This window comes from Pelmatolapia mariae, linkage group LG23, assembly GCF_036321145.2.
Source record: "Pelmatolapia mariae isolate MD_Pm_ZW linkage group LG23, Pm_UMD_F_2, whole genome shotgun sequence".
Lineage (NCBI taxonomy): Eukaryota > Metazoa > Chordata > Actinopteri > Cichliformes > Cichlidae > Pelmatolapia > Pelmatolapia mariae.
This window is the reverse complement of record NC_086246.1, coordinates 30,879,528-31,008,342: the sequence shown is the minus strand read 5'-3', so window position 1 is coordinate 31,008,342 and position 128,815 is coordinate 30,879,528. Positions and strand designations below refer to the sequence as shown.

Genomic DNA, 128,815 nt, shown 5'->3' with positions numbered 1-128,815 from the left:
ATCAGAATGTTGCTGCAGCTTTTTTGTCTTTCCTTGAGGAAAAACAGAAAATGAAACGGTTATTACTATTATTACGTTTCTTGCCTCCATACTTGAAGAAGAAAGACACGAGGCATTTTATTTATGAGACTTTTTATTAATGTTAAGCTGGTTTAGGCCTGAAACCGGGACACGTGTGGCTGTTGGGCAAAGGAATTCAGCAGCTGCATGGTGGTTAGTTTGGTGCCGCGGTCTCAGATATGGGGGAGAACACAGCAGAAGGAAATGACATGGAGTTAGTCATTAAGACACTCCAGACAGATTTACAGAGCTGTAATGGTTTCACATTGGTTTGTTCAGACGTCTCCAGAGTCTCTAAAACTGTGTGAACAAATCGTTTACCATGACCCCTGACTCTGTTTAATCTGTGTCATTATGAAGTCCATGATGTTTTGATTGTCTGATTGCTGGGCCAAAAATATTCAAGGTTTTGTTATTCTTTGCCTTCTTTCTCATTTTATCTCTCTCTACTAATTTGTTTAGCTATGGATCTTTTTTGTTTCAGGAAAAATTGCTCAATGTTTAAATTATGGAATGACTACACCTGTCATTTTTTTTGTTTTTCTTGTTATACATTGCTGGTCTATTATGTCCAATCAACATGTCTTATCTGTTGGTGAATTTTGCCTCTGTTTTATCCATTTGTCAAAAACATGTTGGTGGTGTAGAGCCTTTTCTACATTGGTGCCTTTTCTAAACAATCCCACATTTGGACAGCTTTTAGTCATACTATGCAGTATTACTATGCAGATTCTGTGTGCTACATCTACTAAATCAGAGTTTTTCAGTTGCATTTCCAAAGGCCACTGAGGTCAGTTGTTCCAGGTTTGGGCCCAGCAATTTTGCAGCTTTTCATTACTAGCATTAGTCTTTTTTGTTTTTAGCCACAAAAATGTCCCTGGTTCCATGTTGGAAATACATGGGCCTATCTCCCCCACCATGCTCCCTGCTGCTGGCTAATGCCCTCAACTGTAGGTGCATTGGTGGTTCTCAGTGTCCGGGGCTGCTTGGCGGGGCCTGGCGCCCGTGGCTTGGTCGGGGGCCCTCGGACCTGGGCCCGGGGGTTGGTCCACTCTGGCCGAGTGGACTGGCCTGGGGCTCTCCTCAGCTCTTTCCAGGATGGTGGTACAGCTGACCCTCCAGTGGTCCTCCTTGGGCTCTCGCGCTCTGAGGGGCCTCTAGATGTCTGGGGCCTGGATCTCCTCCATGCCTGCTTCATGTCCTGGGGAGTTAGTTACATGGAAAAACCTTTTGAATACAAGTGCGCTCGTGCACACAGGTGTGAACATGGGTGCTCACAGACACACACTATATCTTCCTTGGCTGCTGCCTCAAAGCATACCGTGCGTTGTCAGTCTTGTCCTTTTCCGCTCTTTTTTTCTTTCCCTCTCCTTTTCTTGTTTACGTCTTTCCCTTTCCTATCCCCCAGTCATGTCTGTTCCGTTTGTAATAACTTATAAATAAATAAATAAAATAAAATAAAATAAAATAAAATAAAATAAAGATCAATCAAGTGGACCAGTATGGCAAAGATATATTAATCCACTTGGAAAAATAAATCCGTTGGCCCCAAAAGGTCAATTCTGTTCAACTGGACGTACACTGAAAAAAATATGTTGTTGGATTTACTTAATTCAACAGTGGACATTTGTTGCACACAGATGTTTTGCTTTGGCAACAACTTAAACAATCGAGTTAAATTAACACGATTTATTCCTGTTCAATAAACCTGTGCAATTTGTGTTGATAAAATGTGACTTAAACATGTTTTGATGAAGTAATTTGAGCTCTTGGAATATTTTAATCCTTCAAAATTTTCTCACTTTATCCCAACACGATTCAGTAACTTTTACCCAATACTACTTGGTCACTTAGATACTACATGTTATCTTCAAATTACATTTTGCTATTATATTCTAGTATCAAATACACAATTTTCAAATGAAGGCCTTATAACAGATTGTATTGTTCTCTTCCAAGATGGTTGCTGGCATCCACCAGTAACCTTTCAAAACAAAATGCCTAATTTCACTGCATTGACAGTAGGTAAAGAATTAAACTGACATTACTCCTCTACTGAATCTATATAAATCAACAGTTAAATAATGTCAGTTTTTCCGTGTTCTCTGGAATCAATCACAGCAAAGAAATTAGACTGTTTCTTTTGAAAAATGTTACAGGTAACCATCTTGTGGAAGAACAATACAAAACATTTTATTTAAGGCCTCTGACGTCAAGATTCAGTTAAACAACAATTATAACTAAACAATTTCAGGTAGTGTTAGTTTCCATTAACATTAAATTAGGTTACGGAATTGGCAAACACCTTCCTATTAACATTACCCATTTTACCCCAATAACTAAAGAAATTAGCACTTGCAGGTCAAAACCTTTATTCAAGAGATGCAAAAATAACATTGATACAGTGACTGTCAGAAATTACAGCACTGATCATACTGTGACATCTTGGTTCAAAACAGCACAGCACACTTAGAAATATTCAACATTCTTTACTTCAACTGAATGAAACTGAAAATACCATTTCACACGACCCATATGGGATATTTAGACTGTATAACTGTTCACGCTACATCTCTTCACTAGTAAAAGAAAGAAAAAATACAAACAGAAATTGAAAAATGCTGCCAAACAGAGAACTTGTACAGAGCAAAAGGAAAAACAAACAACAACAACAAAAAAAAGGGCCTGTCCTCATGGCAGTTGCAGAGTATATAAAAACTAGAAAGCGAAAATTTCAGAAGAAATTTTAAGTGTGCCTATGCCGCTGGTAAACAGTGTAGTTTGCCATTCATACAGCTACAGAGAGCAAAACTCAGCAGAGCAGCCATTCTCCACCATGAACTATGGTAAAAACAAACACCGCTCGCACCTCACAGATGACAGCTTACAATTTTGGGTAAAGATGAAGTGACTTTGTACAGCCCCGATTTGCAGACGCTGTGCACATAGTTTCATGAGCAGAAGTCCCATTGTACCACGGCAGACCCGACAATGTTTGCATGAACACGCTTTGAAGCATTACGTTATGGACCACTTTTCACACATGGTTGGTGTACCCACACAGCCGGCTGTAGCTTTTCAACTCACAGCCCGACACACACCCAAAAAACAGCCGAGAGAGCACAGACTACGCCAGAGAGGCGTGATTGCAGATGCCGCTCAGGTGGGTCCACCTCCCCTGCAGCGGCACTGCAGACCACGCCCCGCCACACACATCAATCACGTAAAATAAATATTTATGCACTTTTGCATTCACTTTTTGTTTTTTGTTATTTTTACACAGTGTTCTGAATGATTAACAATGGTCTACAGCCAATCTTGTGTATTATTATACAAACTTTGGTTGTAAGATGCCCTACCTGGCCCCCTGGCAAAAGCTTTGCTAGATCCGCCCCTGCACAGTTACCAGCTGTCAGCTAAATAAAAAAGGAGCTTGGTGTTTATTTCTCTCAGAAACAGTTCATAACTTCCCTTCAACTCATTCATGTCACCTAAAAAAAAAGGTAAACCTGTTTCTCCATCACCAGTTCAGCTCTGATGATTCGGTAAGGTCATCTCCTGGTTTCCACCAAACTACACCTAAACTCGGTTTATATCTGACCCAAATAGAGTGCAGTTCATAACTTCTTACCTGAAATTCAGTTCACCTCACGCTCTGACCGGCAGCCGCCTGCTTCTCCTGCCTTCGGTTTCCCTGATCCACGATCTACCACCGGTTGATCGGCGGTCGCCTCGCCGCCTCGTTCCCTGCATGCTCTGTCTGACACACACCGGTGGATAGCTGCCCTCGGTTGTAGCTCCGCGTCAGCGACCACCAAACAACTCAGTTATTTTTTCCACATCGACCAGCATCTGGACAATCCACCGCCTTTCACTGTTTGTACCGTTACTAAAAAAAACCCCTCATCGGCTCATAAAAACGAAAAATAAGTCCAGCTATGACCCTGAGTCAAAAAGACAGCCAGTTAGCTAGCTAGCTGTCTAGCTCTTTGCAGGCACCGAAACCATCAGAGCTAATATGGGATGTCTTGGTAACACGAGCACATATTTGAAGTTTACATCTGGCCAATCCACCACCTTTCACTGTTTATACCGTTACTAAAATGAATAAATAAATAAATCATTTATTTATTTAAAATAAGTCCAGCTGTGACCACGAGACTTTACGAAGGACCGGGTGTGAAACCAGAGTAAGCCGCTCTCACTGTCATCCAGGCCGGCTGTAGCTTGTTAGCAAAGCCGCGCTAGCCACACTAGCCAGCTAGCCTCAAGCAGAAACGACATCGTCAGAACATTGTCGCTAATATGGGATGTTTTGACAAAATGAGCAGATATTTGAAGTTTACACACCTATATTCTCGCCTGAAAATATCTTAAAAGTTTATTTTGTGACCTAGAAACAGTATTAAGAGGAAAATAAAAACTAAGTGATGGCCGCCATTGTTTGACTCGGCAGAGGCGTGCTATGAATTGTGGGATATTGAGTTTTCCACCAAGCATTACCGTAACTTTTGAATGATTTGCGCAACCTTAAAAATTCCAATGGCTCCTGAAAGCAGCGACGCTGTGCGCACCGTTGATATTGTCATCATTACGGTAATCCAAATAAGGGTAGACAGGCCGTACTACTCCCGGCATACCACTAGAGAGAGCCAACACACCACAAATGAAGTTTGAAATTTGTATCAGTGGGACCAAAAGATGGAGCCAACACACCACAAATGAAGTCTGTTTCTATGGCGCCAAAAGAAGAATCTTTCTAAATTTGCACTAAAATATTAATATTTAAAAAACTATAAAAGTCATGAACACCAAAAGTGTATACCATACTAGTCCAGCTCCAGCCGCACAAAATGATCTAACATATGTAACCCTATTGTCAAAACTGTTTGGCAGAGAAGCGCGGGAAAATTTTCACTAAAATATTAATATTTAAAAAACTATAATAGTCATAAACACCAAAAGTCATAGCACACCATTCCTGATCCAGCCGCACAAAATGAGGTAACATATATGAAGCTTGTCTCAAAACTGCGAGGCGAGATTCGCTGCAAAATTTCAGGCGGAAACTGAAGAATAATAATAATAACTAGAAAGCGAAAATTTCAGAAGAAATTTTAAGTGTGCCTATGCCGCTGCTAATCAGTGTAGTTTGCCATTCATACAGCTACAGACAGCAAAACTCAGAAGAGCAGCCATTCTCCACCATGAATTATGGTAAAAACAAACACCGCTCGCGCCTCACAGATGACAGTTTACAGTTTTGGGTAAAGATGAAGTGACTTTGTACAGCCCCGATTTGCAGACGCTGTGCACACAGGTTCATGAGCAGAAGTTCCATTGTACCACGGCAGACACGACAATGTTTGCACGAACACGCTTTGAACCAGTACGTTATGGACCACTTTTCACACATGGTTGGTGTACCCACCCAGCCAGCTGTAGCTTTTCAACTCACAGCCCAACACACACCCAAAAAACAGCCGAGAGAGCACAGACTACGCCCGAGAGGCGTGATTGCAGGTGCCGCTCAGGTGGGTCCACCTCCCCTGCAGCGGCACTGCAGACCACGCCCCGCCACACACATCAAACACGTAAAATAAATATTTATGCACTTTTGCATTCACTTTTTGTTTTTTGTTATTTTTACACAGTGTTCTGAATGATGAACAATGGTCTACAGCCAATCTTGTGTATTATTATACAAACTTTGGTTGTAAGATTCAGATAACTATTTAATAAAAGCTAAATATTTTATATGAGAGTAAGAAAGAAAAGTATATCTTTGTGTCCACCTTTCTCTGTTAATGCCCTACCTGGCCCCCTGGCAAAAGCTTTGCTAGATCCGCCCCTGCACAGTTACCAGCTGTCAGCTACACAAAAAAAGGAGCTTGGTGTATATTCCTCTCTCAGAAACAGTTCGTAATTTCCCTTCAACTCATTCATGTCACCTAAGGGTAAACCTGTTTCTCCATCACCAGTTCAGCTCTGATGATTCAGTAAGGACATCTGGTTTGGAACAGCCGTTTTTACAGCTGTGGCTCCAGCAAACATCAGCTGATACTAGAAATTAAAAGCAAATGAATTCTAACAACAGCTGATCAAGCTTAAACGTGCTGCTGTTGTTTAGCGATAAACAAACAAGAGAGAAAAGCCGATCATTGATCAGTTTCATGACTGAAGTTTCAACAGGCGAGAGAATGACAGGGGAGGCTGTCATAAAGTTCAACATCGGTAACATCGGTAACTTAGCGTGCACACAGCTGTATACAAACTCCGTCCCCGTCGTGCTAGCTAGCACGCAGTACGAGTTATTGTAAGTGATTGAAAAAGTCAGCACAATGAAAATAAACTACACCTAAACTCGGTTTATATCTGACCCAAATAGAGTGCAGGTCATAACTTCTTACCTGAAATTCAGTTCACCTCACGCTCCTGCCTTCGCTTTCCCTGATCCACGATTGACCTCCGCGTTAGCAAACACCGGTCGATCGGCGGTACCCTCACCGCCTTGTATGTCTCGTTCGCGGCATGTCCTTTCTGTCACACACCGGTGGATAGCTGCCCTCTGTTGTAGCTCCACCACCAAACAACTCAGTTATTTTTTCCACATCGACCAGCATCATCGGCCCATATAAACGAAAAATAAGTCCAACTAAGACACAGACCCTTGCCGAGCGATCGGGCGATTAAACAAATTTTAGCCACCTCACTATCAGCCAAGCCTGGGTGGTTTTTCACGAAGGGTCGCTAGCCGCGCTAGCTAGCTAGCCAGCCGGCTATCAGCAACACGTAAGAGAACTGTTGCTAAATAAACTACACCTAAACTCGGTTTATATCTGACCCAAATAGAGTGCAGGTCATAACTTCTTACCTGAAATTCAGTTCACCTCACGCTCCTGCCTTCGCTTTCCCTGATCCACGATTGACCTCCGCGTTAGCAAACACCGGTCGATCGGCGGTAGCCTCACCGCCTTGTATGTCTCGTTCGTGGCATGTCCTTTCTGTCACACACCGGTGGATAGCTGCCCTCTGTTGTAGCTCCACCACCAAACAACTCAGTTATTTTTTCCACATCGACCAGCATCATCGGCCCATATAAATGAAAAATAAGTCCAGCTAAGACACAGACCCTTGCCGAGCGATCGGGCGATGAAACAAATTTTAGCCACCTCACTATCAGCCAAGCCTGGGTGGTTTTTCACGAAGGGTCGCTAGCAGCGCTAGCTGGCTAAGCTAGCGGCGCTAGCTAGCTAGCCGGCTATCAGCAACACGTAAGAGAAATGTTGCTAAATAAACTACACCTAAACTCGGTTTATATCTGACCCAAATAGAGTGCAGGTCATAACTTCTTACCTGAAATTCAGTGCACCTCACGCTCCTGCCTTCGCTTTCCCTGATCCACGATTGACCTCCGCGTTAGCAAACACCGGTCGATCGGCGGTCGCGGCATGTCCTTTCTGTCATACACCGGTGGATAGCTGCCCACTGTTGTAGCTCCGCATTATAGCACCACCAAACAACTCAGTTATTTTTTCCACATCCAGCTGTAACTCCGATTCTGTGCGAGCATTTGCGAGAGACCGGGGAGGTGAAAGGAGAGAGAGAGTCCCCTCGCTGTGCATTTGCAGCCAAGTGCGGCAGCTAGCTAGGTAGCCGGCTAGCTGTCAGGCAGGACCAAGGTCGTCAGAGCACTGTCGCTAATATGATAAAACAAGCAGATATTTGAAGTTTACCTACCTACATTCTCGCCTGAAAATATCTTAAAAGTTGATTTTGTGACCTAGAAACACTAATAAAAGACATATAAAACGAAGTGGTGGCCGCCATTGTGTAACTCGGCAGAGGTGTGCTATGAATTGTGGGATATGGAGTTTTCCACCAAGCATAGAAGCCATTGTGTTTACCGTAACTATTCAATGGTTCGCGCAACCTTAAAACCTCCAATGGTTCCTGAAAGCAGCGAGGCTGTGCGCGCCATTGATATTGTCATCATTACGGTATCCAAATAAGGGTAGACAGGCTGTACCACTCCCGGCATACCACTAGAGAGAGCCAACACACCACAAATGAAGTTTGAAATTTGTTTCAATGGGACCAAAAGATGGCGCCAACACACCACAAATGAAGTCTGTTTATTTGGCGCCAAAAGATGAATTGGCCTAAATTTGCACTAAAATCTAAATATTTCAAAAACTATAAAAGTCATAAACACCAAAAGTCATGACATAATAGTCCAGCTCCAGCCGCACAAAATGATCTAACATATGTAACCCTAATGTCAAAACTGTTAGGCAGAGAGGCGCGGGAAAATTTTCACTAAAATATTAATATTTAAAAAACTATAAAATTCATAAACACCAAAAGTCATAGCACACCATTCCAGATCCAGCCGCACAAAATGAGGTCACATATATGAAGCTTGTCTCAAAACTGCGGGGCGAGATTCGCTGCAAAATTTCAGGCGGAAACTGAAGAATAATAATAATAAGAATAATAAATCCGAGCAATAGTAATATGTGTGCCTCTTGGCATAGGCACACATAATAATAATAAATCCGACGAATAGTAATATGTGTGCCTCTTGGCATAGGCACACATAATAAACCCTGCGATCTGATCCTGGAATTGAGCTTCCAAAATGCAGCAGAACAAGTGTGAGATTTAAATGTCCTCTCACCTAGAGCTGATCCCCTCACATGCATAACAGTGAGCTTTCCTTGCAGGAGCAGTTTTGTCTTAGTTGTGAGCTTTTCTTGAGAGCTGAGTTGCATCCAACTCCATTACCATCCTTTGAATAACCTCAAAAGTGTAGCAGAGTTGTGATGGGTAACTCATATTGAAGGAATAAAAAAGGTCCAAACAGCATGGCTACTGCAAAGGTCACGTTATCCAGATCTTGAAGAACTACTATACCCTCGATGATGATGCCAACATCAGAAAAGTCATTGCCTGGCGCATCTCTGGAGATAGATGTTCACTGTGGTTTTCTCAATCTGTGCAGTGGCCTCAGTCAAGTCCTGGTTAAACACAAAACATTTCTTTAAGATTCCTTTTTAAACTCATCTCTTTTTTAATCTACCAGTTCTAATGTTAGAGTAATTTAAACCAATGCAAGCAACATAGTAAATAGCTATAGCCAAAGAGTGGCCGCCATGCTGCCATTCATGGGCTAACAGAGTTTCTAAGAGAGAGTGAAAAACATAATAATTTCAAATGCTTTACATTAGTTTTTGTTAGAAAGACACCGGCCCATCAGAAATCCAGGTTATGTCACTCAGAAAATGTTAGAATTTTGACTTTCAGCCCCACAATTTGGTTAGGTGTTGGTCAGTTGGTCTTTTTTTTTTTCCAAACAAAAGCTAATGTAAATATTGGTGGGATTTTCCTTTGTTCACTAGAATGACAAATTTACATTTTTTCACACTGATGTGTCCCCTAATACAGGGGTGGGGCCCTCAAGGGCCGGCGGCCGAGTTCACTACCAGGCCTCATGTGAACTTCAAATGATTAAAGACTACTGGTCCTAACCAGTCCAATGAGGATCAAGTGGATAACTAAATGCATTTTTAAATGTTGCAAAGCCACAATCTACTTATAAAACACTCACCATGAACTCCTGCACCAAGATGTTGCAATTGTCTTTCACTCAGATGCGGAGCACTTTGATGAGGGACTCCCTTCGAGCATTAATGTCATCCTTAACTATTATAACAAAGAAAACAGATTTGTGAACTCAAAGTTTTCAGTAGCACAGAAGAAAATGATGCCAGACAAAAACTCTTGACTTTTTAAACCAGTCAACATGCAACACCAGCATCTACAAAGCAATATCAAAAGTTCCTGTTTGACATCAACTTTATGGATGTATAGTTTCCAGAACATATATTTTTTAAAAAAGATAATTTTTTCTCAGTGGGGCAGTAAATGCATGATGAAAATTATGGCATCCTTTCAGTGGAATCAGTACTCACAGGTAATAGTTGACTGTTTCAATGGATGCAGTACAAAAATCTTTTACTGACCTAATGCAATACATATACACTTTGTAGTTAAAGAATTTTAAAGTTCTTACTGTCATCATGGCAGCTACATCCTTTAGCTTTGTGCCCTGTTGCCCCGATCACTTTGCAAACACTTTCAGCAGACTGTCAGAGAGAAACTCAGCTCAGAAACCTTGACTGTAAAGGCATGGTTGGGATGCACTGGAATGCTGCATTTTATCTGAAATGACATAAAATTATTTTTGAAATAACAGCAGGCACTGTGCTTGGTTAAACAGTAATGTTTTGTTGAATAAAACCTGTGTTTCTAGCTCTTATGCGATTAAAAAAATCCAAAGCTGTTTGTTTCTGATTTGCAACCCAACAACCCACAAGTTCCAAACTCATTTTAGTTCAAGTGTGCATTAATGTGAGTCCAGTAATCACCTTTCTTACAATACATAGAGGTATAAGTTAAACCTATGGCAGATTTTGGTTTTCTCAGTTGTATTTATAGGGTGGTCTGTTTGAGTATGCATGCACCCAATTATTAAAAAAAATCTATTATAATTAAATTACAGAAACCTTAAGCAAAAATAGAATATACTTTCTCACCATAACACCTTGAACCCACAGTCCATCAGCTGACTCCTGGTGAAATGCAGAATAGAGGTTGTCTCTCAATTTGCAGCAAAAAAAACACCAAAAACCCAAAAGGACAGCAGGTGAGGGCAGGAGGGGTAGGGATGTAAGCTAGCATAATGCCGCTGATGATGTTAGCTAAAGATCACTAACACCGCGGTGCAGTAAATACACAATGTAACTGAAGAATAAGTTGGCAAATCTATTCACAAAGAAAACCAAATTATGTTATGAGCGCCTCGTAATTAGGTTTAATGTGATATTACGGCTCTTGTGCCAAAGACAAATTCAAATGAAAAAGCGCCAATTCTTTGACAACAGATAAAACAGCAAACAAGCTAACGGCTCTTTTTTAGCATGTTACATGGCGACACTCTAGACGTTTAACTATATTTGGCTGAAATATGGTAAATATTAATTCAAAAAATCAAGACATACCAAAAAAGGTAGAGTTGACTGCTCGACTTGACAGAGCTGGATGCCTTTTTTAAACCACGATCCAAAGCCCGCGAGATGAAATCACGCGTGGTTTCACGAGATTTAACGTTGCTATATTATTGACTTACTTCAACTGAACATGATATGAACAATTGAATACACCCTCTCTGCATATCATGTAGTTTTTACACTATATAGTTACATTTAACCTTAAAACATGAGGCAATTGTGTTAAATTCATGCAAGATGCTTGCATAAATCCAAGAGATGGCCAGTCCCCTTTTTTCAGTGTAACGTTTTCTATTGGAGAAACGTTTCATGACTTCTTTAGTCATTTACTTACCTGGATGATTGAGCATCCGTTGGGCATTTTTCTTGGCCTTCAGAAAATAATTCTGATTGCTACAGTGCCAAATGGGACAGCCAAAAAAAAGAAAGAAAGAAATGCATGGAACCAGGAATAGATTGGGCAACAGAACCACACTGGTTATGGATTTTTTTTCTGTCTGTTTTGCATAAAATGCTTTGAAATTATCTTCAGTCTCTTCTGAGACATTTTGTCTTTTTCCAGTTGCTTCAAGCATTTCCTGCCTTTCGAGTAATTTTTTGTCTCATTGTGGTTGATTTCTGTCTCTAAGCAGAATTCTTTCTCTTTCTGGTCATTTTGATTCTCTTTTGCTCCCCTTTCCCGTCAACTCAATGCTGGTGCAGCACCATTTCGACCTTGGTTCCTTTTGAAAACCAGCTCACTTTTAAACACGTTGTAGTACTGGATCCATTGCCCAATCTGTAATGAAAATCATGCAGACAGATTTTGTGGGCTGCATGTGCCAAATGTTTTAATTTTTGTGATTGCCTTTCCAATGGTCACAGATTTTATGGTTCCAGGTTTCTGGTTTGGGCCCAAAAGTTTTTTGATGCTATTCTAGTGCCAGCACCAGCCTTTTTTGATGGAAATGCATGGCATATGCTATAGATTGAGAAACGCATTGGTGGTAAAAGAAATAAATAAAAAAGAAAAGAAAGAAACACTTGATGACTTTTGTTTCTATGCTTATTTTGCAGCATGTTCTTTAATCTCTTTTTGGAGGTACTGTTTTAAAGTCGTCCTCAGTCTTGTTGCTTTGAGCATTTCCTTTCTAGTAATCTTGTGTCTAAGCAGGCATTCTTTCTCTTTCTGGTAATTTTAACTATCTTTTGCCCATTTTTCCACCACCATGATGCTGGTGCAGTGCCAGTTGTGCTTTAATGTCTTTTAAGAACCAAAAGGCAAAATTCTCTAGGTTTGAATGGTCAGAAGCATATAAACCAAGTTCCAAAGACCATGTGGCATTTGGTTTAGGAAGGAATATGTTTTCTAGTTGCTGTCCACATGCTCAACTGTGTTTAGGTAAAACAATGAGGCCAAAGTTTCTCCTTGCTTGTTGGCTCTGCCATCATTTTTATGTTAGTGTAATAACTGAATAAGTTTCAAAATTTATGAAGTGCTTTTTAAACCACTAAGGTGAAAGGGCACCAAATAAATGCAAATCATGAATGTTTAATCATACACAATGAAAGAGAGTGAAGAATATTGCCACATTTTATACACTTGTTATACTTTGATTTCAGCTCAGTCCCATGTGGTTAACAATTTGAATACATGTCCTTTGTATGTGTGCCTGTGCTCTTCTGACAGCAAATATTTGTGTGTGTGTGTGTGTGTGTGTGTGTGTGTGTGTGTGTGTGTGTGTGTGTGTGTGTGTGTGTGTGTGTGTGTGTGTGGAATGATAACACGGAATGAATCTGGCGTAACGGAACGCTTTCAGTCACCTCACTCATCACAAAGAAACTGCAGCACTGTGAACATGACAGATGTTTTCATCTGTCTATTCTCTTAACAAGTTGGCTTTGATTTTCTCTTTCTGGGGCCTTTCTAAATTCTTTCTTTCTTCTTAGTATTTTTGAAGAAAAAAAAAGTCACATTGAAGAGGCAACAACTGACAAGCTTTGACAAACAAGCTGCCTATCTTTCTTAATCTTTAGGTATTTCATGTGTTTAAGTCTGCAACGTGTCCAAAATAGTCCAGAGTATCTGAAGGGGATCTTACAAACAAGTTTCATATCTTGCTGCTTTTGTCAAAAAGAAGATCAGTCATGACAGCTGTAGTCAAAAGAAAACTGATAATTCAATCTGGCTCTGTTCTGGGACAGAAAACAATATCAATATCCTCAGCACTGAACAGAGCATGCATCAGTGACAGCATATAGACCAAATATTAAATGGATGAGCTGGCATGGAGGTGGGTTGCAAAGCGGCTTGCATACTAAGCACTGTATGCTGGGTGTATGTAGACTAGTCTCTGCAGTTTGCAAGTAAAGGTTGCAATGACTATAAGTATAAGGACAACAAAGCTGTGATGTGATGAAGGTAGCAAGGCTAGGCATGCTGTGTACCGAAGTTAGCAGGCTTGCTAACCCCCTCTTTGTTGCACTGCTCTTATCTATTACTATAAAAAGCAAGTAAGTTAAAAAGCTAATTTGTCCTTGACTAATATCAACAACATAATATCCTGAATGTCGTGCTTATGTTGAACATAATGTTTCTTTGATGGTTACCTTCCTATTTGGGTGATTGGCTTCATTAGATCATTAGACTAAATCATACCAAATGTAACAGCTACCAGGGCTATTAGTCTGTGTCTTACTGATGTTCTTATTTGCAAATTTTTATCTAAAGCCACATCAGTTTTCAATGTTCCTTTCTTTATGCTGAGTTTGTGATGGAGCCTGTATTGCATTGCAGTATAACTCCAGAGTTCACTAGTATTGGTCACAGTTTGCACTGAACTTTAAAATCACCTGCTCTGAATTTTCCTGAAAAAGTCCTTCAAATAGAATCCTTAGAGTTCCTTTGAAGGCTCCTGAAGTTCTGGTGACTTAAAAAAAACTGTTTTAAAGAAGTTGGCCCAGAGAAATATTTTTTGGATAATGATCAATGTTGGTGGCTTTGGTTGGAAACACTTTCCAGACTACAATAAACTGTGGCATTTTGAAGTCCCATGAAGATGAGTATGTCAATAATTTTAGAAGAGCAAAGAGGTTTCATCACATGTTCCTTTGTGGCCACTGGGTGTACCATCTTCATGGCTCATCAAGAGCAGCCAGAGGAATTTGTGTCTGAGTTTTTATGTCACTAAAAACATTTTGTGGAAGTTGGCTGCAAAACTTTTAGCCATTTTTTAAAATGCTGGTTTTCTAGTCTTTCAAACAAGCCTGAAACGGCATGATGAAGCCATCACATCTCTCTACTTAAAGCTGAACTGGTCCAATAAACCTGGGAAATGATAATCTTCATTCTTATTAACCTTTGATGAACTTGGCTGGGATATATTCATTTAAGTCTACCTTCCAGTATTTAGATTTAGAATTAGACTTTTTTTGACCATGAAAATTATCTCTAAATCTAAATCTCTAAATAAACATACTTCAGAAACACATAAAATCTTCTTTATTACACCAAAGAGCAAATTTAATTTTTTACTTTTATGCCTTGATAAATACACCATAAATTTTAGAGTTTCAGACCCAGAGGTTATTCAAGATTCAAATGTGTTAATTTATCGCTGAATTATGAGGCTAAATGGTATTTAAGACATTTGAAGTGTTATTCAAGTTCTGCTTTTATTCAGTCTTTTATTGGGGTTCAGGAAGTCTCAAGGCAACCTTGTGTATCAAAATCAAGTACGTCTTTGATCTACAAATTTCTTAAAGAACATCCCAATGCAATGAATTTTGAGTATACACCCAGACTCTCGAACTTGAACAGACATTATGATGTACCTTAAAAAGGGTATCATGGAGGGTATCTTGAGGAGGTTCTGGAGGTATGCTTACTGAAAACAAAGTTCTTATGGGAGCCCAGAGGTCCCTCCGATATCAGGGCCAGTTGAGGTTAAAAGGTTTGAAGTGTCTTAAAGACATGTAATGGGCTCCTTGGGGAGGTTCCAGAGGTTCTTGGTAATGTTCCAAAGCAGGGAATGTAGTAAAAGCTGCAGTACTGTGGTACAGGTCTGGATATGTACTAAGTGGAATTAATGACCGTGAGAAAACTTTGTCTGTACTGCAATGACCTGCATGAATAAACAGCTTTCACTTGGAGATACAGGACATTATTCCTTTGCAGCCCTCCCACTAAACCCTGTATAAATACAGGTTTAAAAAAACATTACTACTCTCGCTCATACATATATACACAAACACACACATGCCACATTTACACATACATATGACCTTGCAATGTCCCCCACATACATTCCTGATAAATCCTGATTCCTAGTAAATCCCCATTCCTAAACAAGAGTGCATGAGCTAATGTGGAAATGTGTTTACATATACAGTCCAACACACATTTAGAGCAGCTGAGTGATTTGATATCTGATAGAGCAGATGAACAAATAAGGGTGGAACTTTGAGTACAGGCGGCCAGTCACAGCAGTAGATGTGTGTTTTTAAATTTGAACCATTGTTATTAGATTTCGGTTATTATTTCTGTACAGCGTTATCTAGTTGAGGTAAAATTTAATGCATCCATGCATCCTGGTTTTCATGCTGTGAAAATGCTATCTAGATACCAAAGCACTGGGTACCCCTTAGGATCCTTTTTAGATGTGCAGGATAACTGGATGTCAATAAGACTTCTTGTTGGAACTAGATGTCATTAGAGGGAGAAATTTGTTGTTTATAGGACAGATAAATTGGTCCCAAGATAACCTGTATTCAGGAGAAAAGCCAGACTTACGGATAGAAGTCAACTCAGAACAGGGGAGCTTCATCACTTCTGAGGTGGGAAACCAGGGCTTTATCCTGTAGCCAGACCTAGGATGGAAGCTCACTGGGGAGTGTTTGTTGGGTGGGCCTGAATCCATCTGGCTCAGCAGGACAGAGGTCAAAAAAATGACCATCACCTACAGGGGACAGACACTCAATACTATGAAGATAGAATGCCAGGCAAAGACAGAAGCCTGGACATCTTCACCTGAACATTTTAGACTCGTGATGCCTCATATAATTGTGCGACTGTGAACAGGGTTTTCTTGTTCTTCTGAAAAATTTGCTAATACGGAACTACTTGCATTTTAATGTGACTGTGTTAGTTTGTAATAAAAACAACTTGAAAAAAGTTCAGAATTTTTTAGTTTTAAAGACATATTTTAAAATAAAATTGTTTTGAACATGGATTAATCACAACTGCTAGAGGAGACTAAATAATAAAACAGGTCATGATAACCTCCTGCCTAAAAACTCCTTCGGTCTCATACTTGGGACTTTACAGACCAACAAAACATCCTAAGAAGTCCCAGAAAGTTTCAAAATCACATCTTTCAAGATGTGCCATATTTTAAATATCCTAAATATCTCTGAAATAATAAAAAATAAGCCCTTGAAACCAAATTCAAGTTCTCTAAAATTCCTCAGTGATTTCATGAAAATCTTTATACAGTGGAGATATAATTATTTCCCCGGCTGAATTTGTACGTTTGCTCACTTATAAAGATATTAACTTTTTCTAATTTTTATGATAGCTTCATTTTAATAGAGAGACACAAATATCAACCAAAACTCAATCAGACAAAATGCATTTCATTCAGTTATGGCTTGATTTGCATGTCATTGAGTAAAATATGTATCCCCGAGCAAAACATGACTTAGTACTTGGTGCGGAAAACCTTGTTGGCAAGAACAGTGGGAAGGCATTTCTTATAGTTGGTCAGCCGGTTTTGTCACATCTCAGGAAGGAATTTGGCCCACTCCACTTTACAGAAACTTGATAAATCCTTTGATAGTTTAAAACTTCAGCTTCCTCCACAGATTTTTTTACATGACTGAGATCAGGAGACTAGCTAGACCACTCAATGACCTTAATGTACTTTTTTCTTTAGCCACTCCTCTGTTCTCATGGTGGTATGTTTTGGGTCATTGTCATGCTAGCAGACCCATCCACAAATCTTCACTGTTCTGGGAAGGAAAGGAGGAGGTTCTTGTCCAAATTTTTATGGTACATGTTCTGACCCATTGGCCTCTCAATGTGATGAAGTTGTTCTGTACCCTAAATCAGCGGTCCCCAACCTTTTTTGCGCCACGGACTGGTTTATGTCCGACAATATTTTCATGGACCACCCTTTAAGGTGTTGCGGATAAATACAACAAAATAAAACCAGTACGGGTACCAAAAAAAAGAAGATTTATTCATAACACATGGGAAAAGACCCAGGGAAACTGAGTTAACAATAGAAAAGATAAAAAATAACGATAAAAAACAATAAAACCCCCAAAAACCATAAATTTCACACCCGAGCCTCAACTCTTGTGGCCCGGTACCAAAGACTCATGGACCAGTACCGGTCCATGGCCCGGGGGTCGGGGACCGCTGTCCTAAAGCACAGTGCACCACCCTGGGAGGGTGGTGTTCTTTGGGTCATACTGAAAACTGCGGGTGCCAGAGAGCTTGATTTTAGTTTAACTAAACCACAGAACTTTCTCCCAAACCATCAATGACTAATTCAGATGTTCAGTGTCAAACTTAAGATGGGCCGGTACATGTGCCTTTTGACCAGGGGAAAATGTAAAGTGACACTTGCGCATTACACTCGACAAGTTTTACCAATGTTTTTCTTGTGACTGTAGTCCCACCTGCTTTAGATCATTGACAAGATCCTCTCATATAGTCTTGGGCTGATCCACCATGATTAACCCCTGTAAGGCAAGATCTTCATGAAGCTCCAGACCAGATTGATGGTGATTTCTATTTGAGACTAATTGCACCAACAGTTGTTGACTTTTCACCAAACATCTTGTTGATGGTTTTGTAGATCATTCCAGCTTTGTGCAGGTCTACAGTCTTGTTCCTGATGTCATTTGATTGCTCTTTGGTCTCGCCAATGTTAGTGGAGAGGTTGGAATAGAAGAAACTGAATATGTGGACAGGTGGTCTTCATACACACAACATGTTAAGATTAGGAGTATCTGTAAGTGATTGATTGATTGATTGATTGATTGATTGTAATCTGTGTGCCATGCGTGCACACAACTAATCAGTGACTGACTGCACTCAATAACATGCAAATCAATTTTGAACTTCTATGTCATGTGAGTTTTCTTGTGTTAAAAAAAAAGAAAATACTTGCAAATGCTTCAAGACCTCTGTTAGTGTTCCCAGTCTCCACAGACGACATATTGTTGGCCTATTTATGTGCGGTTTGATATTTAAAAGGTTTAATATTCCAACAACACCTCCTTACAAATGTGTTTTTGCATTGATGCTGGCATAGTCTGAGGTGAAAAACAGACAGTTTATTTAGTATTAAGGATTATAAGATTTTCTAGGATACTGCTTGGCATTTTGGGGACAATTTAGTACTTTATGGTCATTACATTGCTTGTAGTACAGCATAATGTTCCTTGAGTCCCTGCAAGCAATTTAGGAAATCCCGAGCAGTTTCCAAAAGCTCCTCTGTGGTTTTAATGGGATATCATGCAAGGCAGAAGAGGGTTTAGGGTTATTTAGATGCCTTCTCAGGATTGTTCAGCTATCTGCAAATCCTCATGTGAGAGGTTGCAGGAGTCCTGAATAGAAAAAAAGCAAAAACAAATCAAAAACATGTTGTTACATAAAAGATTTTTTTATGTTGTTTGTGCAGCTGCTTCTTACAGCCCCTAGTTAGATAAAATGTCAAGTGCCCACTAGCAATCAAAGAACTTATGAGTGGTGCAAAAGGGGAGTCTGGTGGTGTTGCTTTACAGCTTTAAACTCAACACAGAGAGGACGCCAGGGTGAATGGATGGGTCAAGACAACACATGACTTTAACATGGGAAACTGCTTTTTATGCCTAAATCTAACAAATGTTTTACCCAAGCATTGTCAAGTCATAATTTAGAAGTGGAAGTAGAAGCCATAAAAACACAGTTTTTACCATGTGAACATGTTTTTGAGTACTTGATGTGATGTCTGTCTGGATATCTGCAGGCAGATTTCTTCAACACATTGTCTTGCACTGTTGCAATGCCACAGTTACACAATATATTAACGGTATGTAGCCAAGATCAAAATGAAGGTAAAGCTCAAAGACGGGTGTGGTCAGAAAACTTGTTGGTATAGCGGCTGGTGTGATCCCCTGACAAGATGGTCTCTGGTTTCAATCTGTTTTGAACCTCATATGTCCTCTAAACTTTTTTTTCCCCTATCAACATGCTGATATTTCAACCCATCAGTTCCACCTCACGTCAAACCCGGCCTTCATTTTGATCTCAAATACACACCTTTAAAATTCTGTGACTGTATCTTGCACAGATGTAATTCTATAATGTTAAAAAAAAAACACCCAACTGACAGACAGACATATAAACACCTGCCACAGTACTCACAACTGCCACAGGGTTCCGCCGGACCACATTTTGCCATGATGACAGACCGATTCACACACTCAGTGTGAACACACAAGCTATAAAAATATTTCAAGAACAGTCTTCCAGATACCAGACCTATGGTATCATACAAAAGAGTACTTGAAACAAAGGGTAAGCCACAATGTCTAGTCACAATTTCTGTTTGTTTTACAGATTTATTTATTTATTTATTTTTAAAAGCCTCAGTAACATTTGAAATATTGTCTGTTTTTGTGGGCTTAGCATGAATGACACTGGCAAATTGGGTGATGTCACCAATCCATTAGCATGTATCCTGTGTCCTTTGCTTTATTGGAGACTTTCACACAGTCTGAGAAATGATCTCACCCTCCGATTCAGATCCACAGCTGTTAAAATAACAGTTGTTCCAAATGTTGAATTATTAAGTTTAAAATTTGAGATACTTTAACTTATGAATGTCAAAAAAGAAGAAAAAAAGAGTAGCAAAAAACTGAATGAAATGTACTTTGAATTTAAATTTAAAATAGCAAAATACTGTCTATAGAATATAAAAATATATGTTTGTTTTTCTAAAAAACTTGCTGCAGGTCAAGATTTTAAAGTGACTTAAACCCTAACCCTGGGATATTTTCTCTTCTGCTTCTTTTGAAGGTGGGTCTGCTCTGGTGGTTAAATAGCTGTAGTTAGCTGTAGTTCTGGTTCAGTCAGTCACTTCAAACCAGGATCACTTATATTTTCCTCATTGAAAACCATTTGTGTAACACAAACGAACACACAGTGCCACTGTAACAGTTCGTCAACACAGCAAACGTGGAAGCCCAGAAACTGATCAACTCAGAGGAGAGGAGGTGAGGAGGAGACGCACAAAGCATTTTTCTTTCCATCCACTGAGAGGGAGTGGTGCACCGCTGATGTCTGCAGGCAGAAACTCATCTGTCATCTTCTGACTGTGCGCGGGTGTATGTGTGTGCGCATGCTAGCTGCCCAAACGCACGCACCTCCCTCCTCCTTCTCCTCCTCCCGTATTTCCGTAATCTGTCGGAGTTGCGCGTGTGGAGAGTAGAAGACACGGTGGATTATTTCCACAGAGGAAAGAGCGCGTGGCACTGAGCCGATCCCACTGGTCGACAGAGGAGCGGAGGTCAGCAAGTGTCCCGGGCTGCAGGTGCTTCGTGCCAAACGCGTCCAGAGTCTGTCCGAGTGTCAAGAATTCTTCTCTTCGGTCCGCAAAGCAGAGGAATGACCCCGTCCAGCTGTCTGCCAGCTGCTGCTGCTGCTGCGAACAGGACCAGATGAGGATGAGGAGGAAGGGGCTCCCTCAGCTCCACGCGCTCCGTCAAAGTTCAGCGCTTTTCTAAGATGCCACCGGCCTCTGGAGCTCGGCACGCGCTTCGGCTCGAAACTAACCCGGGATAATAAAACACGCACAAAGAGACAAGAAAACACACCAGAAAGCAGAAGTTTAGTAATTATCCGGCGGGAGGAGCCCGGGAGGGAGAGCCCGGGATCAGAGAGCGGTGCGCCGGGGAGCAGAGGCGCACCGAGACGCTCCAAGAGCCGCACAGGGAAGAGAGGTGAGCTTAAGTGTGTGAGCTGAGGGAGCAGCCGAACTGTGAAGAAGTTTGTTCGCAGACAGAAAACTTCTCCTAGGCGTAAAATGAGACATGTTAAACAGTTTTCTGTAATAACTGCAGGATGTGTGAGGGTGACGCTTCGTTTTAAAGTGCAGCGAGAGCATTAAACGTGTTTTTACTGGGACATATTTTGTTTGCGCATTTAGGAGCGAAACTACTGCTGGAAACTCATTTTTACTTCAGAATCATTCAAAGAGTTTACCGCATTTAATGAATCAAAAGCAAACGTAAAACGCGCCTCTTTTTAAACTTGAATCTTTAACTAAACCCTGGAAAAACGTTATTACTTGGATTTTTTTAAAAGCAGTAAACTCACGTTAGAATCACGCCTTTAAATAGACAGCAGTTTTTTGTTTTGTTTTTTTAGATAAATGTGTTTTATTTCAGGTAAGTTTGGTTTTATTAAAATAGGTTATGTTTCATTAGAAGTTCATTTTTGATCATATCACATGACCTTTATTTTTCATTACAAAAAAGTTTGACTCAAAGTCTCTCTTATGACCTAAAAACTGTTAAATTCACAGTTGGGTCCACATGAGTCCTGATGAAGATCATGTGATTCTGTCAGAAGATCCAGCACGTGGGAGGAAACGGCTTTGGCTCCTTGGAGGAACATTAATTATTACAAAAAATCTGAACTTTGCTCATCTGCACCTTCAGGTCCGCGGTGATGCTGCTCGCGCGGCTCACGCTCCTGTCCGCCCTCCTCCTCCTCCTCCTGCTGCTCACCGAGGCGGCCCTTCGCCGAGGCTCCGGCACGCAGACGGACAGCCGCAGCATGGTGGAGCTGATCGGCCGGTACCCGAGGACGAGGACGGAGACGCCCGGGGGAGTACAGCATGGGTCGCAGCACGGACTGGGTCAGTACTGATGGCGGAAACAGTGAGATAACATCGTAATCACGCCGCGGTCTGCGGTTTCTCTTTGAACTTTGGAAGTCATTCATCCATTCAGAGAGTCAAAAAATATGAATGAGTGCAGAAGCAAAAGGCTGCAGGGCGTCACGTCCTGTTGGGCCCCTGCTGCTGTAATTTCATTAAATGCTTTTTGATTTAGGAGGAGCATGAACCTGTTGTGTCCCCCAAGAGACCCTCTCACGGTCTAGATGGGGCTTTTTTAGCACAAAAAAGCTGATTCTAAACTGCTAAATTAAACTCCTGAGGTGGTTTCATTCATACTCCAGTGAATTAAAATGTGTGTCAAAGGACTGTTCTTTACCCATTTGTAAACCACGATGCTTATCGGGCACTCACATTTATCCCATGACCCTTTTTAGGGAGCTACCCCCTATACTTGACACTTACTTTCAGAGTTACACTCACCTCTATATGAAGTGCTCTGTAAGTACTCATAACTGTGAAAATTGCTCTTCTGCACATCCTGAGAGTCAACATTTGCACGAAACCGCGCCCTGACGCCAGTCCAAATGTAAGCTCAAAGCTTTCAAGTTTAGCCTACGATAATCTGCTAGTACAGATATATCACTAAGATCCATCCATCAATTTTCTGCTAGTGATAGGGGTTCGGGTCACGGGGGTAGCAGTTTGACTAAAGTAGTATGTAGTATCTAGTATGACTAAATATTTAAATGGCGCTGTCCCTGCTAGTGAGTACCAGAAATGCAAGGAATAAAATAATTATGAATCTCCAACCTGCCATTCATCCATCCATTCTCTTTGACCTGTCCTCACGAGGGTTGTGTGGAGGCTGAGACCGAGTCCAAACCAAAAAACCTGAGGGCACATGAGAAACAGAACAACGCCCCCCAAAAGGCGTGTGTATGTGTGTGTGCCTGAGCATCTGGCTCGGGCAGCAGATACCCGCAGACAATGGGACTGGAGGCCAGGAGTCGAAGTGGAGAATTGTTAGTCCTGGCGGCTCTGGCTCCGGAGTTTCGGGCACTGGTGGTGTGGGCAGTGCTGACTCCAGCTCGGACAGAGCAGGATCAGATGACATAGCGCAGACCTCTGATTTGGGTGGCACATGATCAGACGACAAGGAGACCTCTGGCGGACCTCTGGCTCAGACTGCTGCCCCCAGGTCCAGGCTGGGGCTGCGCAGGACACACAGCCTGTTTCTTTGACAACTGCAGCAAGTGTTCAGGCCTGGCCACTCTCTACCCTGGGAGAGAGGCGGGGAATTCTGAGCGTCGTTGAGGTGGAAAAGTTGGCTTGAGGTGACAGGTGACAGGTTGAATCCATGCACTCTAATTGCTGGAGGACCAAGTAAAGGCAAGGCAGCAGATGGAAAAACATGGTGCCTACGGGGACCCCCTACAGCCAGTCGAGCTCCACAGAAAAGGTGTTCATACTACCTGCTCCTTCCTCACAACCATGAGGAAGAACTCGTCAGAGAACAGAGGGCAATGCAGACAATACGTACACAAAGAGGATAACAAGGGAAACAGGCCACAGGTGGGAACATAGCTGACACTAATCTGACTGATAAGACAGGAGAAGCGAAACTGAACATAATACACGCGAAACAGGAGACTATCAAAATAAAACAGGAACTAACACACACAGCGACTGAGACGTGGGATAAACAGAACAAATAACCAAAGCCAGAAAGTAGACATAAACTCAGATGCAGTAGAGGACACTAAAGCAGTGACACTTAAGTCATCTCTGAACAGAAAGAATCGTGAGTCCACAACCAATTCAAAACGCTGGGTCAGACACCCAGGACCATGACAGGCGAGAGGCGGGGTACACGCTGGACAGATTGCCAATCTGATGAGGGGCTAGGACATAGAGACTGACAACCATTCGCACTCACATTCACACCTAAGGGCAATTTTAGAATTACCTAAATAACCCAACCCCAGTAGTTACAGATAATTGTTGATTCTTGAGTGTTAACGAGTTCCTCATTACAAAAAGGCAGCACCCTCTTCTCTGAAATGAAGGTGCAAACAAGCTAAGAGCTACTCAGAGCTCTACAGACCATCATGGTGCAGCTGCGTAGTGTCACCAGTGGGCGGAGTCAACAGTACCAATAATGGGTCTGTATTTGTTTGTGCTGCTATTCGACAAGATTAGACAGGAAAGAGCCTAAAAATAATAAAATAGTCTATGACAACCACCGTCTTGAGGTTTCTCAAACTGCATCAACAACTGAAGCAATTTACTTGTCACACATTGCTTTGAAGCTAACAAACAGTCGCTTGTTGAAGTTCCAGGTTTCTGTTGCCTAGGTGATCCTCTAATGTATTTGCTACCAGGGAATATGTCAATCAACAGTGTTCTTCACTCTGATTGGTGGTCGCTACAGTCGTTCCCCTAGAAGTTGAGAAAAGTTTCCCATTGCCAGCAGTTATTTTACCCATGGTTGCTTGAAGTCGTGGCATGTCATTCACTTATCTGGTGATCACATTGCTGTGAATTTCTTCCAGTGCATATGCAGCTTCAGGCAGCTTTATTGATCTGTCATAGAATCACTGCAGTCTGGCTGTACACTGCTGGCTTTTTGGAGGACTGCACGTAAATATATCTGTGATATTTGTATGCTGATAATCCTCGGCTCTGCATAGTGGAAGCTTAGAATATTGGACACCAACGCTGGACTATAAATCCAACATTAGAAAGATGATAGCTCCAGGGACTAATGTGGTTCTGTAGCGCTTTGGTCCAGATGACAAATGGTTGTATGTAAACTGTGTCAGAGCAAAGTTTAAAATACTAATTAAAGAACACTGAAAAAATATGATCGGCAGTTTAAAATGGATTTCAAATACAGTCTAAATATTTGTACAGACATAGTTTATTAGGGCTTCAATTTGACTTTCCTGGAATTTTCTGACTTTACAACCGGTCGATTAGTTTGTTTTTTCCTCCCATTTACTCAACTCTTAAAATAGCTACAAGGAACATACCCAAATATAATGTATATTATCTTTTCAGATTATAAATTTCTTCTACAGGTTTGCTTGCTGGGGTAGAGCCAGTCAAAAGCCAAACGTGAGGAGCATTATTGTTTTTCTGGATACAATTTGTATATGAAGTAAAGCAGGGAACCTTTTGTTAAACAAGAATTGGATTTTGGGGGGTTCTTTTAAGTAGTCTAGTCATTATTTGTGAAAGAAATGTTGAGTTTGTTATTTGATTTAATTTCAATCTATTATTTATTAATTATTTATTCAGTTGGGGCTTTGAGTACCACCAAGTGAATGCCATTTAATAACATTATTTTCAGGAAAAGACAAACATCTCAACAGTGGATATCTCCAAAACTAAGCAACTGACACTAAAACAATCCTGATGGATAAATAGTATCAAGGGACTGAGAAAAAATTTGTAAATTTGTTACGTTAACAATGTCTTTGCATGCAGGACTTCTTTTATTTTTAATGGAACACTTTGAGACTAGTCTGTTTTGTAAGAGTTCTCAAGCTAAACAGATTCAGTTTATGTGAAACAAATGAAAGAAAAAGTAAAACTAGACTGAAGCATTGTCTTGAACAACAGAAAATCCAAATATTTCTGTTTGCGTGAACAAACCAAAAGCAATGTCACAGAGAAATCTGAGTGAGGTCCATTCATCTCCAGCTGGTGCCGAAAAGGCAGAAATGCCTCAAGAGTGACGGCGCAATCAGTCAGACTTGCAGCCGTTTGAGATCTTTTTGTTGTTTGGATCAGCAAGACAAATCCCTCTTAAATCATCAGAGCATTTACAGCTGGCTCCATTAGAGCTGCGAGCTGAGGCCAGACCCTTAAAGGAACTTTTGTGAGGATGATTTTAACAGAGCAGACTGCTGTCATCATTTGGTCCTCTGCACATCTGAGGAACTATCAGCCAGGGTACCTCTTAAAGGATCATTTTGTCTTTTAGCATCATTTTAAGCCAATATTTCTTCATTGCAAAGCTTTGTATTTAGTAGACTCAAACCACCCCTATACAAATTTTGTAGAATAACTGTTACTGGGGGTTCACTCTCACCTTATGTGTGAAAAAAGTTCAGCAGAGAAAATGTATCCAATTTTAGAAAGGACTGCATCGTGTGAACAATACATTGGGATTTAAAAGTGTTTAAAAACAGCAGAAAGTAATTTAACCTCACAACAGGAACAGTTTAAGGCTTTAATGATGGTTACAAGCATCGTCCACTTTTTACTTTCAGATGATGTCAGAGTCATAAATGTAAATTATTTTAGCTTAAAGTATCTTCCCTACCCTGTCAGCAGACTTCCCAACATGCTTTGTTAGTGTTAAAAAAACGTTAGAAAATCAACATGGTGAAACAACATTGCATGCATAGATCAAACACCACAAAAACTGCCTGGAAGCAACTCAAGAAACATGTCAACAAGCGTAAAAAACTTCCCAGATTCATTCAATCACCTGCGGGTTGCACTAAAACAAGCCTGACCCAACACTACCAGCGCCCCCATGCCAGACTGGCAGCTTAGGAGGGGGGTGACCATGTTGTAGCTGATCCATCCAATGACTGATCCTTTTCCACAGTTCCACTCAGCTTTTGAGAGTTTAATTTGAAAATGAGTCATAATTCAGAGCTGGAAAACAACATAAAATGTTGTACTCTCTATAAAGCAGGCAAAGGGGTCCAGCAGTAAAACAGTGCAGATTAATAAAAAGAGCTTCTTGTTTGAATCAGCCTCAGAGCCGTGTTCACATTTAACTTTTAGCCTCTGGGATTTTATTCTCCAACAGACATTTGGACTATTGTTTACTCTATTTAATCCTTTTTCTCCCCATGTCGTCCGGGTACTGGAATGGGCCTTATGTTTTATTAGAATGTGACCCGCTGCCATTTATCTTGAAATTTGTCAAGTGTGACAACACAGGACTTTTACTTTTTTAGCCATTATGTTGTTACTTTTGCTTAAACTCTTAATCCTTTCTACCCTGTGAGACTGTGAACAAGCTGGATTAGATGTATGCACCGCTTGAGTTGCAGTGCAGTTGAGTTCTTTTAATAAAGGCTCAGTGTCACTGATTTATTGTTATTACACTGTTATCCAGTCTGATCTTGTGATGGAAGCAAAGAGATTTGCTTGTACTAATAAATCTCATGAATGTTGAACAAGATTGTTCAACTTCTAGTTCCAGCTTGTGAATTTGGGATTTTTTTGCTAACAGAAATTCCTCAAGCTCACTTAAGGCTTTAAAGGTGTTATTAGCAGACCCATGAGGTTTTAATAGCCATCTGTATAACAGTGAAACAGGTGCTGCTGCAAATGATTTCAGGACTCTATGCTATCTCATGGCTTTCTGTACAATGTTTTGGATAAAAGTGTTTAGAAATAAGTCCTTTAATGTCAAAGATTGAGTCCTTCTACCTATCATAGAGATCCTGGACCTCCAACTGTTATAGAAGACCAAATTTATGGGGGTTTTTGTTCATCTAAATTCCTAATAACGATAAATATATTTGCTCCTATTTTTATTTCATTTAAATCCCAGAGCGTTTAACTTCATAAATTGCCAAAGAACAGAAATATGACAGAATAGATGACTTCAGGCCTGTCAGTGGGGTTTCCACATCAGTGTGACCTCCATTTATTCAGCAAAGAAAACTAGTGAGACACGTTTGACCTTTCCAGTGTCTGTTGAGAAATGAGGGTAACTCTGCAGCTGAACTTGTAAGTTCCTTGTGTTTAAAACAACAGTCTTGCTGATGTATCAGCAAGGTCATGTCACAAGTTTGGCCTTCAGGAGTTTTTACATCTGTTTCATATTTCTGTGATTTTTTTTTATGGTTGAGTCAGATGAGAATGTGAAGCCTCCCAGTTTCTTCCACTGTGTTTTGAACAAAAAATGAGCCGGAGGCTAATAGGATCTAAAATTTAGCAATAAGAACTCTACAGGGAGACAGGAAAGTGAATTTTAAAATAAATTCTTTTCTTAGACTCTGTCAGCAACACTTTGAATTTAGTAATAAAACCAATAAACATTTGACTACAACTGACGATTCAATTACTTACCACATTCAGAAATGACTACTCCAGTCTAAAGTCCCCTGATCATAAAACGATACATACAAATGCCCATTTTTGATGAGAAATTTTTCCTTTTAATTCTCTCCTTCTAACTCACTCAAAAAGGTGGAAATCTTATTCATGATGATCCATATGTTTAAGCTGGCAAAGACCTTTCCTGCATCTCTCCCCATTTATTGAGGCTTTGGTAGGAACTGTCTTGTGGCCCCCTGTGGCTAGTTACTGATCTATATTTCTTTAAACTCTGTTGTCTCACAGCAAAAAGTTCCTGAGTTTGACTCCACAGTTTGTATGTTCTCCCCGTGTTTGCATTGGTTCTTTCTGGATACTCCAGCTTCTTCCCACAGTCCAAAGACATGCAGTTAGTAGGTTTAGGCTAATCGCTGATTCTAAATTGCATGTATGTGTGAATGTGAGTGTGAATGGTTGCATGTCTCTCTGTATCTCTGTGTTAAAATGCCTTCAGCATGTGTTATCACTATGACACAAATGTCTAGATTATGAACTGTAGCAATGGTATCTTATTATTACCAGTATTATTTACACATTTCATATAATTATTTGCCATTTCACACTATCATAAAAATTAGTCTATATGCCGATGACATTTTGGTATATGTAACCAACCGTCCTTCCATCTCCCTCCAGTCAGGTCACAGTCTGATTTTCAACTCTGGCAACGCTTCTGGATATTCCATTACCAAATTCTTTCTCTAAACTCTTTGGATTGGGATACTCAACCCATTAATACATCGGAATCCAGGCTTAAACAAAGTCCAATGAAACTGTATATTTAAACTCTGTTTGCATGACTCTTGTTAATCCATCATTAGGTTCCTTCTTCTCCCTTAGTTTAACCCTCAATATATATTTTACAATACAAAGTCAAAAGGTCCTCAGTTAAAATAACTATGGTCCAAAAGCCCAAACAAACAATACCTAAAAGTTTTCCTACTACTTCGGTGCCTGGGAGGCTCGGTATATTCAACACCGGACAAACAGCTCCCCTTCTGTCTGGCTTGATATTGAACAGATCATCTGTAAAGGTGTCAAGATAACTGTTCACACCCACAGCTGCTTCAGATTTAACATCATGAATACCACTGTCACTGCCTGGTGGAGTCTATCTCCTTCTACTTCCACTCCTCTCTGACATTAGTAATACATCAACTGTTCTGCATGGACACAGAGAGGAGTAAGCAGCCTAAGGCACCTTCTTTTTCAGTAGCAGCTTTCTCAACAAAAACCCAACATAGAACCCCACCTCTGTCACAACCACTGTATAATTGGAATAAGAAAGATAAACAGATTTACAAACTCTTTCTTTCACCTCAACCTCAATACTACTTCAATAACAATAGATGACTGGATTTGAAATTTGAATGTACATCAAACACAAACCAGTTGACATATAAAACTGCTCTTAAACCTGCCTAACCTAAATTGTCCTCTATGCCTCAGTCTTTTATTTTAATTGATCTTATTTCACTTAACAACTTTCATGTTAACAGAACTATGGGCAATAAACTGTATTATTTATCAGTAATATCAGTATTATTTTTACTTTCATAATCCTTCATAAATCTGATTTGAAGTCAAAGAGGAAAGATGATCCCTATTAGTGCAAAAATTGCCTGAGAATAGTTGTATATTTTAGTTTCTTTCAGGATCCAGCGATAACTGTCTGTGCATCCACTGCAAAGAGCTACTCATATATAATTTTGCTTGGTTTCACATATGTATACTCTCAAATATACTCTCAAATTCTGCATAATGAAAATGACACAACTATTTGTTGAAGATGCCATTTTGAATGAAAGTAGTACAGGTAAGATTTAACTAGTATTGCTACTGTGGGTAAAGGGGAAGGAAACAGTAGCAGTGTCGTATTGTTTGGGTATTTAATCTATATCCGTGTATTGCATTTTAAAATTGGATTTTAGTAGATGTATACACTATGGTCAACTGGAAGTCCTCTAAAGTTAATGTCTGATACAACACGACTTAAAGATAATGAACATAATGAACTTTGAGTGTCATGTGAATACACTGTAAAATCTAATTAGTTCCCAGAACTCAAAAAAATTATGGAAACTCGTTGCCTCAAAAAAATTGAGTAAAGCTTAGCTAAAAATGACTAAGTTAGGACAACGTATTTATTTTGAGTATTCTGTACAAGCTCATTTGTTCCCAGAACTCAAAAAAATTGGATCAAGTTTACGTAAGATGACCAAGTTAGGGCAACTTACTCATTTTGAGTACACCCTACTCAAAATGTACACAGCCGTGTTAGTTCCCAGAACTCAAAAAAATTATGGAAACTCGTTGCCTCAAAAAAACTAAGTAAAGCTTACTTAGGATGACTGTTAGGACAACTTATACATTGCAAGTCTGCAGTATTAAGAATAACTTGATATTTCTGACTTTCTGACAATACTAATTGTTTACCTACTGACAAACATTTCAAGTTCAACTAAATGAAAAAACAATTTGTGGTACCATGAATATCATTAAAAATAATTAACAACACTTTTGTAATGATGTTAAAATGAGCACAACTTTTATTTTCAAACACAACAAAGTACAACAGCCAACATACTGGACACTGTTCTGCTGAATAAAAATGATATTGCCATCACTGTTATAATCTTACAATGAAACAAAGTCTCAGATGTAATTATTCTGAAAATAAGTTTAGGCCTACCACAAGTTTGTTTTGTACTTACATTATTTATATAATCAACATAAAATATTTATTGTTCTGTCACAAGTGCAGTCTCTAATTTAAACAACACATTCGTTTTTCATTCCAACACAGGAGCTGGAATGTTGTAATATTTTAAGGATGGCTTGTTTCCAGTCCAGGCATTACTGCCTGAATGACTATCATGGATCGAGGTAATCCAAATGTAAGTGCAGAAGAAAGTCTTTAACTTCCCTTAAGTACAGTCGCAGTGGATGTGGGTTGGAGATGCAATGAGCTTGAACCTGCAGGCGACCATCTTCACTGACCACACCATCTGTGACGGGGGACTCATCTCTCCTGGTGTCCTGCAAGCAAACAATCATATTTTTTGGAACATGAACTTAATTGCTTTCTTAAAACATTTTTTCTGCATTTGATATAAAACAGACTCCAATTTAGACAATCTCAGGCTCCCTCCCCGCCGGAGAGGTGACATTCAATGTCCCAAATTGTCAGTCTGGATAGCCGTGACCACCACGCAACACACAATATTGTCATGAAAGAATAATTTTAAAAAGGGCTATGCAAACATGGCCAATAACTTTCATTCTAATGATGTGCAAAATGATTTTGGGCACAAAACAAATTTTGCTGTTAGAAAACTTGCAGACTTCACTATATACAGTGTAGACCCTCTAAACTAAGTTTGGGGGATGTGATCTTTCAAGAAATGCAGACCAAACTGTTGTTGTTTGTTTACTTACACAGCATGTCTTGTAGAATTAACTGGAGTCACAGCAACAGCACAGTGCAGTCATATCTCAAGTCTAATAACAGGAGACAGGAAAAGATCAGTAAAGAAACAACTTCCCCAAACCAAAGCACAAATAAAACAATAAGTAAGACAGGCTGATCTAAAGTATGATTAAAGTTCAGCCTGATTAATATAAATGTCACTGACAGTTGCTAATATATTGGAAAACCAAAAATACTTACCACTGAGTTGATGTCTTTCTGTCCAACAACAGGAGTGCTGGTCCCGAGCCTCAAAGACAGTAAGAAGCAAGCAGAGGGAGAAAAAAACAGAACATTGATTTGATCCTTAATGGCTGTGCAATCACTGTAACATAGAGTTCGCTTATGTTGTTAAATAAAGGCTAGATTTGACATTAATAGATGCCACAGATGTTCTAAAGCTGCCACAAAGCATGAAAAAATAGACGTCTCCGAAAACGTCGGAGCATTTTTGCAAATATGTGATGTCTTGATAAATCGAGCAGATATTTGAAATTTACACAGCTACATTCTTGCCTGAAAATATCTTAAAAGTTTATTTTGTGACCCAGAAAAAGTAATACGTTTTTCAGCAGTGCTCCTCCGCCATTGCCGCGCTTACAAGTGCGCACAGGCTCCGACAACCGTGGCCGACAAATGCGATCCTCTTTTTCACCAGACTACCCTTTCTGGGTCACAAAATAACCTTTTAAGATATTTTCAGGCGAGAATGTAGCTGAGTAATGCTCAAATATCTACTTAATTTATCAAAATATCACATATTTGCAAAAGTGCTTCCACGTTTTCGGAGAGCTCCGTTATCCACCCCCCACACCACACCCACCCCACCCCTAACGGCTGCACCTCCCAAAGAATTTTGTCTGGGCTCTTATCTCACTTATTTATTTCAAACAATCAACAAAAAAATTCACCGACGTAGTTTTATGTAAGGTTTTTAAGGCTGTGGTGTTAATTTTTAAGTAACATGAGCCCAGCGGCAGCAGCAACGCTAGGCTAACACTAACTAGCTAGCAAGATTATAAACCTGGTGCTAAACTAAGAGAAGCCACAAAATCAGTTTGAATAAGAGTAAACATTTACTCACCAAGTCAGTAAAGATCCACAGCAATGACAACAATAATATCTCCAGGTTTGCTCAATATATTCCATAACAAATGCTGGTGCCATGAACATGCGGACTGATCCGGGAGGGAGGAGGACGGCAGTCACGTGGCATTTTCAAAACACATCTTTCATCCTTCCGCCCTGAGAAGCAAAACTTCCAGCTTACTTAGTTTTTCTAAGTTAGGACAACTCAAATTAATCGAGTTTATCAGCATTTTTGCATAAAAAGTACTGGTAACTTATTTAAATTGAGTTCTAATAACAAATTGATAAAAATTGAGTTCAGCCTATTTAATATTTTTAATTAAACACAATATTACATTTTACAGTGTACTGTCTATAGAAAAGCTCACCAGTGCATGCACTTTTATCAAAATCTTTATGGGGGATTTTTGTGTTGATGGCTTTTATGAGAACAACTGTTCTTACATTCTCATTTTTTCTGATGATACAAGTTACTGAACATGAAAAACAAAAATAGACTGAAAAGTATAGTCAAAGTGTGCAGCAAAATTTCAGGTATTACCTTGAATGGTCTTCCTTATATGAGATGAGGACTTTGAAGAAGGCCCACTCACCCAATACTGATGCACACCTTATCTAAGGCTCAGTCGTACAACCTCCTTGAAACCACAGGTCTGTCTATTCCCCCTGTTGGCTGGAGAATGGTTGCTGAAAATTGTTGGCTGTCCACAAGTGAAACTGAAGAGTACTTTGAAGGTGTACAGGTTCAGTTTTTGTCTTTTGTCATTTTCACAGCTTCAGGACCTCTTCAGTATAAGTAGTTGGCAAGTGTGTGCAGACAAGTCTTTGTCTTCCATGCAAACTGTGAGCAACACCGGTAACCTGCCAGTGATCAAAGCAATTGCAAGACGTTTACTGTGCGATACATTGTACGTCTTTGTAACCAATTTCACCAAGTGACTGCCCAGCAACCACTCGACAGCCGGTTGGAGAAAAGATATTTTTTTTCCCCAAAAGTGATGGTTCCTAGGGGATCGCTGACTGATCTCCGGGCCTGTGGGTATGGTATATTTATTGGTTCTTCATAACCATTTCCTTCATAGTTGTCTGATTTCTGTACAACCAAATGCGCCTAGAGGATAAAAAAAGGCATCCTTGACCATTTTACACCCTTGTAGTAAGTACAGCACTGTGAACATTTGGGCCCATTCCCACTTGGTCTAAATATGTTATGTGTCTGGAAAAAACATATTAAATCAAATTGTGGAATAAGCAGACTCCAGTATTTGTCTATACCATTATATACTGCTGCTATTATAGTGACTGCAGTGTTGTTCTGTTATCATAGATTTTTATTTGTTTTTCAGAGGCTCATCCCAAAGACCCACACAGCAAGCAAAATTTCATCATACACCTGACAGGTATGAAAACCATAAGACCACAGGTGTTTGGAGAGTTATACAATGTCATTTGGCATCCTCTTGATGAATGAGGTGAGGCCTTCGCTGGAAAAGACACTATGTGGAGCAGGTTTAGACACATCGTCATTGCTCCTAAACCTGCTTATATCGCTTAGCATTAATGATGCCTTCACAGTGACTCCTGACATGTGCACTAATATTTGTTTTTAATTCAGTGCTGACATTCAGCCTCTCACTCAGCCTCTGTAGGATTCACTTTTTATATCCAGTAATGCTACAAATAACCTTTTTAGTTTAGCATTAAAACACTTTTCTCATATTCTAACTCTTTTAAAAATGATGCTGCATCAAATTTTAAAATTAAATGACATTAAAAAATATATATATATTTTTGTGTGTTTGTATAAGATTTCTCATTTATATATAGGCTTTCACTGATTTGCAGATCGCTGTATTCTCTTTATTTACAAATTATTGCATTCTGATTCCCAACTTTTTTTGTTTTTGAAACAGCATTGAACAGAAAAGTGTTTGTGGGCTACAGTACTTTATCATATAGAGTCCAAATTTTAGTAGCACAAAGCTTATTGGATGCTTGGCTGCTAAATCTTTCATTTGCAGCCAGAACTAGTTGTGGTTACAAGACCACCAACACTGCCCTTCTTAAAGGACTCATAGCTCTTTCTACAAACAAAGCTCATCATTGTGTTGACTTTTTATGCCTGGCTTACCACTTTTCTTTCTCTCCTCAGGTCCTCTATACTTCAGCCCAAAGTGCCGAAAACAGTTCCACCGACTGTACCACAAAACCAGGGACTGCACAGAGCCAGCCTGTGAGTCTTTTAATTATCTTATCCTGAAAAAAATGAAAGCTGAAGTAGTGGAATTACTTGCACTAGCTTCTTAAAAGTTAATATTTCTATATGTTTTTGTATGTAGGCTTAAAATCTGCTTAACCGACAAGAATTAACCAATAGTAACGGAAAATATTTGTTCATTTCACCCTCTCATTTCTCTGGCAAAATTTTACAGAAAGAAAAAACAAACAGGTTTCCGAAGTAGAATGAGGAATGTACGAGTGTCCAGGACTGAATATTTGGGGAAAAAGGAAAATATGTCAAATATGTAAATAAATTCAAGAAATATCTTAGAAGTTATGTCTGGATCCTGTCATATTTTGCTTCAAAGCATATTTCCTGTTGCAGAAAAGTAGGATTGGATTGAAAGAGCAAATACTCCACCAAGGTCAACATCCTTTTTCCCCACGTAAAAGGAAAATGATTCAGTAGCGAAATAAAATAGATTCTTCCTTTGGTCATGCTTTGCTTCTCTGCCAAGTTTCTTGAAATTTAGCGCCTGTTTTTAACACACACACAAAAAAATGTTGGTTTTTCCTCCTTATGAGGACTCATGCTTTTATGAGGCATTCTCAGCCCACAGAACTTTAAACATGAAGTCTAAAACAGTCTGAACGCTCAAAAAGACCTGTAGAGTAGTGATGTAGGCAAAAACAACGTCTCATCTTTAAACAGGAATTCATCCACACAAAGGCACCGAATGATTTGAGAGTCATACCAATGATTGCTGGTTAGATTCCTTCCTGTTAGTGTGTGTGTCACAGTGATGTGTTGCTGCAGGAGTTTGTTGAGATTGAAAAAACAGGATAAGACGTGTTTTAACACACAACCACACTGTGTTACACTGTTATCAGTGTAATCATGTCAGAACAGCATCAGCTCTTATGATATTAAATCATGCATGTAGCTTTTTGTTTTTCTTGGAGAGAGTGAGTGTATGTGTGGATAGAAATATGTGTGCCCAAGCAAGTTTGTGTACATCTGCCTTTGTGAGGACCACTGTGAGATTTAAGGCTCGCGATTGAGCCTGATTTATTAATTGTGAGGACACTCAGACATGTACCGTACATCCATAATAATTCTCATTTAATACCCACATTGATTAGAATATTCTCTTTTTCTTATTGCCCTGAACCATTAGATGTATCATTAGTCATACACTTTATTTGTACAGGTGCACTTTTCCCACTTTCATTTGATGCCTACCTGGAACTTTTTGTTGTTTTACAATAAAGTTTAAACCAGTGAGCTGTAGTAGCCGGAGTCTCCTTGGATTAAAGTATCTAAACAAAGGTTTTCACAGAGATACAGCTAAAAATGTGAATGTGTTTGTGTGTGTATGCATTTGTGTGGAGGCAGTGGCAGGCATGTTAAAGGTGAACGCTACAGGAGCTGTGGAGGTTCAAACTTGTTCAGAGGCTGTTTACACAGTAAATCCGTCGGTTTATTGGCTGGATGTTTGTCAGACGACAGAGAAGAAAAAATGTTTATCTAAGTTCAAGTTTCTTATCTCATTCACATCTGAAGTTGATGTCATTGTGAATTCATGGTGGTGACTTTGGAAATTAGCTTTATTGCAGCATCTATACAAACAGTGCAACCAAGAAGGTGCCCATACTTTAGTTATGGGCACCGTCTTGGTTACAGAGGTTACAGAAGAATTTTTTGTGTTCCCTAAAATATTGAGTTTTTGACCTGGTTTGTTCAAGAGGGAAAGTTTGTCTTCTCGTTGCAGACTTTCAAGGTTAACGAGCAGATACATTACTAGGACAATCAAAGGATGTATGGGGAGAGTTTTGTACTGAACTAAACACAATAAATACAAGTAAATACATCAGAGGTTAAACCTTGATAGCCCTACTTTTATGTATAATAATATATAATATAGTAGATTGCTTTCAAGACAGTAGTTTATTTACTACCCAAACTTTTTGTGTCACTGCTTTGTAATTATGTCTATAAATAAAATGTTTAAACAAGCACATACAAACTCACATTTAAGTTAAATCAATTAGGAAATTAGTCATGTGTGGAAAATCATTCATTTTTAAAAGGGCAGTATTCTCACAGAACAAGTTTTTCACTTTATTAATAGTTACATTTTGGTGATGTATGATCAATTACTGCTATCCCCAGCGTTAGTCAAATCGGATGGCTTGTCTTCTAGCTAACAGTTCCTCTTGTTACCAGTCTTCACGCTCAGCTAGGCTAAACATCTCGTGACACTGCAGCTGCAGGTCGTGTTTGGTTTTGGAAATTTAGTAAATTGATTTTTTCAAGCAGCAGTTAAACACAGCGTGTTGTTTTGCTTCTCTGCAGACTATAAAAGATGTGCTCGTCTCCTGATTCAACTGGCCAAGAGCCCTCGCTGTTCAGAGAGATAAACAGACAAATGGTAAGACCTACAACTGCGTAGATTTTTTAACTTTTATGGCTATTCATACTACACCAAAGTAATCAACTAACAGAAAAGCAATTAAATGACAGGAAAATTTGTTACTTCTGGGTTTTTTCTTTACCTCTGTCACGATTGTGCTCATGATGTGATCTCTGTAGGATGTCCATTTCTAGAAAGAGTCAACAACAGTCCCGAATTTGCTTGTCATATTGTCTTGCCTTTTTTCAGCTTCATTCATCTCTATTAAGTTTTTATGATCAAAGTATAATTTTAGCTATAGCAAAGCGGCAGCCTTCCACTTCTAGTCTTATTTTCCTTTGCTTGAACACCTGCCTTGAAGTAACTTTCTAATTAAAAAGGGCTTCACTTTCTTTTTGCATACTGGACTATTGTCATTAATGACATTTTGATCTATAGTTGACTTAGATGAAGGTCAGATCTCATTTGATCAGGAAGTAAAGTGTTCATAAACTTTTTTTTCTTGCAGCTATGCCTCATGATAAATGTTTAAATTGTCAATACTCCTTTTCTTACATTTCGATCTGAACCCCAAAGGCAGAAAATAGCAGTTAGAGGAAATATATACAGATCAAAGTTTAAAGCTGGTAGAAGCAGTAATAAATAGATGTTATTGATGAACCGTTAGGTTTTAAAGTCTGCTGACAGAAACCTACCAAGGAAGCTGATCGTTCCCAAGGCTAAAGAAAGAGAAAATGTTTGTTGTTTGTTGATGCACTCAAGAAGACCGACTAAAACGCAGTATTAACAGCATTATCTGAAATCACTAAGGGCGCAAAGCACAGGGCAAGCTTCCAGTGAGCAGCCATTTCAGTGCAGACCACAAGACCACAGAAGAAGAACATAAACTGCCCCAACACAATGTGACCATTGTTAGGCTTATATCTAGCACCCAAATAACTACAGAGATAAGTTCAGACAGAGTTTAACACAAAATGACCCTGAGACTAGCAGAAGTCTGTAGAATATGAGGAATCAAGAGAACCTAAAAAATCATTAAGAAGCCTTAAAATAAGAGAACTTCGATCAGATGGTAATATTTCAGAGACCTAAGAGCTATAGAATTGGTAAATATGGATTAGACAAAATGTAAAGTATTAAAAACAGAGACAATCAAGGAAAACATGACAAAAAGTTGTTTAAAAAAAGATTTCAATTAAACAACCACATGTTAATGGCATTGTGACTACAAGTTGGAAATCATTACTGTATAGACAGTAGAACTTATAGCACAGACTTGCATACTGGTTACACTTGCTGACGATCAGTTAGTGAGGTTTAGCTAATTTGATGAATTAGCAAGGGCTAGATTTTTTATTATGTCCTTTTATGTAAAACCTTAGAACTGACGGAGGCCATACTACTATGTTCCAATTAGAGTCAAAAAGGATAATAAGTTTTAAAGCATTCCTTTGAAACCATCATCTATGGTAACCATGTAAGTAGTCAGGCATAAAGACCTTAGGGAATCATCTAAACAAGAATTTAGTGACCAGTATTGAGATCCAGTGTATTTTTGTATTGATTGTAGAACATTAAAGTAAGACAGATATCATTGCAAGGCTTTATGGTGACGGGACCAGATGGAAACCATTTGTCTCCAATGCTGATACTTAAGGTAAATGAACAGGTACTCATTTAGCACTTTTCTACTCTACCTGAGCAATCAAATTTATTAAGTTATTCATTCAAAAAATCATACTTAATATCACACTATTCAAAATATTTCATTAGCCCCAATCTTTATGGCTCTCTCCTTTCAATGGCAGCAGTGCCTTAGGCAGTGAGACTTTTACATCAGCTGATGCCAAATAGCTCATGGTGATTTGTTAACACACCAACAGTGTTGGTTCTAACAAATGGAAAAGCTTAACAATCTGTACCACTCAGGAAAAAGTGAGCTGCTGGTAGTGTTGATTAATTTTCAGAATCAAATGTTCCTTTTGAAAAAAATATTAATTTGTCTTATCAAAATTAAAATATTCATTGACAGGCATATTTTTCACTAATGGATAATTTTTAATGCGGAAGTAGCGGATGCATTATTTCAGATGGCCAGCAGGGGGCAGCAACTCTGGTTGCAAAAGTACTATTATTGTTTAGAAGTCTATGACAAAATAAGCCAATGGCTCCATTGGCTTATTGATATCCTATATGGTAGAACCAGTCTCTAAAGCCTGTAGGTGCACCCTACAATAATACCTGTAAAGCCCAGTGTCAGAAAGGGCCTGTAGAACCTGTTAAATGTGACGTTTTCAGACTTTGCAGTATGTGGACTCACTAAAACAAAAAACCTTTCTCATAAAATTGTTATAGTTTTGAGTAAGTAGAATCTGCTAAGTTTAATATCTACATCTTAAAAAGTAAAATCAAGCAGAACCTGTAAAACTTGAATAAAAAATCTTTTGTAACGTGTGGAACCTGCATAACCAGTAAGATATTATTTGGAGCCTGTATGACCTGTACTTGTACTATAGACCACACAGAACCACAAGTTCTACAGAGCCTATGAAGCTGCAAACTGTCTAACTGACTCATACTAAAAACTAAAAGCCTGGATATTTTTTTTCCCTTTGTTTAATTTATAAAGTCAATATAGTACAGTTACTTGAACATGTAGCAACTGTGAGCCCCTGAAAAACAATTTGCAGTACTGTGATGGACCGAGCAGCGAAGGAAACTTAGGCACAGGTTAAAGTCCAAAAAAAAAGATTTTTATTTAATCCTAAAACATAATTGGTTAAATCATGCAAAAAGAATCAAAATCTTGGGCCCATAAAAGAGGTCAAAATAACAGAACTCTACTCAAAGTTAACAAACCATACTGATAACTCAAACAAACTGACCTCACTTAACGAGACAAAGGGGAAACTTAAATAGTGGCTGATCAGCCCACAAAACACAGAGGGGTAAAACACACAAAACCTAACTGGAACTAACATAATGAACTCCAATTCCCCCCATGGTCCCGAGTTATGGAATGAGCTAATTTGCAGTCTTCCATCAAAGCCCGCTCCGCCCCTTTTCCACCTCTTGGCTCCTCAATCAAGGGACTGGAGCAGCTGCAACTAAGGTAACTCAGAAAACAAAGATTAAATCATACATAACAGTGTAAACTAAAATGTGCGCACTTCTTATAGAATGCACTGTTATGTGGATATGTGAATTAATTCTAAACCAAAACCAGTTATTTATTGTCCTGTAAATTAAGTCCTATATTTAAAGACAAATGTGAATGCAATATATAAGCCTCTACACTAACATGGTGGATATTACCACTGTGTGGCTGTACATGCAGCCATCACAAGTACCTTTTATCTGTGCTTATTCTGAATCCTCTTCTTCAGTCTTCATCTTAGCAAAGGTTTTTCCTACTCGTTCGTGTCTTTCTTCCACAGGCTCTGGACATGAAGTTTTGGCATACCAGGGTGCAGCAAGAAGGTTCATCCTCTCTGTTGACCAGCAGCAGGAAAAGTTATAAACAAACCTCTGCTGGAGCCAGTGAGCTCAGCCGACTTGATCCACAATCGGAAATCAAAATGATTGTTTTCTATTTTATTCTATTCAGCTGTTTATCTCCAACAACCATTCACCTTGTATACACACTACAAACAGGTGTAAATTTTCTATGACAGGATTTTTGGACTTTTTCGAGCAAAAACTTGAGTTTTGTTCAACTTTGTGTAGACTCATCTCGGCATTAGTCGAATCATTTTTGCCTTTTTTACCTCTACTCTGTTCTTTGGTCTATTCCTGCTGTACTGGACAACCTCCGACACTCTACTGGTTTATAACAGAGCTATTTGGACATGGAACTGAGAGACAAAACTTACCTGGGACAAAATGTCTTCTTCAGTGTTTGGGGACTTTTTTTGGACAAAGGGCCAAGGTTTGACCTTCTATTTGAAGACGCAGGGGGAAACAAAATGGACTAAACCTCTGAGTGGATGCTGAATGTGTTTTATGTGACATCATACATAATAATTACTTATAATTAAAGTAATAATATTCCATATATTTATATTGTTAAAGCTGCAGCCCAGTGTGCAATATGTAAATACAGAAAAAGGATTAAAGATAATCATTTGATATATATTCATGCTCGTGTGAGATTTCATTTTTGCTTCTTTTTTTGTTTTTGAATCTGTAAAGTCCATCTTTTTATTCTTAGGCAAAAAAAGCTGAATGAAGAGTTTCATAAAATGCTGGAAGCCTATATTAAATAGAAAATAAAAACAATGCAATTAAAAAAAAAAATTTCACCTATAGACCCGACGGCCATGAATACTATTACACTACCAGTAAATTAAGTTTGGTTAGTGTCCAGTATTTTGTGAGGGTGACTTAGTTGACACACCCCTTAAACCCCCTGGATCCTGGACAGCAGCAATGGAGTGGTAGGTCATGAAAGTAGTTCCCATTTTTAAAAAAGGGGAACTAGAGAGTTGGAGCATTTGTGTCAATTATTGGAGTATCACCCTGCTCAGCTTCCCCAGGAAAGTTTATTTCATGTTGTTGGAAAGATGAATTCTTGAACTTTGTGTTCAGGCGGTACAATGTGGAATCCATCCTGGCCATGGGACAGTGGGCCAGATGTTCAGCCATGCACAACATCTGGAGGGAACATGGGAATTTGACCATACAATCTGCATGAACTTGTGGCATTGGAGAAGGCTTACAATTGGTTTGCAAGGGGACACCTATACACTGTAAAATGTAATATTGTGTTTAATTAAAAATATTAAATAGGCTGAACTCAATTTTTATCAATTTGTTATTAGAACTCAATTTAAATAACTTACCAGTACTTTTTATGCAAAAACGCTGATAAACTCGATTAATTTGAGTTGTCCTAACTTAGAAAAACTAAGTAAGCTGGAAGTTTTGCTTCTCTGGGCGGAAGGATGAAAGATGTGTTTTGAAAATGCCACGTGACTACCATCCTCCTCCCTCCCGGATCAGTCCGCATGTTCATGGCGCCAGCATTTGTTATGGAATATATTGAGCAAACCTGGAGATATTATTGTTGTCATTGCTGTGGATCTTTACTGACTTGGTGAGTAAATGTTTACTCTTATTCAAACTGATTTTGTGGCTTCTCTTAGTTTAGCACCAGGTTTAAAATCTTGCTAGCTAGTTAGTGTTAGCCTAGCGTTGCTGCTGCCGCTGGGCTCATGTTACTTAAAAATTAACACCACAGCCTTAAAAACCTTACATAAAACTATGTCGGTGAATTTTTTTGTTGATTGTTTGAAATAAATAAGTGAGATAAGAGCCCAGACAAAATTCTTTGGGAGGTGCAGCCGTTAGGGGTGGGGTGGGTGTGGGGGGTGGATAACGGAGCTCTCCGAAAACGTGGAAGCACTTTTGCAAATATGTGATATTTTGATAAATCAAGTAGATATTTGAGCATTACTCAGCTACATTCTCGCCTGAAAATATCTTAAAAGGTTATTTTGTGACCCAGAAAGGGTAGTCTGGGGAAAAGGAGGATCGCATTTGTCGGCCATGGTTGTCGGAGCATGTGTACTTGTAAGCGCGGCAATGGCGGAGGAGCGCGGCTAAAAAACTTACTACTTTTTCTGGGTCACAAAATAAACTTTTAAGATATTTTCAGGCGAGAATGTAGCTGTGTGAATTTCAAATATCTGCTCGATTTATCAAGACATCACATATTTGCAAAAATGCTCCGACGTTTTCGGAGACGTCTATTTTTTCATGCTTTGTGGTAGCTTTAGAACATCTGTGGCATCTATTAATGTCAAATCTAGCCTTTATTTAACAACATAAGCAAACTCTATGTTACAATGATTGCACAGCCATTAAGGATCAAATCAGTTTCTGAAAAATGTTCTGTTTTTTCTCCCTCTGCTTGCTTCTTACTGTCTTTGAGGCCGATCGGGACCAGCACTCCTGTTGTTGGACAGAAAGACATCAACTCAGTGGGAAGTATTTTGGTTTTCCAATATATTAGCAACTGTCAGTGACATTTATATTAATCAGGCTGAGCTTTAATCATACTTTAGATCAGCCTGTTTTACTTATTGTTTTGTTTGTGCTTTGGTTTGGGGAAGTTGTTTCTTTACTGATCTTTTCCTGTCTTCTGTTATTAGACTTGAGATATGACTGCACTATGCTGTTGCTGTGACTCCAGTTAATTCTACAAGACATGCTGTGTAAGTAAACAAACAACAACAGTTTGGTCTGCATTTCTTCAAACTTAGTTTAGAGGATCTACACTGTATATAGTGAAGTCTGCAAGTTTTCTAACAGCAAAATTTGTTTTGTGCCCAAATCATTTTGCACATCATTAGAATGAAAGTTATTGCCCATGTTTGCATAGCCCTTTTTAAAATGATGCTTTCATGACAATATTGTGTGTTGGGTGGTGGTCACGGCTATCTAGACTGAGAATTTGGGACATTGAATGTCACCTCTCCGGTGGGGAGGGAGCCTGAGATTGTCTAAATTGGAGTCTGTTTTATACCAAATGCAGAAAAAAATGTTTTAAGAAAGCAATTAAGTTCATGTTCCAAAAATATGATTGTTTGCTTGCAGGACATCAGGAGAGATGAGTCCTCCATCACAGATGGTGTGGTCAGTGAAGGTGGTCACCTGCAGGTTCAAGCTCATTGCATCTCCAACCCACATCCACTGCCACTGTACTTAAGGGAAGTTAAAGACTTTCTTCTGCACCTACATTTGGATCACCTCGATCCATGACAGTCATTCAGGCAGTAATGCCTGGACTGGAAACAAGCATCCTTAAAATATTACAACATTCCAGCTCCTGTGTTGGAATGAAAAACAAATGTGTTGTTTAAATTAGAGACTGCAGTTGTGACAGAACAATAAATATTTTATTTTGATTATATAAGTAATGTAAGTACAAAACAAACTTGTGGTAGGCCTAAACTTATTTTCAGAATAATTACATCTGAGACTTTGTTTCATTGTAAGATTATAACAGTGATGGCAATATAATTGTTTGTTGTTCAGCAGAACAGTGTCCAGTATGTTGGCTGTTGTACTTTGTTGTGTTTGAAAATAAAAGTTGTGCTCATTTTAACATCATTACAAAAAGTGTTGTTAATTATTTTTAATCATATTCAGGTTACCACAAATTGTTTTTTCATTTAGTTGAACTTGAAATGTTTGTCAGTAGGTAAACAATTAGTATTGCACAGTCAGAGATATCAAGTTATTCTTAATACTGCAGACTTGCAATGAATAAGTTGTCCTAACAGTCATCTTAAGTAAGCTTTACTTAGTTTTTTTGAGGCAACGAGTTTCCATAATTTTTTTGAGTTCTGGGAACTAACACGGCTGTGTACATTTTGAGTACAGTGTACTCAAAATGAGTAAGTTGCCCTAACTTGGTCATCTTACGTAAACTTGATCCAATTTTTTTGAGTTCTAGGAACAAATGAGCTTGTACAGAGTACTCAAAATAAATAAGTTGTCCTAACTTAGTCATTTTTAGCTAAGCTTTACTCAATTTTTTTGAGGCAACGAGTTTCCATAATTTTTTTGAGTTCTGGGAACTAATTAGATTTTACAGTGTAGAGTGTACTGCAGGAGTGTGGGGTCTTGCGTTCATTGTCATTATATAACCAAAGAGAGAGCTGTTTCCACATCCTTCACACAAAGTCAAGCATGTTTTCAGTGGATGCTGGACTCCTCCAAGCTTGTCGCTCATCTCCTGTTTGTGATTTAAATAAGGAGAGGTCAGTGTTAGAGTGTAAATAAGTGTTAGAACAGAAAAGCAGCCTAACATCCAAGAAAAGCAGGCAGATGAGTGATTACAGATCTTTATTGAAATTATGCATAAGCTTCATATTCATGGACAGGATTTGATAGTATAGCTGACATATGGAGAGAATCCATTTTGGAAACCTCAGGATAGCATCCCTGCTTCTTACAGATCATGTGATTCTATTGGTTTTTAATCAGAGCAAGACCTTCAGCATGCACTGGAGCCCTTTGCCTAGTACCAGCTCTGATCAGAGTCAGCATCTCCAAGTCTGAGACTATGGGAGTTCTGGAAAATGGTGGAATGCTTCCTCGGGTTGGAGGAGAGGGCTCCCCCAAGCGAGGGAGTTCCTCACAAGGGAGTTCGAGTATGTTTGGTTCTTATTCACATATGGTAGAAAGATTGAGTATGTGATGGATTGGAGTATTGGTGTGGCTTCAGCAGCAATGCAGTGGTGAAGAGAGACTCTTCAATTTACCAGTTCAACCATTTACTTATGGTTGTGAGATCTGGATATGTCCAAAAAACTAAGGTCCCAAATGCAAGCAGTCAAGATCATGAGTGTTTAAACCATTGCAGAATGGTGTTTGGTGTAGTCTTACTGAGACAAGCAAGACCTTCCCTGAAAAACACATAGCTTGGATGTAAGGATTGGACTGGACAAGAATTTAGCGATTGGGATTCCATTATCGATACCACTTATCAGTTCATCTCGATTCTCTTATTGGGGGTTGGTGTCTTTAAGAGTCACCACCATCGCTAACCAGTACATAAAAGAAATCACATTCATACAAATTAATTCAATGCTGTGTGGTCAACTGTTTATAATGTATTACAAAATTAGACTTTTCTTAAAAGTAAAGCAGTACGTTACTTAATTATTCCCAAAGAGAAAGTAATTCTTTGCACTACTCGTAACATTACTTCAGTGTTTCTCCTTAAAATTACCTGAAATGCATTGTCTCATAATTGCCAATAAACCATATAAATCTGCAGACTATTTTCTTATACACCAACACAAATTCCTATCCTAATGAGGACACACATAAGATTTTTCACTATGTATTTAGGTATAAACACAAAGCAGACAGCACAAAGCAAAGATGAAAAAACACCACAAAAAGACTTGTGATCAGTGACCACTGCAGTGATTCTCCTTTAGAAACATGAACAGGTCAAAACTGTTTGCAGTCAAACATCTGTTGCCTGTTAAAGTTCAGGCAACAAACAGATGACTCCTTGTCTGGGGTCATCATTCACTCAGCTTTAACATCACTTTGGGTTCTTGGGTGGCTTAGTGTTAGCATGCTGTCTGTGCAGATGCTTGATACAAAGTTGTAGCATCATAATGCAGATGTTTCTGTCTTGGATGCAGTATACACTTTACCATCACACTTTTATCCTTTTGTAGAATAAAAATAAAAGTATTGTCCATATCCACCCTGCAGACTGTGCAAATATTTTCCTCCTCCAGCGCACAGACTAAAATCAGCTGATTGTAGAGCAACTGCAAATAGAACTGATAAGCGGGAATGATAGGCAAGCAGGCTAACAATTCCAAGGAACTGAACTACTGGGAACTTGTTTCTTGTAGAGAACTGGTTCCAATCCCTACTTGACTGGCAGCATGTCTTGCCCCTAAACCCATAACTGTGGTTCACCATTAATAGTACTTTTACAATATTCAAGTTACCAGTGCTATGTATACTAATACCCTATACCACCAGCAATGCTGGGTTTAAACAGTGTGTTAACCAGAAACTAGATAGTTACTGTCTTCTTTAGCCCAGAAGATACAGTGACCATCATTTCCAAACAGAATCTCAGATTCTGATTGGTCAAACCATAAGACAGTTTCCCACTTGGCCTCAGTCAATCTAAAATGAGCATGGATTTAGAGAAGTTAGCTTGATTTATTTTTTTCTGTTCTTTGCATGAGAAAGTTTATGTATGATGAAGTAATGAGCTGTAGTCACCTCTAATGGTTTTCAGACGTGTTTCTGGGACTATGCAGTGATTTCCACCATACAGTCATGTTCGTTTTTAATACAGTGGTACGTGAACACCATCAATGTCCAGTATTGGTTTGAAGCATTTTCCTTTGTGTGCAAAGACTTCTCTAGATCCTTTGAATTTTTAATGATAATATGAACCATAGATGATAGAATCCACTAGGTATTTGTGTTTTTATGTTGAGAGTCCTTTACGAGTGGTGAGCCCGTCCACAGCTTAATATCTGAAAGACTCAGCTTCATTGGGATGCTCCCTTTAATGCTTGATGATTCACACATCTTATGCTGTCTTTAGCTACTCTTGTCTTTTTTGGGAATGTGTTGCTGGCATCAAACTCAAAATAACCTTTTTTTTTTTTCAAAAACCAAACATTCAACATATTGCTTTTGTATTATTTTCAATTAAAATGGGCTTTTAATGATTTGCACAGTATTCTGACATGCTTGTGCTGGACTGCGCACTGAAGTAGCGTCATTTCTTTGCAGGGTTTCATCAAAATGACATCAAAGGAATTCCTTTTGGTAGTGCTCTGGAATTAATGAGTGCTCTGATGGGAGAGGCATGTTGAGTGACACATTATATTAATATGTAATTATATTTGGAGCTGAAGATATTTTTGTCATCTTACTCTTCCTATAATTGTAGACAACAGTACTCCTTTTAGTTTTGTTGTTGTTTTGTGGGTGCTTGTGTGAAAATTGCAAGTGGTTCATGGTTTTTGTTAAATGAGTATCTGCCAAAATCAACCCTGCAAAGCCTTAGGGCAAGCTTAGTTTAGTATTTTGTTAGCCAAGACTCAACTAAATGTATTTCTTTCTATCCTTTTTCAAGATTGGTCTCTAGAAGGTACAAACAACAAATGTAAACAGCATATAGTAAGTACTGAGTCAAGTGTATAACAGCAGTTCTTTAGAAGTTACCGTCCCAGTCACAAAGCCATTGTACCTATGAAGGTACAATAAGTTTTATCATTATATGTTCATTATATATCAGTTTTATATATCAGTTTGTGGTTACTTATGGCAACTCTATTTAAATTTGAAAGTAACTTTTATCATTTGTTATCATTTTTTAATCTCTTTCAGGGTGTTTTATAGCCAGTGGCTTTAAGGATCCTTTGTCCTGTCGTCTTGTTCAGTAGATCAGAGGTAAATCATGCTGTTGGTGAGCCTGGATGTGAATGTGTGACTTGCTATTGGAGGAGCCGTTTGTCTCTGACAGGGTGAACAACATAGCAGAACTGTTGACTTTGGCTGCTGCACAGTTTCATGTTTGAAGGGAATATTTCCTCTCTTGTCTCTGAGCCAATCTGACTAATGTCTCTGACCTTTTCACACAACACGCACACGTCTTTATTTTCAACTTTAGTGCCAACAAACCACTCATAAACACGTGCGTGACTGAACTTTTGAATAACCATAGAACATTTAAAAACTGTTTAAACTTCAGGTATTTGAATCTTTTGTTTATCCTGTTCAAAAAAGAAAAAAACTCACACAAACCTGTCTGCAGCTGCAGGAATTTCTCCTGACTGTTCAATAACACACAGCTGGAGTAATAATAGGAATGGCGCAAGTCCTTTAACAAGGTAATGATCTGTCTGTCTGCCTGTTTGCTTTTAGCTTGATGTTCCCAAAATATTACTTCAAGAAATTTTATAATAATTAGGCAAACTGTCAAATGTGTGTGTGTGTGTGTGTGTGTGTGTGTGTGTGTGTGTGTGTGTGTGTGTGTGTGTGTGTGTGTGTGTGTGTGTGTGTGGTTGTAGTTCGACCAGCTCTACTGCAGTTTTGGCAACCATTTCCATTCGTCTTGTCCTGCTTACACACTCTCAGTGTTGGCAGTTCTCAGCTGAGAACTGAGCTGTTTTTCCATTTGCTTTGGTTAACTGAGGCTTGTATGAAGGTCAACAATCAAATCTGTTACGTACCAAGCATTCAGAGACCATATGGACTTCTGTCTCCAAGCTGACTCTGTTTCAATTTGTTTGCATGTGAGTTTTGATCAAATAAACAGTTACTAAGCTTGTGACAGTTATGTTTTTATGACTGTAAATACAATGCAAATGTTATCTAGTGAGAAATACTTCACTGATATGTCTGCTTATTAAATCTGATATTATTAACCATTTCTGGGCCCAAATTCAACTTTATTTCCTAAAACCAAAAAAGCACTAAGATAATACTAAGAAAAAAACCTCTCCAAATTCTTTCAGTGAACACGTGCGTTTAAAGTCAAGTATCTATAAATAAGAGATTTTGCGGGGGTTAGACAAATTGGAAGTTGAGGCTCCCACATGGGTAGAAACTACTTGCTAACTAGGTTAGCTTTATGGGTCACAGAAGCATGGTAGTAATTCAAAACCCAAGTCATCTAGTGAAACCCAGGAGTCGTTGGAAGCAAAACCTCAAGAATTATTTAAAGAGTAGTTGTAAAATAGCTAACTGACCGTCTGCAGAGAAGTATTTCATTTGTAGAATTTCAGTCAGGTTTCAGAACTCATCATAGAACAGAGCATTAGTGAAAGTTAAAAATGATTAGAGTATGCCATAGAAATTAAAAGCTTTGCACTGTAGTGGTTTGATTCATATATATCTAAGAAACTCCAGTTTCTTCATGTAAATGGAGATTCCTCTTCACATACAAAGTTTATTTATGGAGTTCTACAGGGTTCTGTCCTAGGACCAATTCTGCATTATATTATACATCATGGCTATTCAACTAAAAATTTAGTTGGGCCAGATTTTCAAACCGAGGAATTTATCTGGGTCAGATATTTTTTGCAGCCAGTAAGCAGCAGATCATGATCAATTTCAAACCCACACAACTATATTGAAAAACAAGTGTTTTTTTATTCTTTTTCCCCCTGTAAATCTGGTGACCTCTCACAAATGCACATCAAAAGGTCCATTTAAAAAAAGAGAGCTATAACCAAACTTTTTTTTTTTTGCACATTTCAAATAATAACAAAAAACATTTTGATAAGTCCCTTTCAAATTAAAATAAATATTTTGCTGACCACTCACTTTTCCTGCCATGGATGGAGTATACAAGTATACAGACACGCTTCATTTTCAGACCATTTTCCTCAAAAAAGCTGAAATCTTCTAAAACATTATTTCGCCAGCTGTGTGTCCCTCTAACGGTAGTAAGCCGAGCAATTTGCCATCCAAAAAACGGACATATACGCACAACTGTGCATTATCAGTTCTGTCTGTGAACCCATCTCCTGCTATAGACATTACATCAGTTTTCTTCAGGTCATCTAACAGCATTTCAAACTCGTCTAAAGCCAGAACTTCAACTCTACGAATATTTGAACTGTCTGACAGGGGTACGTTTTTAATAGCAGATGTCACTCTTACTTTAATTTTTTCGTCACTTATCACCGCATCCACCATGGCCAGCATGCAGTATTTCACTGTTTCAGAATCTGTGAAAGGCCTTTTCTTCTTCGCCAAGATCCAGCAAACAAGAAGGGAAGCTGCTGCAGCTCTCTCTTGGGCTGCACAGGACCCTCACCATGGTAGTACATCTCCGGTTGTAAGATTATTAAACTCGCAATTAAACTGTACTTTTGCAGCCCTCTCCTGAGATTTCTCTGGAAAGTTTGTGCAGGAAGTCTGGTGTTTGTCATTGTGGTGCCTTCGTAAGTACCGCAACACACTCACTGCAAATTAAACACATAGGTTTGGCATTTGGATTTGGCGGGAAAATGAATAAGTATTTGTCAGCCCAGGCAGGGTTAAACCGACGGTTTTCATTGTCAACTTTACGCTTTTGCACTGAGAAAGACATGCTGTTGTCGCATCATACATTACGATGATAGTGTAACGTGAGGGTTCACTAGATGGTTTGCAATCTCTCTGAATAATTAGGAACAGCAAGATGGAGACGGATAACTTTTTTAGCAGCCTCCTTACTCTTATACTTAGCTCAATGCAGGGAAAACAACTAGATATAACACATACTTATTACTGCTTTGAACATGCATGTGTAAACATTCAAATGTGTAAACATGTAAATATCAAAACACGTAACCACCAAATAGCTACATAACTAGCTCTATAACCCTTGTAAACACCTCTTTGTATATCAAATTAGATTTAAATTTACTTCTACACTTTACAATAGTTTAATATGTTTACATCACGGTGCATTGTGGGTTAAATATTGCTAGGCTAGTAGGAGTGTTGCATTCACAGTCTACACTACGCTGTAGGAATTTTTAATTTTTTAATTTTTTTTAATCAATTAATTTTTTGCGTTTTCTCTGTGTTTCTGCCAGGACCACAGGCAGGGCCACTCGCAGGTTGCTTCTGGGCCGCATGTGGCCCACAGGCCGTCATTTGAATAGGCTTGTTATACATGGTTCCCTTAGGCAGTGTCAAGCAAAGGCATGCAGATGATACCTCAATTTATCAGTCAATGAAGCCTTACTAGACACATCAATTAGTTAAACTTGAGGACTGTCTTAAAGACATAAAGACCTGGATGACCTCTAATTTCCTTCTTCTAAATTCAAATAAAACTGAGGTTATTTTATTCAGTCCTAAAAATCTTAGAAACATGGCTTCAAACCAGATGCTTCTTCTAGATAGCATTACCTTTGCCTCCAGCAACGCTGTGAGGAATCTTCAAGTCAATTTTGACCAGGATATGTCTTTCAATGTGGATATTAAAAAATATGTAGGACTGCTTTCTTGCACAATATCTGAAAAATTAGAAACATCCTTTCAAGACATGGAATGTGAAGATTATCTACCAAAATAGGTATTTTGTTTCAGTTTTTACTTTTTGTCTCTCTGACTGTCTTTTATTTAAGCATTTGGTTTTAACTCACTGGTTAGCATCAGAAAGAGATTGGGAAGTGGTTTTGGGTAAAATATGATGACTATCCAATGTGACACATTCTGATCCTTTCTAACCTTCCATATGTAACAAGCTGAGAGTGACAGATCCATCTCACTGTTGCCAGCTTATTGCCAGTGATGTGGAAAACATAAACAAGAAACTGCTTTGGGTTTAAATAGGCCCTTTCACAATGTTTAGCCTCTTTTATAAAACCTGCCTGGCACAATGCCCTAAAGCCAAACTTTTCCAATGTGTAATGAATTTCTCCTCATGTTGAAAATAGCCACCATTATTCAGTGAAACCCAAATCAACATATTTAATTATCTTGTTTTGCCGGACCAACCAGTCAAAAAAATCCCCTAAATGCGCTATTTAGCGTCAAAGAAAACAGGGTGATATTAACTGTTTAGAAGCTTGTTCTTCTTTAAAAAAAAAAAAAAAGACTTAAATGATGAAACAGAAAAGCCTAAAAAGTTGATTAACTGGTTGGTTTACCTCCAAGGTACTTGTGAAATTTTGGAGAGAGAATATGAAATTAAAAAGACATTAAAGCACATGGTCATTAATATTCATTAATATTTGATGTGAACATTTTTTGTTTACAGGTTTTTGTTTATACCCCAGGAGCTATGTTGTCATGGGCTCTTTCCTCTGGTAGAGTCTCCCAAGGCAAAAAACATTAACATCAAAATTTAATGGATCCCTCTCTGAAATGCCGCGTTTTTGCATTGGCAAGGTTTATGTTTCCCAAAAATGCCAGGAACTGTGTTGTCATGGGCTTTTTCGTCTTGTAGGGTGTCGCAAGGCAAATTGGTCTTGGGTGAGGGGCCAGACAAACAGCAATGAAGGGAAGCCAAAGGATAAGTGCCTGGGCCAGGGGTGCTACTCACTTCAACTGAGGATATAGTTGGGCAGTGGAAGGAATTCTTTGGGGACCTCCTCAATGACATGGCTTCCATAAATGAAGCAGAGTCTGGGGATGAGGGGGATGACTTGCCTATCACTAGGAGTGACATCATTAAGGCAGATAGCCACCCACAGTTCCTTTAGGCTCTGGATGTTGCAGCTCTGTTTTGGTTAATATTCCTTCGCAATATTGTGAGGAAGTTTAAAGCAGCACCAAGACAAAGATTAGTCTTGGCAGATTTGGATGGTGATTCCCGTTTTGAAGAAGGAGAGCTGGATGGTGAGCTGTAGTTACAGAGGGATTACTCCTTCCTAGGAATCACTCCTCAGCCTCCCTAGGAAGGTCTATTCCAAGGTTTGAGAGTGGAGAATCTGTCCATTAGTCAAACCTTGGATTCGGGAGGAACAATCTGATTTTTTTTTTTTTGTCCTTTCACAGAACTTTGGACCAACTCTTTATCCTCTTGAGGATATTTGAGTTTGTCCAACCAGTCTACATGGCTTTTGTGGACTTGGAGAGGGCCGCTTTGTTGCTCTGAGTTTGAGTAAACTCTCTTCATTTCTCTCTTTGATGCTTTAGAAAAATAAATATGTCCGCACCACATTTTACCAGCTCCCATCTGTTCAGATGGAGGCAGCTGATCTGCGGATGACTGTGTCTCTGTGTGGCAGAGTTCACAAGAGGTTTGGGAAGAAAACTGGTTTGCTTTCACATGATATCAGCATAATAAATTCTGACTTGCCACAGTCCACATGATTGCACACAGGCCTCTCCTTGCACCTAATTGCCATCCAGTGGATTTCCTATTTATATTATGTCATCGATCTTACACTTGTCCCAGTTGTCTATTTTTGACTAAAGGTTGACTGTAGATGAAATTTGAAAGAACAAATAATGTAAAAGGATTTTATTAGATTTGTTGCTGGAAGAGTTGGAAAGTTATCTAAAAATCTTCTAAACCAGCAATAGAAAACTTCATTATGAGTTAAAGACTGAAATATCCATACAAAATATGAAATATGAGTTTTAAAATAAATCGGCCGGGTTGGATGCCCCAACCCAGTATCACGGCAAAACCTGTAATAGATATGTTGGTCCACCGTGTCCACTTTGTGCTTTGCCTCTCCAAAAAGCGAAATGGACATGCAGAAATTGCTTTACTGCATGGAGAAATTGTCTTACCAGCAGGAGGAGATAATATATTTAAAGCAGTGAGCAAAAACATTCCAGGGTCCTTAATCGTCAGAAATGATTAGGCTAGGCGGCTAATGTGTATTTACATGTAAATGTGGTAATATTGGCTTAAAATAAAATATCTCTGCTGTTACTGCAGCTTACTCCAACCTACTGCAACTTCTGCATGTGTGCACATTTCACATTTTGAAGAGGCAAAGCATGGAATGGACACAGTGGACCGGTGTGTTTATTACACGCTTTGTCATGATATCGGGTTGGATGTCTATAGGTTGTCCATAAGTTCAAAAGCACCACTTTAGAGGTTGCCAAGATTAAATTCTTGGGGGACAGAGGAAAGTTTTGGAAAAATGTGTGTTACAGGCTTGAAACATACTTTACACTGACTTGCATTTATTTCAAAGTCAAGCCGAAAGTTAAGCCCATGTATACAAACAAACAGATCAGGATCCACTATGTCAGGAACTACAATGGGATCAGGAAAAAGCCTGGCACTGAGCATTGCCACACTAACGCCATCCCTATTGTGAAACATGGTGGTGACAGCATAATGCTGTTGGGGTGTTTTCCAACCACAGTAACTACAACAGAAGCCAGGGTAGAGACAAAAATTAATGCAGAAAGTTATTGGGGTTTATATTTAACCAACACAATGATCCAAATCATCCATGTAGCAAAGAAATTTAACTCTCTAATAGAAAACTCCTAAAGCCCAGGCCTGAACTGAACAGAGCAACACTGAGAGATTTAAACAACAATCAAGTTCCGAGAAGATGGGGAATCTTGAAGGATCAGTCTCAAGAATACCTGAGGCAGTTCCTGTCAAAAAAAGATTTATAAAGTTTTAATTGAGAAGTTTATGTTTCATTTAAATTTCAGTATTTTACTGTTATTACATGCACAGAACATACCAAAGCCTGTTTCTATTTTTACAATGTGTGTGGATCAGTGAAGAAGTTGTATAATTTAACTTTTAAAGATTAATCTAACCTGTAAAAAACTCTGAAAAAACTCCATTGTATGTGGTGAAAATCTAAACAGCACTTTAAAAACTTATTAGAATAAACAGTTAAACATAAAATGGTTGCTGTTTTGGGGTAGTTATTTGAAATAGTTGTAAAAACAACAGAGGCTATACAGCGGGAGCGGTGAAATGAGGTGACTAACAACTGAAGCAGGTAATGACTAATCTGTGATGGATTACTCCTGAACGTCTGCCAGAACTGCACTGCTACTGTCTGCATCCCAACACACAAACACGCACACACACACACACTCACATACTTTAAATAAACACATTCTTGTAGTTGTTGCGTTTGTAGACTTGAGTGTGCGCACACACACACACACACACTGTGCATCTTACATTCCTGGGAGGGGATGTTTGACTGACAGCCCGGGGGCGTGGTCAGCATGACTAGGTAACATTGTGGTTTCTGTGCGTGTGAGGAAGGTTCGTTAACAGTCTGTCACTAATTGTCACAGATGTAAAAGCAGTTGTGTCCTGATTTGCCCACTGAGGGTGTTTTTGGATGAAATGTTCAACACATTTCTGTCTATTTCTAGAACTTAAGATGGATTTTAGTAGCTTAGAAAATTGAATCGACTTCTGCATAGACTATGATATATCTAGAAGAGGTGGTATGAAACTGTAGTACTTGTGAGAGGACTTGGTAAGGACAAGACAAATGTCAAGGCTTAATACAAGATTCCTATTAGGGGAGTGCAGAACTGGGAGGATGACCATTAATGGACAATAGGACTTAGAAGGGACTAGAAGACTAGCAGATTTGGCAACTTAGAGGATATCTGTGGAAACTGAGGACTCTGAAGATATGCATTACGTTGGACTAGGGAAAAACAACTTTAAAGTAAATTCAACCTTTTATGGAGAGAAGAGGCCTGAAAGGAACATCTGAAGAACTCGAAGACTAGAAGATGACTTGAAAAGGCTAAAGGACCCAAGGAAGAACTCAAAAATTGATCTGTGACTTTAGAGGCGTACTCATAGTAAATTAACAAGATTAAGAGGACTGGAAGGGAGATATAAAAAAGGCATTATGTTACTTGGGTGTTGGAGTGCTTGACTAGAAACTTGGAAACTGTGGAAATGACACAGTGGGTAAAAGAGAACTTTGAAAGAGACTTTTGGGGGGACTAACGATAGAAAAGAGGCTGAATAGAGAACAAACAACTGAAGAGTGGGAAAATGGTCCAGAACTAGCACTCACTGAGAACTGGGAAACTTGGAGAAGGCTTTATCATTGAATTTGACTTTTAAGACCACTAATAAGGATTAAAGACTCATTTTACCATAGGATAACATCAGATAGATTCAAGAACTTACAAGGATTTTGGATTCCTTGAATTGAAGGCCTGGGAGAATGATTTGTGGATGATTTGGAAAGAGATCTGGACCTGGAGGTTGGGGGTGAGGGTGATCTGCAGATGTCTAAGAGAACTTAAAGACTGAATTATGTGGACGTGAAGAGTAACTGAAAGTCTTAAAGAAGACAGATCATGGACTGCAGGACTTGAAAAATGATTTTTGAGGATTTTGAGGAGGCCTGTAGAGGATTGAAGGAGTGGGAGCCTTGAACTGTTTTGTAGAGACTGGGTGGCCTCACGCATACACACTGAGTGGAAACACATTAGGAAGACAAATGGCTGCAGTCAGACAGATGTTTATCCAGCAGGCTATTTAAAGAGAAGCGATTGTGGAAAAAGATAAAGATGGTGGGATGAGAGTAAATGAGAGATCAAGGCTGAGAAAAAGGAAAACATGGATAAGGAAGGGCATTAATGATTTGTTTCGCTATTTAAATCTTTTTATGCATTTCATTGATCATTCTGTTTAATTTTATGGGGCAGTACAGTGGCCCAGTGCTTGTCACTGTTGGTTCACATCAAGAACGTCCTCCATGCAAATGTAATGTCCAGGTACTCTGGCTTCTGTCCACAGTCCAAATGTAGTTAGTGGGTTAGGTTAATTTGGTCGTGGCCCATAGGTGTGAATGGTTGTCTTTCCATTCACACTCACAGACTGGCATCCTGTCCAGGGTATACTCTGTCTCCTGCCTGTGGTAGCTGGGATAGGATCCAGTCTCTTTGCAACACTTAACCCTCTCAGGCTCAAATTAAGTTTTAGTTGCTAATGCACAACCAAGTCCTGCAGTGGTACTTCTGAGTAAAAAAAACTCATAAAATATGTATGTGGGGTAATCAGGTTGTTAGTGTTTTAACTGTTGCAAATCTGCAACGCCTGCCTTGAGAGGGTTAATTGGATAAAGAGAGGAAGATTGATGAATGTTTAATTTAATTTTTTTTTAAAGTAAAATGCTAGATTAAAGCCAACTTTAGAATATATGATTTTGTTCATGTTTACATTTATTTGAAAGGGACAATGTTCATTAATTAATGTAAACGTGCCAGTTTTACAGGTCAGCCTGATTGGAAATTATTGATGAAATTTAATGAATATTTAATTTAGTGAATTACTGGTAACTTTTTCAATCATCAAGCATCTTTAAACCATCATAAAATTATGCACAAATGAAAAAAAAACTCATTAATACTTTATCAAAACCTGTTTTGAGTTTGTTCAAAAATACCAGAAAATATTAGCAAAATATTAGTGTCCAAAATGATATTACATTTTTTTAACTAAAATGTCAGAATTAAACATCAGCAAATGTAAAATAAAAATAAATATAAAAAAATAAAAAGATCATTAAAAATGATTTTTTTGTAAAATATGAAAGAAAAAGATGTAAAACACGTAAAAATATTATTGAAATGCATGCAAAATCAATAAATCTCTAAGAAATATATTAATGGAATCATTGCAACATATCAAATGTCAGAATAAAGTATTAGGAAATACTAAAACAAAACGTGCAAATATTACAATAAAATAGTTTAAAAAGTCTAAATGATTCCTACAAAATATGCATTAAAATGTATGAAAATACAGGTATGGTAAGGTATACAGGTAAATACAGGTAAATAAGGTATGAAACTGTCCAAAAACAAGTTTTTGGTAAACTGGGTGGTTCAAGATCAGCTATGTCTAAATTCAATAAGCTCCCTTCTCTAAATATTTACGCGCTGCATTTTCTCAGCAGTAGATGGAGTCGTGAACTTACAGGTTACACAACATTACTACTGAGTGATATAACTGTGTGATTTGTTATATCAGCCACAGCGATGCTGGCAGCTAACATTAAGTCCAGCTAAAGATGCCAGAAAATCATATTTATCTCCAGTCAGGAAGTCACTGCCTCTGGAAACTTTTATCTTGTTTTCTACATTTGTAGAATTTAAACTTTTCCCATTCAAATGTCATTATTTGAAATTTAAAAAAACATAATAATATAATTTAAAAATTCAGCTAAGTGTAAAAATGCCTTACGAGTCAGAAGCAAATCACCCACTATAATCAGTTTGAGACTACAAGTAGTATCAGTGGTGGATACTATTCAATTCAATTCCGTTTTATTTATATAGCACCAAATCACAACAACAGTCACCTTAAGGCGACTACTTGGCAAAAGTCTTGAGCCACTGCTCCATTTCTTTATCTTTTGCTTCCAATGAACCAGGCACTCTTATAGTTTTTCAAAGTGATCTTCAGCAGTCGTTCTCCACACTTTCTGAAGATCTTTTAAAATATTTCTTTGGACATTAGCAGATTTTTCAGTCCAGTCCTTGTACCTGACCACTTTCAGAGGAATATTTGTTTCTGTGTGTTTGTTTGTTTGTTTGTTTGTTTGTTTGTTTGTTTGTTTGTTTGTTTGTTTGTTTGTTTGTTTGTTTGTTTGTTGAACCACTTAACAGTGACCAACAAGACATTCAGGCAAAACAGGCACTTAACTAAAGACATCAACCAGTGTTGATTTACAGATGCCTAAAGATGCCTACAATTTTAAATGTATCTTTAGGCACTTTGTTACTGCAGATTACCACAAATGCACATAATTTCTTCAATTAAAAAAAACACCAATGATAACACAGCTTGACAGACATAAAATTTTATTTTTCCCCAAAAAACTCTTAGCCAGAAACGTGCCATATCTCCATGGCATGGTGCGCAGTGTGTCCTTAAAATATGTAAAATATAAATGTAAAATGACTAAAGAAAAGGTTCAAAACACGGCAGAGGCTCCATCATGGTCTGCATTTGAGGCAGTGGTGCTGGAAATCTTAAAACTGATGGACTTATGAACAAAGAAAAGTACCTTCAGATTTTGTTCCACTGTACAGTACCATCTAGAAAGTGTCTGATTGGCGGCAGTTTCGTTTTTCCACATGACAAGGATCCCAGACACCCTACCAGTGCAGAAAAAGCATATCTGGATAGCACTACCAGTCATGGATTGGGGTAAGAAAACCCATGGAAGTGGCAATCCACCCATCAGCAAGGAAACACCGGCCACAACTCCACGTGAGAGTGAGAGAGAAAGAAAGAGAGAAACTACAGAAAGAAAAGGCAAAGAGGAGAGGCATGCCATGACTACTTCCATATATGTTTGAACACGTTTCAGTAGCCACTCCATAGTGTAGTGGTTTACACATTTGCCTAACAAGCAAAAAAATACACAAATTCCTTTGGGGTTGTGTCAGGTAGAGCATTTCCTGTAAACATTCCACAAAAAAACATGTGGAGCTACCTGCTGTAGTGAGCTCTTGTGAATATGATTAATGGAGTGGCTAAAAATGGCATTATTTTTTTCCTGCACATGTCTCAATAAAACCCTGCACCTATTTTCCATTTTGCTAACAAAATACAAAAAGAAATTGGAGTGGTTTGAGACGTTTACATAGTACTACTGATTTGTTGCTCTTCATTCAGTATATGAATATCTGATATTTTAATAATTCTATTTATAATTTTTCTGTTTTATATTGGTCTAATAGTAGCTCTGTTATTGTTGTCAAGATAGTTTACTTACAAAATACTAAATACTTTTTTTTTATTTAAATACTTAAAAAAAAGTTTTTCCTTTAAAAAGATTCAAATGGACTGTGGGAGGAAGCTGGAGTACCCGGGGAAAACCCACGCAAACACGGGAGAACATGCAAACTCCACACAGAAAGACCCTGGCCTGATGGACATGCACTTTGTGGGGATAGGTTAATTGAAAAATCTAAACTGTCCATAGGTGTGAATGCGGGAGTGAATGTGAGTGCGAATGGTTGTCTGTCCCTGTGTGTTAGCTCTGCGACAGACTGGCGACCTGTCCAGGGTGTACCCCGCCTCTCGCCCTATGACAGCTGGGATAGGCTTCAGCGCCCCCCGCGACCCTGAAAAGGATAAGCGGAAGCGAATGGATGGATGGATGGAAGATTCAAATGCTTTATATATCAGTGGACACTTTTATTACATTTTTATTGTTTATTATTCATAAAAATAATATATATTTTTTTAATATCTTCAGTATATTTTATATATAGACTTTTTTTTAGATATTGTAATAATATATACAATCAATCAATTCAATGAGCAACTACCAGAGGTAAAACTCATTATCTGGATGCAGTATTTTTACTGTCAGATATCAATATACCTGAGAAACAAAAAACATCTGAGTACCAAATTAAAAGCCTCCACATTAACCGCGCACCTGAGAGTCTGAAATCAGGGAAAAAGCCGCCCGGTCGAGCTACCTTGCAGACACGCGAGAGCGCGCCTAGTTGATAGAGAGCACCAGCCTTCACACAGCAAACCGACACAGTTCCAACTGCCCTCACCTAACCACGTGCCTCCACTTAGAGCTTCTCCTTTACGTAGTTTTTGCGCGCGCAGTTTCCGGCTGTGAGAAGCGTCAGGTGAAGCGGAAGTGAAGTGAAGAGGCTTGTACTGCTCACCTGTCGTCAGTCAAACTGACAGAGAAGAAACAAGAAAAAAAAGTAAGTTAAAGATAAAAGAGTAATTTAAGTACACAAGGAGTTATTTTATGTGTGTGTCTGCTGTTTCCGGTCTGTTCTACCTGTCTGCTTTACCTGTACACCTACAGGGTTAGGTTTAGTAAAAGAAGACCAGTTTTACCAGGAAACGTTCTTACAGTTTAACTTTACTCCCTTATAAACGGCAGTTTTAGTTTTTCTGGCTCCCAAACTGAAGAGTAGGACCCCCCCAGAGGGTCACGGGCAGAGGGAGATGTGGGTTAGGGGAGTAAATATTTGTTTATTAAAATATGTGTACACAAAAAACATACTTTACAAGACATCTGACAGTTTGTTTTTGGGGGGGGGGGGGGGGGGGGGTTAAGATATTTTTCAGACATTAATATAAATATATATATATATATTTTTTTTTTTAAACTTACATGCTGCCTATTTTGGCCTTGGCCATAGGGTTGGGTTGGGTAGGGTTGGGGGGCTGCTCATGTTGTGGAGAATCTGTGACATCTCATTAGTGTTAACGGGCTGTCGTTAGCTGTTAATCAGCTGTGAGTGACTGCTTCTCTGTGCTGCTGGGTTTGTTATGTTACGAGTGAAATTAATAAGATTAATTATACTAGTTTATTGCCATTGGACCTCGTCATATGTGACCAGAATCTTATGAAAAATAATCAGAACTTCCTTGTGGAGGTAACAGAAGCAAGAAACCTGCACTAATTCCCAGTAAAAGCTCCTCATTTACATCTAAAACCTCTTTAAAGACAACACAGCTCCTAAATAACTAAAACCTAAAGGACTTCTGCCAAAAATCTGACTGTTCTTATTAATGACTAACTAACCAAGACAAGTTAATCCTGTCTGATGACTATAGCATGGATCAAAACCATAAACCACTAGAAACTACTAAGAGGAACTCCATCATCAAGAACAGCCAGACAACTGGCCAAACCAAGAAACATTCCCAGCTTGACCATCACAACTGTGTTTTACTATCCTACATCAAAGCATCGTGTTCACATTAAGCTATTTACCTTGTTGTTGTGAGCAGTTGTGATGTTATACTCCTTGTATACCTACGCCCACTTGTGGTAACTCTAGCCTCTCTCGTTGTATTAATCAAGCTAATCCACAAACCTATCTCACTAGATAGATTTGTGGATAGATGTTGCAATGACCATTATAAATAACACCAAAACTAAACTAATTACAAAGCTGTTGTTTTGCTATTTTTTTTGTCAAGTATATCAAAAGTATATCAAAAGTAATGCAGAACTTATTAAAATATGATAAATTTATATATAACATGATCTAGTTCATGACACACATTGTGGAGTTTAAGCTTCCTGTAAGCCATATACTAATCCAAGGTCTCAGAATTTTATGTTGGACTTCAGCTACATTTTCAAAATGCCATATTCCTGAGGTCATAGTAGTAAATATTTGGATTAAAAATTTGAATGACATAGGTTAAATAGTTCTCTAGATATAGCTATTTAAAAATAGCTCAATTGAAAGGCTTGAAAAGACTTGAAATTACCCCTTCAACATTTTTATGAGCAAATCACAGGGAAATCACAGATCATCAGTTGACATGCAGCGACTTTGGAAACCTCCCTAGTGACCTATTTAGACATCTCTTTAACAAACAGTACCATCTTAAAGTCCAAAGGAACATTGTTGCAGGCATAAGGAACACCCATAGCCAACCAAAAAACCAATTAAAATCCTGTATAACCGCTCCAAAGATGAGTCAAACTTCTATGTAGATGATCACAGTCTAATTACCAGAACTTCTGACCAACAACTAGAACATAAAGGAATGTTTCAACCTCCTTAGACACTAATTAAACTTGCATGATTGACTAGAATTGTCTAAAAAGAGCAATAGAACTTCCATACACAGGTAGATTCTGTCTGAAAGATGGCTATAACTAACTCCACCTCAGTGCTAGCTGGGGTGGAGTCTAACTGAAGCCACTGGATTCATGTTCAGAATGGAGGATTGGGTGGTTTCTCGGAGTCAGTGTTTTCTCCATCAGTGCTGCAGGCTGTGATGGAGTCTAGGCGATGCTGCAGGAGCACTTGGCCATGTTGGCGTGTTGTTGGTCAGCGGCACGTTTGGATGTGCTGTTCAGGCTGTGTCATGTGTCAGGAATTTGCTGCTGCAGCAGGAGTGCATTTTGGCATGTCGGCAGACTGGTCACAGCTCTCTGACTCTCACTGCAGAGATTTCCTGGTAAGTCTTATGACGTGAGACCTGAAGAAGAGTCATCTAATCTTTAAAAATCAAATACAGAGAAAATGGGAAGAAAATTAATCTCTTACTGTTTTCAAAAGCAGAAATACAAATTAATTTTCTGGTATTAACTTTAAAAAAAATTTATTTTAAATGTGAACACTGAGCTGCTGTTTTCAAATAAAAGAGTTCAAAGAACTTGGTTAAAAGAATCCCCATGACTTGGTAGAGAATAAAACACGGTCATAATGATATATATGTGTGAATGATTAATTTAATTCTTTCTGGAAAAGAATTAAAAGGTCCTGCACCTGCAGACTTATGTGTCATATGTGTTATTATCTACAGGTTTAGGCATCCATCAATTAATATTATGATAAATCATTAGGTGTGTGTGCGTGTGCGTGTGTGTGTGTCTGTGTGTGTGTGTGTGTGTGTTTCAGATATTTTGTTATAGTTGTTGTTTTCTCTGAGATAATCAAAACATTTTTGACTTTTTATTAATGTATTTAATATTTTAATTATATTTTATTTCATACTTAATATATTTTAGACTTTAATGTTTTAAGAGTAATACGTTTTAAGAGTCTTAAGTTTTAAGACTTGTTTTAAATCTCTTTAAATACTAGAAAAAGTATTAAAAAAATTTTTATTTATATCTCTTTATATTTCAGATATGTTCTCTTTTTTTGTCTGTGAACAAATTTAGTAGTTTAAAATTTATATATTTAAATAATAGATTTAATTTTGATATTTTGAAAATCACATTTTATAAATGTTGCACACAAATGTAAAAATTAATGAGGGTTTAACTAGCACAAATATTTATGTTCTAAAAAACTTTTCAAATTTTGCTTTTACCACTGCAGTTACAGAAGTTTTGTCTATTTTCTATTTTAAGGTAAATAAATCCAAATATAGAAAGTAGGGGCAAGAAAATATTCAGTGCATTAATTGGGTAGTCCTCCTTAATGGAAGTTTATTTGGATATGCACATATTTTCTTTGAATAAAGTGTTGCTGACATTACACTAATGGATTAGTTATTGGCCAGGAAGCTGCGTAAAAAGGGAATTCCTTTTATGTCACAGAAAAGCTCATATCTGTCCTTATTTCTTCTTGTTCTGGACTGAATGTTCCTCTTCAGCTTGTTTCAGCCGTGAGCAAAATGATATTTTTTTTTCTAATAAGTAAACATGTCCCTTAAAATAACGTGCCAGTTATCAGCATAAATGAGCTTTTGAGCCTCACAGTAAAAGCGTAATGGGAAGTTTGTTTGCTACAGATGGAGATAAGATAAGATCAATTAAAGTGAACAGTGAGCTCATTGATGAGTGTTACTCTTCGGTTTGTTGCCAGGATGATAGCTTTTTAAGCTGTTGAGGAGGGTAGGGTGGAAGGGGGCAGCTTTGAATGAGCTGCTGATGCCTTTAACGAGCCATGTAATTTGGGTGTTTGCAGTGAGTAACCCAATCCCATCCAACCTGAAGTCTGAGGCCAAGAAAGCTGCCAAGATCCTGAGAGACTTCACCGAGATCTCCAGCAGAAATGGACCAGACAAACTCATCCCCGGTAACAACCTGTCATATTGTCAGCTTTATATACTGAGGACTAGTCCAGTGCTCTTTAAATACTTGGGTTTTCTAATATATTTTAAAATGTGAAGTATTTTACTGTAGTGTAGCTAAAAGTGTGTACTCTACCATATTTTTGTTGTAGCTCACGTAATAGCTAAGGCTGAGGGTCTGGCCATCATCTCCGTCATCAAGGCAGGCTTCATGATCACAGCCAGAGGAGGCAGCGGAGTAGTCATCGCCAGGCTTCCTGACAGACGTAAGATCACCACTCCTTCCATGCTCTGTAAAGGTTTGGAATTTTGCACTGGCATCTGTTGGTGTGTTTCAAAAAATATAAACTTTAATTAAGAAGGCTGCTCAGGTAAGTCACCAAATGCCAAAATATGTGGAGACTTATGTTGTCTTTCTTTTTTTCATCTGTCAGATAGAACAAAGCCGTGCTCGATCAATCCACTAATTGTTTTGCTCCTTCCAACCAGCACTTCAGCCTCATCGACAAATAAAATGATTCACTCACAAGCATCAAACTCCAGTCCTGAGAAATTACGCTATTCCATAAAAAAAAAAAATTAAATGCTATTGATGCATCAGCAGTACTAGCATGGTGTTCTGCAAAGCACGATTCTGACTCCTCTATTGTTTGTTTTTACTTGTGGATATAACAGTTTGTTTTTCTACACAAGAATAAATATGGTTTTGCAAGCTTGTATTTGTCTGAAGGATATAAGCACCAAAAGTCTGGAGAAATTGAAGACATTTTACAACAGAATTTAACATTTTTACAGCTTGCTTCAAAAAGTAGATTTGGTTTTTATAGCTAATTTCCCCCTTTATACAATTTTAGTGCTGTGACTTATAAAATCACCAGTTTAAATTGTATAAAGGCTTAAAGTTTGCATTATTATGCCACGGTGGGTTCTTTGAAAGATTGATAGTGGCACGGTGGCTGTAGCTACTAGCTGTCTGCTAGGCTTCATGTTAGCTAATTGGAGTCCAATTGAACCCTGGTCTATGTTTGTACTGTTGGCACCTTTTTGGAGCATTTCGAATCCAAATATCTGAGGAAAATTACTTGCTGTGCAGTTAATTGTACTATCAGGACAGTCCAAGAACTCTGTGCTAAAACTCTGTAGTGGAATTCTTGGAATTTATATGCTCTTATCTCTTAGCATGTGTCTGTGTGATGTAATGGTTGTACAAAGCAACTGAACTTCGAAAAAAAAGAAAGATTGTAATTGATTGTAGATGGCATTTTGACAATAGTATACTTTTGTTACCCTTCCAAGTAAAGTCTCTGTATGTTTGTGAGAAACATGTTGCTTCTAGAATTTATCTGCATGATTGATCTGAGTGACTGAATTATTATTCCTCTGTTATTTGATTGTCACAAAGTATAAGATGAGTACACATTTTTTTATGTGTTCTAGAAAGTCTTTACCCTTTATTAGTAAGGTAAAGAGAGTTCAACAGCAGAGGTGTCATGTTGGAGGAGGAAATAATAGCTGGTTTTTAATCATGGATTTAGCCGCAGTCTACGAAGCAATTCTTGTGATTTGTTGCTGTTTGCCTGTTGTCCTGTTTTTTCTTCTTATCTGGTTCAGTTTTTGCTGTTTTTGATCTTCCTGAGTCTCTCAATAATCCTTTTGTTGTTTTGTTTTGTCTTGTGACATTTTGGGCTACTGCGGTTAAAAACCAGGCCTCCCTGCAGTGTTGGGAGTGTGCTGTAGTCATCTGACACGTCAAGCGTTTGATGTCAGTGAACTGGTCCGGCGGTGGTGGATGTTTGAGTTTGTCGTGGTGCCAGAACCCACCGAGGGTCACACGGGCCTTACTGAGTGGTGCCACCACCCCTGCTCTTCTTCTTCAGGCTCTTTTGTTGGTTTTCTGGATTTTCACTTTAAAGGAGCAGTTCACCACATCTGAAAACACTGGCGCCAGCAGTAGGCCAAGCCATTCTTTACAGTCCAGCTCTTGTCTGTGTGAATAATCCATCCTGGCTTTAGCCATAAATATTATCCATGCTTGAGCTTTATTCTGTGTGTTATTGTGTCTGCAGGCTGGTCAGCACCTTCAGCCATTGGCATCGCTGGTCTGGGTGGAGGCTTCGAAATCGGGGTGGAGGTATAATCCCAAATCTTATCATTTTATTTATTTGATTTCTGATTTGCATTCCAAGAGGAAACATTTGTACTTGTGTTGAATTTAGGGGTTCACAATAATCGCCATAAATGTGTCAATAGTGTTTTTAAAGGTTGTGAATGCAGCGGTTTGCATCACTGAGATGTCAATTTGTCCTTTAATGCACCACATCCCTTTTTGGAAAGCAGAAGTAAAAGCTAATTTTCTGGTCCCCCCTCAGGTGTCAGACTTGGTGATCATCCTGAATTACCGGAGGGCCGTCGAAGCCTTCACAAAGGGTGGGAACTTGACGCTTGGTGGGAACGCCACTGTCGCCGTGGGACCTGTTGGAAGGTGAGTCTACTCCCCACCCCCCACCCCCCCCCCCCAACACAATCTGTCTGTCTGTCTTTTAATTGCCTTGAATGCTTTCTGTTTATGTAAATTACAGCTTAGGTTTGATTGTCCTATTCTGCTTAGAGATTTATGAGACATTTAATGACAGTTTGTGTTTTGAGGCCTGAAGCAGATAGCCAAACTGTCTGAGGTGGGGAAAAAATCACCTGTGATTTACTTTAGAGGCCAATTAAGATGTTGAGGTTAATTTTAGAATAAGGTGGTTTCAGGGTGGGTTAACCGGTTTTGGTGCTCATGTATTGGCAGGTGTTTGTGGGCGTGGTGAGTTACATGTCAGTCGGTTCATTCTCAATAAATGTTACAGACAGACAACAAATGGTAGCCAGAGCTGAATTTGTTTGAAGAAGATGGTCAGTTGTTACAATTAGTTTATGTTTGAGTGTATATGGTACTATGAAATTAGTCACATACACAGTGATTGAATAACCCGCAACCAGCTATAGTTTTACAGACACAGCAGGAAATAAACCTAAAGAAGACTGCAGGTCCTTGGAGAAACCAAGGACTGTGTTTTTTTGTTTTTTTTTAATATTCCCCCGGTGGTTCTTAAGTCTCTTTTTTAGCATTTCTTTTTTTTTTTTCTTTTTTTTTTTTTTTGCATCAACTGTATATGAAACATTGTTTGAACTACTGTGTTGTCATCCATCGATTTCTGCTCTGCAGTTAAGCATTTTGGCTATACTATGTTGGGGTTTTTTAGCCAGAAGTGGCCATCTTTGGATGAGAGATTGAAAAGCTAAGGTATCAACTAGCGCTAGCTAACTGTATTAGCAAGCTACATTACAGAGGTACAAACTGCTAAAAAGTCATAACAGCCAATAAAAAGCTACAACTTCACTCACAAAAACTGGAACACAGACTTATTGGTCATTGAAGCAAGTTTTGCAGTTTTTTATTTTGCTATTTGATTTTTTTGGGGGGGGGTTGGTTATGAACCAAGTTGCAGCTTGGTTTGTTTGGTTTTTGTTTTTATTTATCTCTTGTTTGGTTGGTTTTTTTCATCCAGTAAAACAAATCTGTGCTTGGAAAAACATTTATTTTTTTTGTGCAAAAATTTTTTTTTTTAAATTAAAAAGAGCATAGGAGCATAGGACCCAGGATCATGTTCTGTGAAACATATCACTAATGCTAATTAACCGGTCATTAGGTGTTAATGTTTTCAAATTCTAAAATGTTACTTGACCATTTAAACTTCACCTTTGCCAGTTTGATCAATAGAATAAATTCTGCTTGTTAGGAACGTGGAGGCTGATGTGGCTCTGCGGAGTACTGCAGCTGTGTACACCTACTGCAGGTCCAGAGGTTTGTTTGCAGGTATTTCTCTGGAGGGATCCTGCCTCATTGAACGCAAAGAAACCAACCGCAAGTATGGGAAAAAACACGAATCTATCTGCTGCATGTCAGAAGTTTAACTAGTTCTGTCTTTTCCAAACAAGTGCTTGTCTTTAATCCAGTAGTGTTGTTGCAGATTCTACTCCCAAGACATCCGCGCATCTGCCATTTTGAATGGTGATGTGGAACCGCCGTCAGAGTGCTATGACCTCTACCACATCCTAGATGTCTACGCTGAGGCCTACACCACCGACTGGACAAGCAAGAACTTGCAAACTAGGGTAGGCAAACCAAAAGCTTAAGTCAAAAAGGAAAGGCAGCTATGTGTGAAGTGAGAATGGTTTCAAAAGATGCCCTAAATAGTTTCCAGTGTGCTCACTAAAGGGTAGGTGAGTGCAGGCAGCTCAGTTCAGCACACAGACTTTTCTAATACAAAGCCATGCTGTTGGAATAGAGGCAGTATGCAGTTTAGCATCCATCTAAAATACCCTGACAATTATTTTGCTTTATTTTCTACATAGTGGCTCAATTTTGTAGTAGTTTACGCATTTGCCTAACAAACAAACAATGGAGACACAAATAAATTGTAGCTCAGTGACTGTTATACTGAATGTCATGTGATTGATTTTTTTTTTGTCTGTTTTTTAATTTATGTATTTATTTAATTTTTGCCTTTATCTAATATGCAGTACGTAAAGTGTACATTTGTGCTCGTCTCCAGTCATCCGTTCGCCCAGCCAGACCACCAGCTCCGATCCAGTCAAAGCCACCAAGCTACTCCGAGGTGTCAGCAGCCAGTGCCGGTAAAGCTCTGAAATACAACTGTTCAGGTGTTATTAGTTTATGGAGGAAATTGTCTGTAATGGGGTGTGTGTCTGTGTGTTTTTGCATCTATGTGTCTGAGTACAGGAGCTGGAGCAAGGACTAAAAACACTCTCTACCCAAGTGTCTCTGTCTATAAATCTGAAACCTCAAGTGAGTTTTACATTAACTTTCATTACTTACTCCTTACCAGCTATTCTTTTTTTTTTTTTTTTTTTTTTTCCATTGTCTACCTTTGTGAGGAGCGCTGTGACTCCTTGAGCTCACTTTCAAACTCAGAGGCCGCTGACTTGGTTTTATTGCCCATGTTAGTAACTGGTTTTGGGTCTGGAGAATTCAAATCAACCAATTATTACAAACATATTCTTCTTTTCTGTGGGTTTTTGCTCGCATCTTATTATAGTCAGAATTTGTTATTTTTCTTTTTTTTAATCCTTTTTGTTCCTTTTGTTGTCATTTTGTTTTAAACCATTTTGCATCCCATTTCAGACAGATTTCCATGCCTTTTGTGGCCATATTGTGTTTCTGTGGTCAGTTTGTGTCCCTTCATAATTGTTTAGGACCGCATTGTGGTTGTAATGGACAGCTAAACAACATCCTGGGGGTTTTTTGCTCGAGAAATGGTTAAACTGATGCAAAACAAAAAGAACAAAAGTTGTTCGTGCTCATTTTGTATCCCTTTTCTTTCAGTTTGTCAACTCTCCATGTGGTTGTTTAGCATCGTTTTCAGTAATTTTGTCTCCCATTTGTATTTACCTTGTTTTGTATCTTCATGTGGTCACATGGCACACCGTGTATTCAAGTCTGTTATTAACCCACGACCTTGATGCAGCCAGTACCAAAACCCATTAATAATCCTAGTGTTTTGTGTATGTACGTATGTGCGTGTGCATATTTCCGCGACACACACCTGTTCAAACAGCTACGTTGTGGGGACCTGACCCCTTTGTGTTGATAAACGAGTCCTCCAAGGTAAATGATTAATTTTATGGTGAAGACGTGGTTTAAGGTCAGTGAGTCTTCAGCAAATTAATGTAAGTCAGTATGATTGTGCAGTGATAAACACATTAATATATTGTTATCAACTTTGGGGCTGCAGCTCTCTCTAGTGTTCACAGCACATATCTGCAACTTAAACTGCAGCGCTATTTATTTTAAATAAGCTCTTTATTTAAACACTAATGAATAAATTTTAATGGAGGAAGATGGAAAAAGAGCATCAGTCTTTCATATTTCTTGTTTGAGAACTTATTTTTATTAATGTTTTCACAGCTGTAGATTAATTTTCTCCAGATTCATTAACCGTGACTTAAATTGATGTTTTGTTTCTCTTTCAGGTCAGTTTGCCTCCAGAAACTCTCAGATGAACGGTATGAATATTTGATACATCTCACACAAAAAATGAGTCTAGTTAACAAGAAAGTTGAGGTGCTGTGCAAAATGTAAATAAAAGTCGAATGAAATGATCTGCAAATTTCATAAACCCATATTTTATTCACAATAAAGCATAAAAAACACATCAAGTGTTTAAACTGAAAAAAAAAACATAAGCACATTTTATATTTGATGGCAGCACCTCTTCATTTAACAGTAGTCCATAAAACTAGGAATTGTGGCAATGTATTGCCTGGTAGAAGATTCTAGCTGCTCAGTAGTGCTGAGTCTTTTTTTCCCAAGGTTTTAGCATTGTCTAGATAAAATGTGTAAAAATATATGTTGCTTTAAAACTTTTAGATACCTTCAGCACTGATGGTGCATTTTCACATGTGCAAGTTGCCAGTTCCAAAGGCACTCATGTACCCCCATACCTCTTGGACTAAATAGTGATAAGGAGCCTGTTTATTAAAGTTCTCTTAAGTTCCCAGGTTGTAGTGCCCATGCTTTTCAAAAAGAATTTCAAATTTGGATTCGTCTGACCACAAAACGGTTTTCTACTCTGCCTCGATCCCCTTCAATTTAACTTTGGTCTAGACAAGACATGAATTATGTTCAGATTTGAGTATGGAACAGTGAGTGTTCCTGAGTCCATGCAGTGATTTCCATGACAGAATAGTTACAGCACTGCCACCTGAGGGCCTGAAGCTCATAGGCATCCAATATTGATTTTCAGCCTTGTCCCTTAATTTTTTCCAGATTCTCTTAAGCTTTTGATGTTTTTATGTAATTTAGAGAATGAGATTTTCTGATGATCTAATTAGATGAAAAATGTTCCTCCAGCTGTTTCTTTTTAGTAACCCTTACTATTTCAGTTTTTGTTTCGTAACTAATTCAAAAGTAGCTTTTTTTTCATGAAATAGTAAAATGTCTCAGTTTCAACATCTGTTTTCTATGTGTTATTGTAAATAAATATTAATATTCTGAATTGTACAACATAAATATATCAGACCTATGTTAAACAGTGAATTTGCAGTAAATTAAATCTGCTTTTGTCAAATGTTTGTTTTGTTTCTGTTTTACTTTCTTTGTTTTTGTTAATTGTAGATTGGGGATCATCAGAGGGTGGAGCCACTGGGCTGATGGTTGTCACAGCGACACACCCCTTTGCAGGGGAGCAGCCAGGTGACCTCAGCTTTGTTCCAGGCGACCGTATCACCGTCATCACGAAGACCGACTCCCAGTATGATTGGTGGGAGGGGCAACTGGAAGATGGGCGGGTTGGGATCTTTCCTGCAAACTTTGTTACATATTGATACTACTCTCTGGATGTCTGACAGAAAAACCTCTGAAAGAACCAATATTGGGTAAAATGAATTTGGAACGTGGTTGTTCTGTTAGGCGAAAACACTTAGTAAATGTAATATTGGAAATTTTGAAACATTTGTCAGACAAAATACATTTTGACATATTTCACAAAAATATTTTAACTGGCATTTTTAACCATTTCAAATGTTTCATTTAATATTAAAGTACCACTGTTTGTTTCTTGGTACACATTTGAATCACAAAAAGACAACCACTTGGATTAAATGAAATCAACTATTCCATTATTATTATTATTGTTATTATTATGATTATTAGTATCATCATCATAATTATTATTATTATTTACATTTAGTTTGAAATTGAATGGCAACTTTAGGCTGGTTGCCTAAAGGTTGGCTGCCAAGAGAAACATTTGTTTGTTTGTTTTTTCTTTTAGTTTAGTTTAGTTTCTTTTCTAGTTTAAAGTCTTGATAGTTTAAGATCAGTGGCACCACCAAAACTGCTGTAAAGTCTAAAAATCGAACAAAAAGTTGAAATTTAACTGTCAGCTGCTGTGATCAGGGAACTTTAAGGGGCTGTAAATTTCAACACCAATTGTTAAGCACTTTCTTTAGCTCTTTAAGTCAATTTGTTACAATTATCTTGGAGATGGTTATACTGACTTTGCTGCACCCTTGTTCTTTTTTTTTTTTTTTTTTTTTCTGCATGTAAATATGGTTACGCATAATGTTGTAATAATGTTAAATGGAGCAGGTTACAAGGTGGATGAAGGAATTTTTAAGGAGTTTAGTATGCATATCAGTTTAAATAGTTTGTTTTTCTTCACTTTGCACTTTTTTAAAATGACATTTAAAGTATGAGTTTAGGGATCTGCTAATGTTTTCATCTTAACAATGTCTTCAGATGAATAATTGTGGTGTGGGTGGGTATTTCTTTTGGGGGGGGCTTTTTCATAGCTGCAGTACAATGTACTGTTTGGATCCTATGCAAATATTAATAAACCTTATGTGTTCTAAGATATGCGCTTGTTTTTATGCAGAGAGAACAGCAGAAATTTAAAAAAAAAAAAAAGCTAATTGGGCTAACATTTGAATATTTCCTGCGTAATCGCACAGAAAAACATTACATTACTGAAATCCCCCACACCATCACAATTAGTCACATTTATTTAAAGTCGTTGTCAATGACATCAAAGTAAAAACAATATATATATATATTTTTTATCACAAACTTGTTTACAATAATACAATAATTTTTACTATTATGATTTTGTTACTGTGTATAATAATACATAGTGTCATAGTGTCTGCTCCTGTTATGGTTAATTATATTATATTTGCACAAAGTTATTAAAAAAACACATTTAAAGATTAACACCCACAACAAAGGCACAATACTGTAACATACCTGCAGTTGTTAAAAACATTTAATTACGTCTGAAATCTACATTTTTGTTGTTTTTAATCTGTTTTTAGTTTTAAATCTAAGAGAAACTGATACTAGAGATGATGAAGATACTCTAAACCTACTTGTTACCCTTGTGGCTCCTTTAACATGAAACAGAACCATATAGAGTCAAACATGCGTAGTGTAACTTTGCTAGGCTACAGTAGTGCTTTCAGGTTTTTTTTTAAATTTTTTTTATTTTTTATAAACTTTATTGGCAGCTTCACATTTCAGCTGTTTATTGTTTCCACTTCATAACACCCTGCTTCTGTCTCTCTTTGTTTCTTTGAGAAAACTCCAAGCAAACCAAAATGTGTTCCTACAAAGTATGTGACATTCACATGTCTGGGACAGGACCAACAAATGAAACATGGGAAAATAGTGTATAACATGGAGAATTTACTTGTAACAACAACTAGTTACTACAGTTTGTGTACTCAGCACATCTATGGTACTCAATGGGCCAATGGGATGCAGCAGAATCCATTAGTGGAAGCTCAAACCTGCATTGTACACTTGGTAGTGTGGAAGGAAGTATTGTCTTTTTGTGTATACAAGCATATATTTGTGGTCTTTGGCCATAAATATATTGTCCAATTTTGAGTTTGATACTTACAACATGTAAAACTGGGATAGTGGCAAAAAAAGACTGGAAACGCTACATAAAGCTAACAAAAAGAGAACAAGGAAACCACTAAATATGACCATTTTTCAAATATGTCCTTTTTTCCCCCTTAATTGAGTACAAAAACAGAATAAGAATGAAATAAAGAGATGGATGAGTTTTAAGTATTTCTGGATGTTATCATTTACAGTTTGTAACATTGTTAAAAGAGTCAGAGAAATCACTGTAAAAACCAAATCTAAACGATTCTCATTAAATAGAGATTATGATTATGCACAGCACTGGCTCAAGCTACTTATTTCAAAATTCTAACTTAAAATGTCTTTTTACACTCATAAAACAATGAATGAACCCAAAACTGCTGATTAACGAACACAAAAGGAAATCAGCATTTGGTTCAATTTATTTTCACAATAATAAAAACGCAAAGTGGTAACAAATAGAAAAAAAACAGCATAAGAATAAAACACACCTCCTTTCAAGTCTTGGAAATCCTCCAACATCCTCTAAGAGGGAATTATTTCATCCTGCCAGCTGGTATGAAGTTTCTCTAACATGAACTCATGTTTGTTTTTGGTCTAATTAATATCAAAGCAGTAACTGAAAGCTGTCGGCTGCGTTCATATCAGCAGTGCTGAAATCGTGCTGTCTTTCTCCACAGGGAACGTTTCCACTTTGCTGGTTTGGCTGCTCACCAGTGTCCTGAAAAAACACACAGCAGGACATGCTGTGAACGAGCCAGGCAACTCACTAGTGCAGCACATGTGATGTCATATATTTTATTTCTTTATATTTTACAAATGTAGCTGTTTTTCTGAAAAACAAATGTACATCTCTGGGTTTTACAGCCATTATTACTGGTTTTTGTAAACTACTTAAAAAAAATAAGAACGTTAAACTCAGAAGAAAGTTATTGCCACCAAAACGACCAAAACTCACTCTGTCCTCCAGAGCGCATCCATGGCGGGTCGGTGGGGCTGTAGCTGCCTGTTGCAGTCCGCCACAGAGTCAGGAAGTGGGACACCACTGGTTTCCGGCAGCAGCAGGCACAGTCCACAGCATATGATTGGTCCACTGCTGTAGATAACCATAGCAGCCAAGGAGATTGCTCCGTCAGGGTTGGCGGGGACGAGGGTGTTGACCAGACAACCGAGCCGGAAAGACAGGTTGACCAGTGATAAACAGCGTTGCCTGGATTTAAAAACAAAAAATATATACTCTTTTTGAACAATGGCTAGAGAAGATTTCTGCTATACTGTTTAATTGCCCCGACATCTCAACATCTAATCTCAGATGAAAAGTAGCTCAAAAACCAATAGGACCAATTAAATTTGCAAGACTTCAATATCAGCTAGAAGATCATACATAAACAAATCGTTCAACTAAGTATTGGAAGTAAGAAGCAGATGCTGTGGAAATATATGCTTAATGAGAGTAAACCAACCTTACAACTTTTGCTTTCAAGTTAAATCATACCTCTATAAGCTAACTAATATGTACAACTGGACGGGGTTTATGGTGCCCTTGGTTCACCATGCAACAAAAGAGAAGTTTCATACAGAAGATACATGCTGTTAAACTGATGTTTAGTTTCCAGAAACTGCTCGTCTGTGTACGTGAAGAAGATGATGGGTAGATTTCAGTTCACAACCATTTAGTAACCAAATTGCCAAAAAACAGAAAAATCTAATCTGACTGATATTTTCGCTTTGGTAAGGACAACATCTGCCGTGGCTCATAACACAAACACTTTGTAACAGCAGAACCGGTTACCATCCTTAGTCCAGGGGTCCAGTTCAGAGACTGCTTAGCTTAAGTGAAGTTTAGCAGACAGCTAGCAGTTACAGCTGTCTGTGTCTTTACCTACTTGTCAGTCAAAGAGGCCACGCCCCTATTTTAAAAAAAACAACTAATTTTTAATACAAGCATGATAAGACATGTACCTCCACCCCCATAAGGCTGTTAGAAAGAGGTAAATTAAACATGTTTATAAACATGTTTATTTTGCAGTAAATCTGGACATTTTAAGTTTGAAGCTAGGCTCAAGTGGGCATTAGAGGAATGTCTGCTTGTGGAAAACCTGCATTAAAGAGTGTTGTGTTGTTTTGTACCTGACCACAGTGGGGAACAGTTCAATGCTGTACAGAGTGGAGACAAAGATGGCAGCCAGGATGCAGAGTTTCCCCAACAGAGCCAGACTCATAACCAGCATCGGCATACCTGCACCAGAGTATCAGAGTACCAGTCTCAGAGACGGTCAGATTTGATTAGAGGCTGCAAACTGCATATAGAATGATTCCACCTTCTCCCACTAATGTTATGTTTTTTCTACCAGTATTGAATACCAGTATTTTCTCCTACTAAAAATATTGATACAGATTAAATAAATCGACTGCCTGGGACAAAGAGCAACTGTCATCAAGTGCTTTTAACACAGAGTCTCCTCTTGTGGAGTTCAAGAATAGAAACCTAAGAATAGGTGCTTTTCTAATGTCTTTATTTAATGTTGTGTTCATTTTAATTTAATTTAATATTTAATGTCCCTTAAAAATGATTATGAACTAACCTAAAATACTGAAAATGCGGATAAGGACTTCCTCACTCACCATTGTACCTGGACAGGAGTAACGACACGAAGCAGGCAGCTCCACTGAGGAACAGAGCGAGCATGCTCATCGGCCGGCGTCCCAGACGAACCAATGGGACGAGCAAGCAGGGAGCTTCTGATAGCCCGGAAAAGAACTGGGCGGAGTAAACGCCAACACCAAATGAGCCGATGTTCAAACAAATTCCGTAGTATGTCAAAGCTGAAGCCGCACTGGAGGATGACAGGACATTTATTTATGTATATATTCATTTATTTTATTATGTTTTTAATTTACCAATTTTTGCACTTTTATTATTATTTATTTTCCTTTTATTTTATTTTACTGTATTTTACTTTATTTTGTTTGATGGATTTGCATTTATTTTATTTATTTCACCTTATTTATTTATTTTATTATATTTATTTACCAGTATTTTGTTTTGTGAATTTTATTTTATTTTTTTATTTATTTAACTTTCACCTTATTAATTAATTAATTAATTTATTTATTTATTTATTTATTTATCGAGGTTTCCTCTGGACTTATAAGTGAACACTTTAAACAATGATGAATTTAAAAACAAAACTGTGCCAATGTTTCTGATTAAGGTTTGTTTGACATAAACCTGTAAAAGTTTAACTCAGCATATTGAAGGGTTTTTTTGTTGCTCATACTTAACCACAGTTTGGTTGTACTGCACACAGAGTATTGCACACCCTCCTTTTTTTTTTTTTTTTACAGTTTTCTGTATAAATAGAAATTAGTAAATACAAATTTACCCTCAGCAGCCTTTTATCCATCAAACACTCACTCAAGTGTAGGACTTTTAATGGTATCAGCTTATTTTTCCTGTGTGTCTGGTGTTATAACACACACAAACCAAAGGTCCCTGATGACGAAATGCTGTTACTTCACACCGGTTGTTTATGTATTATATAACCCTGTTACCTTTAGCTACAAGCAAGAGGAGGCTCAGACTTATTGAGACCAGCCTATTCTCGTTCCTTAAATCTAATAATTTGATGTAAAAATATTCATATGTTTATTTATCTTTGTTATAAAGGGCTGTATCCCGTATGGAGCGTGTGCAGTAGGTACCTCACACAGCTCATGACAAACAATCGCATCAGGACAGTTGGGTGCCTCAAGTGGATTATGTCACTGGAGGCATGATCTCCAGTCACAGGGTCTTCCCTCTGAGCTTCGGTGGCTTTCTGCAAGTCTGACCAGGCGGAGTCCAACAACTGCACACAAAAACAGCTGGATTATTTTATATATGTTTATTCATATACATATATATATCTCCCACCTGATCCAGACTGAACCAGCTGTAAATTTTTGAATTTTAAGTTACTGTACAAAAACCACTAATTTGGTGGCTATCAGCTTGGAAGCACTTACAAATGATCCAGCTGTTGATTCAACTGTTTGTTTGTTTTTTGGCCTAATGTTTGAAAAAAAAAAACTCCCATGAGAACAATCGATTTGTTAGTCTGTGTTTCTGATGCCAACACATTCAAAAATGCTGATACAGGGAATGTTTTTCACCACACTGAATCCCCTGTTATGTAATAGCTGTGCCAAAAAGCAGCTGCAATTTTTTTCCCCCTTGCATGAGTTTGGGGCCTGTTGTTTTTTGTAGTTTTCAGTAAAAAAAATTCTTCAAATGTTTTCAGGGGTCAGCTAGTTTAACATCTGGACTCTTCGCTGCTGGAATACGAGTACGACGTGGTTTTGTCTTCCTGAAGAAAGCAAGGCCTTCGCTCAAATAGGCATGTCTGAATGACAGCATGTTCAGGCAACATAAATGGTCACGTTACAGCTGTCATGTGATACTAACACCCCCACCCACCCACTCCCTCCCCTATCATCAGTGATTTAACCTGTGTGCTGATAATAAGCAGTATGGTCCCAGAAGACCATAATTTCCAAAGAGAATCTCAGATTCTTGTCAGACCAGAGGCTGGTTGTCAGTTCAGCCTCAATCCATCTAACAATGGTTTTAGGCAGTGTTCCTGCACATTAGCGCTACAAGAAGTCATAAACACCAAAGCTCTACAGCCTTTTTACAGACCACAGATGATAGAATTCATAACAGTGGTCGACCCCTCTCCAGTTTACCTCTGACAGAGTTAGTTTCTTTGAGATGTTTTTTTTTACAGCATCGTAAAGAGTGATGGCATAAGTTGTGATGCGCCTTTCTCATTACGTAACCTTTCCATCTATTGTTGACCAGTTTCCAGCTTCTTTTAGAAGACCATCTGACACTCTGTTTCTTTATATCTTGCTGTTAAACATTATCAAACTGGCACAAAGAGGAGCTGGGTTATAATAAGGAATAGTTGTACTTGTTAACACAAGACATTTATGATTTGAAATGAGGCAAATGTTTGTTTACCAGGTCCAAACGCTGGTTATCTGCAGGGCTATTGCTCCGGTAACGGTCCAGGATATCTGTCCTCTTCTTTAACAACAGCCATCGGGGAGACTCTGGGATTGAACTTGAAGGATAAAAAACTGTTATTACTTCCTTTATTAACGGTCTAAATGAGGCTACCACAGGTGAACAGGTGTGTTGGCCTACAGGTAGAGTGGCAGACAAATGATCTGAGGCAGAGCCAGTGACAGGTGCAGACGTGTCCAGGTAGGGTTGAGCCAGGCCAAAGGAGCTCCACCCATTGTCCCCAGGCTGAAGCAGAATGGCAGGAAAGCCGGTGGCCACAGCCGAGAATCAGGGGGAGTCCACTCCACTGCTGCAACGCAAACAGTTTAAAACAGTCTACAATTTAAAATCTGCAGGTTTCAGTGCTATCTTCAATGTGAACTTGTTCTCCTAAGCTTCTAAAGATTTATTAGAGTAGCTTTACGTGATTTATTATTTAAAAATTACCCTTCTTTATGTTATACTGAACCTTGCTGAAGCCCAACTGTTTTAGCTCCAGTCCCTAAATGCCCACTTCCTTCTGATTGGCCAACTTAAATATACATATATTTATCTCATAATTTCAAACTCTCATCTTTAGCACACAGCACTGTCAGATAACACACATAAGGAAAAAGATAATAAATCTGTAATAAAAAGTCTTCATGGAGTCATCTTTAAACATAATGACTTACCTTAGTTAGCTAAGGTAATTATAGTTAGATAAAGTTAACTGATAATAATAATAAACAATGAATAATAAACCAAATCTCTGTCTGTGTGTATTTGTTTCTTTGGCCCACAATGCTACTTACAAAATGTGATCATTTCAAAAAAAGGTGTAAAAGGTACATTAATGCGAAAAATGTAGTTTAGCCTATTGTGAAGTAGTTGCTAGGCAACTTGACGATATAATATGTAATATAGATGATGTACCTGTGTGTCATGTTCGGTTTCTAAGAAATATTTATTGAAGTTTAGATAAATTAGAAAATATTTATAAAAGATATTTATATCACAGTTTTGGTGCTTTTACTCGAAAGGAAAGCTGAAACCTCAAAATTTGAATTTGACACTCAATTTCCTCATATTCAGGAAAAACAAAAACAACTTATAGATTGAGTTGAAAAGAAATAATTTGCAGTAAATGACAATAAATGCTGAAGATGGAAATATAATACAATAAATATTGAATTAGCTAAATTATAAGACCCTGAGTCTTCCTTCTTCTTTGGGTCCATGACTTACTATGTAAAGGCTAGCTGCTAAATTAAATCAAAGCTGAAGGAATAGACTGCTTCCTCCAGTCTGCACATAACACTGTAGGGGTCAAAGGTTAGGAAGCTGCAGGAAGCAATCCTGCTTCATTAGGCCTCAACCTGGTCATGATGGCTTTATCTGGAACACGTGCTTTTTATCAGCCTTCTGTAAGTGTGTCCCACCGCGGTCCAATAAAAGTCACCATCCAGCCAGTGACCCAAAGCCCACTGAGGGCTGTCTGATAACGAACCACCTCCCAGCTCTCACAAAACACTGCAGGCTCCCCAGCAGACTTTGTGAGACACTTCTAAAAACATTTTGAAGTTGGATACTCATACATTTAACTGACTTTCTTTAATTAACTTATTAATGGTCAGAAAATGTCGATTGAAACACCACAGCTCAATATAACGGGATGAAAGTAGAAGATCTGTGATACGACATTTTAATCATCCTTTTATGTTTTATGTGTTACCTAAACTGAAGGCGCAGATGTTGATGCAGCAGCAGCAGATTCCAGTCAGGCAGCGAAGAATAAGGAAGAGGAGTGGCTGAGGAAAGACAGCAGGAACCAGGCCACACACAGCGTGCACGCACATGGAAATCAGCAGTACCGGACGCTTTCCGTACCTGCACAGAAACCATCAGCGGGATTTTTGTTGTTTGAAGATGAGTGATGACTAATATATTTTAACTTAAACTTGACATATACACTACAAGTCAAAAGTGTGGACAAACCTTCAAATTTGTTATGTTTTTTCTTTATTTTCATGACTATTTACATTGTAGATTCTCACTGAAGGCATCAAAACATGTTTTATAGTTTAGATTCTTCAAATAGCCACCGTTTGCTTTGATTACTGCTTTGCACACTCTTGGAATTCTCTCGATGAACTTCATGAGGTAGTCACCTGAAATGGTTTTCCAACAGTCTTGAAAGAGTTCCCAGAGATGCTGAGCATTTGTTGGCCCTTTTGCCTTCATTCTGCGGTCCACCTCATCCCATACCATCTCGATTGGGTTTAGATCAAGTGACTATGGAGGCCATGCCATCTGGTGCAGCACTCCATCACTTTCCTTCTTGGTCAAATAGCCCTTACACAGCCTGGAGGTGTGTTTGGGGTCATTGTCCTGTTGAAAAATAAATAATGGTCCAACTAAAAACAAACCAGATGGAATGGCATGTCGTGGCAGGATGCTGTGGTAGCCATGATGGTTCACTGTGCCTTCAGTTTTGAAAAAAACCCCAACAGTGTCACCAGCAAACACAACTGATGGTACCAAGCTCATTAAGAAGGCAATAAATTCCACAAATGAACCCTGACAAGGTACACCTGTGAAGTGTGACTACATCATGAAGCTTATTGAGAGAAAGCCAAGGGTTTGCAGCGCTGTCAACAAAGGGTAGCTACTTTGAGGAATCTAAAATACTAGGTGTGTCCAAACTTTTAACCAGTAGTGTATGACAGACTGTCAAGTGTTGTGTTGTACCGGTCAGATATGGCTCCTCCGAACAGAGATCCCAGCAGCAGACCAGTCATGAAGAGCATCTGACCATAAGACAACCAGTCTGTCCAACCACACACTGACTGACACACACACACACACACAGAGGCAAATATAGATTACTAATCACAGATTGTTCAAGTGCAGAGTACACTCAGAGAACCAAAATATAAGATGCAATGAAACAAGTTTCACAAAGATTAACTTTTCTGTTTACAATGAGAGACATGACGTGTATGTGTAGCTGTGGGGGTTTATTAACTTGGCCATAATCAGTTTGGATGTGTTTTACTAGTTGAATAAGAACTGAAATTCTGACTTTTAGGTAACATTGACAGAGTCACATCTGCTTGAGCTCCTGCTCCAGAATGGAGTATGTTAACTTTATACAACTTGCTAGTGATAGCCCACATGCTGATCTCAGCAATTTAGTTAACATTAACATTTTAGTAATCATTAGCTTTGTGACCTCTGATGACCTCTAGAAACTTTTATTAATATCTTTAAAATGATAGTGGCACAAATGACAATTTTTGCAGCACAAAGTTAGGTCACTCTGGAGTTAGCACATTCTAGAAAAAACAGGATTTGTTTTGGTTTTTAGCGAGGTAGAGCCATTCAGGCATGACTAGCAGAAGTGAGCATTTCTTGGGGGTTTTTGTGCTTAAAAACACCACTGAAGCAAATCAATTGATCAAGCCTGGTCACTGCTCTGTGTATGGCTTATTTAATGAGTCACAAATACACAATAGTGGAAGCACAGATTAAAAGTTTACAGTTTTACTGCTATTTATATTTAGCCGGGTTAGTAATCTGTGGTATGTTGGTCTGCTTTGGATTTCCGAGTGGGAAATGCAAGTTAAAGGGGCATTTCATAAAAAAAATTCCAATTGCGAACTCAGAATTTGTGACTTCTAACATATTCAGGAATGCACCTACATGCTGTGCATTCCAAGATCCTCTTCTTCACCAAGAGAACTGCAGTGTTTTTCAGATCATTCTCTGTAAAGCCTAGAAATGGTTTAGGGGGAAAATCCCAGGAGATGAGGAGTTTCTCAGATCGGCTCATCTAGCACAACAGCCACATTCAAATTCACTTAAATCACCCTTTCTTCTCTATTCTGATGCACAGTTTGAACTTCAGCAAGTCGCCTGGACCATGTCTACATGCGTAAATGCATTGAGTTGCTGCCACTGGCTGATCAGAAATTTGCTTTAACAAGCAGTTGAACAGGCGCATTTGGAAGACGGAACTAGCAAATTTTTGATTCTGTGCTTGAAAAATACTGAAACCTTACTTGGATTTCCTAGATAGAGATCCAGACATGACTACAAATGTCTATAACGAGTTAAAAAGATTACAACACGTGCTTATGCTAAGCATAGCTAAATTCTGGTAATCAGATCCTGAATCAGATTCTCTGACCTAAAAGTGATACCCTCCTCTGACATCAGTTATGATTAATGACAGACATTTCACAGAAATTTAGCTCTTTTACTTTAACCGCCCTCAGAAATGGTTCATTAACAGCTTCAAGTTGATCATTAACACCATGTTAATCTTTAGAGCTGTTGTTATGTAATGCAGATTACTGTCCAGTTAGCATGTTGGCTGTGACTTTAAACCGATCATTTAATGTTGAAACAATTGTATGTTTAGTGAAAGAGGCCACAAGCTGGCCTTTCAGTGGTGTCAAAAAACTGATAGTTATATAACTAGAAAGTCTAAAGTTTATTAATTGCACGTTTTTCATTAATTGCATGTTTTTCATCTTCATTTCTAATGTGTCTGAAACTATATTTAGGCCTACACTTTAAACCATGAGATAACTATAACAGTAAAGGGAATAAGAAACATGCACTTAAAAATATCCCCAGGTGTTGCACCATCACAGTCATGAGGACTGTGTTACAACTTCAGACCTCTCAATGGAAATAATCTTCACTCACGTCTCGGGTCCCGCTCTCTGTCCTCCAATCGGCGTCGTCCTTTAAAACCCTGCTGAGCGCTGATTGGTTTTCCTCCTTGTTCGGTGCCAACTTTTCAAGCCACAAAGCAAACGTGCCAGTATCATTGCCATGGCGACATGTCTCGGCGACCACGGCGGTGGTGAAAATGTCCAGAAAAAAGAGGAAAGCCGTGAAGAAGAAGATTAGAGCGAGGCGCCAGTAGACGGAGAGCTGCAGCGGGGACATGAGCGGGCCTCTCTGGTCTCCCACAAGCTGATTCATCCGGACCTTTACCATGCTGGAAGCTTCAAAACTCACAACTTTGATGTCTTCAGGAGCTCCACATGTTGTTCCAGCAGACCTCTGAGCAGCGCGTGCCGGTCAGGTCTGAACAGCTGCTGCTGTCACAAGAAAGTGATTGACCTGTCAGGCAGGCAGGAGGCGGTTTATATTCAGGGCCAACTTTAATACGCCTTCTTTTCTCCATAAGGCCCGACAGCGGGGGACTATTTTCAGTACAGCGGTACAGCGACACCCGGAGGTCATGTGCGGTCCGGCACCAGGACCACCTGTGCTGGAAAAGAGAGGGTACAGCCAAAGAGGCAATGAAAGAAAATAAATTCACCTCAACTAAATTAAGCTCTGCAGACAGTGGAGAAAATGACTGAAGAAGGAAATGAGGGGTTTTGTAAAAGTAAAGGAGGATATGGATGCTGGAAAAGAAAAGAACCAAGACAAGGGGTGATGTTTAAATAGAAAAAAGGATGATGAAAGATGGAGTTTAAATAAAAAGGGAAAGATGATGTAACACTTACTGTGGAGCATAAGACTGCTCCGTTCCAGTTTTAGTATTAACTCTTCAGTTAATGTCCCACACCCTGAGAGTCCACAGGTGAGGCATGTTAGATAGACGTCATAGATGTCATGACAGGCTGCTAATAGTTAATATTATCATTATTTGACTAGTTGACCACAGGTCAAAGTGCAGCTTACTAGCAATGGTGTTTAAGCATCTGGAGGCCCATTTAAAGAGCTAGTGTGGCATCCTACACCCGAAACGTGGCTGAGAAAATCTGATCGATATCAGCTCATCCAAGAACAACAAAAGTTCTGAGGGATGCAGTTACCTAAAATAGCCTATTACAACTCTAGTGCCTAAAAGCACCAAAGTTTAATTATACAAGCTTTAAGGGGTGTAGAAAGACGCAAGCAGCAATGCATGGGAAAAAAAGACATTTTTGATAAAAGGTGAAACATATTCAAGAGTGGAAGTGGAAGTCCAGTTTTCTTAAATTCAAGCACTAAACTAAAATGAATGACTGAGGAACCTACGGAGACTTCTACAGACTGAAGCAAAAGCCAATGAAAGGGAAGGATACTGCTTAGTGAAATATGACATATTAGATGGTTTCCTAAGAAACCAAAGCCAAGATTGTCCACTAATGACCAACCGTCAGCCACAATATATGCAATAAACATACATGCCCCTAAGTACACCCACAACCGAGCGATCAGCTGGACTAGCGTGGTTACATGTACATGAACACGCACAGTGACCTGAAAAATACCTTTCAGCTGTGTGATGGGCCCATAGAGGGAAACACATAAATATATGTTACTCTGTCATATATGATGATGGAAAAGCTCTACTCTCTTTTGTGTAGCTGCTGTGGAAGCTTTTTTATGCCCTGCATCATCCACAGCTATGGAAAAGTGTGTGCTACACCTCCTGCGTTGTATTACAGATGACTTATCAACAAATATGGCCACTTAAAAACAAATGTCCTCACACTTTTTTTTTGTCATATTTACATTTATTTTTCAATAAGCACTTGTGAAATGCACAAAAAGTACCCGATCTTTGATTATGTAAACAAACATCATGAAAGACAAATTAGTATTTTTCTTTATTCATTCTGATTATTTTAACAGCATTTACTAACTCTCCTAACCTTGATAAAAACAAAAAAGAGCAGAAAGGAGAGGAGTGTGTCAGCTTCCTACTAGAGCATCTTTACTTCATCCAAGTATGGTTGGTTGACTGGAGGAATATATCCGTTTAGTGCTCCAGAACCTCGAGAATTTATTACTGTCAATGAGCTTCTAAAGTGCAGTTGTGGAGAAGCACCACAAGGTGGAGCTTCCTTTGTTGTGCTTGAGATTTGTACACAGACATTGCTAGTTGTTGGCTTGCCAGTGGCTGCCAAAGCCCACACGGAACAGAAAGCTTCTTAAAACTGTAAATAAACCCAAAGTATTCTGAATCTTGAGCTGCTTGAGGGGAATTTTGGGGTTCAATTTTATCCCAAACATGAAAGACGATTGTTTAATTTAACACAACAGCACGGTTTGGTTCAAATTTGAAAACCGAGGCCATAAATGTGACAGGGATCAATGATTTTCATAAATCGAGTAAATATACAGTTTATATCTCAGAAATAGAAATAGAAATAAAAATAGAATAAAAACAAAACAGGCACAACATGAATTCAAAGTCAGCTTGAACACAAGGAATAAGGGGCTACACTCCTGGTCCCTCCGAGTCCCGTCATGTCTTGCTGCCACTGGCTTGGTGAACATCTGTTACCACGGTGGCCACAGCTGAGAGAGGTGTGGAGTACACGGACGCCATGCTCTGCAGACCAGCTACCAGGCAGCGCCAGCTGAAGCGTAGTGCTTTCCCCACATTCTGCACCAGACCAGAGAAGAAGAACATTAGTGCTTTAATTTCGTTTTTTCTGTACCCACCAAGGGTATTAAGGTCAATTACAACTAGATTAAAAACTGTCTTGTAATATACAGGAAATGTCTCTAGCATTGGTCTTTGTCAGCTTGGGCAGTTTTTTTTATGTTTTTTTTTTTTTACTTTTTTTTTTTCCAGCCACAGCGCGCCGTTGTTGAAGTTGTATAATGAGTAATACTAGTTTATGGTCATTTCCTGTTTTGTTGTACTCGTTATGCTAATGCAGATGTATATTGTTCATCAGCAAACACGTGCCAAAGACCACTATGAGGGTAAAAGTTGCACCTTTTTTTAAATGTGTTGCCTACTGAAGCAAAATTTAGGAAGTGCTGAACCAAATATGTAAACAAAGAAACGACTGATTTATCAAGTGAGCTATTTATTTCATGTTTACCCAGCACAACAAAAGCTCATTTGTTGTGTTGGGTAAATACTAAAGGCGGTGGCTTTGTGACCTGTAGATTAGAAAAGAGTTTATATATATATATGGAATATGGATTTTATTGCAGCACTGAGCAACTACATGATGACATAACAGAAGTAGTGGCTGGAAATGTTTAGAAGGAAAGAAAGATACTGAGCGAGACAATCAGATTTGATGCAATATGTCGTTACATTTCAAGAAGGTGCATACCAGGTTAAGTTGCAAGGTTTATAGATTTAAGACAGGGCAAAAATCCCCTTTAACTCTGCTATTGATAGAGAAGAACAGAACAGACAAAAAAGGTTAACGTCTGGCAAGAAGAAAGAACAATGAACAAATGGGGTTAAGAAAGGGAAGGGTGTGGAGCATAAGAACAGAAAGCTACTCTGTTCCAGTTTTAGTATCAACTCTTCAGTTATTACCAAACAACCTCAGCTCCGTAAACCATCATCATACTGAGTTGTTGTCTATTATTGTTTGACTGACAGACCACAGACCTACAGATTTATAAAAGAAGAACTTCATGGTAGCTGATGAGATATTTTCAAGTTATTTCTCTGCTTAACACTGGTAGTTCTGTTCCCATAGATGTCCATTACTTTATATTGCAATGAAAAATTTGCCACCAGTTAGTGAAAATGTTAAGTTTCAGAGGGTATAACATTTACCGCAATAATAATTTTAGCCTTACTCAAAGCCAGTGCAAAACACAGATATAACCTCTGAGTTTGGCAACTAAAGCGGAAGTGCCTTAAACCTGCATTCTGCATGGTGGCCACTAGGGGGTAACCACTGTGGTTGCAAAAAGAATAGAATGCCTTTATTGTCACTATACAGATGTATATATAAATACATATATATATATATATATACACACACACACACACACACACACACACAATGTATAAATATACAAATCTGGAAAAAAACAAATAAAAAAAAGAAATGAGTAAATAAATAGTGTTGTTTATTTACAGTGTGGGTTATTGCACGTAAAATTAAGTATTGCACAGTGGTTATGGTAGTTGTGTAGTCTGTTTATAGAGGGAAGTCCTTGGGATGGGGGTGGAACTGTGTTGTCAGTGCATGTGTGAGTTCAGGGTGATTATGGCTTTTGGGAAGAAACTATTTTTGAGTCTGTCTTTGAGTCTTTTGGTCCTTAAGAAATTCATGTGCCCCTCGGCTCTGACCTCTATATCGTAAACACTTTCCTGCTGAGATAATGAAGTAGGTCAATCCTTTCGGGTCCCATTTTGTCAATTTTAGTCATTCAAAGAATCAGAAAGGAGGATTTTCCAGGATATGCTCATTGCCTGTAATGTCATGAGTACAAAGTGGTAATAAATGAAGTACAGCCTGGCCCAACTTCAACTTCTTTTGATGGTTTTGGTAAATTTTGGAGAGTTTTAGACTCTTTTTAAATAAATAAAGAGGATGTGAAAATAATGACTCTAATGACTGGTTGTGGTCCTCTGCTTCAGTGTGGACTGAATAGTGTTATTTATCGTTTCAACTCTTATTCTGAGGCTGAATGAAGGTATTTGTGATAGTAAAAGTTCTGTTTTTACGACTTCCATGTTTGTGTGTTCTCAGAGGGATATAATCATCACAACACATTATTTTGGGGGCCAAAGGCCAGAACTGTGTGGTGACGCTGAAGAGTCAATAATTAACTGCAGAAAGCTGAGACTGAATACCTTTGCACTGCAGGCAAACAACTCCACGTGTGGTTACTGCCTAACCTACCCTGTATGATGTCATGTTTTATATAAAATCATGACACCTTCTACAGTTGGTTTAGTAATTATTAAGTGAAGTGTGGCATTAAAAAAACCTGTTTCTGCATAGCTGAATCACAGAGGAGTCAGTTTGTCGTTCATTTTTATTAAATATCAATTTCTTAAATGTTAATCTTTAATTTTCTTTATTTTTATATGTACCAGACTTTCTTTTATTCATTTTAAATTCAATTTATTTTGCGTATTCTTATTTATTTTATTTATATGGTACACAGTAGTGAGTAAATGTTTTGAGCCACCCTTCATTTTTTTATATTTTACTAGGAAAATTGAAGGTGCAGTAATTCATTGAAACATGTAAGTACTCATGGAAATGGTATAAGAAGCAGAAATGGAGTTTGTACAATTCTAATGAACTTCATAGTCAATACTGGGGAGGCCAATCAATCAGTGATAGTGTGTTTATCTATTCAGGTATGCTGTTACTGCATTGCCAGTGTGTTCGGGATCATGGTCATGTTGAAAAATGAAGCTGTTGCCAATCAGATGCTTTCCAGATGGTACTGCATGGTGGATCAAAGTCTGATTCTAATACTAGCTCAAGAGTTCATAATTCCATCAATTTACACAAACCCACTCTGCCACCACTGTCTGAAATGCATTCCCATGACAGCATAATATAGCAGTCATTTTTAAACTTGGCATTTAATATAATACAATTTTATTCCTCTTTTAATCTGGTATTGAATAATATTTTTGTTCATTTCCGTATTTATATATGTATTTAAAGATACATATTTGGTTTGGGGTTTTTTTTTCCTTTTCTTTTTGTTTTGTTTGATAGAAGTGATTTAATGAAATTTCAATTACAATAATACATGTTTTTAATTTTAAATACATATGAAACCTTTACCAGTTTTGTAACCTAACTCATTTAACTACCTATATCTGGTGAGCTGTTATCAATTTTTATTTCAGTATTTTATGAAATTAGATTGTTTATTTACATCATTACGCATCATGTTTTTATTTCTATGTAAACTATATGAACTATATGTATTTTCTGAATGTAATTGAACTTGAATGTATTTATTATAGTCTTTAACAGTTTGTTCTAAGCCATGATTTCATCAACATGCCACTGCTGGTCAGCTGTAGAGGGATCTTTCATACACGGGTCAAAGGTCATAACTTCTTACCTTCCTGTACTTCTTGCATGTATTTTTCCTTTTCTTCTTCCTCGCCTCCTTCCTCCTCTTTTTCTCCTCTGCAGTCTCCTCTCTCTCCTCATCGTCCTCAATCAGAGGTTCATATTTATCTGGCAGGACGCTGAAATAAACCTCCTTGCTGGTTTTCTGCAGCTTTCTCCCCACTGAAGAAGCGCCGTCTTCCTCCTCCCTCTCCTGTGCTCCCATCCCTTCCTCGCTGTCGTCTGACTTTCTTCTCCTGCTTTCGAGCAGGGAGACCTTTGGAGCAAGGAGGAGTCAAGCTTTATTAGTGGCCCCAAGCTCAGCGCAGACAGGAAACTCTGAGCTTTGACATAAAATCAGGATTAGAAGAAAAATGTGGAGGTTCCTCAGTTTTGAGGCTGAAGTTATCTGAAATTTTGCGCACAGCAGGGGTTCCTCCCTGTTTGCTTATCTGCTGTTTGTTTTAGGTCAACAAACAAAAAAAACAGAACAAGAAAAACAGATGAAAGTGTAGCATGGCTGAGAGGCAGATTTCTAAATGGGAAAATACTGGAAACACTGACTTTAGTGAGTTTTATTTTAAGCAATTAAGTAAATAAATAAGAGGAAGGAAAAGGAAGGAAGCTCAAACAGCTGAGTGGACTTCAGTCATTAGTTTGAAAAACACAAAACATTTCCACTTTATCTCAAGAGGAGATAAACTCTGAGTGCTCAAATTGAGTAGAAAAAAGTGCTTTATAGTAATCTCAGACAAAACAACTTTTATGGAATTGAAGTCTTAAAGGGAAAAAAAGGCAGATGTACTAAAACATTCATGAAGAACAAGCCCTCCTAGCAGATACATGGACATCACTGTGCACTCTGAAAACCTTTAGCTTGGATCTAAGGAGCTTGGAAAGAAAAGTGTCTGGACTTCTTTACGTCTCTTGAAGACATTTCACCTCTCATCCGAGAAGCTTCTTCAGTTCTAAGAGCAATTGGTGGAGAGTCCCAGATTTTAAGCCTTATGGGAGTGTCCACAAGAGGGTCATGGACCCCCTATTGATCCTCTACTTAAACACATGAGCCAAGGTGTGAAAACAGGTGTGGGTCACAATCAGCCAAGGTTTCGGGTGAACCCATAGTGAAACCTAGTCCAACACTATCATTTTATGTATTGAGATCTGGGACTTCCACCGATTGAGCTTAGAACTGAAGCTTCTCGGATGAGAGGTGAAACATCTTCAAGAAAACTTAAAGATGTCCAGACGCTTTTCTTTCCAAGCTCCTTAGACTACGATGACTGAGTCCCTATACAAAGTTTAGCTTGGATGTTTCCTGCTTTAGTCTCGATGACAGAGTGACCTGATGGCATATAACATGATGTATATTGTCAAAGTCAGTAACATTGTGTGATGGCTGCACAACTGAAATACTCGGGTAATATTCATGTTTACTTTTGTCTTATTTTTACATTGGGCTGTAAAGCTTCAGTGATTATAAGTTAACCAATTCAAAATTTTGAGTTAGCTTCTAATCCATGCCAGCAATAAGCTATAGTCCAAATGATGGCACCGAATTTGTTTTGTATTGTTTGTTATGGTACCACAGGCATATGCTATATTGATTCTTTTCTGTTCTTTTTGAGTTAACTGGCTGCCGCTCCAGTCCTTCCTTTTTTGGGTAAAAGAGGCGGCTGAGGGTGGAGCTAGTTTAAATGCAGACGCCAATAAAATGGACTTAACCATCTGTTGTGACCACGCTGGGGAGAATAGGGTCATTCTTGTATTATGGTTAGCTATTATCTCTGTAGTTTTCACCTTTGGTGTATACAATAGTTCATTCACTTGCTATATAACTGGAGTTGTCTCTCATTTAGGCAGGTCAGTTTGCAGAGTTATGGTTTGTGAAGTGGGTTTTAAGTAGAAGTTCCTAAGTTGCCCTCTTCTATGGGCCCACTTGGTTCCTAAAATAGCTCATTTTTATCATTCTGAATTTTTGTAATGATTTTGTCCTTTTTGCAGAATAATAAAACCCATTTTTTTTTGAAGATTACACCTGTACCTGTATATTCTTTGCTGCTTGGTCCCTGATACACTGTATGTTGTGTTTCATGTCTGACCTATTTCTTGCATAGTGTATACTGAATGTGACATATTGTGGTTAATTAGGTGAGTAATTCTGATACAGGTGAGAACGTGAGTGTGAATGGTTGTCTCTCTCTCTCTCTGTAGCTTGCCATTGCCAGTGTGTGAATGGGTGAATGACTGAATGTAGTGTAAAGCGCTTTGGGGTCCTTAGGGACTGAGTAAAGCGCTATACAAATGCAGGCCATTTACCATTTAGCCCTGCATCAGTCTGGCGACCTGTCCAGGCCTCTTGCTCTGTGGTAGCTGGGATAGACTTAGGCCCCCAGTGACCCTGATAAGGATAAGCGGAAGAGAATGAATGAATGAATGGAAGTTTGATATTTTTCTAATCAACTGCATATAATTATTTTTTGTTACATCTTGGATTAAACATCATGCACATCTTTCCTTCTATATGTTGCCAGGTTTGTAGAGATATCATCCTTTATTTACTTGTTCTTGTAAGTTTCCTTTTTGTCTTTCTAGGCACTAATTTTCACATTTATGACAACACAGTGTGTATTACTCAGATTTATTGACCTGTGTAAGACATGGTTCTGATTAGGGATGGGTATCGTTTAGGTTTTATCCGATACCGGTGCCAAACCGGTACTTTTGAAACGGTGCCGGTGCTTAAACGGTGCTCAAACCGGTGCTTAAAGAATGGAGAACACAAAATTGGTCCAAAAACCTCTCATGTTCAGCTGTATTTTTTTTGTAAAAAGATAACAATGTTAGCCTTTTCTGCAGCTATAGGGCATATATGGTATCACTCTTGGCTGGAAGCAGTGCTTAAACAATGGGAAAAAAAACACAAACTTTGTCCAAAAACCTCTCATGTTTAGCTGTTTCCCACTTTTTCTTTGGTCATTTTAGCCTTTTTGGCCAGGGTGAAGGGAGTATCTGCCATCAAACAAGAAGACAGCCGCATGTAACTACGACGGTGTTTGCTAGTTCACCTCACATGCATTAATGTAATAACGTGGTTAGCCTACTCAACGTAAATTACACACGAACAACATTAAGCTACTCACGCAGAGAAGAACGGCTGCTGCTGCCATCATCATCCGTCATCATCTCTGCTACACTGGCAGGGCTAGGGGCCAGGACTCTCCTCTTCGGGTTCTTGGGGGATGTTGCTAACCCCGGGTCCGATAACAGGCACCACACCCGCAGTAGATGTGCTCGGTGTGAGGTCTCGCAGCAAGCTATCAAACACGGCGCATTTCTCGGCTTTAAAAAAAACGCTATGCGTCGCCAGGTGTTTCATCGGATTTGAGGTGTTACCTACTTTGACAGTATCACAGTATCACCTTAAAGCACTTGTTGCAGGCTGCTGAGTTTGCATCTTTTGCTGCGAAGTACAGCCAGACTTTTGACCGCTTCGTCTTGGGCGTTTTTAATCTGTAGCTCTGCTCTAAAAGAACGTACGTACCTGGGCCCGCCTACTATCCTCGGAAACGTAAAATGATTGGCTAGAATTGGCTCAGGAAAAAAAAAGCACCGAAATAAAGCACCGAAATGTGCGCTGCTTTTCGGTCTGGTTACTACCGTTTATGTCAGAACACCGGTACCCATCCCTAGTTCTGATTGGATATTACTGTCACTGGTTGTTGTCATGTGACCTGTCGCACAATGCTTTGGCATGACATGCCGTTTCACACAACTCTGTGGTAACAGCTTTTAAATATTTTGGTCTTGTGTTAATATGTATTATTATATATTAAACCTGTTACATAAAGAATGGGTTTTCCTACTATGGTGTGGAAGACCAGTCTACATGGAATTTATTGCAGGTCATAGGTCAAGTACGATTTTTTGGTTTTATTCTGTTGACCTGACTTGTTGCTCTTGACATGTCTGGATTTATAACTTCACCTGGGACTCGTAGGTTTCAACAAGGAACTTTTTAGCTTTGACTCAGTATTTGATTTTGGGCTGACTTGCATATGACTCTAACCCTGATCCAACACAATAAACCACACAACTGGAAACACTCAGTGTGCTTTGGACATAGGGGTTGTCTCTTTAGTGCATGCAGGAGGTAGCACACATGATCTCAATTAGACATTATACCAGTGATCTGGGGACTAATGTCTGATTTGGTTTTGATGGTACGTTTGCATTCATACATGCACCTTTGTCAAGTCTTGTGTAGAAAAATCTCAGGTCTGCAGTGAATGTGTGAAAACAGCCTTTGGGATAACCTCTGACACAACAGTGAGGGTAAAACCTCACCAATGTGTCTGACACCTTGTTACTCAGGCGTTCAGGTATCCACTTATTTTTAGCATGTTCCTCTGATGTTGAAAAAGAGGATATTGATGTGAAGAGCTGTACTCACACAGAAAGCCTGCGGCCCCCTGTGTTTACTTTTCTGCTTCGTCTCTTTGTTGTTCCCTGGTGTGGTAATAAGTGGAGCTCTATTGAGCATCAGAGGCCCAGAGGCAGAAGACTGACAGGATTAAGGAAGAAAAACAATATCCCAACATGCCTGAGCTTAAGTCTGGAGGTGCTCTCAAGTAAGACTCTTGGCTTTTCTTAGTTTGTGGGTTTATTAACTGACAGTAATTTAAAAAAAACACACACATTTACATTTAAAATACCATATTGTACAGTCAAAAGACATAACAGAAAAAAGAACAGCTACAGTTTATAGAAGGGATTGTAAAGCTTTCAATTCCATTTCAATTCAATTTAATTTATACACCTCAAGGTGACTGTTGTTGTGTCCACCAGAACACCCAAGGTGAAAGGTTGTCCTGGTGGAGTTTTCCTTTTCAGCTCATTTAGTGATTTAGAGATGGTTTTTATCAAATTAGGAGCATGTCTTGTGATTTTGTGAACAAGTAAGCCAGTCACAGTTTAGCTGTTTTGGTTCAAGCCTTGTGTTGGTAAGTAGTGTGTAGCTCCAGAGGGCGACGGTCCAACAGTTCATGAAGCAGCCTGAGATCTTGACGACCTTTGACCCTGCATAAGTAAAAAGAGGAAGTTAGAAAAGAAGGTGATACTTGTTATCACCAAAATGAGTGTGTTAACACAATGACACAATCTTCCAAGGAGTTGATGTCCCAGGAATTTCACTGCAAGGTGAGACCATGCAATGCTCAGACAAATTGCAAAACACCCAAGAGCTACATTTCAGATTCGACAGGCCTCAGTTAGCATGTTAAATGTTTAAGTTCATGATAGTTCAATTAGAAAAAGGCTGAACAAGTTTGGCTTGTTTGGAAGGGTTGCCAGGAGAAGGTGTCTTTTCTCTAAAAAGAACATGGTAGCAGAGCTTAGGTTATCAAATAAACCACAAGACTCCTGGAGAAATGTCTTTTGGACATGCAAGAGCAAAGTGGAGACATTTGACAATAGTGATTTGACATGATGAACTGGACTTGTTTTGCAGCCACAGAACCAGGTCATTCACAGCTGATGCTTGGCTGAAATTGGGTCATGCAGCAGGGCAGTGATCCCAAGCACAGCTTCAAATCTACAACAGAATGGCTGAAAAAGAAAAGATTCAAGATGTCGCAATGGTCTGAGTCAAAGTCTAGATCTGAATCTCATTTAAATGCTGTGGTGGGACCTTAAGAGAGCCGTGCGTAAACAAATGCCCACAAGCTTCAATAACTGCATGAAGCACCATTGTAAAAAGAATAGGCCACAATCATGATTGTGCTTCTTGATAATGATGTAAGAAATTGTAAAAGTTATACAGAAAATGAGTACTGCGAATTGCTGCAGCTAAAGATGGTTCTTCAAGGTTTTGAATCTTTGGGTGTAGATAGTTTTTCATAGGACTGCATAGATTCCACTAGGGCACTCATTAGATTGGCATTATGATTAGAAAAAGACCCCCAGTCAGATCATAATCAGATCATAACTCCATGCCAGATGACCAGTTTGCCCCATGCCAGTCTCACCACTTTTTAAATTAGAATTATATTTGCAGTTGTAGGAAATCCCCTTTACAAACATATATTTTTATATTCAATAACCAGATGATATTTATAAATCATCATGTTAAATAATCAAGCTACAATGAGGCAGACCTAGTAGAAGGCTGTATGGGACATATTAATTATCTATCATGACTCTGACTAGTGGCCTGCCAACTTCAAATATCTGTAGCTGTAAAGTGTGCAATCTTTCATCTCCAAAAACATCCTGTAGAAACTTAACACAGCTCAGGTGCTGCCTATAGACTTGGATTCTGAACAAGATGGCACTGTGTGTGTTCAAAAGATCAGCGTCCTGAGTAACATGGAACAAAGTAAAGACACATTTACAGATTCATGAAACAGACTAAAACCACAGTGTACCTACAGGAAGCTGAAATGAATCAAACTGATGGAAATCTAAAACACGAAGCCGATGATAAAACTCTAAATGACACCAATGGAAACTTGCTGAGCTCTGACCACACTCACACGGTGGCTATTTGAAATGTCATGTCACAGTGTGTTCACAAACGTGACGGCTCTTGACAGGAAGTGGCTGTCCGGTGTGTGTTTTTGTGTGTGTTTTGTGCTGCAGTGTGTGTGTGGAGTGATAACAGGAATTTGGTTTCTGTGGTTTTTATTCGCACAGCCTTTAGTTTCATATGTGTTCACTGACCTGAAACTCTGAGGCGACTGACTCTACAGGAACTGCACCTGACATTTTACTGACTGATCACTAAGATTACAGAAAGGGCCTGGTCTAAAGATTTAAGTAAACTTTGAAAGCCCAAATCTTTACAAAAGGACTCTTTTCCATACTTGATTATTTAAAAAAAAAAAAAAAGACAAACAGAGAGAACTTTAGAGCAATTAAAAGACAGCATAGCTAACTCCAATAAAGTCCAGCTTAAAAGTCTAAAGAAGTCCTAGTTCTAGTCCCATGAAAACATCACAAATCCCTAATCAGGCTAAATACCAGTAAGTCCCGAGTCAAGTCCCAAAGACACAAAAAATGAATTGGTATAAAATAAGTACTTGAATGAGGGTAGAGGTCCTGCTGTTTGATTTAGAGAAGTAAGGTTTAAAAGCTGAATTGTTAATTCTGAAAAACAGGTCAAACAAACTGCAGTCATCAATGTTAAAACCCAATGTTTTAATCAACCCATTCATCCACCCTCATATCTTATTATGCCATCAACTGAACTGGTTCTTCTGTTTGAACTGATTTGTGTAATTCTGGAATATAAAGAATCACATTATCAGCATATAGCAATAGCTTAAGATGATCAGACTTGTTAATGTACTTATCTAACCAATAATATGTCTTGCTGTGCAGTTTATTTTACTAAGAGACCATCCAGAAGTGTCCCAGTTGTGATGAGTAAAGTAACATTCAAATAGATTTTAACACTTAGCGGATATCTGTGCATGTGTCTTGCTAGCATAAGCTAACAACGTATGACTCCACTTTCCTTAATGGGATCATAGGGTTCACAATATGTTAAAGTTGGGATTTAAAAATTGGACTTCACAAACCAGTGGCAGACAGTCATTGGTTTGTCCATAAAGTTTAGGGGAATGAAAGGACTTCTGGGTCATAGCAGCCCGTTTCAGTGACTCAGATATACTAAAAGGGCCACTACAGCTATGATAACCCTTCTGATTTAAATAATAAAAATCTCAGCACAGACTTTTTGTTCCTTACATTTGTGTTGGGCAAAGAGACTGTCAGGCTAGTTGAGGTCTTGGTGCTCAGACTCAGCTTCTTCTTCCAGAGATAATAAAACTCAACACACTCAGATAGGGACTTTGTTTGAACCTGAGGATACAAACATCATGGAGATACATCATTATTTGTTGCAGACAAACAGCAATAATAATTTACAAAATTTATCACTTTTGGTTCACCCACTGGGGGCACTGCAGAAAGACATTAACAGTAGTTAGTAGGAACTCACAGTTTTCTGGATGCTACTGAAGTCTTTCTGATGAAGCTGCAGAGATTTCACCAGTGACCTTTTCTCTGCCGCACTCCAGCTCACACCTACAGTATAAATAGGGATAATAATTAAAATGTGCTGTCTTTTTATATATCTGTGAATTTCTGAGTATGTGGTTAGATTGAAGAACAGCTGACCTGTGTGGTGGCGGTGGTTGTTGGGTTCAGGAGTCGACAGCAGCTTCTCTACTGTCAACTGAAAGACAAAATAAAGTGATGTCATTTTAGTCATGCCTGACATGGTAAGATTAAATAGATTTTTATAGTCCCATTAATATTTTTGCTTTTTCAGATATACTTTTTTTGATAAATAGTTTTTTGGTTTGTGGATTTTGTCTTTTTGGTGTTATTTGAGTCTATTTGGGGCTTTGTTTGTGTGTTTGTTTTGTTTTGTTTTACAGTAGCTGTTTGTGTCTTTAAGGTTGTTTTTGTCTCTTTTTGGTGTCCTTGTGGGGGATTTTGTGTGGGGTTTTTTTGTCTCTTTGTCTCCTGTTTCTTGCCTCTTTGCAGTTGGATTATGTGTCTTTGTGGTCACTTTTTTGTCTTAGTAACTGCTTTTTGTGGCTCTCTGATGTTTTTTGTCTCTTTGTGGGGATTTTTTTGTCGTTTAGATAATTTCTGTCTCGTGGTGTGGTTTTAATTATGTATATGCGGTCATGTTTGTGTCTTTGTGGTAGAATCTAGACTCTGGTGTCTTGTTGTATTTTGTGATTATTTCTATGACTTTGTTGACATTTTTGTGTATTTTTTGTTTCTTTGTGGTCTTCTTGTTTCTTTGCAGGGTTTCCAATTATGTTGTTTCTTGTTCTTCCTGGGCATGTTTTATTTTCACCTTCATTGTGATGTTTTTTGAAGCTTTTAGGGATTTGTTGTGTATCTGAGCATTTTGGTTCACCTGGTACTGTAGAAAAAAGGCCCATTTGGTAATCTTCTCATAATGTTGTATTTTTCATGTTAATATTCTAAACAATAATAACACATTTTTATGTAGCCCACACTTAAGAACCAAACATCCAAAGAGATTTTACCAGAAAGTCTCCTTTGCACTCTGATAAGACTTGGAGGGTGTACTCTGCGCTGGCTCCACCCCCTGGGACCACGCTGGATCGAGCCATCATAAGCAGAGCTTCCACTGTTTGAAAAGTGGTTCCATTTCTAAGATTAGTTCCAAGATCATCTAAAAACAACAGCAAGATTTCTGTGCATTCTATGTGTTTGTGTACCTCTGTGCTGATTGACGGGACGCTCTAGATCATCCCATGGAGTCCACTGTAGCAGTGCATTGTGGGAGTCAGAGTGGGTATATTTTTGGTCTTGCAGCGGTGGGATCTCAGCTTGGAAGCCCCGCCCTAAATTGATCTGCCTGTGATAGACAGTACCAGATTACCAGACGATCAGTAGATAGAACAATAACAAAGATCTTTTGGTAAGAAGCAAACATTACGTACGGCTTAACGATTCCCGATGTTAGTGTTCCAGGAGGAGGAAAGGCTGTCTCTTTGGCACCAAGGTCACTGGCTCCATCTGCCAGTCAGATACTAACTTTAGCATTGTGTCATGACAATCATCCAATCATACTGCTCGATTGTTTGTTTGTTTTTTTGTTTTTTTCATTGACTCAGGATGAGCGTGATGCTTTTGTTTTTATAGTAACTGTTGAGTGTTTGGAGGCTGAAATGGGCTAAAATTAGATGGTTATAGATTTCAGGTGCTCGTCAATGCGATTTTATGACTTACTGTGGAGCTGAACAGTCTGCACTCTCTGCTGCCTCCTGGTGGTAAGGGAGCAGTACAACCCTGGCCCCGCCCTCTGAGGACACAGCATGGGTGGAGGGGTGTAGTGACGGGTGCCTTTGTTAGGTGCAGAAGCAACTCTTTTTTCACCATCTTTAATGCCTTTGGCAACATCTTCCTCATCTTGTGGGCGCATCAGGCTGCGGAAGAGTGCAGTGCTTCCAGTAGCTGGAGGGAGGCGGCTGCTTCTTGTCTGACCACCCCTACTTGCCTTTGACACACTTCGTGATTTCACTGGGACAGATACAGGCAACACCATGGTGAATGGGCGCTGAACTGATGGGGCAGAGTCCTAAACAAATGTAACAAAGAAATTAATAAATAATCCATCCATAAATATTAAAGACTTACTTTGCATTGTTTTGCATGAAGAGGCCACTAGGGGCAGCCTAGATGACAATGTATAGATGGCAGTGTGGGGACCTGACTCTCTTGTCTCGATAAAATAAATAATTAGATTTCAGAATTATGACTTAGTTAACTTGTTGGTATCTTTTCTATATATGATTTATAGATTTGTTTCATTTTTTTTTTTTTTGAGATGTTACTGAGGACCTTTTTCAAGCATGTAGACGATCTGAAGCCACTGTGTGAACGCATGTGACCATTTAATGCTGGCAGGCTCCTGAAGTCACGCTTACACACCATACACAGCAGCCTATGACACACATATTGGAATCATTGATATTAAAATGTATGAATAAACATGTAAAACTATAAACATACTTATTATTGATAGGGATTGGGGTTACCTGGTGTCAAGACTCTCAGCGGTATGCTCAGTTTGCATCTAAAATTTAACAGAAGAAAAATAAAACAACAGAATAAAGTTATGCTGACATTATTATTTATCTGCTTTCTTCATTGTTTCTACTTTTAAATACTTACTTTTTATTTTATTAACTTTATATATTTTTTTATATAGTTGGTGTCTGTTACTTGACTGTTTTACCCATATTAGTTACAGAGATTTATTTACCTACTGTCTTCAGCAAATAGATATTTACTATACATACTTCCATATTTACTATAATCTTTAATAAAATTTAAATTAGCATAACAACATACCCAGTTCCAGTCTGCATGACTATCATCTCCTCCTTTTCCTCCTCCTTTCCCTCCTCCACACTCCTCTGTCCAGTTCAGCCCAGTAGAAAGGCTCATAGACTGGGCAGCACTCCTGACATGCTGGCCCCGTCTTGGTATGGACAAGCTGGTCTCAGACGTGCCAGCAGTGTGAAGCAGGCCTGTCAGGTTCTGCATCTGCTCTGTTTGGCTTGAGAGGAGGCGCTGGCTTGTCTGATGCTGGTGGTACTGACTTGGATCAGAGGTCTGATCACTGTTTATCTGGGTGTGAAAACCTGTTCTCTCCGTCCTGGGGTGCATTTGAGGACTGGGGCTGGAGACGGCTGGGGTTTGGGGGTAATGAGGACTTGGACCAGGAGTTGTGGGGCTACAGAAAGGCTGCGGAGCATTCAGGTAGCCATCCTGGAAAAACTGGGTGCTGGAGAAGTCTTCAGTCGTGTTGAGCTCTGTGGTACTCCACCCTCCCACAGAGAGCCTGTGGGGAGATGGATCAGCTTGATGGGCTCCTGCAGATATGGAGTCCAATGCAGCGCACTGAAGCTGGGAAACGGTTGGCTCCAGGTGCCTCCAGCTGTCCTCACCTGGATTAGACGTGTCACTATGTGTGCACACACCACTGAAAAGAAGCGTTTGAGCATCGTAAGATCTATGTGTGTTCTCCAAGGAATCTCCATGTTGAGGTAAACCAGAACTGAACTGGTTCTGGTTCTGAAAATCCAGATGAGCTGAGGTTTGGTTCTGTTTTAGATCAGAAATGGAGAGAGGTTATTGATCAATCTGTGTTCAGGATGAGAGAAAATAGTTCAGTTTTTGTTTTCTTACCTGGTAGGAGAGACTGTTGCCATTAAGAAGGCAGGAAAGTTCAGAGTTGGATTCACATTTGGCCCAGTCTGAATGATCTAAGTCTGGATCTAGATTCTGGCAGAAGAAGTTGTGCTGAGATGAGGAGAAGAGGTGAGGGGAGGATATCTGTGGCTGCAGTTCAGGATAAAGGGCATGCTGAGCTGGGGAGAGGAGGTGAGGGGAGGTTATCAGTGGCTGTTGTTCAGGATGAGGGGATGTCACCTGAGCATGGGGTATAAGGTGGGGGGAGGTGACAGGAGGATAAGCAAACTGAGGGGAGGTCAGCTGGGGAGGAGGGGGGTGAGGAGATGGAGTCTGAGGGGAGCTAATCTGTGGCTGATGGAAGAAAGGGGAAGAGGATCCCTGCTGCTGGGGGAAGAGGTGAGGGGAGGTAACCTGAAGATGAGGAAATCAATAAATGAGTAAATTGATGAGTAGAAGTTAGTAAGATGATTTTTTTTAACAGTAATAATTATTATCATAATAAGGAAAAAAATAAAAATGATGACCTTGGCGTGTGGAGGATTTCCATGGTTCCTGAATGAGTGGGGGGAGGAGAGGGAAGGTGGGGTCTGGGAGGGGTGGTAGGTGATAGGAGGGGTAGATGACGAAGAATATGTCCAACAGTCAGACATGATGTCATGCGCATGCACACTTGTTTGACCTGAATGTGTGTGTGTTTCTGTGCATGATTGTGGTCAGTAGATGGTGCTTTATCTGGATGGCATCTTCATGAGAATCTGCAGTGATGCAAATGAAGTCTGGTTAGTGACACTCTGGGTTCTGTGGAGAGAATGCATGCGGATGTGTTCTTAGAAAAGATGAGGAAGAGGAAAAATTGCTTACTGTTTTGTGGAAAATCTCAAAAAACTGTATTAGCAAACTTTTTTGACGTCTTTTTTTCTGTGAGTGTGTGTGGTCTTATTTTGAAAATATATGATAGAGGTAAAAAAATAATAATTAAGATGTAAATCATTTCTGTTGCTTTTTTTTAAATCTAGATTGTTGTTCATTAGTCACAATATCAATTGAAAACCTTTACTGTTACAGTAGATCTGAATCTGTCTTGATAGGGGTCGTCTGCTGAGTTTGAAATGCAGCTATACTAATGTTCAAAAGTTTTTGGTCGCAATGAAATGTTTCTGTCTTTGAAATAAATTTTGAAGTCAAATAACATTAAGTTGAAGTGATAATGAATGATTAATGAGAGTTTGTGTAGGCACACAGACATACTAAAAAACAGATGTGGGACAACATCTGGTTAGCCTTTATTTAGCTGTAAAACAGTCACTGAAAACTGGGCAGTGTTTAGTTTAGTTCAAATTTAGACAAAGATTGATGTGTTTTTGTAGCCCTGATATAGCCTTGAATGTATGATTCCATCACACAAAGCAAAAACATCAGAAAGCAACAACTCAACAACTTTTAAAGGTGAGAAGGCATTTCCTCTTTACACTAAAAAGATATCAAGAAAAGAGAAAGGCCTGCCCTTCCATCCATCTTCTTCTTAGTAATAGAGCCTTTCCACACAGTCCAATGCAGTCCTACTGTATTGCAGGTGGTCCTGGCTTACAGTTCCTGATAACTGGCTGACATGGAAGGAAGTTTATTTCTGATAAATTCTATTTTAAGTAAAGCACTCTTTGCCATATACCTTGAACCAGTTTCTGGGGTCTCATCCGGGATATTCAAACCAGTTGGTAAGGTTAGAGCTTTTGAACTTGCCAATGGTCAACTTAGCTTGCATTTGCTGAAGCCTAAACTCATTTTAATTGTTTTTCTTGAGTGCCAAGATTGTGAGGAGTTTCACACAAGATGTTGTTGTCTTTGGATGATGACTTAAATTTGTTTTGTACCTTTGATTAATGTTAGAAGAAGGCAACATTAGTTCTCTATTTGTTTGTTTGTTTTTTCTCTATTAGTTTGGATAAGCAATGCAAGACCTTGCAAGATTAAAGTGGTTGAGCTCTATAGGTGACCCATCAGGATAGTTTTTTACTTTAGCAGAGCAGAAAACATAGCTAGTTGAATCATTGGCCCACCACAAGTATCCGTGTAGGGTTGAGATTTGTTGTGCCTTCACCTTTGCAACTTAAAGCCAGTAGCTTATTTGTATTACTTTACACCACTAACCCACGCAATCAGACAAATCTTTTAACACTGCAACACCTCCACAAATTCCAACAAGAAAGTCCCCAGTTCATCAACAGATTCAAAGCCCTTGTAGCTGCAAGACATCATTTTCTAAGAGTCTTTACAACAACCTGAAAATGCCCACATAATATGACCACCTTGATTTAAAGTTGGTTCAAATCAGATGTACTAAACGCAGCCCAATTTTCAATTACTTTCGGGCTGCATAAATGCTACCTAAATTTGGCCCTGAAAACATCATCAGTAGAGGTCCAGTGCTTGGTGGGTATGTACACCCATTTAGATACTCCATGAACTCATTCATCTCTCCCAGACTGGATCTAATAATTTTTTCTGGGTGATATTCTGAGGACCTCAGAAAAAAATGTGACAATTTTCTGTTTTCCAGCACAAGCCTGATTTTATAGAAGTGTATGAAAAATTAGTCTACAGCTCACTTGGTCTCTGAGCTTAGTGAACACTTTTCCAATGAGTTTATATGTCAGTCTTTAGTTTCAAGTCCACTTCATCAAGTCTTCTTTTAAGTATAATCAAACTTTAAGCTTACTTTGGAAATTATGGTCCAATTAGAATTGCATGTTTCAAGTGAAAATCCTTATTTCTAACTTCTTCGTTGTTATGCTATAGGGCACGTGGGAGCATTTTAGCTGTTGCCGTCATCAGGTCACACTATAGCTTCCTAATTTTAACAAATATAGCTGTTGTTAAGAAATACTGCCTCTTCAATGGCTGAAACCCTGTACAAAAAGAAAGTTAGCAGTTAGAAATAACTGTGTTTAAGCACTGTTAGTGTGCGTAGAAAGGCTCTGCTGACCTATACTGTGCAATGGAAGGTTTAACTAAACTCAAAGTAGACCTGTCATTACTAAGTAGACCACACGGTGCCTATATGACTAAGTGTGAATGTGTGATAACACTTCTAAGAATTCACACCCAGAGATGATTAAAATTCACCCTTTCTTAAAGTGACACCTCCAAGTTTTACATGAAGGTCAACACCAGCATTTTTATTTCATTCTTTTTCTTCTGTTTTCACATCTGGATTTTAGTTTATTTTTTTGGATGGGTTTTTTTTCCAGAAAAGATAATGAAGCCTTTTAAAACATGTAGAGTTTTAGATAGAGATAGAGAGTTTCCACCTTAACTGTATAACATATACATCATTTAGAGCGAAAACGTCTATGCTAAAAAAGTTAATGTGACAGATGCACAACAGTACATATTAAAAACGAACAAACGGAAAGTAAAAATCAAGAAGAATGACAGGGAACATTTCGTTTGAAATGCAAAAATGAGCGCTCACCTGAAACATCATCCACTCAGACTGACTGACTCTGACCGTGTGTGTGTGTGTGTGTGTGTGTATGAGTGTGTATGTGTGTGTCAGGATGTGGTCACACTCTCTTCCTCTCTCTGGTCGATTCTTCATACTCTGCGTTTCTTCCTCATGATTACAAGTTTAGAGGCCGAGGAGACCAACGCATTCAAAGAAGTAAATGTAAGACACAAAAACTATCAAATGAGAATCTTAAAGAGCACAAAATATGTGAATAAATTAAGATTTTTCAATTTTAATGCTGACTGAATCAATGTGGTTAACAACTTTATTCTGTTACAACAAAGTGGGTAAAATGATTTTATAATCTCAGCAGATGTTGCTGCAGATGTTCGAAACACTTTGTTTTTTGGCGGCTTTGTTGACCATGTTGGTGCTTCCTGAAACGTCCGAGTCCAGATTAAAGAAAGACAGTAAAACTACACAGATTATTCTAATCTGAAGTTTACTTTGAGAATAATCAAGCACCCAGAACATTTAGATTTATATTTTTGCATATGCAATTTTTGTTAATAATGGCATTTTTTAAAAATATATATATGTATATATAGTTCTGTGTTATAAAACAAGGCCTTAGTTGTCTGTATTCTCCTGTCTACGTCTGTGTTAATTAGAGTTAAAGCACATAAAGTAAATTTTTAATTCGGGAAAATGAAGATAATAAATAAACAGACTACTAAACTTTCGGTGGAACTGTTGTCAGGTATGTTGCAGTGCAGCACGACCGCTTTCTCAGTGAAGGACTGAGTTCAAGGCAAGTCTCAGGCAAGGCGGAAATACATAAATCTGAACGATGTGTATTTCCAAAATAAAAGCAGTTATTCAGCTTCTTTCTGTCAGCAATTTTTAAGTGACAGAACATCACGTATAAACACACATTTATAAAAGTTTTTTTTTTTAAAAGAAATTAGATTTAGATTTCATAACTATATTAATTTCCTTGCTACCCTTTTGACAGTTTGTGGCAAGGCTTTTTTTCGCAGTAGGATGCGAAGTCCTTTGTCTTAGTTTTTTGTTACGTGACAAAAGTCAGTCAGATCAAAACTTTCATTTAATAAATGCATTAGTGTTAAGTGAGACAGTGTGCAGGAGTTACATTCAAGTGTCCTGTTAGTATTTTCTCTTAATAAAATGATAACCAGACATAAGTGGAATTTGTGTTCAATTCATGTCTAAACCTGTTAGACCCAATTTTATCTCCCCTATGTTATAACTGTTAACAAGTGGGTGAATTTTACCCGCGTGGCATGCCCTACTGGGAGGAGGCCCCAACATAGACCCAGGCTACCCTAGGAATGGCTCAATGAGGAGGTGACAAGAGAGAGGTCTGGAATTCCCTGCTTCTGCCCACTATATATGACTTCAGATAAATGGAAGAAAATGGCTAGATGATTTGTCATTTTGTTATTTTAGATTTTAACTTTTATTGAAGTGGTTGTTATTCATTTTCAAAAAGTGTGCATCACTCTTAAACCACGGCACAATGGGCCACACTGTTTTTTTGTAAGTTTTTCTGATGTTAATTTGTGATATTTTAGTAATACATGAACATCTCTTGTAGTAGCATGTTTTATCATATTTATCATTGGTTTGTTTTCAGTGTTTTTCTTCTTTGTTGTTTGTCGGGAGTATAACATGTAATGATAATGCATAATGCAAGGTGACGCACAGATAAGCGGCATAATTCATGACTGAATAATCTGATAAATGGTTTAAAATGTCTTTATTATTAGTTTTTGACATATTCCATTTTACAGTTGTAAAATTTTGCTTAATATCTGAGTGTTCCTTAGTTTTAGTCTGCTTTTTGTTTTCTCATTTAGTCGACTAAGAAATTAGTTTCCAGGAACTTCCCTAATATTAAATTACACAGGACATGCAAATTCATAACCAGTTAAATTAATTAATTTGTGATTGTGTTTTTTTTTTCTTGTTGTCACAGATTTTTAAACTCTATTTAAATGTTTAATTATTGTTTTAAGTTATATATTTATTTATTCAGTTATTTATTTACTATTATTATATATCATTTATGTATTTTTAATTAGTTTTTGTTATGATTATTCATATTGTTTGTTGCTTATTTCGTTGTTTTTGTTGTTTAAAGATAAAACCAAATATATACTGTGACAATAAAATAAGGTGTATAAAAATCTTTGTAAGGCTTTGCGTAGTTTTACTTTGAAGGTTCGAAGCGGAAATTGGTTGCAGTTCGTGTCCGTACCAGCAGCTCATCTCTGGTCCGGGTCTGCGGAGACCAGCAGGCACTTTCAGTCCCGGTAAGGACGGTCTGTGAGCGGCTGTTTGTGCACGTGAAGTGACTTACAGCTGCAGCTCGTGTTTTAAAAACAGCGCGAGGAGTTAGTGCGAAGCTAAAGCTAACAGCTACAGGACGTTCGGGGAAGGAGGGGTCTGTGTCGTCACACGTTACGTTGTACGTCGTGAACGTGGTGCAGTTTAAAAAAGAATGATATAAAGTATCTGTTTATATTGCTGCTTCTGGTCCTTTGTGGTTTTTGTCATTAAAGTAACTTTGTTGGCGATTTAAAAGGAAATGTCTCAAACTTATTAAAGAAAAAGGTTTAAGAGCTTCATTTCTGCCAAATAACGAGGTTCAAACCAATTGGTTCAAACAGTTAATCAATTACCAGAAATATATTTCATATTCCTTTTCTGAGTAAAATATATAAAATATTGAGATATTAGTGAAATGTTACAGATGATAGCTATTTTTAAGGCTAAGTGAGTTTTCCATCAGTTTTTTTAGTTTTTTGTCCTTCCACCTGAAACGCTGACAATAATAATCTATGATGGAAAAAGTACACACACAAAAATTATTTTCCTGTTTCCTGACCTCCTGACATGAAGTGATGTCAGGAAGCACGATGATATCACAGGTCAGAAGGACATTTTCTCTTTTAAACCAGCGAGCCTGCTCCTGGTCCTGCTCCAGATCCAGGTCCAGCTTCTTCACAGACTCTGACAGTGCAGGGTTGGTCCTCCAGTCTCACTCCACCGATGTGTACCAGAACCTGGCTCTGGAGGACTGGATTGACGCCAACGTGGACCTGCAGGTGCGTAGCGTCTTGCTGCTATGGAGGAATCGGCCCGCCGTTGTCATCGGGCGCCACCAGAACCCTTGGACCGAGTGCAACCTGCCGGCCATGAGGAGAGCGGGCATCCCTCTGGCTCGCAGGCGGAGCGGCGGTGGGACGGTCTTCCATGACCTGGGCAACCTCAACCTGACCTTCTTCGCCTCCAAGAAGGCGTACGACCGGCAGAGGAACCTGAAGGTGGTCACAGACACGCTGAGGCGCCTCCGGCCCGGACTGGATGTCCAGGCCACCGACAGGTTTGACATCTTACTGAACGGACAATACAAGATCTCAGGTACGAGGCCAGAGGGTGTGAATCAAAGCACAAGAAAGCAAAAAAGGGAAGAAGATTAATTAATTACAGTAGAAATAAAAGACATACAGACTAATTAATGATAAATGATTTTGACACCCATGGTCTACTGTAATTAAAACTTCATTGGCAGCACCCAATGGTGGTGGAAGGTTTTTAAAAATACAGTAAAGCAATATGGTTATTACAGTGTAGAGAGCTGGAGGGTCTAAAGTCTTCATGTTTGCCTGATGAGCAATAAATAAAGATTATTGATGCAACTGTATTCCTTCATATTTTTTTTATATCTGTTTTTAAATGTTGTTTTAATATATTTTTCTTTACCTGCTCTCAGACTATTAAACACACCGACTCTGCAGCTGGATTAATAAAAACTAAAAGTAGACGTTTCCATGTTTCTGATTGGTCACATGCTGCTAGCTCTTCCTCTTTCATAGCAAATTCAGAATCCAGAATTGTTACTGTGTTTGTTACTGTTCATGTTTGTTGCCTATTCTCTGATTATTTTTGTGTAGCTTTGATGTTTACATTCATGTTTCTGTTGTTTACTATGAGTTTTTGTTACCAGGTCATCGTTGTTTACATTGTTTATTTGTTATTTTTTTGTTTACTTTCAGGCACCGCATCCAGACTGAGCAGGAAGTCGTCGTACCATCACTGCACACTGCTTCACTCTGCCGATCGCTCCGCCCTCTCCTCCGTGCTCCGCCCTTCCTGCCCCGGCATCCAAAGCAATGCCACTCCCAGCGTCCCCTCACCTGTTGCCAACCTCCTAGACCATGCCCCCTCCCTGCAATGGGAGGAGCTCCTGGGTGCTCTGGTGCAGCAGTATAACACAGGTACGGTCTTCCTGCACCCCAAAGGATACGCTCTGTCTGTATTCAAACGTTTCTGCTTCATTTGTTTTTATCTTGTTTCAGAGTTCGGCCTCCACTCTGCGTTGACCATCATAGACCCAACTAATGAGTCCATGTTTCCTGGTGTGGGTGAGATGGAGGTGGAGCTGCGGAGCTGGGACTGGACATTTGGGAAGACGCCTAAGTTCACCATGGAGACGCAGCTGGAGCTGACGAGTGAGCAGCCACCCGCTCGCTGCTCTGCTCGCCTGCAAATGGAGGTGAAGAACGGGCGAATCGAGAGCTGCCACTTGGACGTCCCGGTGCACTGGCTCCCCGTGCGGCTGAGCGGCGAGCTAACCAGTGTGCTGGTTGGGGAGAGGTTCTGTCCACATATAGCCGCCGCTGCCTTCAGCGCGCTGCTGCGCTCTGAGAGCGGGGCAACGCACACACGACTGCACCGCCTGTGTGATGCCATGCTCGCTGTGATGGGCTGAGACGAGGCAAACATTAAACACAAGTGAGATGCTGCCCCCTGCAGGCTGCATGCCACATTACAGCCAGTTAAAACCTTAGAAATTGAGGAGATGTCTGTATGTCTGATGGGCAGATCATCTGAGCAATAAACTGATCGATCGATAAAGGAAATGATCGTCACAGCTGAGAGGTTTTCCTGGAACAGACATTTACGGACATCTGAGTTTTCATTTTTTAGCCTCTCGAGTGAACAGAGCTGCTTTTTCACTTCATTTGAAATGCTTGAAAGGAGCTGCTGTGATTTATTCACAGCAGCTTGAGAAAACTGTTCATGAAAATTCCCACAGGTTATTATTATTTTCTGTATTTTATTTGGTAAAATACAAAAACAACTACAACAAAAATACAAAAAATCATAAGTTATCATCGCCTTCATTTCTCTCATCAGCTAATGCGTTTTTCTTTATAAATGCATAAAACTACATTTGAAAAGGTTTTCATACAGCAAAACAAGATCCTCAGGAGGCCTTTTAACTTTAACGTAACTTTAGTATTTAACATCTAAATATTTAGATGAAAACACATTTGTTTTAGGAAATTCACAAAAACAATAAATCATACAGTTTTTAAGCACACAAATCAAAACATACAGGTAAAATGAATTTACTGTAACCTTCTCCTTTAATTTTAAGTATTTAATTATTATTATTTTATTAGGTACTTATTAACCAAACAATTTTAAAGGTGGAAACTTAAACTGTCTGCAGATTTACAGTTGACCAATCATGCAGCATGTACTGTAAAATAACACCTAACTCTCCCGATAAATGTGCCAGCACTATTATCATATATATTTATTTTCTTAAATAAATATTTAAATGTAAGTTGATGTGTATACTGTCGGGTAAAAATCAGCCTAAAACACCATATCATTGCATATATTTGAACCAATATCAATTCAAGCACAAAAATATGCTCAGACTTTCAAAATAAAAGTCTGTGGGACATAGTTAATAATGATGAAAAGCATGTGGCTGAAGGAAACGAATGCATCATCAATAATACAGTTTTATTGTAAGTCATCAGTCCGAAGGCGTACAACGCATGCGCAAAAGTACCGAGTCAGCCATGCGTGCTGACCAATGACTGGAGAGGAATATAACTGGAGGTGTCACTCTGACAATTTCTCCGTGAACAGTGCCGGGTTTTAAACTTTATTTCTATTGGTTCGAGACAGTATCATTATTTAGGAGAGAAGCAGGTATTAAATAAAATAATAAGATAAGCAATGGGAACTGATAACCGATAATAGCGTAATTAAATATTTGTAGTTGTATGGAGATGGAGTGGCATTTATACACCACTTTTATTCACCACTTTAAGCATTTAGACTTTTTGAAATTTTCCAACTTTGATAGTTAAAGTTAATAAAATCATCAACTGTGAAAAATATCTTGTGGATGTGTCACTTGGGTGACCATATTTTGATTTCCAAAAAAAGAGGACACTTGGCCCAGTCATGAAGAACTTACTGTTTGCTTAAAGAAAACTTTAACATATTTAAACGATGCCTTCTCTGTGCGGTTATTAAATGGTGAAATAAAAAATGTCATATAGGCTTTTACACGTCAACAAGTGCAAAAAGTACGGTTGGTCACCCTAAGATGTATGGCATTAGAGGTGGAGGAGGAGCGGAGTGGGCCCTCCTCGCCGTCAGTAGGAGATCTTTGCCCGCTGTGAGCCGTCGTGTGCGTCGGCCAACACAGAGCAAAGTAAGCGGAAAACTGCAGCTTCAAGATGGGGAAGAAACAGAAGAAATCCGGAGAGGACAGGTAAGGAGAGCACCGGCTACCGATAAACATCACCGGTCCGCACTGACACCAAACCCGTGGGGGCTCTCCCGGCCCGTGAACACCCCCAGACCGGCCCGTTTTCGCGCTGCTTACACTGTTAGCTTAGCGGCTAGCCGTGCTATCGGATGCTAACCACGAGTCTGTGAGGGAGTGAGGCAGCGAAGCTTTAAACAGCCTGAATGTGGCTTAAGGATTATTACAGAACAGCAGGCGGGCTGACACGGGTGAATCCGGGTTACCTTGAGCCTGGGTGGGCCTCCCGCCGCCAGCTGCGGGGCTCACGAGAGCCACATGTGTCCGCGTTAGCCGCCTCAGAGCCGGCTGCTCTCAGAGGCGGCCTGCAGTTGCTGTAACGGAGACACATCACCTGTGAGCAAAGACCTGCTCGGTGACGCAAGCCTGGATGAATCACCTGAGCCGCTGCGGTCACGGCTATCCCCAGGTACAGCACAGATGTGCTGCTGTTGCTCCTTTATTGACGAGTAAGCTCTGAAACATGATTACAGTAAATATAAACAGAGCAGGCAGGTACAGACACGCCACAGTCTGGGAGCGATCACCTGCTCGTGAAAGGAAGGTTTGATCGGGTTTTGGTACGCTGATGAACCCGATCACCTAATCTTTCATTTATAATCAATACTAATAATGCACTAATAATAGTCGAGAGGCTTCAAGCTGGTTTTGACCCTCCACGGACACCGTTTCACGAGTCCCCGTGCTCGTGAAACGCTCTGATCAGATAAAACGGCTCAGGGAGGGAAACTCACACTAATTAGATAGCTGAAATTAACATTTAACTTAAATATATAACAGGAGTGATGATACAAACACTGACGTCACAGAGCGAGGATGAAACTCCTGCCAGATGTTGGGCTTTAATATTGTTTTCTGTGAGTTAAAGCTTATTGGGGTAGTAATGCAGCTTCTAGCAAAAAGTTATATTAAATTCATTTGTAGTTTCTTGTCTGCTGATTTTTACTGTCTGTGTTTTTGAACCTCTCCTCACACCTTTTCAGGTTTTATGTTTATTTTTTGTGTCGTTTTATTTGTTTGTGTTTCATCTTTGTTTATGACTCTTTACTCGCTTTTTGTGCACACTACCATTATTTTTTTATACTTCACTTTTTTCTATTTTTTTCCTTAAAGTTTCCTGTCATAACTTTTTCCATTTTTTTCTTCATTCTTGAGGAGGGGTTTTTTATTGCCTTTTTTTAACTTTGCATTTAACGTTTGGTTGCTTTGTATTTTTTTTCTTTTTTTTGGTACTTTTTGTGTCATTTGTACATCTTGTTCTGCACACGTTGTCTCTTTATGAACTCACTTCTAAGGTTTTCCCTCACAACATATTAACAGTCTGTGTGTGCAGCTTTTTTTGAGGCCTACTCGGTAATCCAAATGTGCCTCCAGCTCACTTTGTAGATGAATTTAAACTTTGAAAGTTTGATCTAAATTGCCAGAAAATCTCAGATGTAATTGATAAATCAGCGGTTTGTTTTTGCCATACTTCATCTTGAGTCTCAGTTTCACAGAGCAGATTAGATGTCTTCCTTTGTGAGTCTGAAACCAGATGATATTTGATTTACAGTGACTTGAGGGAACGCAATCCGTGGTTACAGCACTGCTGTTGCTCTGTGCTCACTGTGCCTCAGAGGGCTGATGGGAAATGAAAGGAAGTGAGGAGTCAGCAGCTCTTCACATTCACATTCTTCTGGCACAAAGAGAAACACAGTCTGACTCGGTCTCCTCTCGCAGCCCGTGTTCTCAGTGTCTGACCAGGTTTTAGTTGGGTGTCACTCTCATGCTCTGATCGACTGTTTTTCGAATCTGTGCTCAGTGCCAAAGATGACATCGACGCTCTGGCGGCGGAGATCGAAGGAGCCGGAGCTTCCAAAGAGCCAAAGGGAAAAAAGAAGAAGAAAGCAGGGAAGAAAGATGACTTCGAGTGAGACATTCTTCCAGATAGTTTTTATTTTAATCAAGCTTATTGCTTTGAAATTTCCTAAAACAGTTTTTTTTCCTCCTCTTCCAGTGAGGATGACATCATGAAGGAGCTCGAGGAGTTATCGCTCGAGAGCACAGGAGGAAAGGGGAAGGTAAACGCATCCGAGGGGCACTTCAGCTCAAAAATGCTTTTTCAGTCAGAGAGATTGAGGATTTGTTCTGATACAAAGAATCTCTCTCTGTGCAGAAAACAGACATCACAGAAGAAGTAGAGAGTTTCGAGCCTCCTAAACCGGAGAAGAAGAAGACCAGAAAGGGAAAGAAGGGCGGAGCTAGCCCCGAGGATGAGGAGGGTGATGATGCTGAAGGCCATGTTGATGGGGAAAGGAATGGAGAACAAAAGGAGAAGAAGGTGAAATAATGAACATAAACGTCATATCATAGGAATAAGAGCACAGACTCTTAGAAGTGTCTAAATTTCTATTCTTTGCTCCTCCAGGCCCCACCTCCTACTCCTGCTTCAGAATCCGACGATGACAGCAGCTCACAGTCTCGCCTGAAGACCAAAGGAGGAAAGAAAGGAGGCAAAAAACCTTCAGTGTCCGACGAGGAGGAGGACCAGGACCAGGACAAAGGTATGAGGAAAGGAGAAGAAGGAGGCAGCATTGGAAAGGACGACTCCGAAGACGACGAGGAGTTCACCTCCAGGAGAGACAAGAAGAAGAAGAAAGGGAAGCCTTTGAAGGCCGAGAGCGAGGACGAGGAGGAGCAGCAGGAGGACGATGGCACCTTCAAAATCAAGACGGCGGCACAGAAGAAAGCAGAGAAGAAGGAGAGGGAAAGGAAAAAGAAGGAGGAGGAGAGGATGAAGCAGAAGAAGCTGAAGGAGAAGGAGGGCAGCGTGGAGCCAAAGAAAGAGCCAGAGAAGAAGACGGAGTCCGCGCCTCCGCAGAATGCGCCTCCTGCAGCAGTGTTGGAAGAACAGGAAGGGGCAGAGCCAGCAGCAGAGGGTAAGTTATTATCAGGAAAAACAAGAAATTGTGTGATGCCATTCAGTGTGACGTGTTTCTTCTCCTTCTGCAGAGGAGCCGGAGGGCGACAAAAAGAAGAAAGACAAGAAGAAGAAGAAAGGAGAGAAAGACAAGGATGAGGACAAGAAGAAGAAGGGACCTAGCAAGGCCACAGTGAAGGCCATGCAGGAGGCCCTGGCCAAGATGAAGGAGGTGGGGCATTGTGGGAGACATAGTCATGGAGATCATGATGTGATGGGTGCTTGATATCTGAAAATGATTAAACTGTTTTTGCAGGAGGAGGAGCGAGCCAAGAAAGAGGAGGAGGAGCGGCAGAGGAGGCTGGAGGAGCTGGAGAAGGAGAGGCTGGAAAAGGTAAAACACAAAGCTCCACCACCTCCTTCTTGTTCTTCTTCACTTTTGTCTTTCCTGTCGTCTCATCGCTAATCGCTGTGGCATCGGTTTTGCTGCCCTTGTAGGAGCGCCTGGAGCAGGAGCGCAAGGAGAAGAAGAAGCAGAAGGAGAAGGAGAGGAAGGAGCGCCTGAAGAAGGAGGGGAAGCTGCTGACGAAGGCCCAGAAGGAAGCTCGAGCTCGTGCTGAGGCCACGCTCATGTTGCTGCAGGCTCAGGGTGGGTGCTATGAGCAGGACAGACTGGAAGGGGCGCTAAGGAGGGTTACAGAAGTATAATGCAGTCATTCCAGTACAGTCAGCGCTGTACAGATAATATGATTCTGTGTGTGCAGGTGTTGATGTGCCATCCAGAGACAAAGAGGTGCAAAAGAAGAAACCTGTTTATGGAGACAAGAGGAGGAAGAAACCCGCCACCCAGACTCCTGAAGGTACAGCCCTGCTGCTTGCACCAGCCGAGAGACGCTACAGTCCTCCTGCTGGTCATATAATAAAAATAACTTTGTCATTCCCCTTCCCAGAAACATCAGAAGTGACCTCGCCGACTTCAGAGACTCCAGAGCCAGTTGCAATGGAAACAGAGGCTGAGGCACCGCCTGCAGAACCAGGTAAGAGCTGCAGGTGTGAAGTGGAGGTATCAGGGCGGTGTTTTATTGCGCTGATCAGAAGTTAACTTGTCTCTGTTCTGTCTCTGTGTTTAGAGGTGAAGCCAGATGCTGCTGTAGATAACTGGGAGGCCATTGCCAGTGACGAGGAGAAAGGTGAGAGCCTTGGTCACCTGAAATGATTAGATTCTTTCCTCTGTTTTCACATCTAATAAAGAAGGGAAAAAAAAAACACTGCAGGGAAAAAAAGACAGTTTCACCTACAGTCAGAGAGTCGGTGGTTCGATTCCCAGTCTTTTGAGTTAAAATGTCCGTGGCAGGATATACTGAAGTCCAAAAAGCAGCTCTAGCATGTGTGACTGTTGGCTTTGAGGGAACTAAATTCTTTATATGTTGCTTTTATTTCATGAATAAAAAGAAAGGAAAATGGGGCTCAGCAGGACACGACGAGAAGCAGGTACTGAATCTATGCTGTCCAGGCAAATGCTTGTTTTAGTACCCAAAAGGCATGGCTTAGATTTGTGCTTGTTTTAGTACCAACTAGGCATGTCCCATATGTGTTTCTTAAACATCAAAGTAGGTCTAAGCTTGGTGTGTGTTAGGTGTGCCCTTTTGGTATCACAAAAGCATGTGCAAGCTGTTTTATAGTATGGGTTAGGCATGTGTTAAATATGTGATGTTTTTCGGTAGCAAAAATGGTCGTACTAAAGCAGGCTTTTTTTGGTAGAGACTTAGTATCGCCCCTTTTTGGTAGTGTGTGTGTGTGTGTGTGTGTGTGTGTGTGTGTGTGTGTGTGTGTGTGTGTGTGTGTGATTTTTCTTTTGGAAAGGCTAGACTAATTGTGTGTTTTTTCCTACTTATGGCTAGACTAAGCCTGTGGTGTTTTGGTACTGAATAGACTTGGAGAGAATAGTGTATACTAGGGCTGGGCGATATGGCCTAAAATTCATATCGCGATATAATTTGAAGCATGTGCGATAACGATATATATCACGATATATTCTTTTCTTCTGTATAACGTATTTTCCACACTATAAGGCACACTTAAAATCCTTTAATTTTCTCAAAAATCTAGAGTGTGCCTTATGTATGAATTCTTGTTGTGCTCACTGACCTTGAACCGATTTTGGCGTGTAGAAATCTGTTAAAAAATGTTTTAGTACAACTTTGGTAAGCCTGCTGATGGACTGCTTGATGGATTGTCAGAGCATTACGGCTGCCGTAGTGAGGAGTAATCTGGGTCCAAAACTCCGTCCCCTTCAGGTCCCAAAGTCAAACGAACACTGAGAGTTAAAAACAGTCTAAATTCTTTCATCCTTAATTAAATCATCAGCGTTGCTGCTTTATCGGGTGTAACAATTAAGTTTAACATCCATGCATCCGTGAAAACAGAATTTATTAAATTTAACGGAGTTAGAAGTTAACAGGAAGTTAGCTCGCTAGTTTATACCTAAACATTTCATACCATGTTCTGACTGAGAGATTTTTGAAACTAATTAAAACGTACAGCTCTGCTACCACTTCCAACATAAATGAAGACAGAAAACTAAACAGCAGTGGCGTTTGCAGGGTTACCGAAGTTAGACTACCTGGTATATAATGTTGTGCTACGCGATTGCTAGCCACACAGCTATGTTAGCATAACATTAGCACAGTGAAGCTGGAGGATGAACGGCAACTTTTTTTCCACTCAATAAAAGTTAACGTGAGGGATTCTGGTGGTTAGGGACACATGCAATCGCATAGCAGGATGCTATACACGGGCCAAACTTCAGTCAGGAGAACATAATTTACTGATGATAATGGTTGTAGCCGCTGTGATACTTTCTACCAAAACAGGCGCAGCTTGATGACATCATCAACATGCGCTATCGCGATAGAGCGATATAGTCAAAATCTCTATCGTTGGCCAAATCTATATCGTTTCTATCGTATATCGTTTCTATCGCCCACCCCTAGTGTATACTTTTATCAGCACTTACTGATTGAGGTCTTTCTGCTCGGGACTGACTAGACTTAGACGAGGTCTTTCTGCTCATTACCAACTAACCAAGGCAAGTACTGTCGTTTGGTACTGATTAAACTAAGGATGCACTTTTATTGGTACAGACTAGTCTTCTTTATTTTATTTTTTTGTTTGTTTTTAGCTACTGACTAGACTGAAAGTTCTTTTATTTTTATGCACTAGGCTTGTTGGACTTAAGACTTTCAATATCAAAAACATATGGGCAAGCCCTGTTTTTTGGGAGGGATTTTTTGCTGGCATTGACCAGTCACGTGATGGTACAGCTCGGTCTGTTTCACTATGATAATATTCATTTTAGACAAACATGTTAAACTTATGACAAAACCGAACTTAACCGTTAAATGTTATAGCAGTAGAAATTAAAACTTCCATCTGTCACCTTTCAGAGCTGAAAAAAGTCCACATTGAGGTGAAGGAGGACATTACTGCTCCTCCTCAACCTGCCGCTAGTGAGGATGAAGAGGAGGAGGAAGAAGAGGATGAAGATGATGATGACGAGGAGGAAGATGAAGATGATGAGGACAGTGAGGAAGAAGCTGAAGTGGAGAAGCCAACGGTTGCAAGCCAGGGTAAGAGGAGGGCGCCGAGCGAGGATGAAAGCAGCGAGAGCGAGGACGATGATGGCAGGACGAAAGAGGAGCGACTGTACGACCGCGCCAAGAGGAGGATAGAGGTGAGAGACACTGCAAAATCAGGGGGCGTGACAGGATCTCTCTCTATACCCATCTCTGACTGACGGGTTCTGTTTGTCTCCTTAGAAACGCAGAGTGGAGAACATGAAGAACATCGACTTGGAAACGCTGAGGGCACCAGTGGTGTGTGTACTCGGACACGTCGACACCGGCAAGACCAAGATCCTGGACAAGGTGACGTTTACTCTCTGCTTACAGAATTTTTACCAACTGTTACTGACGATACAACGTTTACTTATTGTTGTTTGTTCTTGTTGTTTGCGTGCAGCTCCGACACACCCACGTTCAGGATGGTGAGGCCGGAGGAATCACTCAGCAGATCGGAGCCACAAACGTCCCGAAGGAGACCATCGAGGAGCAGACAAAGATGGCTAAAAATGTATGCCATCTCACTCTGAACAATTAATAAACTGTGTTTATGGTTACTGTGTATTAACCCCTGTGATGTTTGTGCAGTTCAACAAAGAAAGCATCAAAATCCCTGGCATGCTGATCATCGACACACCTGGACACGAGTCCTTTAGGTAACGCCTGTCTCTCCTGACTTGCCTGTCTCACTCACCTGTATCTGTCTGTCGCTAACTGATCTCTCTCTCTCTGCAGTAACCTGAGGAACAGAGGCAGTTCACTGTGCGACATCGCCATCCTGGTGGTGGACATCATGCACGGCTTGGAGCCTCAGACGCTCGAGTCCATCAACCTGCTGAAGGAGAAGAAGTGCCCCTTCATCGTTGCCCTCAACAAGGTCTGCCAGCTCCTCGACATCAGCCTCACCTTCTTCTTCTTCTTCTCTTGCAAATTTTCTGAGATTGATTTTTTTTTTTTTTATTGCCGTTACCAGATCGACCGCCTCTACGACTGGAAGAAGAGTCCAGAAACCGATGTCGTGGCTACACTAAAGAAGCAGAAGAAGAACACAAAAGACGAGTTTGACGAAAGAGCCAAGGCCATCATTGTGGAGTTCGCACAACAGGTGTTGATCATTACATCGTCATTTATCAGCCAATCACAGCACAACAATGAGAAATACTTATTCATTATGGTCATTGTGCCATTTACTTCCATTCAGTTCCAGATGATGACAGTCTAATAGCAATTTTTTCTAATGTTTCATTAAAGAGCACGAGTTAGACAAGAAAATACATAATATACATAATATCTATTTTGTATTTATGTATATACTGTATATAATATATACTTACTACTTAGAATATTATACTACTTATAATTAAATATAATCAAAATGTTATTCAAATGGGTAAAACAAAGATTTTTACTGTTTTTATTCAACAAAATAAGCTTCTCAGCAAGTTTTATTATATTATAAAGTCTCCCTAAAAAGTTTTGAACCTGCATTATATAGTAATCTTTTTCACATACTGAAAGGAACAGCATGATGATAAGATTGGATGATAACATTTTGTAGTTTCTAGCACCCAGCATTGAGGCTTGAGGAACACCAAAGACAACATCAAGCTCACTTTCCCTGAACTTTGTTTTCTGTGTGCTGTTTGTCCTCAGGGTCTTAACGCCGCCTTGTTTTATGAGAATAAGGACCCCCGTACATTTGTATCGTTGGTTCCTACGTCAGCCCACAGTGGTGATGGTATGGGAAACCTCATCGCCCTATTGGTCGAGCTCACCCAAACAATGTTGGCCCGGCGGTTAGCGCACTGTGATGAGCTGCGAGCTCAGGTCATGGAGGTGAGTTCAATTTTATCTGTTGTCTCTACTTTTTCCATTCCTCCACCGTCCAGACACTAACTCCATGTGATCTTTGTGTGTTTAGGTAAAAGCACTGCCCGGTATGGGAACAACAATAGATGTCATCCTGATTAACGGTCGTCTGCGGGAAGGAGAGACCATCATCGTACCAGGGGTGGAAGGGCCCATCGTGACGCAGATCAGGGGGTTGTTGCTGCCACCTCCACTGAAGGAACTCAGAGTGAAGGTAAACATGTCTAAAATTTTGTTAGAGCAGCTTTTAAACATGTATCTGGCTAAGATGTAGCGGGAAGATTTTGTACTATAATGGCTTTGAGTTAAATTACTCATGGTGTTTAAAGCAGTCAGTTCAACAAAATGACCTGCTTGTGTCTGTTTCATGCAGCTTCCCTCACGTGTATATGAGGAGGTGAGGGAAGTGACTGTAGTTAATTATTTAGCAGATAACGATTTGTGTGACACTTTCCCAGACAAAGCGCTTTATATTAAAAGCATTAAAAAAGGAATTTAAGTAACATAGTCAACGTTTTAAAAAAGAAAAACTGGGGAAAAATGTCGGCTTTAGAAAAGATGTGTGGTTCGACTGGGTCATTTCTATGAAGGGCCTACTTTGTCCTTATTTGATTTATTCCTCAGATTTATGACTTTTTATTTTTATTTCTTTGTTTTCATTGACCAGTACAAACCATGAATAGGATGTGGATTCCTTTCCTGCTTTAATGTAATCCAGTAACCCTGCTGATACAGGTTCACTGCCACTACAGCTAATATATGGTGATGGGGCTCCCCCTGCTGGCACATTATACATTTGTTTCTCCTCACTTGTTCAGTCTACTTTGTGTGATTATTTTTCATATTTGACATAAAACTAAACGCACAAAAAATTGTTTGGCGTTCGTAAAAGATTTTTCTTTAAAGCTAAAAACAAAAACTTAAGGCTGATTTAAAAACGTTATCCTGCACCGTGGGAAACCTTTCTCTGACAAACAGCTCCGGAAAAAATGTACAGACTAATCCTAAATAAAATTGCACACAATAATAGGTGTTATATTTTCCTCTAAATCTAAAAGAGTGAGGAATGAGAAGACTTTACTTTGAATTTTCTAAAATGATATGCTTTTAAAGTGAATTATATGGTGAGTTTTACTAACAGGGGCCACATTAACTCATGCAAAATGCACACTTTTGTTATGAAATGGTTTGGAATGACTGCATACACATATGTCATATGTCAGATTAGGTCACACAGTCTTTGCCTTTAGTGCAGAAGACCAACCATACACACTGTTGTTGTTTTTCCGAGTGTATCAAATGCCACTCATTGAAGGCTTGTTCATCTAAGTCAGCCTGCGGCCTTTTCCTGTCAGAAATAAGACTGTGCTTTAAATTTCCAGCAGAGCTTTGTTTATTATCTCACATTGAGAGTTAATGGTGTTGAGACTGGCCAGAAATCACTTTTAATTATTTATTTAAACAAAAAATGAAAGAGAACAAAGAAAAACAAGAGCGGCCGAAGCTCGAGGATTTCATTATGGAGCTCTAACTTCTTGTACATATGCATTGTTTTTCAGCATAAACATGTCTTTTTGACATTTGTCTAAAAAAAAAAAAAGACAAGTCAAGTATTTTACTATGTTCTGCAATCCAAAAAACATCCTGGTTTTAATTGTTTTTACACTTCATTGTTCTTATTAATGTTTTTAAGCACTCAGGTTTACCAAATTCAACATGAGGGACTATGTGTGAAGAAACAAGATCAAGCTTTAGTGGTGGTGAATGATGGAGAAGTGCACTTTATCATTAGACATGAATTCACTTCTACTCATAGGCTACGTCCACATTAGCCCGGATAGATTTGAAAATGGCGTTTTCATCTGAAAACGCTCCGCGTCCACACTAGCATTTTCAGTTGTTTTCACAGAGTTGTGCGTCCACATTGAAACGGCTGAAAACGTTTACGTTCCAGTACTGCGCATGCGTGAAGCGCAAGATGATTCGGCCTGCCTCATTTCTGTCTGCCGTTTCTTTACTTTCCGGCTCTTTGAAACGTCGCGGCAAAATGTTGAGGAAAAGCACCGAGTTTTTTAAATGGACTAACAATGAGGTGGAGTTGTTGCTGCGAGTAACACAAAAGTACAAAATTGCAAAAGCGAGAGAGAGTTAAAGAATTTGAAGAAAAGCTATCTGGAGCATGTACAGACTGATATTAATCTTTAATAGGGCTGTCAAAATTGAGAGCAAACAAAACAACTGCTGTATAATGCCCTCTGCTCTCTTAGCTTAATTGGTCACATGACTGCATTACATGACTAAAATGTGTCATCATTTTCGAAAAGGCTCCAGGTTTGCTGTCCACACTGCGACGCGAAAATGGCGTTTTCAAATGTATCCGCTTTGGAGAGCGTTTTCAAAATGCAGCGTTTTCCTTGAGCCAAAACGCCGTCTCAGTGTGGACGGAAACCAAAACGGAGAGAAAAAGATGCATTTTCGAACGAAAACGTATTAGTGTGGACATGTCCATAGTCTCTGCTTTTTGGGCTTCATAAATGTATCGACTGTGGTTGACGTGTTGATTGGTTGTTGTGTGCAGAACCAGTACGAGAAGCACAAAGAGGTGTCGACGTCTCAGGGTGTGAAGATTTTGGGAAAAGACTTGGAGAAGACGTTGGCGGGGCTCCCCCTGCTGGTGGCTCACAAGGATGATGAGATCCCCGTCCTAAGGGTAACAGTGCTTTTCCCTTTAGTCTAAGTTAAACTCCAAGACTAGGACTGAACTGGTCCTGTAAGACTCCCGTTTTACTTACACGTGCTGGTTTTCAGGATGAACTGGTGCGAGAGCTTAAGCAGACTCTGAGCTCCATCAAACTGGAGGAGAAAGGTGTTTACGTCCAGGCATCAACGTTGGGATCGCTGGAGGCTCTGCTCGAGTTCCTGCGGACATCCAAAGTCCCCGTAAGTACCTGACAGTACAGCTGAGAGCTCTTATTTTGAAAAACTACAGGAAGTAGAAACTAACAGTCCTTGACCTTTGAACTCTGTGTGTGTGTCCCTGCAGTATGCTGGCATTAACATTGGCCCAGTTCATAAGAAGGATGTGATGAAGGCGTCAACCATGTTGGAGCACGACCCGCAGTACGTCACAGTATAAACACACACTCAACCAAAATGAACACAAGTTAGTGCAGAAACACTGTAGAATCTGCACCCCCAAATATTTGCTAATTTTAATTTAAAAATATTTGGGACAACTATTAAAATATTTTATGACCAAAAAAAAAAAATCTGAATACATTTCACAGACATCATTGTATCTCTGTTGAAATTAGTACTGGTGGAGCACTGGTCTAGAACCTGTAGATGTGACAGAGTTTTGGGGGGTTGGCGTTGGCAGGTACGCGGTGATCCTGGCCTTCGATGTGAAGGTGGAGCGGGAGAGTCAGGAGATGGCTGACAGTCTGGGAGTTCGCATCTTCTCTGCTGAAATCATCTACCACCTATTTGATGCTTTCACCAAGTACAGAGAAGACTACAAGAAGGCCAAACAGGACGAGTTTAGGTAAGAAAAGCTCACGTTTGTGTTAATTGTTCAGATTTCTTTGGGTATTTTTGACTTTTTATTGACTGGAATAACAAGCAACATACTATAACATAGTGAAAAACTCTAATTAAATTGTTGATGGAGACTCCAAAAGGCTTTTATTTGTCCACTGCAGCTAATGAGTCTTTTTTGTATATATGCAAATATATGATGGTGTCCTTTCACAGAATAACTTCTGTTTAACTAACCCTGTGTTTTGTTGTGTTTTTTTTAATTATCTATAATACATTTGTAGATGATTCTATTTGTTATTATTGGTTGTAAAAGTCAGTTTATATGCAGATGATGCTCTTGATTTATTTTCACATTCTTCCAGCGTGCCACTGAAAATGGAGCACATCAGTGTGATAATTAGGCTTCAGTAACAATGCACATGTGACTGTGATCGATTCATTTTACTTAAGGGTTGTTCGAGGGTTAATGTGTTTTCTGTATCATCAGGCATGTTGCCGTGTTCCCAGTGAAGCTGCGAGTTCTTCCTCAGTTCATCTTTAACTCCCGAGATCCCATCGTGATGGGGGTCACAGTGGAGGCTGGAGTCCTGAAACAGGGAACGCCCCTCTGCGTCCCCAGCAAAGCGGTGAGACCCGCCTACAGTCTCTGTGGCTGTTTGTGTGAAATATAAAATGAACTGTAAACTAACCCTTTGTGTTCACATGTCAGTTTGTGGACATCGGTGTGGTCACCAGCATCGAGATAAATCACAAGCCCGTTGATAGTGCCAAGAAGGGCCAGGAGATCTGCATCAAGATTGAGCCAATCCCGGGAGAGTCGCCAAAGATGTACGGGCGCCATTTTGAAGCCACAGACATCATCGTCAGCAAGGTGAGGACACGCCCTTAGAGGAGGAACAGAAGAACGTTAGACGAGAGGCTTCACAAAAATCACAGTTACCGTGAACACTGCTGTTCACTCCACCGCTAAAAGGTCGATTTCAGTCAGTGTCCAGGTAGCAGTGTTAGGAAGAGGAGACAGAATAGCAAGGAAGAAATAAAGAGCCTAAATAAGGGGAAAGATTTCAAACTGGTTCACTTTAACTCTTTGTTTTTGTTTCAGATCACACGGGCGTCCATCGACGCTCTGAAGAACTGGTTCAGAGACGAGATGCAGAAATCTGATTGGCAGTTGATCATGGAGCTGAAGAAGACCTTTGAGATCATCTGAGGGACCTGAACTATCTACACACTCGCTCTTCCTCCATTAGACGACAAGGCAGCGGCGGCGACCAACGGAGGAACAAAGAGAAAAAATTGAAAAGAGAAAAAAAAAGCAGATAAAAGACGTGACAGTGTTTTTCTGTGAGAAACGAACAGTTTTTTCCACTGTTGTAAACAGTGATAGTTTAGACATAATTCACACACACACACAGTATTCCAACGTGCCTGTTCTTCAGCATCAACGTTTTTTTTTCCCTTCTTGTTGTCTGCTCTGATTTGTGGCTGCTGCTTCGTATCCCAGGCTCCGCCCCTTCTTACCCAGACTGAGGCTCACGAGCTTAATGAGGCTGATGTGCCACCTGAACAGGTGCATTATGGGATTGTGCTGTGCAGCACCAGGCCTCAAAAGGGAAACAGTTTTTCTGTTTCTTCTTTCAGCATCAGTGAGGACGGCGCCGACGTTACAGACATTGAAGAGTTGAGTTTCTCTTTGCTGTCCTGCTCGGCGGCCATGTTGGGAGGCCAGGGTGGCGTGGGATGATGGGGTGAATGACAGATTTTAAACTGTTTTTGCTGCAACTGCTGATGTAATAAATTCCCATGATTCTGACGAAACATGCAGAGTTTTCGGTTCATGTGTGCCACAAACACTAAAGATACAAATCTGTCTATATGGAAGTCTGCTGATGCCAAAATAAAGTAATTAAAAATAATTATTAGAGTTAAAAATACTGTTGTTTTCCTTTCAAAATTATGCTGTATTGTTTGCAGAACATTCTTAATATAAGTGTACAAGTTTGGTATGTGGGACTTTTCTGATCTCATATGTGCACGCTACATGAAATAGTATATTCTAACTAATGGTTAAAAAGTTGCGTGAAAGGCTGGTGTACATCTTGCTTCAATGGTCTTTATCTTGGAGTGGACACTTAAATAGTACCAGTGGTGTCAGAACTAACTCAGTGCTAGCTAACTAAAAGCAGCTGATCTTTATCAGGTATTGAAATTATCGTTACACTGTTTTGTGTTTTATGTGTGATTGTTTTCACTGTAGATGGTGACTTATTAGCCTCACAAGTGGTCAGAGGATTGAATGGTTGAAAATATTTACAAACTTGTGCTGCTAGCCAAGCAGTCACATTTGCAGTGAGTTACTGAGGGTTTATGCTTCAGCAGGAAATCTACGTGGGAGCGATGTCATAACTGCAAACCCCTCTGAAACTTCACGGTATAACCTGATGTGCACCTCCCTGAAAATGTAACTATACACCTGTTCAGTCTGTCTTTTGTGCATTTCCTGTTTTTTACTGCAGTTTTTGAATTGATCAGTGAGAGGATAACAATCATTCAGCATATAGAATAACAATTATAGCATCAAAATAAGGATTCAACTGTCAAATTCCTGGAGAGCAGTTGCTGAAACTGTTGAAATGAAGGTGTGGGAATGAAAATAAAAATAAAAATATATCTACCTCTGGAAAAAAAAAAAACTGACCACAACAGACAAAGCACATAGGAGGGGGAAAAAGTCCCTGCATTTTATTTGTTTTAGCTGCCACCACATATAAAACACCCGGAGATGACCAAAAGAGTTAACACATAATGAACCAATAGAAGCATGAATGCTTGTAACAGGGCAGGCCACGTGCAGAGGTTATGTCTAAATCAGGGCTCGTTCTGTTCAATTAAAACACTTCTAATGTTGTACTCTTAAGCAAGTAAGTGTGCTAATGAAAGTATCAAAATTAATGTTTACAATCTATTTATAATAGATAGTCACAATGGAAGTATCATTATTGCAAATGTTTTCATTTTCCTGAAGTCTCTATTTTTCATTCAGTCTTCACAAAAAAATACCTGTTATAATATTATTGTGATAAACAAGGTGTTTGTGGTTGTGAGTAAATTAAATGTTAAGTGGCATGAGTGTCAGTCATCTGGCTGGTAAATTTACTAACCAACAATTGTCAAATTGTGTTACAGCCAACTGGCTAACGTTAGCAAAAATATTGACAGTAAACTTGCTAACATCATACATGATCTTCTGTTTGTTGGTGAGAGACAACAATAATGCACTCACCAGCCACTTCAACAGTTTGTTAATACAAATCAGCCAATCAGTTGGCTGCAACTAATTGCATTTAGGCATGTAGACATGTTCAAAACGACTTGCTGAAAATGAGAAAAATGCTTTGTTGATGAAAGAATTTGGAAGAGAATGGTCAATCCCCTTGGAGCTAATAGGGAGACAGTAGTAACTCAAGTAATCACTGATCACATCCAAGGTAGCAGAAGAAGGAGAATACAGAAGAGCATTTCTGAATGCACATCAACAGATTGGGTGCCATTCCTGTCAGCTAGGAAGAGGAAACTGAAGCTACAATTTCACATAGGCTTACAAAAGTTCCACAATAAAAGACTGGAAAAACTGTTGCCTGCTCTGATGAGACACGCTGCTGTGAGATTCAGATGGTAGGGTTAGAATTTGAACAATATGAAAGCATGGATCCATCCATCCTTATATCAAAGGTTCAGACTGGTGGTGGTGGTATAATGCCATGGGGTTATTTCCTTGGCACTTTTTCTAAACACCACAGCCTACGTGAATATTTTTTGCTGACCATGTCCATCCCTGTATGACCATAGTGCACCAGTCTTCCAATGGCTTCTTCCAGCATGATAGCACAAAGCTCAAATCATCTCAAACTGGTTTCTTGAACACGACAAGGACTTCATTCTACTCAAATGGCCTCTACAGCCACCAGAGCATCTTTGGGATGTGTTGGAACGGTTGGAAGGTTTGCATCATGGATGAACAATTGAAAAAAATCTGCAGCAACTGCAGTATACCAAATAAAGTGATCGTTGGATATAAACTATAGTAAAACTCTCTTTATATTCAGGCAGTACCACAAAATGTCAAAGTCACTAAATAGTCCGTTATATAGTGAGTAATTTAGTTCTTATGTCAAACTCAAGGATGAATCCGTTCTACCATCCTTGCCATCAATCTGCACCGTAACTCAGGAGCTGATTTCTCTACCAGTTTGAAATTGTGCCGAGCTCCTGACTGGAATTTTGTTTGAAGCATCTCTATTTTACAGTTCACCACATTATCATTAACTGAAGCATCAGCTGCTGTTGTGACTATAACTTACTGTTCAATCATCATCAACTGTATTGGCAAATACCAAAATATGGTCATGCATAAAAAATATGGAAACACAGCAGAAGGAAAAAAAGACAAAATAACTTACATTTAAGTCAGATTAGTTTATTTATATAGCTCTATATCACAAAATACAAATCTGTACAGCCAACAAAAGCCTCCATACTTAGACTCTTTATTTCGATGAAGAATAGGAACCAATAACACCTCAAAAGGAAACATGGATGAAAACTTGACTGATTGGCGGGGGCACCCAACCACAGGGCAATATTTGTGGTCTGATGAGTAGCTCATGTTGGTTCATTTGGGACATCATAACAACATAACACACAGTAGCCATTTTCTCTTGAGACCCCTCGGGTCATTAGGTTTTAAATTAGGGCAGCAAACAGTAAGTTTGTTGTTTGCATGAGAAGACATATTTCAGTCTAAAAGTTGAGTAGTTAGAGCTTTTATGTATTAAAGGAATTGTGTTTTTATACTTAATTTCTCAACATTTTTATGTTACAAAATAAAATCTCTGGAAATAAAGAAGAAGTTTCTACACGTGACTGAGGTGGAAACT

At 39.1% G+C, this 128,815-nt stretch overlaps 7 protein-coding genes and 1 long non-coding RNA gene across 12 annotated transcripts; 4 read left to right on the top strand and 4 right to left on the bottom strand.

The window, feature by feature from the left end:
* The first annotated feature begins 20,595 nt into the window (after window positions 1-20,595).
* On the top strand, window positions 20,596-41,405 carry alkal2b (ALK and LTK ligand 2b). The gene is made up of 6 exons (XM_063466590.1): window positions 20,596-21,104; window positions 21,825-22,024; window positions 34,040-34,093; window positions 34,846-34,926; window positions 37,270-37,345; window positions 40,765-41,405. Exons 2-5 carry the CDS (start codon window positions 21,835-21,837, stop codon window positions 37,332-37,334), a joined length of 390 nt encoding a protein of 129 aa, XP_063322660.1. The 5' UTR covers window positions 20,596-21,104; window positions 21,825-21,834; the 3' UTR covers window positions 37,335-37,345; window positions 40,765-41,405.
* On the bottom strand, window positions 31,032-32,072 carry LOC134620433 (uncharacterized). The gene is made up of 3 exons (XR_010092116.1): window positions 31,806-32,072; window positions 31,574-31,636; window positions 31,032-31,174 (listed from the first exon to the last, which is right to left on the bottom strand). It is a non-coding gene; the product is annotated as an uncharacterized LOC134620433 (long non-coding RNA).
* A 23,328-nt stretch (window positions 41,406-64,733) lies between the features above and the next one.
* Window positions 64,734-72,235, top strand: sh3yl1 (SH3 and SYLF domain containing 1). Its single transcript, XM_063467653.2, has 10 exons — window positions 64,734-64,798; window positions 64,946-65,059; window positions 66,860-66,924; window positions 67,163-67,275; window positions 68,576-68,704; window positions 68,807-68,951; window positions 69,392-69,473; window positions 69,580-69,645; window positions 70,830-70,862; window positions 71,974-72,235. Exons 2-10 carry the CDS (start codon window positions 65,005-65,007, stop codon window positions 72,180-72,182), a joined length of 897 nt encoding a protein of 298 aa, XP_063323723.2. The 5' UTR covers window positions 64,734-64,798; window positions 64,946-65,004; the 3' UTR covers window positions 72,183-72,235.
* A 2,466-nt stretch (window positions 72,236-74,701) lies between these two features.
* Window positions 74,702-84,388, bottom strand: si:dkey-190l8.2. The gene is made up of 10 exons (XM_063466529.1): window positions 83,993-84,388; window positions 82,028-82,125; window positions 81,012-81,166; window positions 79,439-79,607; window positions 79,253-79,355; window positions 77,953-78,098; window positions 76,873-77,084; window positions 76,378-76,486; window positions 75,206-75,457; window positions 74,702-74,968 (listed from the first exon to the last, which is right to left on the bottom strand). Exons 1-10 carry the CDS (start codon window positions 84,287-84,289, stop codon window positions 74,887-74,889), a joined length of 1,623 nt encoding a protein of 540 aa, XP_063322599.1. The 5' UTR covers window positions 84,290-84,388; the 3' UTR covers window positions 74,702-74,886.
* A 1,472-nt stretch (window positions 84,389-85,860) lies between these two features.
* Window positions 85,861-90,313, bottom strand: LOC134621222 (required for drug-induced death protein 1-like). The gene is made up of 2 exons (XM_063467652.1): window positions 90,098-90,313; window positions 85,861-86,681 (listed from the first exon to the last, which is right to left on the bottom strand). Exons 1-2 carry the CDS (start codon window positions 90,311-90,313, stop codon window positions 86,541-86,543), a joined length of 357 nt encoding a protein of 118 aa, XP_063323722.1. The 3' UTR covers window positions 85,861-86,540.
* A 4,457-nt stretch (window positions 90,314-94,770) lies between these two features.
* LOC134620348 (transcriptional-regulating factor 1-like) lies at window positions 94,771-105,342 on the bottom strand. Of its 2 annotated transcripts, XM_063466485.1 has the most exons (14): window positions 105,311-105,342; window positions 102,363-102,593; window positions 101,833-102,249; window positions 100,993-101,748; window positions 100,677-100,714; window positions 100,480-100,582; window positions 99,868-100,216; window positions 99,579-99,654; window positions 99,354-99,493; window positions 99,159-99,262; window positions 98,269-98,326; window positions 98,090-98,175; window positions 97,837-97,950; window positions 94,771-95,166 (listed from the first exon to the last, which is right to left on the bottom strand). In XM_063466485.1, exons 2-14 carry the CDS (start codon window positions 102,486-102,488, stop codon window positions 95,131-95,133), a joined length of 2,403 nt encoding a protein of 800 aa, XP_063322555.1. In that variant the 5' UTR covers window positions 102,489-102,593; window positions 105,311-105,342; the 3' UTR covers window positions 94,771-95,130. The 2 variants fall into 2 exon arrangements, with proteins under 2 accessions (XP_063322555.1, XP_063322556.1); XM_063466486.1 differs by lacking the exon at window positions 105,311-105,342 and having other exon boundaries at window positions 102,363-102,616.
* Window positions 105,343-107,457: 2,115 nt separating this feature from the next.
* Window positions 107,458-110,457, top strand: lipt1 (lipoyltransferase 1). Of its 3 annotated transcripts, none has more exons than XM_063466548.1 (4): window positions 107,458-107,622; window positions 108,212-108,733; window positions 109,369-109,590; window positions 109,672-110,457. In XM_063466548.1, the coding sequence occupies exons 2-4, from the start codon at window positions 108,214-108,216 to the stop codon at window positions 110,082-110,084; spliced, it is 1,155 nt and encodes a 384-aa protein (XP_063322618.1). In that variant the 5' UTR covers window positions 107,458-107,622; window positions 108,212-108,213; the 3' UTR covers window positions 110,085-110,457. The 3 variants fall into 3 exon arrangements, with proteins under 3 accessions (XP_063322618.1, XP_063322619.1, XP_063322620.1); XM_063466549.1 differs by having other exon boundaries at window positions 107,520-107,622; window positions 108,297-108,733; XM_063466550.1 differs by having other exon boundaries at window positions 107,545-107,622; window positions 108,271-108,733.
* A 1,310-nt stretch (window positions 110,458-111,767) lies between these two features.
* Window positions 111,768-125,696, top strand: eif5b (eukaryotic translation initiation factor 5B). Of its 2 annotated transcripts, XM_063466428.1 has the most exons (27): window positions 111,768-111,896; window positions 113,752-113,859; window positions 113,947-114,010; window positions 114,106-114,270; window positions 114,358-114,868; window positions 114,942-115,081; window positions 115,166-115,243; window positions 115,348-115,498; window positions 115,614-115,709; window positions 115,800-115,886; window positions 115,980-116,039; window positions 116,302-116,340; window positions 118,296-118,582; window positions 118,668-118,775; window positions 118,870-118,980; window positions 119,058-119,125; window positions 119,205-119,346; window positions 119,443-119,574; window positions 120,123-120,305; window positions 120,391-120,552; window positions 122,917-123,048; window positions 123,147-123,278; window positions 123,382-123,458; window positions 123,718-123,882; window positions 124,366-124,504; window positions 124,588-124,749; window positions 124,981-125,696. In XM_063466428.1, exons 1-27 carry the CDS (start codon window positions 111,862-111,864, stop codon window positions 125,086-125,088), a joined length of 3,642 nt encoding a protein of 1,213 aa, XP_063322498.1. In that variant the 5' UTR covers window positions 111,768-111,861; the 3' UTR covers window positions 125,089-125,696. The 2 variants fall into 2 exon arrangements, with proteins under 2 accessions (XP_063322498.1, XP_063322499.1); XM_063466429.1 differs by lacking the exon at window positions 116,302-116,340.
* The last annotated feature ends 3,119 nt before the right edge of the window (window positions 125,697-128,815 follow it).

Excerpts from the sequence above, each read along its gene's own strand:
- si:dkey-190l8.2 (XM_063466529.1), bottom strand. The coding sequence starts at position 84,289 with ATGGTAAAGGTCCGGATGAATCAGCTTGTGGGAGACCAGAGAGGCCCG. Across the intron at positions 79,608-81,011 it reads CATCTGCGCCTTCAGTTTAG|CAGTGGAGTGGACTCCCCCT; the intron begins GTAACACATAAA and ends TTTGCGTTGCAG. Across the intron at positions 74,969-75,205 it reads GATGCGCTCTGGAGGACAGA|GACACTGGTGAGCAGCCAAA; the intron begins GTGAGTTTTGGT and ends GTGTTTTTTCAG.
- eif5b (XM_063466428.1), top strand. The coding sequence starts at position 111,862 with ATGGGGAAGAAACAGAAGAAATCCGGAGAGGACAG. Across the intron at positions 115,244-115,347 it reads AGAAGGAGAGGCTGGAAAAG|GAGCGCCTGGAGCAGGAGCG; the intron begins GTAAAACACAAA and ends CTGCCCTTGTAG. Across the intron at positions 116,040-116,301 it reads TGCCAGTGACGAGGAGAAAG|AAAGGAAAATGGGGCTCAGC; the intron begins GTGAGAGCCTTG and ends ATGAATAAAAAG.
- LOC134621222 (XM_063467652.1), bottom strand. The coding sequence starts at position 90,313 with ATGGGAGCACAGGAGAGGGAGGAGGAAGACGGCGCTTCTTCAGTGGGG. Across the intron at positions 86,682-90,097 it reads CATGCAAGAAGTACAGGAAG|AATGTGGGGAAAGCACTACG; the intron begins GTAAGAAGTTAT and ends GGTCTGGTGCAG.
- sh3yl1 (XM_063467653.2), top strand. The coding sequence starts at position 65,005 with ATGATCACAGCCAGAGGAGGCAGCGGAGTAGTCATCGCCAGGCTTCCT. Across the intron at positions 67,276-68,575 it reads GCCGTGGGACCTGTTGGAAG|GAACGTGGAGGCTGATGTGG; the intron begins GTGAGTCTACTC and ends TCTGCTTGTTAG. Across the intron at positions 68,952-69,391 it reads GCAAGAACTTGCAAACTAGG|TCATCCGTTCGCCCAGCCAG; the intron begins GTAGGCAAACCA and ends GCTCGTCTCCAG.
- lipt1 (XM_063466548.1), top strand. The coding sequence starts at position 108,214 with ATGTCAGGAAGCACGATGATATCACAGGTCAGAAGGACATTTTCTCTT. Across the intron at positions 108,734-109,368 it reads CGGACAATACAAGATCTCAG|GCACCGCATCCAGACTGAGC; the intron begins GTACGAGGCCAG and ends GTTTACTTTCAG. Across the intron at positions 109,591-109,671 it reads GGTGCAGCAGTATAACACAG|AGTTCGGCCTCCACTCTGCG; the intron begins GTACGGTCTTCC and ends ATCTTGTTTCAG.
- LOC134620348 (XM_063466485.1), bottom strand. The coding sequence starts at position 102,488 with ATGTCTGACTGTTGGACATATTCTTCGTCATCTACCCCTCCTATCACC. Across the intron at positions 100,715-100,992 it reads GTCATGCAGACTGGAACTGG|ATGCAAACTGAGCATACCGC; the intron begins GTATGTTGTTAT and ends GTTAAATTTTAG. Across the intron at positions 100,583-100,676 it reads GCTGAGAGTCTTGACACCAG|GCTGCTGTGTATGGTGTGTA; the intron begins GTAACCCCAATC and ends TGTGTGTCATAG.
- alkal2b (XM_063466590.1), top strand. The coding sequence starts at position 21,835 with ATGCTGCTCGCGCGGCTCACGCTCCTGTCCGCCCTCCTCCTCCTCCTC. Across the intron at positions 22,025-34,039 it reads TGGGTCGCAGCACGGACTGG|AGGCTCATCCCAAAGACCCA; the intron begins GTCAGTACTGAT and ends TTTGTTTTTCAG. Across the intron at positions 34,927-37,269 it reads GGACTGCACAGAGCCAGCCT|ACTATAAAAGATGTGCTCGT; the intron begins GTGAGTCTTTTA and ends GCTTCTCTGCAG.